The following is a 144179-nucleotide window of genomic DNA, read 5'->3' on the forward strand; positions in this document are numbered from 1 at the left end:
CTAATCTGTCGCTAAATTTTAAAAAAAAAATAAAAAAAAATTGATCCTTGTCGGGCGGTATTCCGGCAGCACTAAGCCGGACTTATACCGCACCCGACAGGCATTGCATGCACATAACGATCGCTCTGCCTCATCGCGAACCGGCGTCGCCGTCCTCCATGAACCGGTGCTCTCCGGCGTCGCCGTCCTCCATGAACTGGCACCGTCATCTTCCGTGAACCGGCGTCGCCGTCATCCTCTGTGGACCGGCGTCATCGTCCTCCATGAACCGGCGCCAATGTCCTCCAGCAATCGTCGACCGTCCTCCGTGAATCGACGTTGTTGTCCTCCGTGAACCGGCGCCGACATCATCCAGCGATTGCCGACCGTCCTCCGGCGTCGCCGTCCTCCGTGAATCGGCATTGTCGTCCTCCGTCAACCGGCGCCGACGTCCTCCAGCGATCGCCGACTGTCCTCCGGCGTCACCGTCCTCCACTCTCATGTACATGCTCTCCAATAAGCTCTCCGACGTCGCTCGGTTTAAATCGAGCGCGGTCGATTTAAATCGAGCGCGGTCGATTTAAATTTCAAACAGGAAGAGAGGGAAAATTTCGCGCTTGGTTTAAATCGAAAATTAGCGACGGATTAGCGACGGAAATTTTCCCTCGCTAATCCGTCGCTAATTAGCGACGGATTAGCGACGGAAAATTTCCCTCGCTAAATCCCTCGCTAAAATGTTTTTCTTGTATTGAAAATTAGCGACGAAATACTTGTTGTCGTTAATTCGTCGCTAATTAGCGACAGATTAGCGATGAAACAACTTTCATCGCTAATCCGTCGCTACTTAGCGACGGATTCATTAAGAAAGTTTTCTCTAGCTAATCTGTCGCTAATTTGCGACGGAAAAAATCCGTCGCAAATTTCCGTCGCTAATTAACATTTTTCTTGTAGTGGGTGTGGTGAACAGTCTCTCAACTTGTGGTGCAGCAGGGACTCCTTATAAAATTTTGAATTGCCTTATCACTTGATCTGGGTAATTAGGCTCACTTATCCGATTAAACAGGAGGGTGCAAGGAGCACGATCCAGCTAGATCGTAGCTCTTAATGATTGCTCCTCCTCTAGAGTGCAAGTCCACTAGGGAGAAAATGCAAAAAAAGGTGAAGAAAATCAAAGCTAAAAGGAAAGAAAAGAAGAAATCCTTACCTTGAAATGATCCACTGTATCGAGTGTTGTCCCGAGCATTGGTTGTGAGTGCTCATCTCTCGCATGGTGAGTCTCCCACCAACGCAACCTAGCACTACCAGAAGAAGTTGAAAGAGCCATCATCCTCAAATGTATCTCCACAGCTGACAGATCCAGAAAGCAAAAGTAAGGAACAATCAAGAGAAAGAAATCAATATGAAAGAGATAAATTTTGAAAAAGAAAGTATTGTACCGTCAGAAGAAGGCCACAACCCACCAGAGCATCTGCGCTCTTTCTCAAAGAGCGGTAGGAGTAGGCCAGGATCCCGTTGCACCAGTCATATCAGAATAGATCCTCCACAAACTCTATGTACTAAAGAGCGAAGCAGGTTATATGTCCCCCCCCCCCCCCGAACAAGGGAGTTAGCTACATCTCATGTTCGGGGTCCCAAAGAGCACCACATATGTAAGCATGTGCGTCTCGTATCCCCATGTTTGTCAGCATTAATTAGTGTTGGAGTTTGATGTGATTGCAAAGACTTAAGTACCCTCTCTTCCATTGGTGCAAAAAAAATGACGATTCTTGAAAAGGAGTGGTTGTAAAAACTTAAGTGCCCCGAAGATGATTATTTAAGACCCAGTCTCTGCACTGCAGGATTATCTGAAAAAGAAATCTCCCCTGAAGAAGGCCATGAACATCAACCCTCTCACTCTCTCTCTCTCCCTTCTCTTTCTGCTTCTGTGTACATCCAGCAGAAAATCCTACATTGCTCCATCAAGCACCGACTGACCTGCACATTAACTGTTGTGGAACCTGATTCAGAGTTTTTACCCTTACAGGAGGAGGGTTTGGGGGCAACTCCTAGCGTGGGTAGCATCATTCAACTAAATGAGTTGTAGATCCTGATTCAGAGTTTTTACCCTTACAGGAGAGGGGTCTGATGCTCCTCCCAACGTGGGTAGCATCATTCAACTTAAAGAGTTGTGGAGTCTGATTCAGAGTTTTTACCCTTACAGAAAGGGGGGTCTGAGGACTCCTCCCAGCGTGGGTAGCATTATTCAACTTGAAGAGTTGTGGAGTCAGATTCAGAGTTTTTACCCTTACAGAAGGGGGGTCTGAAGGCTCCTTTCAGTGTGGGTAGCATCATTCAACTTGAAGAGTTGTGAAGTCTGATTCATAGTTTTTACCCTTACAGAAGGGGGGTTTGAGGGCTCATTTCAGTGTGGGTAGCATCATTCAACTTAAAGAGCTGTGGAGTCTGATTCAGAGTTTTTACCCTTACAGAAGGGGGGTCTGAGGGCTCGTCTCAGCGTGGGTAGCATCATTCAACTTGATGAGTTGTGGAGTCTGATTCAAAGTTTTTGCTCTTATAGAAGGAGGGTTTGTGGGCTCCTCCCAGCGTGGATAGCATCGTTCAACTTGATTCGTTGTGGAGCTTGATTTAGAGTTTTTACCCTTATAGGAGGAGGGTTTGGGGGCTCCTCCCAGCGTGGGTAGCATCGTTCAACTTGATTCGTTGTGGAGCCTGATTTAGAGTTTTTGCCCTTACAGGAGGGGGGGGGCGGAGGCTCCCCCTGGCACGGGTCCCGGGTGTCGTGGTCAAAAAATGCATAAGGTATCGTGGTGAGAAAGACATATTTTTGTTCCAAGCAAAGTTATAAGAAATCAATGGAAAATCCAACAAGGAGCATGCCAGAATCAAGATGTGGATGTCAAGCGAGAATGGTGTTGTGCAACTCAAATAACACAAAATAATAGAGGTTTGGTTTTTAGTTAAAATAAGGAATGAAATGACAATAGAAATCACTAAAAATTTACAGAAATAAACTAGACTCAATAACGAAGACACCACTTTTTACGGATTTGGAATATGATCTTCGGTTAGGGAGATATGGCTCTGACAAGTTGGTCCTAATTCGGGTAGCGATTTACAGCGATTTGCGTACTGAATAACACTACAAATCGCTATAATGATTTGCAGAAGACACTATAAATCGCTATAGTGATTTGCGGAAGACACTACAAATCGCTATAGTGATTTGCGGAAGACACTACAAATCGCTATAGCGAGATCCAACAACACTATAAATCGCTGTGGGGCTCGTTGGAGACCCAAAAATACTATAAATCGCTATAGTGATTTGCAGAAGACACTACAAATCGCTGTTGAAAAACCGAATAACACTATAAATCGTTGTGGGGCTCGTTAGAGACCCAAAAATACTATAAATCGTTGTAGGAAAGCCCGATAATACTACAAATCGCTGTTAGAAGGCCCCAAAAAAATTTGGTCTGGAGGGCGCTGCCCCCGCCAGGGGCGGCTCCCCTTGGACCCCCGCCCGCTGACCGTGCAGTGGGATCCGCGTCGGGGGGGAGCCCCCGGACCCCCCTCCTATAAGGGCAAAAACTCTAAATCAGGCTCCACAACACATCAAGTTGAATGATGTTACCCACGTTGGGAGGAGCCCCCAAACCCCCTCCTGTAAGGGGAAAAACTATGAATCAGACTCCACAACTTATCAAGTTGAACGATGCTACAGTCAGTGTGCAGGTCAGTCGGTGTTTGATGGAGCAATGTAGGATCGTCTGTTGGATGTGCACAGAAGTAGAGAGAGAAGGGAGAGAGAGTGAGAGGGTTGATGTTCATGGCCTTCTCCAGGGGGAACTCTTTACCTCCCTTGATTTCTTCTCTAGAGAGAGAGAGAGAGGGTTTTACAGTGTTTTACGGAGAAGGAAGAAGAAGATGACGATGAAAAGTTCAAACAAACATTTTTTATGGCTCAGGCTTGTTTCGTCGGATGACCATCGGATCGTTGGCTCACCATTGGATCGTCGACTCACCATCGTTTCGCCGGATTACCATCGGCGAAACGATTAAGGTTCGTTTCGCTGGGTAGACTTTGAAGAGTCAACATCATCCTTGACTTTCTGGATGGAGGACATGTTTGTCCTTTTTTTGAACTGTTTGTTTTTTCTTTTTTGAATGAAGGGCATTTTTGTCATTTTCTCAAACCATTGCTTTATGAGAAGAATAACAAGAAAGGATACTTAGGTCTTTGCAACCACACCAGACTCCAATGCTAAGTGATGTCAACATACACGGGAATACGAGCCCCATGTGCTTGTATACGTGGTGCTCATTCAGACCCCCGAACACAGATGTGGGATTCAGTGAATCATCGGGGGCGAACATACACCACCCTCCCTGGGAAAGAGGCATACCCCCATCAAACATCGCAGGTCATGCACATTGTGTCGTACACCATGAACATTGGCCACAAATTGGGTCCACAACTAGCGCATCTCAATCTTCCCATCAAGGGGCTTTTGCCCAAAAATCCTATAGAAAATCATGAATGGATTCTCACTCAAAGTCATCATCGGATGACGGCCCAACAAATGGCAAACCTCTGAGGGACTGATGGTCATCTCACCCAAAAAAAAAAAATGAAAGGTGTTGGTCTCTTGCGTCCACTCAATCAAAGTCATGACCAACGCCCTATTGGTCTTTGTCATCATATATTGGGCCAAGCCACCGAACTTGATCTCGTCCAAAGAGGCCATGAGTTCAGGATCCTCGTAAATCCACCAAGTCAGCATCAACTCCAAGTGCTCTCGCACTCTTTACTCTAGGATATCCTGAAATTTATAAGTCGAGTAAGCAAAATACGAAAAATAGTTGCTCAAAAGAGAAGAAAAAAGAGAAACAAAAAGTGATGAGGCTGATCAGGAAAAAACTTCTGAATTGCTAACAGAAGAAAGGAGGGATCAAAAGCAAACCTATATCGTCATCGTCTCCCTCCAAGAACTGAAATAGGAATATTTGTCGCATGAAGAGTAGACACCCCTGAATAGGCTATGGAAGCCTCCTGCACAAACTGTCCTCGTCCTACCCTCAGAATAGTCCTATGTGGAAGAATGCTAAGCTCCTCAGGCTTTGCAACTGCCCCGTGCTCATCGCTCCCCTCTACTACATCTCTCTCAAGAAAGGAAAAGCTCTCATTTGGTGTGATAGTGAAGATCACATCTTGTAGATCCACCAGCTTCTCTTTACGAAGCAAAGGAATGCCCTAAGTAGGTATTTCTCACCGCGTTTGCTGACCTTTCTGTGACACAAAATATTGTCATTAGTCATCCTTTAACGAAAAAGTGTCTTGTCGTTAACAGAAGCTGACAACAAATGAATTTGTCGTCATCTTTCTACCGAGAAATGTTGACGACAATTCATTTTGTTTGAATTGTCGTTAAAATCACTCGGATTGTCATCAATGCCCTGACTCCTTCGATGATGTGTTGTTAATGTCTGTTTTTTTTTTGCATTTAAATCCTATTTTTGGGTTTCTAATCATGTCTGGAACTATTCTAACAGTGGCGGAGCCAGAAGTTTTCCGTTGGGTGGGCAGACTTCGGGTCTCGGGGACAATGCTATGGTCTTGAAGGACGATCCATTTATCCTAACCAGTGGCGGAGCCAGAAATTTTTTGCCCACCCATCGTCAGAAGAAATTTTGGTTGTGCATGATATATCTGACATGCTCTTCTAGAAGCAGCCTCCCTGGTCGGAGAAGGTGATGGCCATCAAGTTGATGGTACCATCTGGTTTCATCATTCTGAGGGCCATCATGGCATCGGCCAGCCCGTGGTCAGGCTACAACACACTTTCAATCCCTCTTTTCCTCCATTTAGTGAAGCAAGCATAGTGTTTTGCATGGCACTCATAACCAGATTTAGGTTCCAGTCATCCATATCGCCATTCCTGTGATTAGGACCTCACCGATGCAAGTTGTTTTCATCAAATTGGACCCTATGTATGTGATCTACATCATCCATTTAGTGAATGATCGGCATTTGAATAGACAGAATCCGACTTATGTGCAGAACTTTTTGCTTATTCAAAAATCAATAACCATTAATAAAAACATGGTTTTTTTTTGTTAAAGAACACTGTCAAAATAAATTGAAAAACATGTTATTTTTTGTTAAAGAACACTATCAAAAGATTGATTTCTATTAAATCAACCGTGCTGAACCCATCGATAGGGCTAGATTAATCAAACAACTTAGTACCAATGAGATCCCAGAGGGAGTTATGACCATAGAGGATGATACAGGGATGAGTGGAGCCGGGTTCCCCATAAATGTAGGTTACACGGTTTCATAAAGAACAAATGACAAAAGAAGAAGCTGGGGGAAAACACACAGATCTTAGTTGAATATTCACAAGAGAGAACTCCAACTCCTATAAACTAATAACCCATCTCTTTTGCAGTTTTTACACAGTTCAATAAGGTAAAAAAATTAAAGGAAAAGATTAGCACTACCATCGTCAGAAGAAAACACACATGGACGCATATTCTTTCTATAACATCGACAGAAGAAATTTTTTTTCCTGTTTCTAATTCTGGGGTGGGCGACCGCCCACCCCTGGCTCCGCCAGTGTATTCTAAGTTGTTTTTCGAACGATTCGAACTTAAAAACATAGGTTTTCATGCGGATTTTGCCAAAAAACTAAATTTGGGAACTTTTCTAAGAAATTGAAGGGTCACTCTTCGATTTTTTTAGTTTTTTCAATGTTTTAACATGGAGAAAGGCTCCCCATGTTGCCATTTTTGCCCTAGAAAGCTTTTGCACCGATCAAATCGGGTGTTCATGCACCAAGAAAATGAGACATAAAATTAAGAAAAAAGTTATTTTTCTCCTACCTTATTTTCAATTGAATTTGGGGCGAAGAACTCACCAGTGTTGTTAAGTTGGATGATCTTCCACTTGCCGACCACATCAATTTCAAAATCTTACAAAAAACTCAAAAATTCTCAAGGAAATTTTTAAAATGGTGGAAGAGGGCCCCTAGATAAATTTTTATTCAGTTTTGGGCATTAACGACAATTCATCAAGCATCGATTATTGTATCGGGTTGCAAGACCCGGTCTGGATCCATGTCCATTAATGATAATTGGGTTTGTCATTATAATTGTTGTGTTGCATTTTTTGAGTCAACAGATCCATGTTCGCTTGGTCTGCCAACGACACTTCTTCCCCAAGGATTGTCGTTAACAACTGAAGATTTGTCATCGCTTCTAAGGCTTTTGAACTGCTTCTAGGGCCTCTAGAACACGATTTTTTTTTCATGCATTCATGTCATTATCCTTGAATTTTGCATGCATTCATTTGCAAAAAGCATAAAATTTGCATTTGTTTGTAGAAAAGTTACATCTTTATTATCCATCATTGATCACCATTCATGCATCTTTGCATTGGATCACTATGGGTTTTCCTTGAGAACATAAGAAAAATCAAAATCAGGGCGAACTTCCTCCCACCAACGATCAAAACTAGTAGTGGTACTCGGACCTGCGGAAGTCTGCAAGGTTGCCATGGCAGTGTTCTAAAAAAAGTGGACTGATCGAATCCAAGCATGCGACCCACATGTTCGAATCCAGATCCACTTCCTCCAGCCTATCCTCGCTTGCCCTATTGATCATGGTCTCTTGAATCTGCGAGAATTGGGGGCAGACTGATCAAAGCGATATGCAAATGAGCTTAGACCCTTGTACAAGCAGGCTAGAAACGCCATGCCCAGTGAAAGGTGCCTTCCATGGCGTAACCAACTCTTTAGAAGATGAACATGTCGAAGGCTCATAAGCTCAGTGTCTTGTAGAGAATGATGAAAGAAATCAAGCATAAGGTGAAGCTTCCCCTCAACCTAGTCAAAGATTGTTCAGATAGGTCCTTGCAGTCAATCACGTTGTAATATGCCTCCCACAAAGACCGAAGAGTCAAACAATAAACTCCATTGTGATCCATGCATGGCTACTGGGCCCCACCAACCAGATTCTGCAAAGTCGTCCGCTCATCGTAAGGAGGACTATTAAAAAAAAATTGGTTTCGAAGGATTTCACCTCGAGGAAGAGAAGTGAGCCCCAAGATAGTAATGGATTTTTCTAAAGTAATCAGAAGCTCCCTCATCGAAAGCCAACATGTTGGTGTGTGGATTCCACCTTTCTTCAAGTGCCAAAATGAGTAACTATTCACCTTAAAGCTACAAAGTTGGGCAGCCATCAGATTGAATACAATCAGATACTCCTCGTGATAAAGCTCAAACACTGGCACTCAGCCAGTGAACCAAGAATGAGTGATAGAAAGAACAATGTTATGAGAATTCTGCATTAAAAAAAGAAAGAAAGATTGAGTTGGGAAAAAAGCTGAAAAGAAGAAAAGAGAAGAGTAACCACACTGTATTCCATTCCTCTATGCGATGATACTCGTGGATTAATCTCAAAACATCAAATCGAGAAAAAACATTATCTTTCTTGATTATCACCATGGTTGGATATAGAGAAACTATGCAGAAATGAGAATGAAAAGGCTCACTAATTATCTGAAATAGACAGGAGTTTCATACTGAAGAGATTGCCAAAAATCAATAATGACAACTCGAATTGTCGTTACGAGAGGTCAAGTGCCATTAAGAGAAATGACACTTCTATGAAGTGTTGTCAACTCAGAAGGAAACTTGCCAAAAGAGAAGTCTGAAAAGGTCATGTGCCATTAGAAAGAAGGAAATCACACTAACGACACTCGTTAATGAAAAGGAAGCATTGATAATGACACGTTTCCAAAAAAGGACAACGTTCCAAAGAAGCATATTGTTGTAATTGGACCATTAATGACAAAATCATTTGTCATTATTGTTAAATTTTCCAGATGAGCTTCTTCCCCTAGGTAAATCATTTTTTCATGCATTGTATGCATTTTCTCATACATTTCATGTATTTTCTCATGCATATCATGCATTTTGCATATGCTAACTATTTTCTTGCAAGAACCTATCAAAACTCCAAGAAAAAACCTACCCATGTCTCAATTTTATGATCATCCTGTAGATAGATGGATATTAGGTTCTTAGGAAGTTCTATGGATTGATGGAGCAATTTGAAGCCCCTGATGAGCCCATAAACTGCCCTAAACCCAGTTCTTACCACTTGGGGCACATTTTTTAAACAAAATCATTTCATATTATTTTTATATTATTTTATGTCTTTTCAGAAAGTCCAAAATATATCTCAAAAAGATCTTCTTGATGCTCTTGCTCCAAAAGCTTGTCATTGTCTTTGTCTTTTTAAAAAAAATCTTTATCTTTGTCAAAATCATCAACCATCTTCCGTACAATTTGTAGGGGACAGGGCACTTCTTTTGTTTTTGTCTGACCACGTTCAACAAAGACTTCTCGCTCATCACACCGAGTTTAAGAGAAAGTGCTGATACGAGACAAGGTACTATCATAGTCTGTTGTCCAACCTTGTTTGGCTAGACATCCCTGCCTATATGACATGCATCACAGGGAGGCCCTCGCGTTGAGCTATGTACACGCCTCTTGCGCAGTCAAGTCATCTTTGTCAAAATCTTTTTTTTTTAATAGACTTTGTCAGAGCCAATCTTTCGCTCTTTCCAGTCTGATGTGTCTGTTTCTTTTTTATAGATAGAGTTTGCACGCTTGACAATAAAGAGGGACATTCTATAAACACCTAATTTTAGACCAAGATATTTATCATACCAAAGACCTTTTTTTTTCATCATTGCTTATTTCAATCTGATTTTGGACTTTTACAACTTTTTTTTCAAGGTGTTTTACCAAAGTTGAAGATGACACTTTTAGCTTTCCAACGCACCAAAAATTAGGTCGGTCTAACATCGAAATCAAAAGTTATGGCTAAAATAGGTTTTAACAAACGTTGAATTATTGTTAATGTATTTGAACTACCATTATTGGTCATAGAATTGTAATTAAATCTCCCACAATGTGTCATCTTTATCTTTTATTTTCTGATTGTGTTGTTAGAGCATTTTAAGGACACATCAATTGTCGTTATTGTCTGGCCTGCCCATGGATCATTGTTAATGTCCAACTTTAACGATAAAATCATTTGTCATTAACATCAAAATTAACGATAACCATTTCAAAATTTGTGTGCTTAAATCTTTACTTGCGCCCCTAAACTTCCAAAAATAGTTTTGAAAGATCCTCCTCCCTTAATCCTCTTTACAAAATTAATGAACTATCATAGAAACCCCCTCCAAAATCAAATCATAACCTCTCATTCAAATCCCTTTGAATAAGAGCCATCCATAATACTTTGGATCTTGGATACGTAGAAAATATATTTGAATTCATTAAAACTCTTTATCTCATATTTCTCAGTGAGTCTTGAAAAAGATAGTCCTCATGTTTTTCTACTTACTAAGAGAAACTATTTACTTAACATTGTTCACAACAAATAGTCAAATATCTTGTTATCAAAGAAGGGGCTCATTTTTTCTTTGAGAACCAAAACTTGTCGTATTCTTACGAAAAATGTGACAAAATATCCGTTAAACAACATTGCATACTTACATTTACATTTACACCGCATAGGATATGTGTTTATGTCTTTAACTCAGTTTATATTGTAGATTTTATTATTTCTCAACTGAGACAATCATGATTGGGTTCTTTGAGAGATGGATATGAAAGTGAGGTAGTTCAGGCTATATAATTTCATAGGGACCACAACTCATGCAGATGAAGATGAGAACGTCAAAACTCTAGTACAAAGAAAATTAATTATTCAACAATATCTTTATTTTTCTCTCATATTACGTAGGATTAATGTTTGGTTTTAGGTTTGTTTTTTTTTATATTTTGGCTATGGTGCTTACTTCAATTGGATGGCCAGTCTTGTGGATGGTATTTCTCACTAAGATAAAGATAACCGGTAATTACTTTGTACATGTTTCTAAACTGAATACATACATATATATTGTTGACTTTGTATGCGATTGAAACCTCCCAATGCGATATATTTTGGTTGTGTCCGTACTTGGATGTGTTGCTAAGTGGTTTTCCATCATCCCTATGCCTAGTTGCTGAAAGAATGCTTACCAACCTTTCCAACAAAGCTGCTACTATCATAGAACGGGAAATGAAGTTTGTTGAAGGCAACCTGATGCAGAATCTATGGGGAGACGACCTTCATTCGTGAACAGCTTGGGGATTTCGAGATCAGAGAAGAAAATGGCAACATATCAAAAATCAAGGATGTCGACATTGTTGTTGCCTCTAAAATCAATCCATGCAAAAGGTAAGATACCCAGCAGTGAGGATTGTTAGAATATCTGAAGCTATGTCTGAGATCTGAGATCCTGATCCAAAGCAAAAGTCAGTTACAACCAATTACAACAGTAAAAATGAAAGTGATAAGGATGACCATGAGTTGGTTTGCAAGGACAAATCTACACAGAAGCTTAGCAAATATAGATCGGATTCTACTGCTAAAATAAAGGTGGGAAGATCACCTAAAATTGAGGAAAGAGTTACATCCTCTAGATATGTTAACAACTCATCTCTATCAAATGAGAGAGCCTCCTCCACTATGTAACAGACTCCTTTTTTATTTAATGGTAACCTTGCTTTAGTAGAAGAACATGTGAAGCAAGGCAACTTTCCGTGGACATAGGTGATTTCACCTAACCACGTTATATCGATTTCTTTCAAAGATAACGTGAACAATCAGGTTAAAACCGAAAATCCCATCTAGAATGGCAAGATGGAATCCAATCCTATTTTGTAAGATGGAAGACTTTCTTTTTTTATCTGTTACCGTTTTTGTGTATAAGCTCTTGTGTTTATAGAGCCCTTGTTGGCTCTTCATCATCAATAAAAAAACACCCGCCCTTCTTTCCCGTGGACGTACGCCACTTTTGGCTGAACCACGTACATAGCTCCATGATTTTCTCTTTGCTTCTCGCCCCTCGAGCTCTCCAGTTCTTTAAGATCCAAGGTGGCCGATTCTTAGCCTCGATGGTATTCAGTATCTTGATCCAACAAGCTTATTGGACCATTGGCTTGTCAACATATGGTCCTAACCTGTCACATTGGATAAGGATATGACCAATTGACAATGTATCAGTGAGGTAGTTGTGTTTGGTGAGAGGTTGGTCTACTTTATTATAGAAGACTCTGATGGCGTGACATTATATGAGGAGAATGGCTGAGTAAGGTGGCCAACCATGCACAATTTCAAAACCAAAATAGCTTCTCAACAAACTAAACTGAGTACCAACTTATTTTCAAATCTTTTATAAATACCCAGCTCTAGCTGCTTCTCTACTCAACACCCTTCAAAGCACCAGATCACCTGCTCTCCAAGAGAACTTATAGTGTCCTTCAATGGCTTCCCAAGGTTCACTCTTCTTAGTTCTCCTTGTCTCTCTCTCCCTGATGAGCAGTGATGTGTGTCGTGCTGGGCGCTATTTATTGGAAGCGGAGGAACCAGGGTTGACCTCCCATGAGCCCACATTTCCTACATTTCCATCCTTCCCCAAGCCTCCACTGCCAACCATCCCCACTCTGCCTGAACCAAAACTCCCAGAGATGCCAACTCTACCTGAATTTCCCACTTTCCATAAGCCAACTCTCCCAGAACTTCCCCCTCTGCCAAAGCCAACTCTACCAGAAATCCCCACTCTGTCTCATCCAACTTTGCCTGAGTTGCCAACGTTTCCTAAGCCAACTATACCAGAGTTGCCTGCAGTTCATAAGCCAACTTTGCCATGATTACCATTACACACAATCCCAACTACATGTCAATTAATCCTATCCATAGCATGGATGCCATGGCCTATATTTCATATTCTACATGGTTAACCCGTGCGCCGACGGGATCCCTTAATTTGGAGTGCATTATGTTCCTTGTTCGTCTTCTCTTATGTGTCCAACGCGTTTGTTAATTGTTCTTTGGGATTTGTGTCTCATCTCCATTGATATGCACCTGTCATGTCTCCTATTATTATGTAATAAAGCTAATTGCCAGGAAAATGTTCACACCCGAGCACATACGCATGTACACACAAAAGCAACCTCTCTCTCTCTCTCTCTCTCTCTCTCTCTCTCTCTCTCTCTCTCTCAGGTTAAATGACGTTTTACAAAGGCTATCATAGAATGTTAACACAAAGCAGGGAGGGAGGATCAGGTGCAATGTGACTGCACACTTTGAGTGTGCTGCTGCACCTGATCACTTTCCACCTTTGGGTTACATCGTGTCAGGAGTGGGGCCCGAGCAATGATGAAAGGTGATCATGTAGCAGCACACTAAAAGTGGAATTACATTGCACCTGATCCTCCCTCCAAAACATGACACCTGTGATGTTTGGCTGGTAAGTCCCACGAAATAGGGCAAGCGTCACTTCTAAATTGACGTTTTACATAAAACATTTTATTTCATCTGCTCCTTTGCTCTTGTCTGCTTTCACATGCAAAATATATCGATTATCAAAATCAAAATTGCTTTTTAGTTATAGTTTTACACGCAAATTTAACACTAAGTAAATAAAATCCATGCAAAGGAAAAAAAAAACAATATTTTACTCCAAATATTGGAAAGAGCTTTCCTGTGAAAGCATGCCTAGCTTACCTGCAGAGCACGTATTATGATATCTTACTTCAAAGGCTTGCACTAAACTTGGGATAGTGCCTATCCAATGCTTCAATCAGCTTGTTAGCAATTGCACACGCATACGTGCACGAACCTTCACAGATCTGAGTCAAATAGCTAGCATTGTCAATTTTATTTATATAAATTCAAAAAAAAAAAAAGGTATAACCTATCAAATATATGCCACAGAAGAATTCCATGGTATGCATGAATTTGAGAGTCAAATAAACGTACGCATAACCGTAGACTCTCATTAATAAACTTTAGCACTTCATATGCAAATATTTTGCTTGCACAGGGAGAAAGCAAATAATCACCGGTGTGTAACAATTTTTGAAATGCCATAGTGCCTTGCATTAATCGTCACTGTTAATGTCATTCTAAAAATAAGTATGGGAAAATAATTTATTTTAACAGAAATTGCTCTAGTATCCAAGTGATTGCTTGTAGACACGATTTTGTCTCTGAGATTAGTAAATTAGGCTTGGTGGTGACAATGTAACACCAAACCATATGGTAAAATAGTGCATGTTGGAAAACAATGTAAAATTGATACTGATTGCTTCTAAAATAGTGCATGTTGGCAATGCCACACAAACATTCAAACACAAAATTTTGCATTAAGAAAAGAGGTAGCAAGAAAACAGGTAGGATATCTCACCCGTTGACAGACACACCACCAGCCATGTCAAGTTCACAGGTTTTTCTTTGTCAGAAAATGCTATTTATTACAAGTAGATAAATGCATGTATGAGTTAACATGTCCATTTATCAGTATCTCAGATTCGTGCAGAAAAAATGCCTATAATATAACACGTGCAGATAAGCATAGGAATGTAGGATTATACATGCATCCGTATATATGAACATATATACAAAGAAAGTACTAGAGAGAAAACGTGGCAATTGGCACCACCAATGCAAGCATTGAATGAGTAAACATACGCATACTTGTCTCTAGATGCGTATAGGTACCTTAGTATTGAACAAGAAGATATTATGATCGCCAAAGTCTGCACCACTGACATGGAGGATCTCAAGCTGGAGCTCCTCAAGTGCCTTTGATACAAAAAGAAGGCAATTCTTCTTCTTCCTCCTGGTCAACTTGATGATCGCTTCATCATCCACAATCCTGACGTCAACCCAGGTTTCACCTTTGGAGGTCCTTCTTAGCCATGAACTCCTTAGAGGTCCATTGGAGCTTTCCTCTTTCTGGGTCTTGCATTCTCCACTAGGTGGTGCAACAGAGAATCCCTCCATGTCTGCCACTGCTGCTTCATTATTCCCCTGCTTCTGCCTCTTGCTTCTCCTCTCTTCGCACCTCTTCTTATCAACTAGTAACTTGAGCTCCTTAATTGAGCTTAGGAGCTCTTTGATGTAGTTAATTGTGTAGCCTACTAATGAAGCTCTGTCTTTCTATAGTTAAAAACCAAAGACCAATTCAGCTAAACATGGAAATTTTCAAGAGCGAGATAAAGAGAGAGAGAGAAAGAAGAAATACGCAAAATATCAAAACCAAAGAATATACGTGGTTCGGTTATAGAGTTGGTACTTTTGTTGCATGAGGAACCATAGACCCCAGAACTTTGTACTTGTCATTCATTGCTTCCCTCCTCTGTTTCTCTTTGGCAAAATGGTTAGTCCCAGCTTCTTCTTCCTTCAACTTTCCACAAATGCCCCTCTTGACACCCCACGTTGAGTTGCCCTCTTGAAACAATCCACCTGCTTCATTCTCATCCGTCCCTGAGTAGGGCCCCTGATTTAAATTGGAATCAGCGAAATTCTGCGGTAACCATTGAAACATATCCTTCAGTATTGGTAGGTTTTGTGGGATATTAGATTCCAGTGGATCATACACGATTCTGGATGTTGAGTTATTTCCAATATTTGAAATGAAGCTTGTGGAATTTCCTAGGAAATTTGGAAAAACTGATATTGGTGCGTCGTTGTTGCTACTGTATGGCACTGAGGAGGTAGTAGGAACCATTTTTGAAACAGAGCATCCGGGGAGACGAGGAAAGCCGAGAAAGTTGGATGGTGTGCTGTAGGAAGAGCTCAGTATAGGACTAAATATGGTTGGGCTCAGACTAGTGAGATTTTTCTGATATGGTTTCAGTTGGTGGTGGTCTTTTAGTGCTGCATCCTGCGTTTCACTGGTCTCCCAAGTGGGTAGAAGCGGCAGCAAGGTTGAAGGCTGCAGGTTATGCGCCAGCTGACTTTGGTTAGTATGAAGTACGTCTTGAATGATTTGGGCACTGAATTCTGATTCATGTTCAAAGCTGATTTGGTGCTGGTGCACAACTGTGGGATGTGGTGTTTCTTCTGTATCATGATTGCGCACTAGGTCTTCAATGATGAAATTTGAGACCCTTAGGCTGCCACCCACGCCTGCTTCCATCACCAGGCCCGAGCAGTAACCAGAAGTTTCGGTAGGCTCATCAATTTCTGTTGGCATGAGATGGATAGCCTTAAGACAGTCACATTCACCACACATGCTAGGTGGTGATGTATCCCCTGTTTCAAGCTTTTGGCTGCAAAGAGATTGACAGAAAATCAGCAGCCTATTACATTATCGGTTGACTCATTGATTACCAGTTCGAAGAGCCTAGAAATCTAAAAAAAGTTTGCTTCCAACATTAGTGACGCCCTTGATTTTCTGAAGAAACAAAGGAAATGAATTTTCTATTCCAGCTTAGTTCGACGGAGATGGTGCCAATGGTGTTAGGAGGCATTATTTGAAGAGAGAATATTGAAACATGGCAAAAGTTTTATAGAGCAAAAATACCATGACTGCAGAACAGAAGGGATCATCTTGCAAATTGCATCATCCATAACTCTCTTTTTACGTTCTCCTCTCCTGCGAGTCGGGGAGGCCAAACATTCAGAAACAACCATGAAGGATAATCTCCAAAAAACCAAAAACAATTAGCATATCTGTTAAGCTACTTACATTGTCAAGGTAATGTTCGAAATTCAAAATTCAAGACCACTCAGAGATCCAAACCACACTGACCAACAAGATTCCACAAAAATGTCAATGAGCTATATTGGAGATCTGGAAGACATGTCATGAAACAAATCTGAGCAAAACTGAAACCAAGAAAGAAAGGTGAAAACCAGCATTGGTCCAATCAGAAAACCAGCATGTATTCGATTGGAGCACTTGGGGTTTCTTACTTACAGAGAAGGTGGAGATGAGCGGTCTAATAACCATCAATGTTCAGTTATCAGTGTCTGACACATCGATCCGACACATTTCTTTCATAACCGAATAACTTTTCCTACCAATCTAAACAGACCTCTCTCTCTCTCTCTCTCTCTCTCTCTCTCTCTCTCTCTCACACACACACACACACACACAGAGAGAGAGAGAGAGAGAGCTTTTATGTCAAGGAAATCAAGTACATGGTGTATTGGTCTTGTGGGCACACAATCCCCACATTGTGGGTCCCACGTGGCAGACGTTGAAGTGTCTTAATCTGAGCTGTTGATTCCTTCTCACAACCCTGGTTGTCATCCAAATTCCAGATTGAGGGCACATAATTCCCTCTAGCTAATGTGATGCACCTTGAACAACTGGGAGTCATTGGATGGGATCAATGCTGGAAGGATAAACCTCAGGATTTGTTTCCCTATCAGTGTGCTATGTAATTGATTCTTTGATGTAACTGGTAGGGGTCTTCCTAACTCCATTTTGTCTATCGAAAAAAATATAATACAAAATTCTCCACTGAGTCCACTCTATTAATTTGATCTGATGTGAGCAAGTGTTTGGTTTCTTCCACTTATCCAATTTAAACTGTAGTAACTTAAGATATTGCATCGAGATAGAATATTGAATGAACTTGGGTTTTAACTATAATAGTGATAGGATGACTGCCAAGTGATTCTGGAAGCATGCATATTGAAAATTAGCAAAATATCGAAGGGAGGTTCTAGACAAACTGATATCATCCCTACATTGGCAACATACTTTTATTTGAAGTGAGACCAAGTATGCAAGATTTTGTTGGTTCAGCAGATTGCAACATTTGAAAATTCTTGAATCATTGATAGCAAAGGTGAAGCTGGGTGTACTCCCCGGTGGGCAAAGGGAACGACCTCAAGGTTTTTTCAACCAGAGGCCTGCCAATGTGAGGTCGATGATGAAGGGCTTTTTCTGTTGGCCAAGAAAAACAAAGTATTGCGAGTACAGCATGCTTCATCGGTCATAAGGTTGTCAATGGATCGGATTTTATCTGATATCCCACTGAATCTGAATCTGTTTAGCCAGATTTGGTAAGCCAAACCCATATCCCAATATAATCGGATGAGGATATGCATATTTGATGGATGATCCGATCTTATTATATCTACAAAATCAGATATGGTTGAGTTTTTCACCATCTAAATCCATTTAGCCAACATCAGATGACCCAGATCTGCTACTGGCCACATCTGACCTGAATCCAAACAGTTTATATCCTTAATTGGTCATGGCTAAAATGGTACGCCCTATCGATCTCATCTGACTTGCATCCAACAAAAATATATCTTGATCCTTAGTTGTTTGTAGCTATGTTAGTAGCAATAAATTTGGAATTCTCAAGAGCTAATTGGGTCGTTTCTATGATTGACCAATAACTCGTGATTAACTAACTATTTAACAAAAGTAATTGATTTATTTGTCATTTGAAAATGAAGGTGCATTCGTAAGTAAATGTGCCAAATCAGTATTCTTAGAAGGATTATATGTGTCAATTAATGAGAAACAAGTGGGTAATTATGTAAATAAATGATGTAAAAACATTTGCCCCCAACACTGGCATGGATTTCTAGATGTTTTTGTACTTGTAATACATGAAAACTTGCATCCCTGCAGCTCTAACTAACAAACTAAAGCAGTTTTGTAGAAGCTAAATGGCACTTCATTCTGTTTTGAATATGGGAGGTCACGTAAAGTTCATGACCAAGAACAAATTGTTAACACTGCAACCCCTAATCATGTCCTTTTACCAGCTTTCTTGACCTCTGACAATCTGTTATCTTTTTTCTTTATGATCTCATCTATTTGAATCAACAGAATGCCTTGTTGATGGGAGGGATCACCCCGAGTCTCATTTCACTATTGGCCAGTATGGAGAATTTCGATTGAAAGGAGTTGTAGATGAAAGACAGAAAGCCTTACTGATGATTTGATGGACTCTATAAGCTGGCAACTACACATAAGGGGAGGAAGGCAAAGTGCACAAACTCAGAAATGCGGGTCTCAAACAGTCTCCCAGAGCCTGGTATGAGAGATTTCGAGGTGAGGGTAAACCGGTCAAAGGTGCAATTACGCTAAGCTACTTGGGCAGTGAACTCGGAGTTTTTCTCAGCAAATTTGCCAACAAAGGTTTTTCTCAGATTTTTTTTCAAGAAATAAATTTTTTGAGAAAATCTTAGAATTTTGAAAAATTTTAAAATGTAAAGAGTAGGCAAAAGGTACAAATTTTCTTGCCAAAATATAAAGAAAAAAAGTAAAAAAGTTCTTAAAATGCAAAAGAATATATAAAAATATGAAATCTTTTAAAAAAATCTTGCAAAGTTATCGATGTATATTTTTTGGTGATATTTTGAAAATATCACTATACTTTTCTGATAATTTTAGCTTACCTTGAAATACTAATAATAGCACGATATTTTCAGAACAACAATATCGGTGACTATGTTTTAACGAAGCCCGGTTCTAGCTTTACCTAAAAATGTTATTGTCATGACCAACTCAATTAATTGTAAGTGTCCCTTTTGAATTCAAGCTATGAGCAGTTTGAGTGTTAGATAATGCATGCAAAAAGTAGGTACGAATGCAAACTAAGGTTATACTTTTTGTTTCTGCGAAATTAATTTATGGACTCGTCAGAGTTTGCTTACTCTATAAGCTAGTTTTGTCTTTTTTTTGTGTGTGTTTTGGAATATTATTATTGTTGTAACTTTAAGCTCATTCTTGTTATGTTATATTGTTGTACTATATATAAGAGCATAAGGCGACCAGAGAGAGAATAAAAATATCACACCCACGTGGATGTGCTCCCACGTCTAAAAGGCAATGATGCTTGTTGAATTTAGAAGTGATACGATAAACATATATATATATATATATCCTGGCCGTTGGATCCAAATGAGATCCAACGGCCAGGAAAATGAGCCATAAAAGCCATTCCCTCTCCTCTCCTGCTGGCTCGCTCATCACCACCACTGCCGCTAAGGCTGTTCTTACTTTTGCCGCTGCAAGCTCCCCTTCCTCTCCCTTTCCTTGACCTCTCCCTCTTCTTGTCTCTCCTTCATCCCGGTCACCACCGCTGCCCCCTTCGCCCACATTGCCACCACGGCTGCCCTGCCGTTGAACCCTCACGGTGCCTCGCCAGAGACCCCTTCTACCGCTCCTTCACTGCAACACCCCCCCGCGCCCGCCATTGAACCCTCATAGTGCCCCGTCGAAGAACTCCCAATCTTGACCTCTTCTCCTCTTTGGGGACGTTCTACCAAGCTTGGAAAAGAATTCTTTCCACACCTTTGCAATGGATTTGCTTAGGGGAATCAGTACATGCTGATTGTTGGGTTTTTTGGACCTTGGTGTGCTCAGTAAGGGAGGAGCACCTAAGATACGAAGGAGATGAAAATGGGGATGGTGATTAACGGCCTGCTTTAGGGGGGAATTTTATTGATGCACATATCAATATGATTTTCTTCCGAGACAAGAGCTGGGTGCATGTAACCTCTCATGGTTATTCGGTGACAGTTATTCCAATTGTTTTTTAGAATCCTATGAGTTGTGGGCCCACCACTCATTGATGGCTCACATTTCAAGGGCCCACTGCAGAAGTAGGTCATAGGATTCCTCGCCCATTATTTTGAGTCATTGGATTCACTTGTAAGATCCAATGATACATTTTAAATCCAATACATAGATCCAACATATGAGATATAGGTTCCAAGAGTCAGACCTAATGGCCACAATGAATCCTTACCGGGATCTAGCATCTCTCAATAAACCTGTATAATTTCTTGAGATATCATTATTTAAATGACATTTTTCTCGCATGTTATGGATTATTTTGCCACATAGTCATGTAGCATCATTCATATATGAGTTATTTTCACACATGTTATGAGTTATTTTTCATATAACTATATGTACTTTCCTTGATTTTCAAGGATGATATTTTTCACAGATGCTATGGGTTATTTTCTGCATAGCGATGTGATATTTTCATCATATAAACCATTATTATTTCCACATATGATATGAGTTTAGCCATAACATTGTTTTGCATGCACTAATTTTACATAACTATATAGGTTTTCCATCATGTCATAGTTTAAATCATAACTTTTAATGTGCAATATTATATTCAAATAAATATATCATATTGTGGGTCTCATTTGCTCAATAAGTCATGAGGTTCTTATGGCTCTTCTATGACCATATCATAGGACATCATCGTGTCTGCATGCACACTAGTGAACTACTATAAATTTTATTAACTCATGGATCTATGATAAAGAATGTTTTGCCAAACATTGCAAATACTTTCACTTTTTAAAATTTTATCATAGTCAATGCTCTCACTATCCAAGAACATCATCATCATATGCAACATGCATAAATTCTCATCAGGTTGACCAACACTTTATCATTTTTGGATCAATATATATATATATATATCAATATCCAAATAATCATAAGCTTTGCTAAAAACATGAATAACATCATGTTGTATACCATAAATAAACTTCTAAGTATGAAAAATACCCCTTCATGCATTCATAAAATAAATCATAAGGAGCTTGACTTATGATGATTATTTATCATCATATATAAATAAATTCATACATACATGTGTAAAAATATAATTCAGTTCTCACTTTTCTAATGCATTTCATTTAAGCAATATGCATATTAAGTCATCACACACTAGAAGCAATATGCACAAGAAGTAAAGCATAGCACAAGTACTCATATCCATATCCAGTTTAGGTATGCACCAGATCTATATCCAATAGAAGTTATTCACTACCATTTGTATATGTCAAACATGGCAAGCATATTCCAATGCTTTAAATATGATAAAAGGCAATTAAACAATAAGCATGCTAACAAATAAGTTTAGATCCATTATCGGATCTACTCAATAAATCTATATCAAAATATATTGAATTTGTATGAATTCATATCCAAATCTGACTTGAAATATTATCATCAGGTCTATAAAGAAAAAATAGATCTCCATGCAAGCTTAAATAACTTATAAAAAATTATTCATCATAAAATATTTGACCATTGTCCAAATCTATATCCTTATGTTCTAAATTCAAATAGATCCACACTATACATCTAACATTATACTTATCTGGATCTATCTCAGTCAAACTAGGACCCATATAGAATATATTATTAGGTCAAAATATCTGACTTGATACTATCCAGATCCATCATAAACTTTGGATCAAAATTAGATCTATATCCCATATCCGGGCATTATACTATCTGGATCCAACATTAGTCCAATATGAGGACCCAATAACTAAGTTAAATAAATTTGAAAGGCATTCATGTACAGATTCCATTTGAACTATAACTAGGTTCATATCATAGTATAGACTTTGAGTCAAAAAATAATTACAAACTGGATCTTAATACCTAATCCATGTTAAGTTATTTGCTCAACATCCAAATAACCTCAAAAACTTATAAAATGACTCATTCACGTATAATGATAGTTAAAGCATGTTGAATAATATTTTCTAAATAAAAAGACATTCAACTGGATCTAGTCAGATCTATATAGTTTTAACTAGATTCAAAATATTTTATCGAATCCAACCAACTCTATGTCACCTTACTAAATAGAAAACATCTTATCCAATTCAATTTGATCCATCACGAAAAATGGATCAATGCTAAGCCAAAGTGAATCCATATGTTATAATCCAAAACACATAAAACATATCAAAACAAACTGCAATTACATATAGTATTTCAGGATCCAAAAATAGATGCAAGCTAAAAATCCAACCTCTCACATACCAGGGTAGAGATCCAATCCAGATTATTAATTAGGCCAAAGAAACCAAAACAACCATGAGTTTTTGGATTACAAAAAAATTAATCTATCTCAATACCATGGATATTATCTTAATTGAATATTGAACTCATGAAAATAATCCAAGATCCAACTAATAGATCTAAACCTGTCTGGATCAAGCACTAGGAGGTTTTCAGCAAACTTGAAACACTATTCTGCAAAATTAGAAAGTTAGAAAGCAATTTCACAACACTAAAACTGAATGTTTAAAACTTTTTGAGTTAAACAAAAAAATCTTGGTAGTTTTCTATAATTTTGAAAATCTTTTAGAACCAATTCTGAGAAAATTCCTCAAACAATAACCCTGTTTTTGATATTTTCTAAAGAGTAGGCCTATTTCTAGAATTTTCTAAAAATAGAGGCCCAAGTTTTGTAAAATAGAAGGGTACAATAAAAAAAGAATAGGGGTAGATTGGTAATCCTATATTAAGAGGGTATAACATGAATTAATAGAAAACAAAAGGGTTAGAAAAGTAATCACTTTAAAATGAATAAAAATGGGTTCTTGATTTTTTCGAGAAATCCTAACTTCCCCTTTTCAACTTTTTTTTTCTTCTTGTGCAGGTTCATCAGTGGTCGCCGCCACTTGTTCTGGCACAACCTCCCAACGGGGAAGACTCTACTATCTCTGGCTATGACAGCTTCTGGCACCACCGACTGGCGGGGTCCCTACCACCTCGAGTTCCTCTATCCTCTTCAGCTTCATCGGTTATCATGACAAGTGCCACTACCTTCGACGCTTCCTCCTCTAAGAACCACCACCGCCGCTGTCAGTGACTCTGGCATGACCACCAAATGAAAGGGGGTCTCCTTCATCCTCTGTGTTGCTTCTATAATAAATATAAAATTTTAATATGAATTTTGAGATCTTTTACATAAGATTACATAAGTTTGAATTTGGTAGTGACCCAAACTCATCGAATTCGAGTTAGACACGAGATGAAATGAACCAAACCCGAGATATTCGGTCTGAACCAGAGATGGAGCGATACAGACTCCAAAGAATCAATCTGTACATGATTCGGATCGACAAAGAATCCAGAAAACTTGTTTAATCAAAAGTGAGTTAGTTTCATATGCATGGATTGGATCGAGATCCGATCAACTCAATCCCAGAGAGGCATTTATAAAATAAGGATTAGGGTCAAGGATATAGTAAAAAAGAAAGATTGAAAAATAAATAATTAAAAAAGGAGGGGTAAAAGGGCTATTTTCTAAGGAAAGACCCCTTACCCCATGAGGAGGAGCCAAGTGGTAGCCTCCCCCTCTCTCCTTATCTCTTACCCCCTTTTTCATGTACTTTTTCTTTCTTCTCTCCCCCATTTTCCGCACAACCCCCTCTCTTCCCATTCTCTCTACTCCCTCTCTCTCACTACCTCTCTCCCCCCCCTTTGTCTCACCCGTACCCACTCACTCTCCCCATCCCACTCCCTCTTCTCTCTCCCACTCTCACGTCTCTTTTCCTCCCTTACCGCCTCTTTGCTTTCTCTCTTATCTCACCCAACCCCTCTCTCCTCTCTCAAGTTACTCTCTTTCTCACTTACCTCCCTTTCTCTCTCTTTCATGAGAGGAAAAAAGAAAAAAAGGAGAGGAGGAAGAAAAATAAAAAAAAATGAAGAAAGAGAGAAGAAGAGGAAAGAAAAGAAGAAGAAAATAAGGAAAAAAGAAAAGAGAAGGAAGAAGAGAAAACATTTCCCCTCCCACTCGTCTCTCTCTCTTTGTTTTTAGGTGTTCAGGTGCACCACCGCTACCACCACCATTAGGTCGGGTGGGATCTATTGACAATGGACAACATGTTTGTTGTCACTGTCGTACTATTGGTGCCTCAAAATCTGTGTGCATTGCCTCAAGAACTATAGTGTTGCTACCTTGAGCCAATACCATCACCACCTCGTTAGCCATATTGAATAAGAAACTTGTTGTCTAGAAGTATAATTCTCAAATCCTTACCGAGGCTTGGGGTACGATCCCCCTATGCTTATCTGATTCCTAATTACACAAGGAGTGTGTAAGTAGTTATATGTCAATGCTTTTAGAACCCGAAAATGGTCCTTTTTGGGTTTGTATATTTGTTAGAATGATTATTGAATTAACTAAAGTTGAAAATTGATGGGCATGGAATTATAATTGTAGAACCGGGTTGATCCATAATATTTTGAAGTATTTTGTTTTGCAGGTTGAACTCTTAATATAAAAAGATAAAACTAGTATATATTGTTAATTGGCCGTATGTAACAGTAAACTTTAATTATGTGTTGTGCAAGCATATGACAATGAGGCACATATTGAATATTTTTTATATGTATTGATACTATTAAATTATGATATGCGTATAAGAATGTTTGTTTGTGTGCATGTGCCCAGGGTCTATATCTCTATTGCGCTCATTTTATGAAGTCGAGCTTTTGTTATGGCTCGTTCCTTCACAAACTATTCTAGTGGGCTAATACAACTTGTGCTTTCACTCAGATGAGGCCCCTAGTGCTTAGTTCGGTTAGTGTGTCACCATAGATACGGCCTTACATCATCGAAGAAAATCAAGTGAATGAAGATATTCATGATGTACATACAATTGAGGTGGTTTGTAAATATCGAATAATGTCATGATGTGATACGTATGTATGAAATTAAGATATACCTATGAATGCGGATGTGATGCAATATATACATATGTAATCAAAGCATATGTATGATTGTTGATGCAATGTAATTTGTGCATATGCAGTTGAGGCATGCGTACAAATGATGTTGTGTTGTGATTTGTGTGTATGCAATTAAGACATGCATACAAATGCTTACATAATATGGTATGTACGGCATACACAAAAATAATTATGATGTATGTTTACAATTATACATAATGCGTGAGATGATGTATGAAATTGGACAAAATGTATGGATGCATATGTTAGAAATTAATTGCATACAGTTGTTTGTACGCATTGCCAGGTATCTGCTTAAATTATATTGTATATACATGGGTGAATAACATATCTGTAATGGTTTATAATTCTCATGCATGTAAGAGGCATCTACATCTTTCGATGTTTTCAAATATGAGACCCTGTGATGCATGTTTGGCATTTGCAAATGTGGCAAATCTTTGGGTTATAAATGTGATGCATGTTTGATAGACATGTTTTGTATTAGGTATTGACTCAAATATTTGTTTTGTGTACTGAAACTATGTTTTATGCTTTAAATATTATAAGTATGTTAAGTGTGATCTATGTACAAGGTGTATGATCGAATAACATTAATTTTATGGGTATTGACTTAAGTGTTTGTTGGTGTATTAAAATTTATATCACTTAAGTTGAAATATACATGTATGTCGAATATGATGTAATGCATGAAGTGCATTGATGAATGACATGAATTTATAGTTATTGAATGAATGAATGAAATATGTAATATAAGCATGTATATATGTCATACACATTATTGATGTATGTAAACCGTATGATGCATATACACTAATTTAGCATATTTGTCATTGGTTGGGGTTACGCCGTTGAACAAACTATAGCTTAGGATTCGTACATATGATAATTGTGTTATACATTTGAAATAAATAACTTGTATTGGGTATTGACCCAAATGTGTCATTTGCTAAAACTTGGTTAATTATGCTTTTAAAATCTTACAAGGGTGACAAGTATGCGTTAGGTATCAGATACATGCTACATAAGCATAAATTGATAAAAAATGACCCAAATGTTTTCTTCGAGTGTGAGATTTTGCAATTCATGGTTGATATTTGCAAGTATGACAAATATGATGTGATGCATAAGATTCATGATTAAATAACATGAAATTTATGAGTATTGACCTAAGTGCAACTAATAGTAATAAGATGCTTAACTTGTGCATTTACTTGTGAAATGATATACATTGAGAAAAAGTTTTTGAAAGTACAAGGAAAGTGACACTAAATTACAGCCAGGCTAAGGATCTGTCGTAGTGACACTAAATGCAGTAAGGTTAAAGATCTGCTTTCTATGGTTAGGTTAAAGTCAAGTTTTAATCACACTTTGGAACAAAGGGTGACATTAACTCATGCTATTGTGGTCAATCAAGTAGGTCAAATGTAAACATGTGCAACATCGATCCTATGGTAAATGAGTGAACGTAGAGGGAAGTCATTCCCATTAAGCCAGATGTGAACCACCTCTTCCCTTTCTTTATCTCTTTCTCTTTTTTCTCTTCTCCCTTTCTACGAAACTCTATTTCTCTCTTCCTTTTCATGAAATTCGCTTTCTCTCTCTTCTCTTCCCCTTTCTATGAAACTCTTTTCCTCTTTCTCCCTTTTCATGAAACTGTATTTCTCTTATTTCTTCCCTTTTTTACGTCATCAGGTAATGCAAAATAAATTAATTGAAAAGATAAAGAAAATGTGGTCATTCATAAGGTAAGACATGATTACATGCTTGAATTCTGTTTATGCATAAATGTATGCTGAATTTAATAAAAGTATTGATAGTATATTTATTTCAATGTGAACATGGTTGTGTGCTTGAATTCCATATAAGCGTAATGGTACGTTGAACTGGGTATTATTATTATTGCATGTCTAAATTCAAAGTTAGCACGAATATTGTTTGTCTGATTAAGATCAACTACATAACTGTATGCTTGATTCATTGTATGTAAGATTATGCGCAAGCTACCTGTACGCAAGAGTTGCATGATATGCACACATTGAGGTATGCGTGTATTGTATGCTATGATCTATGCATAAGAATATGTGTAGATTTTGTAAAAATCATACATAAAGGTATGCATGACTTGAGTGTTATGACATCCACATAAAAATATGTGTTGTGTTTTAAATCATTATAAGATAATTCATAGTTATGTAAGTAGGTATATAACCTATTATGGTTTTAAAATCATGTGAATGATATGCATGAACAAATAACAAGAATTTGATGAGTATTGACTCATAAAATTTTGTATATATAAAATGTTTGCGAGTTTATTGTATATTTGGATGAATTATATTGTACAATTATATGCATTTATTTGCTTGTGAGCTCAGTGGTAGGCTTGAGTGATGTATAAGCATAAATGTATGCATGATTTGTTTGTGAGCATAAGTGTATGCTCGAATGACCTGTACGCATAATTGTATGCATAAGTATAAGTACATATGATTATATTTTTGAATTATTTGTGTGCATAAGATTATGCGTGAATTATTTGGTTATGTATGCATGCATTGTATGATTGATATACACACGAGAACATGCGTGAATGAATTGCTTATGTACACATCAAAATATGCATGCATTGTATATGTATGATTTGTATGATCACATCATCATAGAATTATGCAAGGGTTATGTAGATTATACCATGACCAATATTTATTATGTTGTTTGTTTGTCAAGACTTAGTAAGGGCCTGCAAAATTGTGTTGAGACATGATGCATCTCACACTCTATTTCTTTTTACTTTTGAGCTCTGAGAGAATAGGCAAACGAATGTCGAGACACACAAAGACTATTGTATTGGGTTGGTCTTTACTCTTTTGTTCATTTTTGTGTTTTTGTGCACAAACTCCGAAATTTTATTTATGATATAAATAAAATTATTTTGTGATATTCAAATTCTTATGGTTTGATACTAACTCTGTGAAGTGCCCGAGTTTGATGATAGTTTCAAATTGGTTCAAAAAAGTCTTTCATTGTGTTTAAAAAAAAATCCCTTGAGTCGAGGTGGGTCATTACAATTTATGTGTCATGACCTCTACCACCAAAATGCCGCCTTTGCCCTCCTTCATGAGTGTTTTCATTGCAGTCAGGGCAGGAAAGTGGATCCTCCTCTGTGAGCTCTCCAGAGGGTTTGTCTAGGGGCAATCGGAGCATCCCCTCTGACGCCTTCATCTTCCTCTTGAATTTTGGCTGACCATTTGGATTCCTCCTCCTCCTCGCCCTCACGACCCTCCATCACAGGGGCCACGATCTGGCATAATCAAAGAGCTTTGTGTTCTATCCCAAGGTGTTGCTGGTGGAGAGCGGTCGCCACAACTGCTCGCGAGTGGAAAAAGAGGCCTGTAGCAATGTCGAATTCGGGAGTTGCTTTGCTCTGGATGAACACCAACATAAGCAACAACAACATGAAACATAAATAACAACTAAAATAAAAGTGACTAATATTAGTTTTCATGATTTTTTAGTGTAAGAATTAAACGTTTGACAAACTCTTAAAATGATGACTGCCAATTTAGCGAAAGCACATGAAAGTGAGTGAGAAGAGTCAGAGAAACCACATAAAAACATGAAAAGTTGAGTAAAAGAATATAATAAGAATAAATGAAGTGTGTGAAAAACATAAGAGAAGTTAGGAGAATCAAGGTTCTCATCAAGTTTTGGAAGCGAGAAGTGAGTTTTCGCGAGGCGAGCTACCGATCTATCTAAAAAGCTTCCATTTAAAGAGTGTTTTTATTGTTCTATCTTATATGTAAGGTAATACAAAAAACATCTTATGCAAGGCATTCTCTATGAAAAATGTCGTCCAATGATAACCTAAATTTCTCTTGATAATACTGTAATGTTATCAACCCTAAAAGGAGAATCTTGGAATGTATTTTAAAATACTAAAATAGCCCAAAATATTTCATTGGGCATCTAAACTCTGATGGGACACCTATAGATTGTACTGAATATTCTGTGATATTCTTGGATTTATCTTTTTTGTCCATCTCCCTACAGAAATTTCCTGATGAAACTGCAACCACAATACTTCCTTATGGAAGTGTTTTGATTGCTATAATGGTGAGCATGGAGTGCATTGTTTGTGTTGTCAACCTCAATTCAGATGAATGAAAATTTATATCATCAATTAACTATGACTTTCATCTTCTCCATTTTAGAACTTTCTGCAATTAATAAATGGGTCATCAAGCTCCTCGATCATATTGTTAGATGTAAAACCATGCATTAAGTATTAACCGTTTATTTTTTCATAAACTGCTATAAATACAAAAGCATGCAGTAAATATTAGCCATTTCATTTTTTGTCAAAGATGTTGTTAGTTTATGGTTAGTATACAAGCTTCACCTTGGAACCATGAGATGTTTGTTGCACATGAGTCTCCACTTAAACAATTTTGGTGGCAAGGGGCCCAAGTTTAATGACCAGCTTAGAGAGAAGCCCATGTGTCTAATTTCATTGGACAAGAATATTCTCTTATATGAAACCAAAATAGTCTTTTAATCCCCTTTGAAGCCAATCAAAACTTTTTAATTTTGAAAAAAAAGGTACATTGAACTGTAGCCCATGCTCTTTCACTGGGAGCGTGAGCCCGGTAGCGGTTCAGTCATGTTGGTCTGACCGGCATCCTACAATCGCAGAGAAGAAGGAGAGGGATAGCGAAATGGGGAGCGTGAGGGTTACATGTGAAAAAAATGCTTTTAAGTACACTATTTTTCAGCCGTTGGATATAAATCAGATCCAATGGCTGAAAATGTTAGATATATATATATATATATATATAGATAGATAGATAGAGAGAGAGAGAGAGAGACCATCCAACCAAAAGAAGATTCAAAATCTACAACAAATGATGATCGAGCGGCTCCCCTTTGTCAATGTTTAAGCCTTTCTTGGATCAAACCTTATATTTGTTCTTTATAATTTAGTAAAAAATATGCTTTATACGGAGACTTTAGGACATCAAAACTTGTTTTGAAACATGAAAAATCGACTGCTCATAATGCATTTAAAACCTTACAATACAAAATATTAAAGGCCATTGATTTTTAGCATTTCAAAAATACTTTTCAATATTGAAAAAAATAAAAAACATGTCACTTATTAAATAAAAGTTAAAAATCCAATAAGTAAAATCGAATAGATGAAAAACTTGATCGTTAGAGAAGGAACACATGTTGAGCATCAATGTAATGAACTCGATCCATGTGGGAAGGGTTACTAATCTGGGTGTGTTTTCATATCTAAAGTCTTGAAATAAGTTACCTTAATTGATTTGAATTTGGACTGGGTTGGCCATCTTCTTAGTTCTTAGTAGCTTCTCTCCTTTATGGTGTCAAGCTATATTCTTCAATCTTCTATTTTATTGGTAGGTCTCCTTTATGGGTATGTTTGTTGCATCGTTTGGTGCTTCTTCCTCTATCCCAGTTGGTACATCACTAGGACCCATAGTAGAACCCAGTTCTAGTCCTGCGATATCAAATATCAAATCCACATGGATTATCATGTACCACATCCACCCGTATGTCAAAATTGCTTCAAAATTCTTCACTATGAAGCATCCAATTCTGATGACCACTTACAAAACCCTTCCTGTATAGGTGATGTCTAACACCATGAGGTTCTACAAATCGATTGTTCTTACACATCACGTAGAGGCACCTGATCCGACCGATGAGATCCACTGTACTGACACTTGTCGTTGCAAATTCAATAAAACTATCAACATCATTCATATATTCAATCGATACCTCATTATCAACTATTCTACGGTACATCCATTTAAGGTTTGCAGCAATTTTATCGTATAATGTTACAAATATTATCTTTACCAGTTAAAAGAGAAGTATAATAATGCGTCGATGAAAAAAATATCAAATTTATCATGCATTGTTGGTGGATATAAATATAATGATTTGATATATATATATATATATATATATATATATATATATATATCACAAAAATATTTAGAAAGATGAAATCACATTCATAAACACGATACATTCAATTTAAGCATGTTTTCATAATATGGAGGGCATAATTAATTCGAAAATAACTTCATGTAAGTATGAATAGAGTCATGTCAAATATTGTAATACATTCAATCATTTATATCACAATAATGTCAAACATGTACCTGCAATAAACACACTCCAATATCCCACTAACTACTACCATGACTTGCATGAACTCCGAATTACAAAAATAAGGGCACTTCTATTTTCATACATTCAAATCATGCTCAGCATGATATCTGAACTTCAGCAAAGCAGTACTAAATATATACAACTAAGTGACTGTGTGAACAAAAAAATGTTGCATCCAAGAAAGTAAATAACATGTGATGCGCTTGCATCACTTACTCACCATGGGTATTTACTCGATTTACATTGCTTTTGCCTTTGCATTTTTTTCTTATTTCTTTTTGCATTGCATTTTTAGCCGCATGCGATGCTTAGCAGCATCACATAATTAACTCAGCTACGTACCTGCAATGCACATTTATATACGGCAGGAAAAGCGCTCCGCCACCGCCTGACAGAGAGAGAGAGGCAGTATACCTGCAGACTCACCGATGAAGGGTATCCGACCATGAGTTGACTGTAGAGTGAGGCTACTAGAACAAAACGATGACTAGTGACAAAGTCACCGGCGTGGGTCAAGGGAGAAGAGAGCGATCAAGGTTGCCAGAGAGGGAGGAAGAAGAGGAGGTCGACGAGGGAGGGTCATAGGTGGGGTGGGGGTGGGGGGGGGGGGGACTCCGACGGCTACCGGTCGGAGGCTAGAGGTCGGACGAAAGAGGATAGAGGGCGAAGAGGGACGAGGGCGAAGATAAGAGGAGAGGCGTAGTAGGGGAGAGAAAGGAGGAAGGTGAGTTTAACCCTCTGTGGCCTATTAAGTGCACGACGAGGCTGCCAGAGAGGGAGGAAGATGAGAGGGAGAGGAAAAAGAGGAGGTCGACGAGGGAGGGTTGCAGGTGGTGGTGGTGGTGGTGGTGGTGGGGAGGGGGACTCCCACAATATCGGTTCAGAGGTTGGAGGTCGGACGGGAGAGGAGAGAGGGCGAAGAGGGACGAGGACGAAGAGGGAGGTGGGGTTGTCGGTGAGGCAGAGAGGGTGGGCCGGACGCAAGGAACGAGGTCTCTGGAGGGCATCGTCGGTGGGTCACCGGAGATGGCGAGCAACGCGGTGGCAAGGGCGAAAGAAGAGGAGGTCGGCAAGCGACGATGGCACACGGCGACGAGCGACAAGTGGTGGACGACGATGGTCGGTGGATTCACACGACGGTCGGCGAATGAAACAGAAAGGGAAAGAAAGGTCTCACATTATGGTTTTACGAAAGAAATTAGCAATGAAAAAATTTTGTCTCAAAATTCATCATTAATTAGCGACTAAATCGCGACAAAAAAATTCTGTCGCTCATCCATCGCGAAGCTAAGACAGAGTTTGAGACAAAAGTTTTCTGCCGCTAATTAGCGATGGATTTTGAAACAAAATTATTCCGTCTCTAAGTTCGTCCATAATTGCAATTTTAGGGACGGTTCATTTTCTCTAACTAATCTGTCTCAAATTTACGATGAATTATTTTCGTTGCAAATTTTCATCGCTAATTAACGTTTTTCTTATATTGACTTATCCTTTTATGTACCTCCAAACATCCATTTTTGCATAAGCATCATCTTCAACTGAATCAACTCACACTAAGGATGCAAATGGGTCAGATCTAGGATGAAGGTTTTGCAAATTTTGTCTGTTCCACATCTCACTGGATTCAACTCCCTGGTGTATTTAGCTGTTATAGATTCGAACTGTTCGCATTCCTATCTCATATAGCACATGATGTCTGCCATCATATGGCAATCCTCACCCTCGATAGTAATGCTAAGATGGTACTAATTTCCCTGATGCTCCCATTCTCTATCTATGGTAAAATGAAAGCGGTGGGTTTGCCGTTTAGGGTAAAAAATATGTGGGTTGGTTGGGGTGTAATTGGGTCAGGTAGGATCCTGTCAGACCCGATTATGAATTGGATCTAAAAGTTAGACCCAAAACTGACCCATTCTGAGTCGGGTTCAGGTACAGGCCCAGGTATAATTGGAAAACATGGACTCATTATGTGTTAACAAAGTTCGTGTGTATTGGGTTGGGTGTTGAATAAACCCGATTTTTAATGGAGTCTAAGAATTGGAACTAAATCTGACCCATTTTGATTTGGTTCAGGGTTTGGGTTAGGGTATGATTGAATATTGACCCCCCTGTAGGTTAAACTATTTTTTGTTCTAGTTTTAAGGGGTTGGAGTTTCAACTCGAATCTCAGTGTGATGGTGTGCTTTCGTAGTAGCAACAGCAAGAATTGGCATATGGCTATATCCCGTTTTACGTTGACATGTCACGAGGCAAACGCCCTAGAGAGAGAGAGAGAGAGAGAGAGAGAGATGACAGATCTTGCCTCCCCGGCGCCGTCCGGCCCCAGATCCGCCTCAGATCTCTTCGGAGATCCGGCCGATTCCCGGCCTCTCTGGTTCAAGAAGGACGCATTCTTGCGGAACGATTTCGATCCCGAGTCGTACGTCTCCGATCTACGCCGGTTCGTCCCCTTCGACAACCTCCGGGACGAGCTCCGCGCCCACCTCTCGCTCCTCAAGAACGAGCTCATCGAGCTCATCAACCGAGACTACGGCGATTTCGTCAACCTCAGCGCGAAGCTCGTCGATGTGAACGGGGCGATACTGCGGATGCGGGCACCGTTGACGGAGCTCCGCGGGAAGATCTCGCAGTTTAGGGCGAGCGTCGAGAGCTCGCTGTCGGCGCTCCACGAAGGGCTGCGGCAGCGGGCGGAGGCGTCGGCGGCTCGAGAGATTCTGGAGCTTCTCCTCGACACATCTCACGTCGTGTCCAAGGTTCGTTTTGATCGGGATTTTCTCATCTCTGGGCAAAACGTTGTTGATTTACTTCAAATCTCTGTTTGTATAGACAAATTTGAATTCAATATGGAGGTTTTTGTGTTGAATTATGACAATTGATGAAAACAGAGGACTAACATCTGTTTTGCTAAAAATTATGTGTGGATTTGTTATTAATGTGAACATATCTTTGGTCTAATGTTGCTTATCTGTATGATTGGAAACTTTATTGTATTGGCTCTCTCATGTACTTTGAGACACAAGATTTTCGTGGCGTGTTTCTTCCTTTGTCGAACGTAAAAATACGTTTTCCTTCTTGATTGAATCGGAATTGGATGGAAGAATTGAATGGTATCATGTTGTTTAACTGAGACTGGAATTCACATAGCAATGACCTAGTTGAAGTTGTTATGATATGTTTTTGTAACGACCCGATCCGGGGCCTCTCGAGCCCGGGTTCGAGCCCGGGTTCGTGGACGTTAGTTCCCAGAGGGAAATTACTCAATAATCTCAAGAATAGCTCAAAATCGTGCTAGGATTTTTTTTTCTTTGATTCAATACTTGAAGGTCCATACATCTATTTACAATATCATAACCATCCAAAGACAAAAGCAGAATAAAAAGTAAAGGAAAACCGTACTTCTGATGTGGCAGAGTCGTACTAAGTCCTGTGAGTGATGGCAACAGTCCCTGAACCTACAGTTGCAACCAAAAGAAGGGGGTGAGTCTACAACATAGTAAGATTCCATTTACAAATAGACACGACCATTGCAACTGTAGTGAGCTCTAAGCTCCTAGTCTTAGTTTAGTTTGCTACTTATGCACACATGTTAATTATGAGTTTTACCCCCTTTATCGCATCTCTATTATTATTTTCAAACACCTCTTCTACTCTAATCGGCTATTCCGGACATAGCCTCCTCGGGCGTAGCAACCCATGTAGACAACTCATAGTCTACAATGTTGGCCAGACTTATGAACCACTCACAAACAACGTAGTTCAAACCGGCGCAGACTAGGGACACAGGTGCTGCAGCAGCTCGTCGGTTGCTCGCCGGGAGCGAAGGGACTCAAACGGTAGCTAGCCGAAGAGCCAGAGTGGCTATATCTGCTCCCAAGGTGTCTCAAGGAGCTATACCTGCCCCCAAGGTTTTGTGGTTCATGCTACGTCCTACATGTGTCTAGTGGGCAATGTTTTAACCCCTAAGGGTCACCTAGAAACGTCTGAGATATTCCCAGGTTACTCACGAGGTACACACCTCAGCATTACCCTAGACCATGCTTCCTAGTAGAGTTCCCATCACACACCGGGTGGTCATCCTATAGACAACTTTTACTTAACGTTAACATCTTGAATTTAGTGCGTTATACAATCCTCAATGTATATCCACTAATTACTTTTAACACATGTTTACATGCCTGAACTGTTAAGGATGGCAACCCACCAAAGATTAATTCACGACACTTACAATGCCCCTCCCAAGGCATAAGCGTGACATTTCTCAAGGTAATACCTACCATGAGACTTTGAAACTCTACCCTCAATTTTCACATAACACATCAATCTCATACATGCAATCATGTCATGCCACTTTTATTTCGTAACTCAGAAACTATGCATGATCAGGTTTAAGCATCACACTTGAACTTTATAGATTCTTACGCATGCAAAACAATGTCTCTTTACAATAAACAAAACTAGCATACTTGAAGCACATGGAATCATATATAAAGATGCCTAAACTAATTAACGTGTGTTTTAATCAACTAAGGAGGAATTTCCAAATGTTCACTTACCTGGAACGCTTAAATCCCAATTGCAACCTTGATCTGAAAACAACGAATACTTCGTATTACCAAAACACCCTTAAACTTAATTGTCAAACTCTGACTCCATTCTTTCAGAGTTTGTTCACACATCCCCTACTAATAGACTCTACCCAAGCAGTAGAATCCATGGATTCAAGAATCACATGGATCTAACTTCGGGGTACTTAGTTATGCCTTGTATGCTTTGTCAGCGTATCAAGGGCAAAATGATCTTTTTGCTCTTTCAATGACCTCTATGTCATCTTTACTTCATGTTACTTTAAGATCCATACACATAATAAAAATTTTACCACTCAGGTCTTCAACTCAACTATGATTTGGATCATGGATTCGGTATTCTTGATCTAAACCTGCTTGAAAAGGGTTTGTCTGGATCTAAACCAGGTCGTCTAATCGAATCCATTTGAGTTTTGGGTCCAAACTGAGATCTAAACCTGAATCCAATTTGTAAATGGAAAAATCGAGTCTTCGCTACTTCGATTTTTCCACCGTACTCGAAGAATCAATCGCACACATCCGACCTGTCTCGGTCTAGACTTAGTCGGTTTGACCCATATTGGGTCCACCTTTGGTTTGGACCGAATTGATCCCTCATTACAAACCCGACTCCATCTGCTTACTAATCAGGACCCGACTTGATCCGAATAGACTGAGACGGTCTGTCACGGTATATAGACCCGACTCGGTTTGTTAAGACCAAGTCGGTTTGTCAGAGTACTCAGACCCTAGCTCGGTTTGCGTTGATCTGGCTCGATCCGGTCATGCTCAAACCGAGCAAAATTGCCGACTCAGTCTGCAGAAAATACAGAATGATTCTGCCCTGCATAAATTCTGCAATAGTTCTGGCAACACCATTGTTGCCGAACTGTTACAACTTTTGCAAATGGCCGGTGCATGTGGCGATGAGGGCGGCGATCGGACATACTGCCTCCATGCGACAACCGATCTTCCCCTCCCCATTTCTGTCACCAACGAGAGGCAACGACAGAGGGGAAACCCCTCCGTCGTTCTCCTTCTTCTATTGCAAGGTAGGGACAGGGTTCTCCCTGTCCCTATTTTGTTGCAACTCACTGGCAATCTCACAGTTGCCGGCGACCCCCGTGTTTAGCCAACCAACGAGAGGGAGAGGCTTACCTGACGGCGACCGACGACGACTGCAACACTCCTCCCGATTCTCCCTTCACGCTCCCTCTCTGCTCCTCTGGTGATCGAACAGGGAAATGAGAGGAGCCCCCCCCCCCCCCCCCATGGCTTTTATAGCCATGGGGGGTTGGTCGGTTACCCCCTCCCTCCTTCTGCATTAACTGGGGGCAGCCCGCTTCCTCTCCCATGATCTGCTTCGTGGGAGAGGAAGGGGCGTCGTCCCCCTCTCCTTCCGTAACCCCCCACGCTGGGAGGAGCGTTACAATTCCACCCTCCTTACAAAAAGATTCATCTCGAATCTTTCTCGATAATTGGGAAAATTGTGCATGCATATCTGCCTCATTCTCCCATGTAGCTTCATCTTTACTGTGATGCTTCCATCTCACTAGGATCATTGGGACAACCTTGTTTCTGAACTTGTGCTTCTTAAATTCAATTACCTCAATTGGTTCTTCCCGAATGCTTAAATCTTCTTGGATGTCTAACACCGACTCCACTGTATCCAATATATGTGAAGGATCTGACACGTATTTTCTTAACATGGATACATGAAATACGTTATGTATTATGGAAAGCGATGGGGGTAATGACAACTGATAGGCTGTAGAACCTATTCTTTTTAAAATCTCGAATGAGCCGATATATCTTGGACTTAGTTTGCCCTTCTTTCCAAACCTCATTACCCCTTTAAACAGTGATATCTTTAAGAAGACGTGATCACCTGACTCAAACTCCAACTCACGTCGTCTCTTATCTGCATAACTTTTCTGACGACTTTGGGCTGCTTGGAGTCTTTCACGAATGAATCTGATTTGCTCCTCCATTTGCTGAACCAATTCCGGTCCTAAGGTTTTTCTTTCACCAACTTGGTTCCAGCATAGCGGCGTCCTACAACATCTCCCATATAAGGCTTCATAGGGAGCCATCCCAATACTAGCTTGGAAGCTGTTATTATAGGCAAATTCAATTAGCGGCAGAATATCGTGCCATGAGTTGCGATACTCTAGTGTACAGGCTCTCAACATATCTTCCAATATCTGGATGGTCCTTTCTGACTGCCCATCCGTCGGCGGGTGGAAAGCTGTGCTCATTTTCAACTGAGTTCCCATTGCTTCTTGAAAGCTTTGCCAAAACTTGGAGGTAAAATTCGAATCTCTATCAGAAACAATGGAGTCTGGCACTCTGTGCAATCTCACTATCTCTTTTATGAAAAGACGAACTAATTGTTCAAAGGAACACATTGTCTTGCACGCGAGAAAATGTGCAGACTTGGTCAGTCTATCAACAATTACCCAAATCACATTCATTCCCTCTCTGGTCTTAGGAAATCCTATAGCAAAATCCATCGTTATATCCGCCCACTTCCATACAGGAATAGGTAGTGGTTGCAATAGGCCACTTGGCCTCTGATGTTCAATCTTTACTTGCTGACATATTAGACACTTACTAACATACTCAGCAATATCTCTCTTCATTCCATTCCACCAGAAATTATTCTTCAAATCCTTGTACATCTTTGTACTTCCAGGGTGAATGAAATACTTTGAATGATGTGCCTCTGCAAGCAATTGTTTCCCAAGTTCCTTATCCTTAAGAATACATACCCGCTCTCGAAATCTCAGCATGCCTTGATCGTTTACTTTGAATTTTGGATCTTCACCATTCATTGTTATTGACCTGATTCCTTCTAACTCTTGATCTAAGAGTTGCTTTTCTCTGATTTTGTCCCAAATTTTTGACCCTAAGGTCGTCTGGACAAACATCAATCGACCCGGCAGACATTGCACTTCTGCTTTTTGTTCTACAATGCTTACCAACAAACTTGATATAGATAGTCTCGTGACTGATTCTGCTTTTCGGCTGAGTGCGTCAGCTACTACATTAGCTTTCTCTGGGTGATACTTTAGCTCGAAATCATAATCTTTTAATAATTCTAGCCATCGCCGTTGTCTCATATTCAATTCCTTTTGAGAGAACAAATATTTCAAACTTTGATGATCAATGAATACCTCAAATTGTTCTCCATATAAGTAATGTCGCCATATTTTTAGTGCGAATACTACTGCAGCCAATTCTAGGTCATGAGTTGGATAATTTATCTCATGCACCTTTAGTTGTCTTGAGGCATATGTGATAACTCTGCCATGTTGCATCAGAACGCAACCCAATCCTTTATGTGATGCATCGCTATAAACGGTAAAACCTCCAGTGCCAGAAGACAAAATTAACACTGGTGCAATGGTCAATCACTTCTTGATTTCTTGAAAGCTTTTCTCGCACTTCTCATTCCACTCAAACTTCATTTCTTTCTTTGTCAGCTTAGTCATGAGAGCTGTCAATATAGAAAATCCTTCTACAAAGCATTTGTAGTAACCAGCCAACCCAAGAAAACTTCGAATTTCTGTGGCATTCTTGGGTGTAGGCCAGTTGGTTACCGTTTCAACTTTTGCTGGATCCACCATCACTCCCTCTTTACTGATAATATGTCCCAAAAATGACACCTGATCAAGCCAGAACGCACACTTAGAGAACTTAACATATAACTTTTGATCTCTAAGTATTTGCAAAACGATTCTCAAATGTTCTGCGTGTTGTTCCTGTTAGAAAGTGGCTTTGAATACATTAGGTTCAATAAAGAACCCATACACATGCACATGAAGTGCGAATAAACCCATTAAAGGGAACAACACAAGCACATAATGTGCTAACACATAAACCCACACAAGGGGCAAAAATATGACATAAAGTCATAAGTTGAATATTATTGAAGAAGGAAGAAGGGGGTATAAACCCCATACAATGGAGCATAAGCTCCTCCAAGGAGTAAAGAATACAAAGGGGAAAGACCCCTATTTATAACACAAGAGAGGGGCCACCAAGGGGGTTCCCAAAGGAGTCGTTGGGAGCCCCCAACGACTCTTTGGGGAGCCTCCCTAGGTGGCGCAAACCACAAAAAAGGGAAAAATAAAAAAGAAAAATAAAAAAGAAAAATAAAAATAAAATTACAAACATATTCCAAATGGAATATGCGTAAAAACTGTGAAATGTCTAAACTACCCCTATGCCTATAAATAGATAAATATATATTATATATATATAATTAGGATAATACATATGCATATATACTATATATGAATATGTATTATCCTTTATATATATAATATTACAATTGTCGAATGATACATTTTAACACTCCCCCTCAAGCTTTGCGTGGGGGAACGAAAAGATTGAAGAAAGTAAGAGGAAGAATCTCAAGGCTTCAAGAGCCTTCAGTATGAATGCCATTGTAAATGTCTCCCTTCAATGTCTTTAACGATGAGCACCTTCCATGATCTATTCAAGGTACTTCTTTTCCTCTTATCTTCAAGATCCTGAGGAACAACAACAAAGAACAAGTAAAAAATATCTTTGCACTTTACTCAAAAAAGAACATTCCTAACAAGGTGCAAAATTTATGCATAATAAGATAATTACTTTAGTATGAAAAGAAAATTTAGAAAACCAAAGTTTTCAAAATCATATATCATGTTTAAAGAGTGAGCGAAAACATATTGCAAGAATGCATAATGCATTCATAAGGTTCAATATTGGACAAACACAACCCCATAATGGGGGAATAACAAAATAGTCCACTAGGGGACACCACAATAATCCTACGAAGAGGCATAAGCAACATATACTTTATTGAATGAGATCCTAAAAGGCCATAAAGAGCATATGCATATATTATCATGAAATGAATTAATACGTAAATGAATCATTAATGAACATGCTTCAAACATGTAATGAAGTGCCAAACAAGAGAAACGAAGTCTCCTAGCATACTTTAGACAAAAATAAACACAAGAGTTCACAAGGTTTTAAATCCATTTACGAGGCAAAACGAATAGTGTTATTTGAGTAGAGAATCTTACCCATTTAGGAAAATCTCACTCAATTGACAAAAAAAGACACATTTTGCATACAAAAGTGGCCAAAATACCATAAGCACTTAATATATAGATTAAATGCCAAAAAATCAACTTGATTTTAAAATATGCATATCAAAAATATGATTCACTTGAATATCTTAAAACATAAGCCATGAATGAAATTTTGCAAATTTCAACAATAGTTCATCCATTACAAACAATTACCTCATTAGTCCTCCAAAACCCATAAATCAAGTGTATAAGCTACTAGATCAAGAATATAGATATAATGCTAATAAAGGCCAAAGACACACACAAAGGTGTGCAAAAGAACCTTTTGTCTACATATAATAATACTTGAAATGAGTGCATCTACGACAAGAACAAGAGAATACACGCCAACATGGACCAAAAGCATCTCTTGTCTACGTAAAAATACACTCAAAACCAAGTATGTTCAGCTACTAGAACAAGAGTAACAAGCCAACCATGGGCTAAACCACAATACATCTCTTGTCTACATAAGATGACACTTGAAATGAGTGAAATAAGCCAACCATGGGCATACATCTCAGCGACTAGAGCAAGGACACAAACGCCAACATAGACTAAAATCACACACCATGGTGTGAATCAACGTGCCTTGTCTACATAAAATAACACTCAAGACAAATGTGTTCAGCTACTAGACTAAGAGAGCAAAAGCCAACAAAGGGCTACCAACACACGAAGGTGTAATAAAATTCTTGTCTACATATGATGACACTTAGATAAGGGGCATAAAAGGAGAAGACTTTTGAGGTAATCAAACTTGTAATGACAAACATATATATATAAATCAAACCTTGAATCAATAGAACAATATTCTTAAAAAAGAATACCCATAAAAATAACATTTTGGAATAAACTATGTAAAAGTATCTTCAACAAGATACAACAACCGATAGAACAATATTCTTGAAAATAAATGTGTGAACATACGCACACCAAGAACATATGGAACACTTGTGCACAAAAGCACAAAATCACAAATGTGCAAATGCACTCATAATTTTCATAAACAATGGAAGGTTGGGCAATAATCCCTAAAACCTTGATTTTAATATACCTTAAAACATTTTAAGGTTTCAAACATCATATATCCATCACATTTATATATAAATAAGAGCATCCATAAGATCAATGGCCAACATCAAACTAGTGACACACTCATATACCAAATCATTCTAGAGTCCCAAGGTGCCCATAACTCACCTCAACCACCATCTATAATATGGTAAGTGGACAAACTAAAAAGACATAACAACGAGTGTCACACTCATAATTAAAGATCATATACCAAATCATTCTAGGGTCCCAAGGTGCTCATAACTCACCTCAACCACCATCTATAATATGGCAATTTGGACAATCTAAAATGATATAACACGATGTGCCCATAACTCACCTCAACAAACATCTCTAATAAAACAATAATAAGGCCAAAACAATGATGCATTAAAGAAACATGTGATGGACAAATATAAATGCCACAAAAAGGCAATAAACACTTTAGGAATCATTTTTCAAAGAAAAGAGGACCGATTAAAAATTGAATCAAAGGTCCAATATAATCAATCACAATAATATGCTTTATAACAACAATTTTGCATAAACATGAATTATGCTTAATCTTCAAAAGAAGTCATTTATACAAAAAAAACTTATTATGTAACTAACACAATTATGAAATATTAAGCAACATCATGCGTAAGAACCGATTTGAAATAATCAAAAAGTAAAAAACAAGCCTCAACTATGATAGATATAAAGTGCAATTAAATGCACACCAAATGATAATAGATGCACTTTTATGCAATGCAAGTTTTTTAAATGACAATAATCTTGAATGAGCAAATAACAAACTTAGGCCAATATAGGCATTCATAAAGATGGTGAAGTTTGAAAAATCTTATGAAATCGACTATTGTAACTTAAAAAATGATGCTCACAACCAATCTCAAAAGATCCACAAAGGGTTACAAGTATTAATGAGTCGTTGAAGGATATTATGCAAGGAAAAAGATACTCACAAACAATCTTCTCACAACAACCATGAAATCTTCATAAAAGAGTATATACTCACAAGAAGATTATAAGGACCGAAAGGCTCCTTAAAGAGAGCTCAAAACACACAAAATTCCCAAAGAAGGGGGAAACTCCACTAAAGTGAGAGAAATTCCAACAAAGAAGAATAATAGATTTGTTAAAAAAACCTTATGATAAAGTAAGATTGTACTATGGCATAAATCTATAAAATTAAACATTTATTGAGGAAAAATTCAAAAGCTTTTAAGTTTTATCAAAAAACATGACTTAATAGATTATTACGAACTCCTAATGTAATAAGTACACAACAAACATTAGTGAAGACCATAAATTTTATAATGAGACAAGCTCTTTAAATCAAATTGAAAAATCTTTTAAGACTATAAAGATGCAAAGAAAATCACCATATTCCATAAGACTATTTTAAAACTTAATTCAACCGGAATTATATATATATATATAAAAAAACTTTCTTAATTAAATGTTGCTCATATAAAAAGGACACATTGGGTAAGTGAATCAAAACTTTTTAAGGAATTTAGCATTTTTCGAAAAACTACATCTCACAAACATTTTAATCTTAACATACCTTTCTTTAAAGACTTACCATATATAAAACGTATTCTTATAAACAAAGTTAGATTTAAAATATAAATTCAAGGCTCCAATGGTAATAAATCTTTACCGACCCATTAAGTTTTGAGCAATCATATATCTAATTTTTCGCCAAACAAGTTATCATTTTCAAATTTTTCAAAGAAAAACATACGAAAAAGTATGTATACGAAAAAGATTCAATAGAGTATCAAGTAACTCAAATTTTTATAAAAAGACATAATGACAAAGAGTACACATAAAAAAAAACATATTAAATTCTTCATACAATACTTAAAGAAATAGAATGCATACCTAATAACTTTAAGAAAGAAAAGAGAGAGAAATAAATACTTCACCATTTTTCTTTAAAAATTTCTTGAATACCACGCTTCCCGATGCACCAAAGAGCAACTCGATCTCAACCTCACTCTGATACCATGTTAGAAAGTGGCTTTGAATACATTAGGTTCAATAAAGAACCCATACACATGCACATGAAGTGCGAATAAACCCATTAAATGGAACAACACAAGCACATAATGTGCTAACACATAAACCCACACAAGGGGCAAAAATATGACATAAAGTCATAAGTTGAATATTATTGAAGAAGAAGGAAGAAGGGGGTATAAACCCCATACAATGGAGCATAAGCTCCTCCAAGGAGTAAAGAATACAAAGGGGAAAGACCCCTATTTATAACACAAGAGAGGGGCCACCAAGGGGGCTCCCAAAGGAGTCGTTGGGAGCCCCCAACGGTCACATTTGTGACCGTTGGGGGCTCCCTAACGACTCTTTGGGGAGCCTCCCTAGGTGGGGCAAACCACAAAAAAAGGGAAAAATAAAAAAGAAAATTAAAAATAAAATTACAAACATATTCCAAATGGAATATGCGTAAAAACTGTGAAATGTCTAAATTACCCCTATGCCTATAAATAGATAAATATATATTATATATATAATTAGGATAATACATATGCATATATACTATATATGAATATGTATTATCCTTTATATATATAATATTACAATTGTCGAATGATACATTTTAACAGTTCCTTACTGGCCAAATGTATGAGGATGTCATCCACGAACACCACTACGAACTTATCCAAGAATGGTTTGAATATTCTGTTCATTAAATTCATGAATGCAGCTGGTGCATTCGTCAACCCAAAAGGCATGACTAGGAATTCATAATGACCATATCTTGAACGAAACGCTGTCTTGACAACATCTTCTTCCCGAATCTTTAGCTGATGATATCCAGAACGTAGATCCAACTTAGAAAAATAGGCTGCACCTTGAAGTTGATCAAATAGATCATCTATCCTTGGTAGAGGATACTTGTTCTTTATTGTCACCGCATTTAATTTCCTGTAGTCGATACACATACGCAATGACCCATCTTTCTTTTTCACGAACAACATCGGTGCGCCCCAAGGTGATACTGATGGTCGAATAAATCCGATATCCAACAATTCCTGCAGTTGATCCTTGAGTTCTTTGAGTTTGACAGGTCCCATCCTATATGGAGGAATAGAAATGGGCGTTGTACATGGAGCTAGATCTATCTGGAATTCGACTTCCCTATCCGGTGGAAGTCCTGGAAGTTCTTCCGGAAACATATCCACGAATTCCCGTACAATCTCTACCTCTGTGACTGAAAGTTTATCGTCATCCTCAGTCTTCATATAAGCCAAGTATCCAATCCAGCTCTTCTGTAGATACCGGTTGGCTTGAAGACATGAGATGATTGTCGGTTTTGCAAGTTTTCTAACGCCTTAAAAGGTGATAGTTGAGGTTTCAGGGTGTTGAAAACTGACACTTTTTCTTCGACAATTAATCATTGCAAGATGGTTAGATAACCAATCCATGCCCAAGATAACGTCCACTCCAATAAAGTCCAGTATTAGAAGGTCTACTGACAATAGACGTTCTTCGACTTGTACCATACATCCTTGGATGGCTTCATCTATATACACCGACTTCCCTACTGGTGTCTCTACTTGATACTTTATTTTTAGAGGTACCGGTGAAACAGGTAATAGTGCAGCAAAAATAGGGGTGATGAAACTATGTGTAGCACCTGAATCAATTAAAACCTATGTCACAGGGATTCGGCTAGCAGGGTGCCGCACCCGCGTCGACGCGACTCGACGCGGATGCGGGTGCGGCACCGGGAGCGGCACCGGGAGCGGTCAACCCAATCCTGGGTGCGTTGACCGTACCCAGGATCATTTCTGTCCATTTTTGTTTGGATTTTTAAAAAAAAAAAAAAAAATTTGCCCTACGAAATGGGCTGTGAAATTTTTTTTTAAAAAAAATTCTGCTGACAGCTGCTGACAGCAACTGCCTTTTCAATTTCTTTAAAGATTTTCTCTCTCCACAATAAATGACAGCAGTTGCTGCTCCTGCCTTTTCAATTTCGTAAAGGATTTTCTCTCTCCACAATAAATGACAGCAGCTGACTTTTCAATTTCGTAAAAGATTTTCTCTCTCCACAATAAATGACAGCAGCTGCTGCTCCTGCCTTTTCAATTTCGTAAAGGATTTTCTCTCTCCACAATAAATGACACTTGCTGACAGCAGCTGCCTTTTCAATCCTTTTTCGTAAAGGATTTTCTCTCTCCATAATAAATGATAATGATGGTTCTTTTTAGTAAAGGATTTCCACTGTTCTCCTGACGAAATGGGTGCGATGAAATTTGAAAAAACCCGCGTCGTATATATATATATATATATATATATATATATATATATATATATATATATATATATATATATATATATATATATATATATATATATATTTTATATTTTTGCCCCTGCCGCACCCCCGCACCCGGGTTTTTTGGAAGTGCCGAATCCCCGCACCCGCACCCGCACTCGCGCCCGCACCCGCACCCGCACCCGCACCCATGTGACATAGATTAGAACATGTGCACTAACACCAGAAATTTGGAGTGTACCTTCCACCACGTCAGGGCTAGTCAAAGCTTCCTGCAGAGTCGCTGCATAAACTTGTCCTGGAGCAACTGGTTTCTCCCTGGGTTTTGCTCCTTCTCCCTGTACTGGCTGGAGACATTTTCTTGCAATGTGTCCCATTTGACCGCAATTGTAGCATTTAATTTCTTTTCATCGCTACGACCTTCATGCTTGAAGTCGCAAGTCCTACAGTTGCTGCTCTTGGAAGGCGCTCCTCGGTATCGAGGTTTCTTAGCTTCTGGTTGTTCAGGCTTCTTCCCCTGCTGCTTATTGTTGTTTTCTGCACTGCTTCCCTCCTGTGACTTCGAAGATCTGTCGTTGCCTTGCCTCTTCTTGAAGAACCTTCGGGACGACGAACTAGTTTGTCCTTGTTGTACTTGCTTAGGTTTCTCTTGTATCTCCGTTTTTGTTGTTCGAGCATCCCAAAACTCGTACCGAGATGCCATCTCCACCAACCTGTCAAACCTCCGAATTTGCAGAGGTCCCACCATCCTCAGAATTTTAGGTTTTAATCCGCGCTCATATAGCTTGCATTTTTGCTTCTCAGTAGATACTAAAGCCTTCGCAAATCTAGATAATGAATTGAACTTTGTGGTGTAGGCTGCTACACTCATACTTCCCTGTTTGAGCTTTCTAAATTCTTCTTCTTTCTCCATCCTCTCGATCCTGGGAAAGAATTGTCTGTAGAACTTGTTCCTAAAGGTAATCCAGGAAACAAACTCTCCACTTCCCAGGACATCTCTGATGGATCACCACCAGTACTCAGCATCCCCAATTAAGTTTGATGCCGCGACCCATGCTTTCTGGTCCTCTGGGTACTGTATCACATCTAGTGCTTTCTCCGCTTGCATCATCCATTTCTCTGCTACTACTCCTCCAGGAGTTTCGTCGAATGTGGGCACTCTTATATTCTTGAACTTCTCAGCCCAAGAATTGCTTCCTGATGTTACTTGGTTTTGACTTTGATGCAGTGAATTTTGTAATAGCTCATACAAAATTCTTTTTGTGGTATAACTGGGAGGCACACCACTACCAACTGTAGCACGTTCGTGTCGAGGTGAAACTGGTGAAGCACCTCCACCTTCTGCTCTCATGCTCCTTGGAGGTAGACTATCTGATGCGTGTGGAGACACATGACCAATGGGGCTTGCAACACTTCTCTTTGCAGTGCCCTCATTCACATGCCTGCTTGTCTCTTGCTTACTTGAGAACCTCTTGACTGGTACGATGTTCCCTGATAAGTCCTCATACTGCAATATGAATAAAGTGATTACTAAAGTTTACGTTTGCTTCCACACAGGTTTGCACATTTGTCGTAAGAACTTACTATTTATTAATAAAAACAACGTTTTTACAATTTTTCACGGGTTCTTCCGTAATACAACCCACTACTTACTGCTATCACTAGGCAACCATAGGCCTTTATTACATGATTTAAAAAAAAACAAACACTAAGGTGTCGGGGTACGAGGGGTGTAAGTAGGTTCTTCTTCTTCCTCGGAGTCTGAAGGAACCCTAACTGGTGCTGACACTCCTCAGTAAGGCCATTCCTCGAAGAGGTTGCACTGATTCTCTTATTTGTTCATTCTCCATGACATTAGTGCCCCTACCTTGTTGCACCATCGACCCTTGAACACCCTCATGACCGGATGCACCGGGTTGCTCCTGACTTCTCCCGCTACTGGTAGCATTGCTCGGTCCTGCCCTATATTGGCCGAAACGTGACTTGCCGCAGCCCGAGCAACATGCTGTAGCTCCCCTACCACCTCGATTTGCCAGTGAACCTCTCCGGACGTGCCTATATGGAGGACGTCCTCGTGACCCTAGCGATTCTCCAACGGATGGTTGGAGTGGTGCTACCTCTTCCTCTCGATCATTGTACCCCAAGTTGTTGATTATGACTGAAACTGGGGCTGGAGAAAGAACGGGAGGTGTCATACTCCCCATTGCCCTAGTGACGTCCAGCATGGCCGTCACGAAGACCGAAAGGACGACAACCATCTGATCCCTCTGGATCACTTCAGGATGCCTCTGCCTCCCAGAGCTCCTACTGCCTCTACGATTGCTCTTGTTGCTACTATCGTTGTCAGTATCCATTCCTGCTAACAAGAGACACTCATAGTTCAGGATCTTCCTATGATTCTTTTGCTACATATTTCTTTAGATGGTTGTAATTATCGTTCTTTTAGGACCTTCAACTTATTTTAAATTCAAACAAAAATCTTCCTCTACAATCCAACTTTTCTTATTGAAACCTGGCTCTGATACTACTTGTAACGACTCGATCCGGGGCCTCTCGAGCCCGGGTTCGTGGACGTTAGTTCCCAGAGGGAAATTACTCAATAATCTCAAGAATAGCTCAAAATCGTGGCAGATTTTTTTTTCTTTTATTCAATACTTGAAGGTCCATACATCCATTTACAATATCATAACCATCCAAAGACAAAAGCAGAATAAAAAGTAAAGGAAAACCATACTTTTGATGTGGCAGAGTCGTACTAAGTCCTGTGAATGATGACAGCAGTCCCTGAACCTACAGTTGCAACCAAAAGAAGGGGGTGAGTCTACAACCCAGTAAGATTCCATTTACAAATAGACACGACCGTTGCAACTGTAGTGAGCTTTAAGCTCATAGTCTTAGTTTAGTTTGCTACTTATGCACACATGTTAGTTATGAGTTTTACCCCCTTTACCGCATCTCTATTATCATTTTCAAACACCTCTTCTACTCTAATCGGCTATTCCGGACATAGCCTCCTCGGGTGTAGCATCCCATGTAGACAACTCATAGTCTACAATGTTGGCCAGACTTATGAACCACTTACAAACAACGTAGTTTAAACCGGCCCAGACTACGAACACAGGTGCTGCAGCAGCTCGTCGGTTGCTCGCCGGGAGCGAAGGGACTCAAACGGTAGCTAGCCGAAGAGCCAGAGTGGCTATATCTGCTCCCAAGGTGTCTCAAGGAGCTATACCTGCCCCCAAGGTTTTGTGGTTCATGCTACGTCCTACATGTGTCTAGTGGGCAATGTTTTAACCCCTAAGGGTCACCTAGAAACATCTGAGATATTCCCAGGTTACTCACGAGGTACACACCTCAGCATTACCCTAGACCATGCTTCCTAGTAGAGTTCTCATCACACACCGGGTGGTCATCCTATAAACAACTTTTACTTAACATTCACATCTTGAATTTAGTGCGTTATACAATCCTCAATGTATATCCACTAATTACTTTTAACACATGTTTACATGCCTGAACTGTTAAGGATGACAACCCACCACAGATTAATTCACGACACTTACAATGCCCCTCCCAAGGCATAAGCGTGACATTTCTCAAGGTAATACCTACCATGAGACTTTGAAACTCTACCCTCAATTTTCACATAACACATCAATCTCATACATGCAATCATGTCATGCCACTTTTATTTCGTAACTCAGAAACTATGCATGATCAGGTTTAAGCATCACACTTGAACTTTATAGATTCTTACGCATGCAAAACAATGTCTCTTTACAATAAACAAAACTAGCATACTTGAAGCACATGAAATCATATATAAAGATGCCTAAACTAATTAACGTGTGTTTTAATCAACTAAGGAGGAATTTCCAAATGTTCACTTACCTGGAACGCTTAAATCCCAATTGCAACCTTGATCTGAAAACAACGAATACTTCGTATTACCAAAACACCCTTAAACTTAATTGTCAAACTCTGACTCCATTCTTTCAGAGTTTGTTCACACATCCCCTACTAATAGACTCTACCCAAGCAGTAGAATCCATGGATTCAAGAATCACATGGATCTAACTTCGGGGTACTTAGTTATGCCTTGTATGCTTTGTAAGCGTATCAAGGGCAAAATGATCTTTTTGCTCTTTCAATGACCTCTATGTCATCTTTACTTCATGTTACTTTAAGATCCATACACATAATAAAAATTTTACTACTCAGGTCCTCAACTCAACTATGATTTGGATCATGGATTCGGTATTCTTGATCTAAACCTACTTGAAAAGGGTTTGTCTGGATCTAAACCAGGTCGTCTAATCGAATCCGTTTGAGTTTTGGGTCCAAACTGAGATCTAAACCTGAATCTAATTTGTAAATGGAAAAATCGAGTCTTCGCTACTTCGATTTTTCCACCGTACTCGAAGAATCAATCGCACACACATCCGATCTGTCTCGGTCTAGACTTAGTCGGTTTGACCCATATTGGATCCACCTTTGGTTTGGACCGAATTGATCCCTCATTACAAACCCGACTCCATCTGCTTACTAATCAGGACCCGACTTGATCCGAATAGACTGAGACGGTCTGTCACGGTATATAGACCCGACTCGGTTTGTTAAGACCAAGTCGGTTTGTCAGAGTACTCAGACCCTAGCTCGGTTTGCGTTGATCTGACTCGATCCGGTCATGTTCAAACCAAGCAAAATGGCCGACTCAGTCTGCAGAAAATGCAGACTGATTCTGCTCTGCATAAATTCTGCAATAGTTCTGGCAACACCATTGTTGCCGAACTGTTGTAGCTTCTGCAAATGGCCGGTGCATGTGGTGATGAGGGCGGCGATCGGACATACTGCCTCCATGCGACAACCAATCCTCCCCTCCCCATTTCTATCACCAACGAGAGGCAACGACAGAGGGGAAACCCCTCTGTCGTTCTCCTTCTTCTATTGCAAGGTAGGGACAAGGTTCTCCCTGTCCCTATTTTGTTGCAACTCACCGGCAACTGTGAGGTTGCCGACGACCCCCGTGTTTAGCCAACCAACGAGAGGGAGAGGCTTACCTGACGGCGACTGACGACGGCTGCAACACTCCTCCCGATTCTCCCTTCACCCTCCCTCTCTGCTCCTCTGGTGATCGAACAGGGAAATGAGAGGAGGCCCCCCCATGGCTTTTATAGCCATGGGGGGTTGGTCGGTTACCCCCTCTCTCCTTCTGCATTAACTGGGGGCAGTCCGCTTCCTCTCCCACGATCTGCTTCGTGGGAGAGGAAGGGGCGTCGTCCCCCTCTCCTTCCGTAACCCCCCCACGATGGGGGGAGCGTTACAGTTTTTACTTTTGGATAAAAAGTTGAAAGGTTTCACGTTACGGTGACATTTTTGAGGTATATACACAAATAAAAGGGTAAAGCTGGGGGGAGGGGGGGGGGCAGAGAGAGTTGAATTGTTTTAATACAAGAGACTGCCTCTAGAATGTGCATGAGGCTGACTTTCTTGGTTGGTGGGTTATATGATTTTCCTCTCACATTAAAATGTTTTAAGTTGATGGACTTGATCCTATCTATAGTCTAATGGCTTCCTGGATTTGCATTTTACTTTCAAATGAAAGTGCGGTCCTTTATACAAGTGGCTTTTTATGTCGCCGGAAGTAAAAACTCTGAATTGGAGCTTGTTAGAGGCTCTTTGTATTGTTCCGTTGTGTTAACCCAGCCATCATACAGAAACATTTTGTTCTTGATTTTTTCCTAGTTAATAGATTCTTTTGGTTTAATAGTGGATCATCCATTAGGTGACTTGGAAGAATGATGTCCCATTTGTGCATAACCATCATAATGTCCTGGGGCTTTCCCAACCGCTTCACCGTGTTGAATGTTTCAAGAAATGTCAGCCATGATCAGATCCGTGCATCATATGGGTAGTTCTGATTTTGATAAAAAGTATACATACTTTAGGTAGATAATAAAACGATTTTAAAGGAAGCAACCAAACTCCAAGCCTATCCACCCCCCCTCCTTCCCCATTTTCTTCTCCCCTTTGGGTTCCTATGTTGTCTTGCAGCTGATCACGTCAAACTATGAAGGCAAGGTTTATCGTGGACGGGTCATAGGTGCTTAAAGTATATTGTCTATTATCTCTGGATTATGTGATGATTCTATCGGTGACTGTTTATCATCTTATTCAACTACATATTTTTTCTGGAACCGTGTTATGGTTAAGGCTGATAGGACACACATTTCTTTCTTTCATTCTTAGTCTAGAAGAAATATTAACAAGCTTACTTGTATAGTTTTTAATATTAACTCTAGATTCTTGAGGAGCATTCAAATATGGGTCTTGTTGAAACAATGGTTGGTATTACTATTTCATAATTTCTTTTCTTTTCCTCCTCCAGGTGGAGAAACTCATATTGGAGCTGCCTAGCATGCCTGCTGATTGGTCAAATGGAGATGCTGCTCCTGCTCCTGCAAACAAGAGTTCTTTTAGCAATATAACTCTTAATGGTTCTCAACATGTTGAGAATGGAGCAAACCTAAGAGAGACCCAAAGCATGCTATTGGAGAGAATTGCTAGTGAGATGAATCGGCTTAACTTCTATGTTGCTCATGCTCAGGTCTCTTTCGCATCCGTTATTTTGCTTTTTGCTTTTTGTTTTTTCTTTTCAATTGTTCTCCTTTTGGTTATGGATTATTTGTCTTACTTTTTTCTAAGATGACAAACAAGATTGCTAAGTGTTCTGCATCTTTGTCTATGAACGTTGTTGCATGAATCCTGTGATTTTTTTTGTATCAGAATTTCAAAAAATATTGGTTTCTTTTTTTGTCTTCTTATGTGCTTTTATATGCATTTTATTTTGTGATAAGGCCATAAAAAATTAGTCATATCTGTACACTTTTTCCTCATTAATAAAACCATAAAAATATTTCTTTCTAATGTTTTGAACCAGCTATTTGGTTCTTTTTATTTTAAATGCATAGCAGTTTTTTTTTTCTATTTTCTCTGTGCAACTTTGTATATGTTAAGTTGAATGATATGTTTAAATAATTTCTGAAGTTCTTCAAACTAGAAATTATTAGTTTGGATATATAATGATTGTCAACCTCACAAAATATATACATGCATGTATGTATGAAAGGATAATCTTTTGTTAGTAAATAAAGAAAGAATACATGAAAATACAATTTTCATGTGTATAATTATTGTCAACAACACAAAATCTAGGAGGATGCTTCATGTAAGCCTCTTTTTTCATGTCACTGTGCAAGTTTATTTTTAATGTGCTTTATCAGAATGCCAATTGTTGAGGCAAGCGTAATACTTGTTAGAAAGTGACTTGGAATACATTGGGTTCAATAATGAACCCATACTTATGCACGTGGAGTGCAAATATACCCATTAAAGGGAAACAACATAAGCACATAATGTGCTAACACATAAAACCCATAAAAAGGAAAAATATGACATAAAGTCAAATAGGCAAGGGTTCCCTCACTTTGTTGGACGGGTGGGGGTAAAGAAGTTAGTCCAAGACCATAAAATTAGGTTAGCCACTTGGAACATAGGGTCTTTAACTGGTAAGTTGGTAGAGTTAGTAGATGTTATGTGTAGGAGAAAGATTGATATTTTATGTCTTCAAGAGACCAAATGGGTAGGTGAGAAAGCTAAAGTGATAGAACCTTGGGGATATAAGATTTGGTATACAGGAATAAATAGGAATAGGAATGGAGTAGGGATTGTTATGAGTCGTCAGTTTATAGATAATGTAGTTGAGGTCCGTAGGAAGGGTGATAGAATTTTACTTATTAAATTAGTATTAGGTACGGATATTATTAATACATCAAGGATCTGCTTTAAGCCCTTTCCTATTTGCGATAGTGATGGATGAGCTTACGAGATCAATTCAAGAAAATGTACCGTGGTGTATGTTGTTTGCTGATGATATTGTTTTGATTGATGAGTCTAGAGCTGGGGTTAATGCTAAGTTAGAATTATGGAGACAGACATTGGAAGCTAGAGGTTTTAAGTTGAGTAAGAGTAAGACTGAATATATGGAATGTCGGTTTAGTAAGCAACGAAGTAGTGATGGGAGTGTAGTGAAGCTTGGTGAGCAAGATATACCGGTGAATGATTATTTCAAATATTTGGGATCCATCATTCAAAAGTATGGAGAAATTGATGGAGATGTAAATCATAGGATAAAGGTTGGGTGGATGAAATGGAAAAGTGCTACTGGAGTGCTGTGCGATCGTAGAATGCCATTGCGGTTGAAGGGAAAGTTTTATCGGACGACTATTAGACCCGCTTTACTATATGGTACGGAATGTTGGGCTGCCAAGAGACATCATATTCAAAAAATGAGTGTAGCTGAGATGCGGATGCTTAGATGGATGTGTGGAAATACAATAAAAGATAAGATTCAGAACGAAGAGATACGTAAGAAGGTAGGTGTTGCACCCATTGAAATAAGATGCGAGAGAATCGTTTACGGTGGTTTGGACATATTCGGCGAAGGCCTAATGATGCTCCAGTTAGAAGGTTGGAGAAATGGGAAAATATATTAGTTAAAAGAGGTCGGGGTAGGCCTAGGAAGACTTGGATGGAGATGATAGGAAAGGATATGAATGCTTTGAACCTCACCGAGGACATGGCGTTGGATAAAAATGATTGGAGGAAAATGATTCATGTGGAAGACCCAAAATGAATTTCTTTTTTTGGTTCATATCGCTGACCCCAATTGTTTTGGGATGAAGGCGTAGTTGTTGTTGTTTGTTGTTGAAAGTCATAAGTTGCATATCATTGAAGAATAATGGAGAAGGGGTAAAAACTCCATTACAATGGAGCATAAGCTCCCTCAAGAATGTTCAAAATACAAAGGGGAGAGCCCCTATTTATAAGCAAGAAAAGGAGCCACAAAGGGGGCTCCCAAGAGAGTCGTTGGGAGCCCCCAACGGTCACATATGTGACCGTTGGAGGCTCCCCAACGACTCTTTGGGGAGCCTCCCCATGTGGCACAAAAGCCAAAAATAAAAAAGGGAAAAAATAAGAAAAATAAAAAATAAAAATGGTAAATTACAAGCAATATTCCAAAGTGGAATATGCGCAAAACAGGAATTTACAGAAATACCCTTTTACTCGAATAAAGAATATATATTTATATTCATATATATATAAAATATATATATATACATATATATATATATGTATATGTATCTATATATATATGAATATAAATATATACGAGATTACAAATGACGATAATACACATATTTTAACATCCCCCCTCAAACTTTGCGGGGAAAAACCCGAAAGTTTGGAAAAACAAAGGGAAGTCTGGAGACGAAATCCAATTCTTCAAAAGGTTTTAAGGAAAAACTCCATCTTCATGACAGTTTGAGCTAGATCTTCAAGTCCAATTCCCCATCAATCGAATCCATGATGTATCTAATGTTCCACATCTTAGCGATCCTGTAGAAAGTCAACAAAGAAACAAGTAAAACATATCTTTGCACTTTTACTCAAATGGACCATTTCTAACTAGCATAATTATGGATGACACATGTTAGAAATTATGCAAATTATGCAGAAATGACACTAAAGTTTCAAAATCATACATCATGTTAAAACAAACTGAGCGGAAGTAAATTATGCAAAAATAAATTGCAAGAATGCATAATGCATTCATAAGGTCCAACATTGGACAAATATAACCCCATAATGGGGAATAACAAAATGATCCACGAAGGGATACCACAAGAAGCCTACGAAGAGGCATAAAATACATATGCTTTATTGAATGAGAGCTCAAAAAAGGCCATAAAGAGCATATGCATATACTTATCATTAAATGAATTAATACTCAAAGAACTCATTAAAACATGTAATGAAGTGCCAAACAAGAGAAACGAAATCTCCAAACATACTTTAGGCAAAATAAACCCAAGAGTTCACAAGGTTTTAAAATCATTTATGAAAGTCATACTTAATTGACAAAATACACATTTTGCATATAAGGGTGGCAAAAACCATAAGCACTTAATATATAGATTAAATGCTAAGAAATCAACTTGATATGCATATCAAAAATATGATTTACTTGAAAAACACAAGTCATGGATGAAATTTTGCAAATTTCAACAATAGTTTATCCATTACAAACAACTTTCTCATTAGTCCTCCAAAACCCATAAATCAAGTGTATAAGCTACTAGATCAAGAATATAAAGCCATTAAAGGCCAAAGACACACACAAAGGTATGTAAAAGAATCTCTTGTCTACATATAATAATACTTGAAATAAGTACATCTACGACAAGAACAAGAGAATACATGCCAACATGGACTAAAAAGTATCTCTTGTCTACGTAAAAAATACACTTAAAACCAAGTATGTTCAGCTACTAGAACAAGAGAAATAAGCCAACCATGGGCTAAAACATAATACATCTCTTGTCTACATAAGACGACATTTGAAATGAGTGAAATAAGCCAACCATGGGCATACATCTAAGCGACTAGAACAAGAACACAAACGCCAACATGGACTAAGATCACACACGATGGTGTGAATCAACGTGTCTTGTCTACATATAAGATCACTCAAGACAAGTGTGTTCAGCTACTAGACCAAGAGAGCAAAAGCCAACAAAGGGCTAAAAACACACGAAGGTGTAATAAAATTCTTGTCTACATATGATGACACTTAGATAATGGGCATAAAAGGAAAAGACTTTTGAGGCAATAAACTTGTAATGAAAATAAACCTCGAATAAAACAATACTCCTTTAAAAATGAATTCTCATAACAATAACATGCATGTAAAAAATATCTTCAACAAGATACTATAATTGATAAAATAAAATTCTTGAGAACAAATGTGTGAACATACACACACCAAGAACACTTAGAATACTTGTGCAAAATCACAAGAACACATGTGCACAATGAGCACAACATACGGAATCACAAATGTGCAAATGCACTCATAAGATTCATAAACAAATAAAAGGTTGGGCTATAATCCCAAAACATCTTGATTTTAAATGTACCTTAAAACATTTAAGGTTTCAAATACCATATGTCCATCACATTTACTTAGAAGCATCCATAATATCAATGGCACAGGAACAAACTAGTGACACACTCATATATCAAATCATTCTAGAGTCCCAAGGTGTCCATAACTCACCTCAACCACCATCTATAATATGGTAAGTGGACAATCTAAAAAGACATAACAACGAGTGTCACACTCATAATTAGAGATCATATACCAAATCATTCTAGAGTCCCAAGGTGCCCATAACTCACCTCAACCACCATCTATAATATGGCAATTTGGACAATCTAAAATGATATAACACGAGGTGCCCATAACTCACCTCAACAAACATCTCTAATAAAACAATAAAAAGGCCAAAACAATGATGCATTAAATAACATGTGATGGACAAACATAAATGCCACAAAAGGGCAATAAACACATAAGGAATCATTTTCCAAATAATTTTTTTTTACAAAGAGGACCGATTAACAAATTGAATCAAAGGTCCAATATAATCCATCAAAACAATTTTGCATAACCACGAAATATGCTTAATCTTCAAAAGAAGTCATGTACACCAAAAAAAAAGGCTTACTATGCAACATAACATGAAATATTAAGCAACATCATGTGTATGAACCGATTTGGAACAAACAAGCCTTAACTATGAAAGACATAAGGTGCAATTAAACGGTGAAGTTGGTGAAGTTCAAAAATAACAAACTTAGGCCAATATAGGCATTCATAAAGATGGTGAATTTCGAAAAACTTATGAAATCTACTATTTCAACTTAAAAATGATAAACAATCATGAAATCTTCATAAAAGAGTATATACTCACAAGAAGATTATAAGGACCGAAAGGCTCCTTAAGGAGAGTTTGAACAAACAAACATATACAACTCCCAAAGAAGGAGAAAACTCCATTAAAGTGGAAGAAATCCCAACAAAATAGATTCATTAACAAAACCTTATGATAAATAAGATTGTACTATGGCTTAAATAAAAAGTAAACATTTATTGAGGAAAAATTTAACACTCTTAAGTTTTATCGAAAAACATGACTTAATAGATTATTACCTACTCCTAATGAAATAAGTACACAATAAACATTAGTGAAGACCATAACTTTTGTAATGAAATATGCGGAAAAGCAAAAGAGTGCATTAAGCACTTACAACATTCACTAATGAACAAACAAAAGGGCAAACACCCAAAACCCACAAGAGACAATCACAACATAAAAATATAAATGTCTCTTATTGAAAAGAGAGAGAACTCTCTAAATGTTGAAAACATCCTTAAGAGTGTAAAGATAGAAAGAAAATCACCATATTCCATAAGACCATTTTAAAACTTAATTCAATCGGTATTAAAAAAAAACTTTCTTAATTAAATGTTGCTCGTATAAAACGGACACATAATATGGAATTTTTCATATATGCCAAACATTTTTCAAAAAACTATATTTCACAAGCATTTTAATCTTAACATACCTTTCTTTAAAGACTAAACATTCATATAAAGGTATTTTCATAAACAAGGTTAGGTTTAAAATGTAAACTCAAAGTTCCAACGGTCATAAATTTTTACCGACCCATTAAAGCAAGTTTTGAGCAATCATATATCTAATTTTTCGCCAAACAAGTTATCATTTAAAGTTTTTCAAAGAAAAACATACGAAAACGATTCAATGGAGTAGCAAGAAACTCAAAAAAGACATAATGACAAAAATCACACACAAAGAAAAGAACATATTCCATTCTTCATATAATACTCAAAGAAATAGAATGCATACCGAATAACTATAAGAAAGACAATAGAGAGAAATGAATACTTCACCAGTTTTCTTTAACAAATTCTTGAATACCACGCTTCCCGATGCATCAAAGAGCAACTCGATCTCAACCTTGCTTTGATACCATGTTAGAAAGTGTCTTGGAATACATTGGGTTCAATAATGAACCCATACTTATGCACGTGGAGTGCAAATATACCCATTAAAGGGAAACAACATAAGCACATAATGTGCTAACACATAAAACCCATAAAAAGGAAAAATATGACATAAAGTCATAAGTTGCATATCATTGAAGAATAATGGAGAAGGGGTAAAAACCCCATTACAATGGAGCATAAGCTCCCTCAAGAATGTTCAAAATACAAAGGGGAGAGCCCCTATTTATAAGCAAGAAAAGGAGCCACAAAGGGGGCTCCCAAGAGAGTCGTTGGGAGCCCCCAACGACTCTTTGGGGAGCCTCCCCATGTGGCACAAAAGTTGAAAATAAAAAAGGGAAAAAATAAGAAAAATAAAAAATAAAAATGGTAAATTACAAGCAATATTCCAAAGTGGAATATGCGCAAAACAGGAATTTACAGAAATACCCTTTTACTCGAATAAAGAATATATATTTATATTCATATATATATATAGATATATATATATATATACATATATATATATATATGTATATGTATCTATATATATGAATATAAATATATACGAGATTACAAATGACGATAATACACATATTTTAACAATACTATTACTGATCTTACAAAAATGGTCCTTTGGTTCTATATAAGTCTTTGTTCATTATATATACATACACGTATGTGTGTGCACAAGTTTGTGCATGTGTGTGTGAAAGGATAATCTTTTGTTAGTGAATAAAGAAAGAATACATGAAAATGTCATTTTCCAGGAGTCAACACATTCCATGTTTATCTGCAATCCCCTAGTCCTTATTTCTAATAAGTTGCATACTTTTTTCTGCCACAACTCTCATCCTTCTCTTATCTCCTTTGCTTTGACGTCATTTCTTGTTCTTTAATATTTCACCCTTGAAAATCTTGAAAATCTATGCAAAGTTCTGAAATTGTCTGTCTTCAAATACGATGATTAGTGTGGATAGATTGCCTAATATTTTTTGGCATTTGGTTTTCTTCAGCCTTCTATCCTATCTGTTCCTTTTGCTTTCGCCTATCTGTTAATTTTGCTTTCACCATCTTGCCTTATTGTATGTGGTGTCCTAAGTCTCCTTTGAGGATTAGCAGAAACATTTTGGTGATTGTGGATCATGTCAAGACAGTGTTCTACTTCAGGATTCTTCGTATCACAAAATTCTACAAAGGTTACCTCATTGGGCGCCACATTTTCTTGTTCTTCCCCTTTGAATCGGTGATATGGAGATCTTTGCTGAATCATCATCTGCAATATTCACAAACTTAAGATGTCTGCTCTTCAAAATTCTTTTTTTTTTATTCTTGAACAAATTCACCTTTCATCCAAATTATATGATATGGGATTATGCATTTTGGTTCTGACTGTAGCAGCTATTGTTGTTCTTTATTTTATCTTCATTGATTGTTTTGCATGCGGTAAGTGTTTACAAAAGCTTGCTGTTTTATTACAGTGTTTAAGAGTATTTCTTTTTAGGTGGTTTTCTTTTCTCTGGTTCCCCTACTCCATTTCCATTCACGATTATCTAATTCTGTGGAGCTTATACTGTATTTTCTTATATCTGTTCTATACTGTGGCAGTGCAGAATCTTCCCTTCATCCAAAACATGGAGTCACGAATTCAAAGTGCTAGTTCATCAATAGAGAATAGCTTAGGTCATTGCTTTGTAGCTGCACTTGAACATCAGGATGCAAGTGCAATTTACAATTGTTTACGTGCATATGCTGCTATTGATAATACTGAAGGAGCTGAAGAAATTTTTCGTTCAACTGTGGTATCCCCATTGATTCAGCAACTTATCCCTCAAAGCCCTTTATTGCTGGTTGATGGTGCTTCCTCAGATGAGTTAGAGGAAGATTACCAGCAAATCAAGGAACTTATTAGAAAAGATTGCAAATTTTTACTGGATATTGCTGCCACAGGTATGTTATTGTCATCTTTGTTTCTTGGAGATAATCCATTAGCAGCTTGCCTTTTCCTTTGAGTTATGGTGTTTGTTGGGTGAAGATAATGTGATCTTTCACCATGTCCTCACTGGTTACCTTTTATTGTAGTTCAGCAAACTCAGGTCTGCATGTGTTTAACTTCTTGGCCAACTCTATACTAAAGGAGGTGCTTCTTGCAATTCAAAAGGGAAAACCAGGGGCGTTATCTCCTGGGAAGCCTACAGTGTTTTTGAAAAACTATAAATCAAGCCTGGACTTCTTGGCATATCTTGAAGGTAAGTTATTGAAGAGGAAGACTTGTATTTCATTAAAGTTTCATTAATCGTAGGTCTCATTAAGGCAACTCATGCATGCCAATTATTAATAGCATTAATCTATAAATATTTCTTATTGATAAGTTCCATTTGTCATGTAAGGCTACTGCCCGTCCAGATCTGCTGTTGTTGGCTTTCGTTCTCGGCCTGTCTATGCAGAGTTCATGAAACAATGGAATATTGGGGTCTATTTCTCCTTGAGGTACATGATAGATTCATGGTTTTCAGTAGTTAATACCTTTTCTAAGCATGGGCTTCTTTTTTCACTAGAATGATACCTCTGCAAATACATTAGATTTCAGGAAATAGCTTCAGCTTTGGACTCTGCTCTGATGGTAGCTACCATCACCCCAATTCTAAATTCACATTCTATTGAGAACAATACTGGAGGTTTGACACTAAACCAAAGTCTTGTGCTTATGGAAAGCTTGAGAACCTGCTGGAAAGAGGATGTTCTTGTGCTGCTGTTGTTGGCTTTCATTCTCGGCCTGTCTATGCAGAGTTCATGAAACAATGGAATATTGGGGTCTATTTCTCCTTGAGGTACATGATAGATTCATGGTTTTCAGTAGTTAATACCTTTTCTAAGCATGGGCTTCTTTTTTCACTAGAATGATACCTCTGCAAATACATTAGATTTCAGGAAATAGCTTCAGCTTTGGACTCTGCTCTGATGGTAGCTACCATCACCCCAATTCTAAATTCACATTCTAGTGAGAACAATACTGGAGGTTTGACACTAAACCAAAGTCTTGTGCTTATGGAAAGCTTGAGAACCTGCTGGAAAGAGGATGTTCTTGTGATTTCTTGCTCAGACAAGTTTCTTAGATTGTCACTGCAACTTGTATCAAGGTCCCCTCAAACATCAGCTTTTACTAGGAAACTGCTGTTTTTATGAATTTGCAAGATGCCTGTCCTAAGCACATTTTTTTGGATGCAGATATTCGACTTGGTTGTCATCTGGACTTGCTGTTCGTAAGAAGGGTAGTGCAAGCTCAGTTTCTGGTGGTGAATGGGGCCTTGCTGCCATCCCAGATGATTTTATTTATGTAAGTGTGATTCTATTTGTAAGTATTTTTTTGTATTTTGAGCATTGCTTCTTAAGTTTTTGTAGGTTCAGATATGTACATTATTTTAAGAACAGATTGCTGTTATAGTGTTCAGGTCACTCAGTTTAGCCATATGATTAGGCAGGTTTTTCGTTTGCTATTTTGTTCAAAAAAGGTTTTTTAGGTGAAAAGCTGAATTTGAAGAATCCTGGAGGGCAAAACATTGTTATCGCTGTTTAGTTGGATTGCTAATAATTGATAATTTGGCTTTCTTTTTGAATTTCCAGGTATTGCATGATCTTGGTGTTTTAGTCTCTGATATTACTGGTGATATTTTGGAGCGAGTGCTTGACCTTCTTGCTGCTTGCCCTGCTGAAGTGCTTGCCCAAGTAAAGAGAAGCATCACACAAGCAGGAAAATATTTGGGGGATTTGGCACCTGCAGTTATGGATACTATGATTGAAGCCCTTGTCGAGAAGTCTGTGGAGGTTGGTAGTTTGCTACCCCCTTCTATTTAACATGATTTTTATATTTGTATGTCCATATGTACAAGGAGCTCTTATCTTACAAAACATATTGTGGACGTTTTCAATGTTCAACACAAATTGCTCCCCTTGTCAAAAAAATTTGTTATTTTTTTGAGAGAGAAGTAAATGCTCAGTTTTTTAATAAAATAAGAAGTAAAAAAAACAATAAATTCATGTAAAACAGAGTCATGCAATCACATATATATGCAAATTTTATGAAATGTGGGCAGTGGGCGTGAGATGCATTATAACATGTGACCAAGTTCATGAATTCCAATTGTATTTGCAGAAACTTGGAAATTTCATGAACCTGGTCATGTTTTAAGTGATGTCTCATGTTAAATGAGTGCTGATGTCATGGCTGAGTTTGTGGTCACAGCCATCATACTATAAACCATATGGTAAAGCTTTCCTACTTTCTATTTTGCCACATGGACCGATTTCTATATGAAAATTGTCTCTATCATGATCATCCTTGTTTCTGATACCAACAGTCAATATGAAGTTATAAAACTTCCAGTCTCAGCAAAGAACAGAAAAGGAAGAGGTCGATGGGCTGTCTTTCAGAAAACTGATGCCACATGTCCCTTATTATGTTTTGTATGTTAGATGTTAGCCAAATGAGGGGTTTGACCCATCATTTGGCCATGAGCAAGAAGCACAGGCCTCACTTTGAGCTGCGCCTCAAGGTTGAGGCATATGCTTCATGGTTTAAAGCACACACTTCAGGAACCCATGTGCTTCAAGCCTGCGTTCCGAGACATGAGGACTGGGCAACGCTTTGAGGCGTACACTTCAAGGCTTGAAGCGTACACCTCTAACAACATTGATTCCAACAGTGAGAATTTTTGTTCTTAAAGGGTTTAGATTTTTCTTTTTTTCCTGACATCAAGCTTAAAATTATGTTGTAGGACTTGAGGCAGCTTAAGGGAATAACTGCAACGTATAGAATGACAAATAAACCACCCCCTGTAAGACACTCGCCTTATGTATCAGGAGTTTTACGGCCTCTGAAGGTATGGTATTCTTTGTGCATTGTGTTTACCAATATCCTTTTTATGTTTCAACACTTCAACATTTGTCAATATGTGTTTATATATTTGCTTTAATTTGATCTTGTTATCAGCTTTAGTTTAATTGGTTGATATGATGGCTCATGCATTTGGATAAGAATCCTTCAGTGATATAAATGCTGGGTTATTTCTCTTCCCTCGAAGCCAAGTGAATCTGTATTAGTAGTATTTTTTTTGGGCATCTGGTTGCTCTCCGGAAGCTTGTTATGTAATCATGTGAAGTTTCAGATGATGAAACCTTAACCTTTTGTGCCAAACAAAATTGTCTTTGTAGTAGTTGTAATTGTACTTTTTTGTCTTGTATTAAAGTCTAAAGTGCTTCTGATTGTGCAACATATGTTTTTATCTTAGCCCTCTATTGCAGTTCCTTTTCTTTTTCTATTTAATTAATTTTAATCTGGTTCTCCCTTAAATGTGACATTGACGGCTTGGGAGAAGTATCTGGCTTTTTGTGTGCAGCAGCTTCCATCTGCTAGATATGTATGTCATCTTATTAGTATTTATTTGCATGTAGTCTTTTCTCGAGGGAGGGCGAGCATCATATTTGAATGAAAAAACTAGAAGAGCACTACTTGTTGGTGCTGCCGAAAAGATAACTAATCGCTACAATGAGTTGGCTGGGGATCTTGTTAGTGTGGTTAGTATGAACAAGTCCTTAAAGGATCTGAATAAGGGCGTATTTATGGATCTATCCTTTGTTTCTGTGAACTGTTTCATGTATAAGAGCTTGGTTTTGTTCTCTAGGCAAGGAAAACTGAGTCATCACTTCTGAGGATTAGGCAAGGTGCTCAAAGACGTGCTGGTGCAAGCTCAGATGCATCAGAAACCAATATATCTGACACAGATAAGATCTGCATGCAGTTATTTTTGGATATTCAGGTACCAAAGAATATCTTATTAGGCGGCATAACATGAGATATATCATGTGCAAGTTGCTTCTTCATTCCTCACTGAAGTGTATATGTATAGGTATACAACATTATGTTTGTATCTACCTACACATGCACACGCATACACATGCCTGAGTTGGTCAATGTATTACTTATTTGTTTTTTTTCTTTTCGTTATCCATCAAGAATATGGACGCAACCTATCTGCTCTTGGGGTTACAGCGGCTGACATTCCAGCATATTGTTCACTCTGGCAGTGCGTGGCTCCACAAGACAAACAGGAGCTAATACAATTCTAATGTAAGCATATGAATCTTATCCTGTTATCTCATCAGAAATACAAGTATCTTGCAAAATCTGTTCAAGCTCTTGTTCTTTTCTTTTCCAAGAAATTTTTTGAATCTTGTTGATGTTTTTTGAATTATTTTGGCAATAAATTAGTATAACAGTGATTTTGCTAAACAGGATGGGTATTTTGTAGTAAAGGAACTGTTTTGCCTTATGTTTGGCCAAGGACATTCTGTTGTTAGTTTTTCTTTCTTTCTTTGTTTTTTTTTTATTCATAGTGGTTTGTATAGAATTGGTTTGTTAATTCATAGTGGTTTGGCATAGTGGGATGGGGCCTAGGCCCTTGGCAGTGTTAAAATATGTATATATATATATATACATATACTTATATATATACATACGTATATATATACATATATGTATATATATACATTTTTCCATTTGTTGAAATACCCAATAGGGGTATTCTTGTAAAACCACATGTACCTTTTTTTGCTTTTACTTTTTTCTTTTTTCCTTTCTTTCTTTTCTCTTTTTTCTTTTTTATTTTTTCCTTTTTGTAAGACCACAAGGGCCCCACACATGTAGTCGTTGGGGCTCCAACGACTACATGGGAGCCCCTTGTGGTCCCTTCCTTGGCACTCCCTCCTCTATAAATAGAGGAGGTCTCTCCTCTTGTAAAGCATGGGTTTTTCACCCCTCTCTTTCTTTCTTCATTAATATTCAACTTATGACTTTAAGTCATTTTCTACTTTTGTGAGTTTTGTGTGTACACCTCTAGTGTTTGTGTTCTTGGCTCTTGGTGTCACTCTTAAAGAGTGCTTTTGCTATATTGGTGCTTCCGCCTCTTTTCATTACAGGCAGGTGGTCTAGGTTCAAATCCCATGAGTGCCACCCCGTGTGCAAGCCGAAGCGTGGCGACTTCCTGGGGGCAAGGTGTAAGCCCTCAGAGTTATACACTGTCAAGACAGTGACCGTAAGTACGACAGATAGACCAGCACGGCTAGGTCTCTGATCCTGGGGCAGTTTCTCCAAGTAAAAACACAAGAATTGGTTTGTTTTTACGTTCTTGATTGCAGCGGTTTCCGATTATGCATGGTGCAGCTGAAATAACATTAGCTGGTTTTATGTCTTAAATGTTGGGTGCTATTATGGTCTTCAGATTACTCACTTTATGTTTTCATGTGGTGGTGGTATTGTCTATGTTAATTTTTCTGATGATATTTTGGGTTCTATTTTTATTTATTTTAATTAGTGTAATGATTCATGTCGCAGTTTATCTTCCACAGTCGGTGGTGGTGGTTGGTTCCTTGCTATTGCTTTCATTGATTTTTCTAGCAGTTATAGTTTTCTCTCTAAGTTGGTCTGTTGCTACTTTTGTCGGTGTTTTAATTGGTTTCTTGATGTGTTTCCACTAATTATTCCATTTAAGTTGTTAAGTTCGTTTTTTGCTACTTTTGTTGGTTCTTTAATTGGTTCCTTGCTATGTTTTCACTGGTTATTCAAACTGAGGTGTGAAATTTATTTGCAAGTTTTGGTTTTTTGCTACATTTTTTTTTATATTTACATGGAGAAACCGGCCCCCAGGATCAGCGGACAGAGACCTAGCCGCTCTGGCTCTGCCCGCCATACTTACGATCACTGTCTTGGCAGTGTAAAACTCCGTGGGCTTACTATCACTATTTTTTGCTACATTTGTTGGTGCCTTTTTGTAATATTTAACAATGTCTGTTTTTGCCTCTTTCTGGCCCTCAGTCTTGTGTTAACTCAAGTTTCAGACTTGCAAGTTTTTAAACTTTAAACTATAGCATGTTATCATGCTTTGTGTTGTAAGTTTTGATAAAGAAGATTTTTAGAGTTGGCAAACTCTTTAAAAAGTTTTTGCCTCAACCGTTTGTTTCTTGGATGATGGGCTTTTCTTTGATTTTCATTTGATTGTTTGGTGGAGAAAATTCTTTGGCATTGGCTTGTACATAGTTTTAGTTTGCATTTCTTTCATTTGTTTTTCTTTTTGGTGGAGAAAAGCTTTTGGTATGGTTTGCATTTCTTTCTTTGATTTTCTTTTTAGCGTAAGGTCTTTTCAGGTTGAGTACAATTGCTGGATGTTGAATTGTGAAACTTGAGAAGTAGGCCTGTAGACCACCTTTTTAAGAAATGTATGCCGAGACATTGTAGAGTGTTGGAATAGGTATGCAGTTTTTATGAATTTTTTTAGGGTCATTGTCTTTTGTTTTTATGATCGAGTACCTAGGGACGTTCTTGTAAAAGTATCTTCAACAAGATACTTTAGTTGATAACACAATAACCTTGAAAATAAATGTGTGAACATACACACTCAAGAACACTTGTGCACAACAAGCACAACACACCGAATCACAAATGTGCAATTGCACTCATAAGATTCATAAACAACTAAAGAGGTTGGGCTATAATCCCAAATCCCTTCAAGAAATACAAGAGGAGCTGCCCATATATATAGGGCTTTGAAGGAGGCCTTGGGAGGGGCTCCACATAGTCGTTGGAGCCCCTCCAACGGTCACAAATGTGACCGTTGGAGGGGTCCAACGACTAGTGGGTTGGGCCCCTCCCAATGCATGTATAATGCATTAAATGCAAAAGCAAAAATAAATAAAAAAAAAGAAAAAAAGAAAATACAAAAAACATATTCTCGAAAAAGAATGTGTAAAATTCCTAAACTACCCTTACTATGACTATATATATTTTATATATATAATTGGTAAATACATATACATATATTATATATATGTATATGTATTACCTTATATATATAAAATATATATACGAAATTACAAGTTTGATTACATAATTTAACACCCCCCCTCAAACTTAGGGCAAGATGACCGATAGTTTGCCAAGAAGGAAGTTGAACCGCGGAGCGCACAAGGCTTTAGTAAAGAAATCTGCCAACTGATATTCGGACGTGACATAAGGAAGATCGATAACTCCTCGGAGATATGCTTCACGAACATAGTGACAGTCCATTTCGATGTGTTTAGTCCGCTCATGAAAGGTGTGGTTCTTTGCAATGTAGATTGCACTTTTGTTGTCGCAGCATAGCTTGGTGGGTCCTTCAATTTTGATCCCCATGTCTTCTAGCAGTTGGTGAATCCAAACAATCTCCATGGTAGTAGTGGCCATGACACGATATTCAGCTTCAGTTGAGGAGAACGACACCTTTTGTTGCTTCTTGCATCTCCACAAAATTAGTGAGTCTCCTAAGAACACACAAAAAGCAGTGGTAGAGTGACGGTTATTTGGGTCACCTTCCCAATCTGAGTCAGTATAAGCAATCAATTTTAAGTCAGAGGAAGAGGACAGAAAAACTCCCTTATTTAGAGTACCCTTTATGTATCTTACGACCCGTAAGATGACACTCATCTGAACGGATGTAGGCGCATGCTGAAACTGACTTGCAGTATGGACTGCATGGGATATATCTGGTCTGGTAATACTCAGATACATCAGAGATCCTACAAGCTGTCTGTAGGGTGTAGGATCCAACAGGAGAACTCCATCATCAATTTTCATCTTTGCTCCTACTACCGCAGGAGTTTCACACAGCTTCTCATCTGTAATACCTGACCTGTCAATGATCTCATAAGCAAGCTTAGTTTGAGATAAGAAATATCCTCTAAGAGAGTATGCCACTTCAATTCCCAAAAAATAAGTTAAAAAACCCAAGTCAGACATTTCAAATTTATCTTTTAAGATAGATTTTATACTTTTAACCCCGTTAGAATCACTCCCAGTGATGAGCATGTCATCAACATACAGAAGTAAAATTACAATCCCTGCATTGGATTTTCTAACAAATAGAGCAGTGTCAGTAAAACAAGAGGAAAAACCATTCTCAATCATAACAGAGTTAAATCTATCATACCAAGCCTTGGGAGCTTGTTTTAGGCCATAGAGTGCTTTCTGAAGACGAAGCACCTTTCCCTTAGGAGTCTCCATTCCAGGAGGAGCATCCATGTAGACTTCTTCGCTTAAATCGCCATTTAAAAAGGCATTTTTCACATCCATTTGATAGATGTTCCATTTGTTGATAGAGGCAACGGTTATAAGACATCGAACAGTGACCATACGAGCTACAGGAGCAAAAGTTTCTTCATAGTCAATACCATATTCTTGACTATATCCTTTTGCAACCAAGCGAGCTTTATACCTTTCAAGGGATCCATCACTTTTAGTTTTTACTTTGAAAACCCATCTGCACCCTATTGTTTTCTTGCCTTTAGGAAGATTTTGGAATTCCCAAGTTTTGGCTCTTCTCAGAGCCTCAAGTTCATTGTCCATGGCATTAATCCATTCAGGGCATTTACGTGCTTCTTCAAAATTTCTAGGTTCTATATATGAGTGGATGGCACTAAGGCAGGCTCTATATCTTGGTGAGAAAGAGTCATAGGAAATGAACCTAGAAGGAGGCCTTCTACTTCTCTCAGTTCTACGAGGGATCACTTCATTCTGAGAGGCATTGGGACTGACATCATTATATCTGTCAAGAGCACTCCTAAAGTTGTTTTGATCTCTATGAGAGTAGGTGATAGGGTCTCTAGGTAATTCAATAGGTTGATGTGACGAAGGAGACAAGGAGATGTTTTCCTCGGTTTCAAGTTCATTTGGGTTACTTTGATCTGACTCATTATCACTAGTATCATCGTCCTTATTCAATAAATCAAATAAAAAAGAATAATCCATATTTTCATTATGGGGGTCACAACGTTCAAATCCACTAACATTTTCCAAAAAACTCACGTTTCTGGAAACATACAATTTATCACTTTTGATATCATAACAACGAAACCCCTTTTGGGTTTCAGAATAGCCAAGAAAGGCACAAGGAATGGCTTTTGGAGAAAGTTTGTCATTCTTATCAGTAAGAACAAAACACTTACACCCAAAGACCCTTAACCTGCTATAATCAGGTTCCTTATCATACAAATTTTCAAAGGGAGAAATTTTGTTTAAATTTTTCGATGGAAGTCGGTTTATGAGATACACAGAGGTAAGGGCTGCCTCAGCCCAAAGATTTTTTGGAATGTTTTGAGAAATGAGTAAAGTCCTAGTTGTTTCAATGATGTGCCTGTGCTTTCGTTCGGCTAACCCATTTTGTTGAGGGGTTTTCGGACATGATTTTTGGTGAAGAATTCCAAAATTTTCAAGATAACTCTTAAATTCATTTGAGAGGTATTCTCCTCCAGAGTCAGACCTAAAGATTTTTAAACATCCATTGAATTGATTTGAAATCATCATGTGAAAACTTTTAAAGGTTGAAAAAACTTCATGTTTATGTTTAAGGAAATAGATCCAACAAAACCTAGTATAGTCATCCACAAAGATCACATAATATGAAAAACCTCCTTTTGACATCACCGGAGCCGGTCCCCATACATCGTAATGGACAATTTCAAATGATTTTGTCGTAAACATGGATCTTTGAGGAAAAGGCAAACATTTCATTTTCCCAAGAATGCATTCATTACACAAAAAGTCACTTTTACAAAGATGTTTAACAAAAGGCAAATACGAGATTTTAACAATATTGGGATGACCCAATCTCTTATGCCATACATGAATGTCTTTGTTTTGGACGACGTTGCAAAATTGACTCTTGGGAACTTGAAGAAAATCTAAGGTCTCCTCTTCTAGAGCCTTCCCCAATCAATCTCCCGGACTGGCGATCCTGTATCCAACATTTATTAGAAGAAAATTTTATATCGCAACCATGGTCCGAGAGTTGGGAAACGGAAAGAAGATTTAGGTTAAGGTTTGGGATAAAACGAATTTTTGGAACAAAGAAGTCTTGTTTTTCAAAATTACCTATTCCTTTAATCTCAAGAGATGTACCGTTCGCGGTTGATACAAAGGATGGAAAAACATTTTTAGAAAAATTTGAAAGAGTGCAATAACTAGGGGTCATGTGAAAGGATGCCCCGGAATCTAAAAGCCAAGATGTCTTACCAGGGGAAGAGGATGACATAGCGGCTCCGGAAGTACCTCCCTTGAGAAGAGGTTGTAGGGCTTCCACGATTTGTTGAAGAGAAAGAGACTCACTTGATAAAGAGGGTCGTTCTTCAACTTGAGATGCCATAGCCGTTGCAATCAATTTCTTCCATTTAGGACACAAGGGTTTGATATGTCCGGGTTCTTTACAATGATAGCAAGTTACTTTGCTATAGTCTCTTTTGCCATACCGATCATTTCCTCCTTGACCTTGATTCTTGAAATGAGGAGGTCTATAGGTCCTCATGTTATTTCCCGGTCTTGACACGGCATTAGCCATTTCACCATCTTCTTGAGTAGAGGAAGTAACAAGAATGCTAGGATTATTTTTGCCAATCCCCATACGGGTTTCTTCACCACTTAGCTTGGTGATAACATCTTCGAGTGAGGGGGATGTGAAGGCGGAGAGAAGAGAGGACCGAACTTGTTCAAATTCGGGTCTAACGCCATTTAAAAAATTGAAGAACCGGTCTTCTTCAAGTTGTTTGTGCCTTAATTCGATTGCCTCACCACTCGATTTAGGTTCAAGGATTGCGAGCTCGTCCCAAATAGAGGATAATTCGGCAAAGTACTCCCGAATGGTCATGTCATTTTGTTGGAGAGTCAAAGCCCTCTTTTGGAGAAAGTACTTGTGGGATAGATCTCTTGAGGTGTACATTTTCTCAAGATATACCCAAGCTTCGGAAGCCCTTTTAAATTTGATGATGTTGGCATTTATCTTGGTCTCAACGGATGATAAAATCCAAGATAAGATCTTGAAGTTCTTCATTTCCCAATCATCATGTTTCTTAGAATACTCTTCAAGGGCCTTTTGTCTTTCATCCCCTTCAAGGATCTTAATATCCCCTCCTTCAACAATGGTAATTTTGGGTTCCGGTTCCGGTATGGATCCATGAACATAACCCCAAAGCCCCTTTCCTTTAATATGGGCTTCCATATTACCGGCCCAAACATGATAGTTTGAGCCATTAAGCTTAAACCCAAGACAGAAATGAGTCTTTTTCGCCCATTAGAGAGGAAAGAATGCAAGAGATAGTATGTACCTTAATTACTTTTTGCGTCTTTCTTGACAAAAGAGGCTCTTAAAATATTGCTCGAAGAAGATGATCCTCTTTGATTTCAAAAAACTTGAAGGCACGCTTCCCGAGGAATGCAAAAGAAGGCGAGTCGCAATTCTTCTTCTTCAACGAGGCTTTGATACCATGTAAAAGTATCTTCAACAAGATGCTTTAGTTGATAACACAATAACCTTGAAAATAAATGTGTGAACATACACACTCAAGAACACTTGTGCACAACAAGCAAAACACACCGAATCACAAATGTGCAATTGCACTCATAAGATTCATAAACAACTAAAGAGGTTGGGCTATAATCCCAAATCCCTTCAAGAAATACAAGAGGAGCTGCCCATATATATAGGGCTTTGGAGGAGGCCTTGGGAGGGGCTCCACATAGTCGTTGGAGCCCTTCCAACGGTCACAAATGTGACCGTTGGAGGGGTCCAACGACTAGTGGGTTGGGCCCCTCCCAATGCATGTACAATGCATTAAATGCAAAAGCAAAAATAAATAAAAAAAAAGAAAAAAAGAAAATACAAAAAACATATTCTCGAAAAAGAATATGTGTAAAATTCCTAAACTACCATTACTATGACTATATATATTTTATATATATAATTGGTAAATACATATACATATATTATATATATGTATATGTATTACCTTATATATATAAAATATATATACGAAATTACAAGTTTGATTACATAATTTAACAGTTCTCTGGTGGACAATGATGAAAAAAGGTGTTTCTCTCAAGTACATTAGTATAATTAAGGATATGTATGAAGGAGTAGTAACCAATGTCCGCACTTGTGGAGGGGTGACAACCGATTTTCTTATAACGGTTGGGTTACATCAAGGATCTGCTTTAAGCCCTTTCCTATTTGCTATAGTGATGGATGAGCTTACGAGATCAATTCAAGAAAATGTGTTGTGGTGTATGTTGTTTGCTGATGATATTGTTTTGATTGATGAGTCTAGAGCTGGGGTTAATGCTAAGTTAGAATTATGGAAACAAACATTGGGAGCAAGAGGTTTTAAGTTGAGTAAGAGTAAGACAAAATATATGGAATGTCGGTTTAGTAAGCAACATAGTAGCGATGAGAGTGTAGTGAAGCTTGGTGAGCAAGAAATACCCGTGGATGATTGTTTCAAATATTTGGGATCTATCATTCAAAAGTATGGATAAATTGATGAAGATGTAAATTATAGGATAAAGGTTGGGTGGATGAAATGAAAAAGTGCAACTGGAGTGTTGTGCGATCGTATAATGCCATTGCGGTTGAAGGGAAAGTTTTATAGGACGACTATTAGGCCCGCTTTACTATATGGTATAAAATGTTGGGCTGCCAAGAGACATCATATTCAAAAAATGAGTGTAGCTGAGATGCGTATGCTTAGATGAATGTGTGGAAATACAATAAAAGATAAGATTCAGAACAAGGAGATACGTAATAAGGTAGACGTTGCACCCATTGAAAATAAGATGAGAGAGAATCGTTTACGGTGGTTTGGACATATTCGGCGAAGGCCTAATGATGCTCCAGTTAGAAGGATGGAGAAACCAGAAAATATATTAGTTAAAAGAGGCCGGGGTAGGCCTAGGAAGACTTGGATGAAGATGATAGGAAAGGATGTGAAGGCTTTGAACCTCACCGAGGACATGGCATTGGATAGAAATGATTGAAGGAGAAGGATTCATGTGGAAGACCCAAAATGATTTTCTTTGTTGGTTCATATCACCGACCCCAATTGTTTTGGGATGAAGGCGTAGTTGTTGTTGTATTGTCTTTTGTTTTTCTTGGGGTCGTCTGTTTTTTCATTTGGTTGAATGGTGTTGAACAACCTTTTTATACACTGCTTTGAATGTTTGCCATTTTTGTGAAATGGCTCTGTTTGGGAAACTTGCTTTGGCATGGAAACCACCATTTTCATGGGTTGTCAAAATATGGTTTTGCCGAAACATAGTGTAGAGTATTGGGGTTGCCCAAAAGACCACTTGGGAATGGTGTTAAAATGTGGTGACGAGGCTGCCAACTCCATACCCAATGCAGTGTATTGGCAACACCAGTGCTCCTAGACAGCTAAAGAGCATGAAGACACAGTGGAAACCATAACATAATGAAATGAAACAAGACCAAGAGCAAATGAGTGCTTCTTATGGACTTACAAGAACACAACCAAATCACAAAGTATTAGTTGGAGCTATCCCTATCATGCTCAATCCCTATGTAAGCAAAAGAAAAATATAAAAAATAAAAAGGAACACAGTTAGCCCTTAACTGGCTGACCATTTATTTCAAAGTGAAATAACCAAAATACCCTTGATGGATATTTCGGTTTACATACATTAGAATATATATATATATATATATATATATATAAAATCTTAACACCTTCTCTCAAACTCATGGTGTAACAACCGAGAGTTTGGCAAGTAAGAAGTAAAATCTAGGTGACAAAAACGTTTTAGTGAAGTTCGTCAGTTGATACTCATATGTACCATATGACAACATGATGGTCTTTTTCAGAAATTCTACATGAGCGTAGTGACAATCCATTGCAATGTGTTTGGTTATTTCATGGAATGTATAATTGCTTGCAATGTATACTGCATTCTTGTTGTCATAACACAATCTCGAGGGTTCTGCAATGTGAACTCGAAGTCTTTTAATAATTGTCTCAACTATACTAATTCAGACGTAATTATCGTCATGACACGATACTTTGCTTTAGTGAAAGTGAAGACCACCTTCAAGTGCTTCTTGTATCTTCATGCATTGGAGTATCACTTACAAAAGAACAAGATCTAGTGGTTGAACGTTTATTATTCACATCCTCTAATAAGAATTGAAATGTGCAATAACTTCTAACGGGGAAGAAGATGAAAGAAATAATTCATACTTAATAGAATTTCTAATATATCTAATAATCCTCATTACAACACTCATATGTACTGTAGTGGGTGCATGCTGAAATTGACTAATAAAATAAATAACATGATAAATATCAAGACAGGTAATAGATAAGAAGCTTAGAGAGTGTGTATGTGTGATTAGAGTTTGATATAGGGTTAGGGTTTGATTAGGCACGAGAGAAAGAGCAAAGAGAAAGTGAGGGAGTAAAACTCATGAAAGAGGCGGATGACTAGAGATAAGAAAGGGGGAAGCTTCCTTCTCCTTCTATTTGGGTTCCCCTAATTGGTGGTCCCCACACTCCTCTGCTCACTCCACTAACTCCCTTTTGCGCCTTTCACATGGAAAGAAGATGAAAGAAATAACCTATATTTAATAGAATTTCTAATATATCTAATAATCTTCATTACATAAATCATATGTATTGTAGTGGGTGCATGTTGAAATTGACTAACAGAATGAATAGTATGATAAATATCAGGCCGGGTAATAGAGAGATAGGATAAAGCTCCAATCATTTATCTACATGGAGTTCGATTCTTCGTACGCTTCTCATCATCTTTCCATGTCTGAGAGCTCTACACACATACGTTAGAGTATTTTCTTATATCTTAAAATTGTAGGAATCAAACACCTCAAAATTTGTTGGGATGAGAAAATCCTAAAAAAATGTTGGATATTGACTCCTCCAAAAATCGTTAAGGCTAGACTCCTCCAAATACCTTGAATTTGAGTTTCCCCAAAATCATCAATGGGGTTTCATAAAAAAAATGTTGGAAATAAGCTCCACTCAAAATCATTGGGAAAGAACCTCTCTTGAAACGTCAATGAAGAGCTTCTTCTACACGTCAAGGGTGTCTTCAAGAATCATCAATGGAGCTCTTCTCCAAAAACCGTGAAGGGCGTTGAGAGAGAGAGAGAGTAATGTGAGATGAGAGAGGGTGACATGAATAGAGGGAGATGGCTATGGGGCGAGTGGTGTAGCCTAGGGCAAGAGAGAGAGAGAGAGAGAGAGAGAGAGAGAGAGAGAGAGAGAGAGAGAGAGAGAGAGAGAGAGGAAGGGAGTGAAACTCATGAAAGAGGGCGACGGCTAGAGATAGGAGAGGGGGAAGCTTCCTTCTTCTATTTGGGTTCTCCTGATTGGTGGTCCCCACACTCCTCCACTCACTCCACTAACTCTTTTTTGTGCCTCCCACTTAGATCCTCTTTTTCAAGCGGGTTCAAACTCATGATCCATTTGGGCAACCCACACTTGGGTCCCTACTAGGTCTAAATACCCTAATTAGACCCAATTTAATTCTAAATGGGTATTCAAACTTAAATTAAATTAAAAATATAATTTCAATGCCAATTAAAATTTAAATGAAATTTAAACATAAATTAAGATTGCAAACCATATTTGGTACAAAATTTCACTTTAATTTATTTAATAGTCATTAAAAATTCATAGAAAATTCTTGGGTATTACATAAAATAAAAAAATAAAAACAAATTGCTAATCTTTTCAGGAAAATACCCTCTACCATTATAGATTGTGTTCACAAAACCTTCTATTTAACAGAAGTGAAGAAATGCTTCAATCTGCCCAACAAGTTTTCATATTCAGCTGTGCCTGTTTTAGCAGATAAGAGAAAGCCTAACAGTTCAAGTACTGAGGGTAGCCCATTTGCAGCCGATACGATTCTCTTGGAGACCTCTACGTATTCTTCTGTTGGTTGTGATCTTCCAAAAGCATGCCAGCTTAAGAGTTGAAGAGATTCAGCATCATTCAATGCTTTGATATGATACATATCGTTTATGTTCATGCCATGTAACCTTAGTATTTGAACATCTCTGGTTGTGATAATGATCCTGCTTCCTAAACCAAACCATTCTATTTTGCCTGCTAATGCAAGGAGTTGGTTTTCATCGTCAACATCATCAAGAACAACCAGAATTCGCATGCAATGTAAGTGTTCTTTCATCATGATCATGTCTCGAAACATGCTAGTTTTTGTTGGACCTTTGTCTCGTAGAATTTGAGAAACAAGTTGACGCCGCAAGTGCACTAACCCGTTGGTTTGTTTTGATGCTTCACTGATGTTACCAATAAAACAAGCTGCTTCAAATCTATTAAAGATTTTGCTGAAGATAGCCTTAGCTACCGTCGTCTTTCCTATCCCCTTCATGCCATGAATTCCAACCATTCGAACATCATTAGCTTCAGTATTAAGCAATTCCATTGCCTCTTCTACACGAGAATCAACACCAATTGGGTGTTCAGGCATGTCCGTTAGAGCAGGATTAAGCATACACAGGATCTTTCTAACAAGCACGTCAATTAGCATTTCCTCATCGCTGCTAGTTTAAAAAAAAAAAAATGTTAGCAAAGAAAGCTTTATGATTTTCCTTTTCTGTATCAAATCACCATTTTTTATATAGTCATGTAGGAGAAAGGATGACATGGTCACAGAATCTACTGACGAAACAATTACTATGAAAAATGGTCCTTTCAACCGTACCACCTGAAAAACATAAAGCAGTAACAACCAGAAGCTTGTGTCTGGTCTTAAAGGGATGATTTGGACTAAAAGATCTCAACTCTCAAGATCAAATCTCTTGGAGCATGCTATGAACAGAAAAGTATTTTCATCATTAAATCTCATAAGTTTGATACAAGATTCTGTGACCAGAAAAAACTGGTTAACATGTAACTCTAACTTGGGAGTCAACTCGGATGACTCGGGAATTTTCCTTTTTAAATGTAATGAACAATTTAAGAAATAAAAGAGATATTCAAATCATGGTTATGAAAAAGTAATATTAATATGATCTGGCCGTATTAGTGTTATCAAAACTTGTTAGAAATACCATGAAATTTTCTACCATCTCTGACTAATGACTGCTTTAATTTCAAGCTGAGGTTATTGTCTCACGAGACCAATGTTTGCAGAAAAAAGGAAAACAAAAACACAAACAAAAACAACCCAAAGAAGAACGGGAACAAGGGACGGTTGTGTTGTGTGGTGGGAGGGACGGCAAGAGGTTTGGTGTGAGAGAGAGAGAGAGAGAGAGAGAGAGAGAGAGAGAGAGAGAGAGAGAGAGAGTACCCATCAAAAGCGTTCTTGAGATCAAAACCTGGAATCTCTGTCACAAATCTTAAAGCGTTTTCCAAGTCCATCGACGTCCTCTCATCCAATTGGTGGCCATGTGTCGCTGCCTCGAATGCTCCTCTTTGATGCCGGATGTCAGAAGGATCGACGTTGTAGAAGACAGGAATGATCAGCTTGTTGCACTCCACCATCTTGGTGAGCTCCATCAGGCACCTCCTTGATTTGGCATAGAACTTGGACAGTATGGGTATGCAGATGAACGATCCTTCAATGAGTCCACAGACATGGTCGTCCATCATCCCTTGGCTCTTTGATCTCTTTGTATCCATGATCACATGGATGCCTTTCTTGTTCAGAACATCCAAAAGGCAGTTCATGAAGCCCTTGTCAGTGGTCTCTCTCGCAAAACTGAGGAACGCTTGGTATTGCGAAGCAGCAGCAGAAGAAGAAGCCATCCACAGTATTGATTGAATTTTAAGAAGAAGAATAACGGTGGAGTGGATTGTGCTAGAGAAGATGATGGTGGCAACTAGATGAGATGCACGCCCAGTCGCAGATCATTATAAGCCCTAACAGATGGAAGACCATTTCCAACCATGGGCTTTCGCGGTTCCTTCTTTCAAGAACAAATTCTTCTCAAAGTCAACTATGATGGTAATGCTGTCCCTCAGCTTGCCATAATAAATAAATAATAAGTTGGACCCAGTCTTTAAATAATAATAATAATGAGAACCAACTTATTGATCACAAGTTTTTAATAATAATAATAATAATAATAATAATAATAATAATAATAATAATAATAATATTATTATTATTATTATTATTATTATTATTATTATTATTATTATTAAGAGTAATTCACAAAATGCTGCCAACTTATGAGCTATTTAGTAAAAAGCCGCTCAACCTTTGAGCAACTACATTCAACCATCTATTTATGTGTAAGTTTTACAGGCAAAACTTTTGTGCGAGTAAAAATCTTTACTAGCACAATCAATGCTTCAGTAAAAGCCTCCAGTAAAGGTTTTACTGGCGCAATTTACATTCCGCCAATGAAGACTTTTGACTGGCACTGAATTTGCGCCAGTGTAAGTCTTTATTGTCGCAATCCCAGCACCAGTGAAAATATGCTGCATCTTTTAAATTCCTTGGCGCTAATTTACCGGCAGTAAAAAACTTTTACTGACGCTAATTTAGTGGCAGTAAAAGTGGCAAATAGTAAAAAAAATATATCACCTTAGAATTCTCTTCCGCCTGTTGTTGAAGTTTCTTGGACTCTGCAACCACTTTCCCCATCACCAGTTCCTGTTCAGCTAGAGCTTTACATGCAGATTCCTCCTTTAATTTCTCTTGCTCTGCTGTTGCTTTTACTGCATTTTCTGCAGCTATTCTGGCTTGAATATCTCTGCTCATCTGTAATGTGTGTTGGCCAAGTATAAATCAGACACTGAAAACATTTTCTGGCATAAACCAATCAGCTTTAGTCTTCACAGAAATTGCGGAAACTTATGGTTGACAGTAACAGAAACACCAAGTGGGGAAAAGAACTTAAAAAGAAATGAAAAAGGTAATAAACATGCATACTATAGTAGACAGTATCAAAAACTCCAAGTTGGGACAAAAACTTGAAAAGAACAGAAAAAGAGCACTAAACAAGCATAGAATAGAAATTTATTACTCAAGAAGTTTACACATGAAAGGTTGCAGAATTATAACAAAAAGGTAGAAAATGCAGCAACAATATATAAATCCAAAATTTGAAACTCTCTCCAATCTTTCAGAAGTATTCTTTGTCTAAACCTCAACCTGTACTTGAATTCTCATTGTTGAACAAGTATCTTCAGAAGTTATTAAACATATTACCAGGATTAAAACCACCACAGATTAAAGTGTTAAATTAGTTTTCTATAAAACTTGAGCTTTTCCATAGACAGGATGGTATTATGATATAGGCAACAATTTTCAAGGATGGAACCCAAAATTGATTTCTACAGTACCAAACATGATGTGAAATGCATTTGTATATGATAGCAGCAACAAAAAGAAAACAAGGTATTGATAAAACAAAAAGAACTACCTGAGTTTCACTTATTGACTTTCTAACAAGGTCCTTCAGGACGAGATGCACCTGGCCGTAATTAGACGAATTCAAGATCAAAACCCTAAAAATCGACTCGCTCACCTCTTCTTCTTCCTCTTCCTCGCCCTCCACCTCTGTCTCGCTGTTTGTATGGTCTCCATCCTTGTTATCGCTCTCGGGCGAGTCGCCAACCGCTGCATCCTCACCTTCGTTATTGTCAGGATCCACCATCTCGAGCTCCTCTTCGTCCTCCTCCTCGTTCTTCCGCTTTGATTCCTCTCCTTCAGACAACCCGTAAGCGGATCCACCGTTTGAAGACATTTATTCATCTTCATCTTTAGGCAATGATCGGGGTTTCTTCGGATTCTCCATGACAGCGGCGGTCACCGGTGAACATAGAGAGAAAGGGGGAGAGAGAGAGAGATGGGTAAAGACGGAGAGAGCAACAGAGAGAGGGTGGTGGTCATCGACCGGGAGAGAGCGGGAGCGACGGTGAGAGAGGGAGATAGAGTCTGAGCATGAGCCATATGTGTGCTGCGCCAGTGAAAATAACATTTCACCCGACAAAGAGAAAATTGAAGATGCGAAAGAGAAACACTATTTTTTATGGTGCAGCGTAGAGTTGCTCCAGAAAAAAGTTTTCACTGGCGTTGGATTTTCCTGCACTAGTGTAAATCCCAATAAAATTCGTTTTACACTGACGCTACTATCATTGTGCGCCAGTAAAATGCATTTTACATTGGCGCTATCGTCAGTTTGCGCCAGTAAAACGCGTTTTACATTGGCGCTACCATTGACGATGTTTTTGTCCTTTTTCCGAGTTCAACTCAGTTTATGACATCCAATAGTTACTTGTGAAAGAAATCAACAATGAGGGCGTTTTACATTACTCTAGTATCAACGATAAAAAAAGAAATTTTCTGTTGCCCCTTGACCTTTTCCTTGCGTCACAAATACTAAGTATCTCAAATGGTTTTCGACTATTCTTCTCCAGTTGGCCACCATGTCCAAACTAATTGAATGGAACAAGGAAAACACTTAAAACTAATATCACAAAACGTTACTGGGCCAATGTGAAACTACTGGAGCATATATATGTTGTGTTTTTCTTTCCTTTCTCCTTCCTCATTTCTGTAATTAGTTTTTATTCAGTCTATCTTATTTTTCTTCACATAGTATTAAAGCAGGAGTTTATTCAATTTTACTAATTTGAAGGCCACAGTTTTTATTTGATCAGCAAGTTTGCACTACTATATTCATGTGGAGCATTTCTTGGTGACTGTGGCCTAGATTGTCGCCCATTCCATGCTTTGCTGCTACCTTATATATCATTGTTGGAACATTGATGCCTTCAGTCATTTGCGTTTTCCAACATCTGTTTTCAAGTTTTTCAAATTTTGAGATCTTTGTTCACCCTCTAACTTGAGGGGCGTGTTGAATTTATGGCAATATAAAAGGGATTTAATTATCTAAATCTAGAGAAGATAGTCTTTCCAAGATTTGATGTATTAGAAGAGATTCAATTCATCCTATCTTATCTTGATTAGTTTTTATTTTTTGTTATAGATAAAATTTTATTACTTGGATCACAAATCTGTATAAATATGTAATTTGAGAGATGAAAAGAGAGAGAGAATGAGACTTTTCTCGTGGATGCAAGCCTTTGGCTGAACCACGCATATGTTGTGTTTTTTTCCCTTTATCCTTCCCTCATTTTTCCTTACCCTGTTCCCTCATTTCTGTTATTATCTTTACTTGGTCTATTTTATTTCTTCACACCTACCTAGTTCTTTGTAATATTATCTTTACTTGGTCTATTTTATTTCTTCACACCTACCTAGTTCTATGTAAAATGAAGTTTGGCCTACAGTTTTTTAGATTCACTTATTTTTTAAAAACAGGCCCATTTAGGATGCTGTTTCATCAAAAACATTGCCTAGAAAGATCCAAATTACAATCTAGATTATTTCAAGCTACCATTAATAGTCCTAGAATCAGTAACCAACAAAGCACCTATTATGGATCCTATTTTGGATTGGCACAAAACCTATTGGTGAGAAACCAAGAGTAGGAAAAATATGCAGAAACACTCCCCCCTATGTATACCATGAAAAATTTCCAGTTCTTTTAACAATTTCAGAAACTTGGGTGTATTTTCTATTGTTGCCAAAAACTTTAGGAGTGTATCTGAAATTTCCCTTATATTTTTTTGCAATATCATATATGTTATATATGTTAATGTATTTCTATATTTTATACATGTTGATATTCTCCGGAAAGTCTTATTAAAAAATTAAATTCTGAACTTATCACGAGATTGTCCTCGTCAAGATTTTCCCAAGAACAATATTTTGTGACTATGACTAGCAATGCTTTACATCCGTGAGCACATAAACGCCAATTTATGAAACCATACATTGGAAGGATATGCAGCCAATAAGTCCTACCTATTCAAAAGATTAATTAACAAGTCATGAGCATCTTAGTGTAGACCGTAGCACCTTTTCCACTGGCTTGACAGAAACGTGATGACTCGCTTTCCTCCAAGCCAATTGACTCCGAGTCAACACACATTCTTTTGCACGAAGCAAACGCGTGAATGATCATGGTGCCAACTAGGGGTGTCAACGGCGACCCGGACCAAGCCCTATAGGGTTCTGGTATGGTGACAAATAAGAAAACTCGATTAAGACCCGGGTCCGGAGCTGAAGGTCCGATTAATACATGGACCCTGGGTATAGTTTGTGAAATTTTATATCAGACACGGGCCAGACCCGAGTTCCAATTAAGACCCACAAATTTTCAATGTATAATGTTTTACCGGGTATGGTCCGAGTCTATTTTATGTAGTTCTTATCAGGTCGGGGTATGATTTTTCTTATAGTAGAGCCGATTAGACTCGGGTCTGGGATTCGATACCATACCCGAAAATCTGGTTTTACCTAGGTCCGAACCAAACCAGACCCGTTGACAACCTAAATGCCAGCTGGACTTCAGCTTTTTGATCTTTTACCAACTTTGTCTTCTAGTGATAGGGCTTGTGTGGATATTGGACAACCAAATGGCCAATTACTGCCAATGTGATTTTTGGGAGAGATAAAAAATTGATCATGTGATTTCAGTGAGAGACCCAAAGTCTTATCAATGGGGGGCTCCCCTTGTCTGGCAGGAGCAGTTAGTGCACGTCACCTTGTGTTGGGATGTTGCAAGTTCGAACCCCAAATGGTATGCATGGTTATATAAACTGGTAGAGATCTGCCTAACCCCAGCTTTCTCTGTCGAAAAAAAGAAAAGGACAGACCCAAAATGTTCCCCACATGCACATTGGCAGTCAAAAAATGTACAACCCAAGAACCAGCGCACCCATCGCATTCGAATAACAAGGTTCCTGGAAATTGAACCAGTTCTGTTCCATCCCGTGTTTTTGCCAACATTACCCAAGTAAACGGGTCTGATTCGGATCACAAGTATGCATTGCCTGATCCGATATAATAAAATAAGCTCTGATTGGATATGAAAAAGTTTTATTGTTAGATTGATATGTTTTTGAAAAAATAATCTTTTTTTGCCTGGTGAAAATGTGTCTTTTAAAAAATGAGATGAGAAATAAGCTAGGGAAGTTTGAAATTCTAATAAAGGGGTTATCTTAAAGAGAAAATACTCGAATCATTGCATAGCGACTAAGGATCTTTGGAAGCGAATCATGGGAATCTACAATCGAATGTCCTAAAAAGCCAGGTATGAACCTCCAAATAGACCACATCTTGACGCAGAATTCACTTAAGCCATGTGAGTCCTGTACGTAATCTAAAACTCGAACTAATTGAACCTCTATTCGAACTTGTCCTTAAACCAGTCCTATACTCAAGCTCAATTGAAAAACATGTAGACCAATCTCACCTATTTGGATCCAAAAACATATTCAAATGAACCTTTCTTGGTTGACACAAATCTTATATGTAGATCCGTTTTCCACCTTCCCAAATCAATAACAAATGGATCAAATCTTTACAATCTTCATGCTTGAAACCTCTATGGGTCAGATCCACCGATGTCAGATATCCATGCACAAGGACTTGTATCAGTTTATTGGTTTGCACAAATTAAAAGAAACTGGAAGCAGCAGCGAGTCTTCTCTATCCCGAAGGGAAATGTAGGGCTGAAGCAGGATGCACCCAGGATCTATTTGTGGGTCAATTTTGCTTTTTCGGATTATTTTTTAATAATTAGATCATAGTTACCGTTTGGATCCATTGTGGATTCATATTAGATTAAGATTTCTCCAGTTTCATATAAATATTCATTGTAGAGAATTTATTTTCGGAGATAGATGAATGAGTTTGAGTATTTTTTTTTATTTCAATTGCATATTTTTCATTAGATCTCTGGTTTTCCCTAGCGGAGTGTAGGAGTATACAGTTGCATAGATCGCAGAGTTCTTTGCGATTCCGGCAACGGATTTACATTAGGATATAAACTTTCACTAAATTGCACGTGGCAGACGGAGATGTTAAGATTTATCTTTAAAAAAATCATGTTGATAAAGTTTCCAAAATTAATTCTTAATTTCTTCTTCGAAGCTTTGACCAAGTGGTAACAAAATAATAATTCTGAATTTAATTCTTAATTTTACACAATAGGGTACAGATAGACAACTTCAAGAAAGTGGGTTTTCAGTATCCGAGTAGGTGCGTCCTTTGCTAAGCAGCGAAATAATCCACCTACCATCTGTTTTGGGCCTGCCCAATCTTTGTGGATCTCTTTAAAAGTACGTGGAATCAGCCTGAAGTAATCGTGAGACAAGAATCCTTCGCGCTCGACCTTCTGTGGGGTTCACCGCGGGTTCACAGTTGCAAGCAGTGACGACTGATCTGGAGAACTTGGCTTCTTACTTTTTGGTGGGCTGTGTGGATGACTCGCAACAATGCGATCTTTCATCAAATTTTGATTGCTTTCAATAAGCTCGTTCATTGCATCTTGGCTGATGTGTAGGCAATTCTGCGCTTCTCCTCCCATGTTATCCACCCCCTTCAGCCGCCTTCTTTTCCTACCCTGGCTGATTTCTGTGTTCTCTTATTTTTTATGTTTTGCCTTCATGCTTTCGGCCCTTTGTTTTGGGTTGTTTTCTCTGGCTCGACTTTTTGTTGATCTCCCTGCCTTAGTAATGTTGATCAACTATTAAAAAAGTGAAAAACAAGCTTTTTTCGTGGCAGACGTCTTATCTCTCTATTGCTGGCCGTCTGACTTTAATCAGTCATGTTCTTTCTTCTATCCCTGAATTCTTTATGTCAATGTTCGTGATGCCTGTGGGCGTGGAGAAGCAGATTTGTCGTTTAATGACAGTTTTTTTTGGTCTGGGTGTCAGCCTAAGAGTAAGCGTCATTTGGTTGGTTGGCGAACGGTGATGTTACCTAAGCGTATGGCTGACTTAGGTGTTTTTGCTCCAAGACAGAGGAGTATTGCTCTTGTGGCCAAGCAATGTTGGATGGCCCATCAACCAGGTTCTCCTTGTGCTCGTTTGCTTTTATGCTAAATATGGTGTTCCTGATTTATCTATTTTTCGTCATGGAACCCGGGGGTTGGCGATCTCGCACTTGCGAAGCATGTGGCTGAGAGCCTTATAGTCCTTCAGAGATCAAATTGGAGATGCAAGTAATTATGATCAATGGTTGCATTGGGCTATTGCACCAAATGGTGCGTTCCACACTCACAAAGTGTATAGATCTTTGCTCCCTCAGGGGCAGATTGGTTCCCTGAGTGTGCGTTATGGGGTAAGGGCCCTACCCCAAGATCTCGGGTCTTGGCTTGGTTAATTTTGCATGATAGGGTTCAGACTCACAGTTATTTAAAGAAGTTGGGCTTTCGGTTTCCAAGTTGGTGTGTATTGTGTCAAGCTGCTGAAGAAACTACTTTTCATTTATTCTGGTCCTGCCCAATCTTCGTGGCTCTATTTAATAGCACGTGGAGATCTCCGAACGTAATTGTCAAAGAGGAGTCTTTTGCGCTTGATCTGCTCCTAGGCCCTATTGAAATTAGACGTTGCAAGCGATGAAGACTGATTTGGAAGACATGGTTGCTTACTACTTGGTGGTTTGTTTGGATGGCACGCAATGATGCTACTTTCCGTCAAATTCCAGTCATCCTTAATAATATTGTCCATAAAATCTTGGTTGATGTATACGCGATTCTACGAATGCATCTTAGAGACCTCTCCTTCCGTCTGAACAACGTTCACTCATCGGTGGTTCCTTCTTATCCAGAGGATCCTAGTTGAGCTTGGCTTTGTTGTTTGTTGCTAGCTGGCTGTAGTTTCTTTTTCTTTTCTTTTGCTTTTGTTTTTCTATATTTTAGTTTTGTTTTTCTATTTTGTTCGGTTCATGGGTTCAACATTTTGTTGATCTTCATGAGTGATAATGTTGATCCTCTTTCGGCTCTCTCTCTCTCTCTCTCTCTCTCTCTCTCTCTCTCTCTCTCTTGTCACCATCTCTAAGATAAACATGTACATGATACATGGAAAGCGATATAAATTTGGTGGGTGGGAGATCAAATTTAATGACTAATAACTGCAATATCAGTAGCACATGAATAAGCAAGAAAATGATGGCAGACACAAGCGCATACAAACATATAGACATGGCTCTAAATGGTCAAAACAACCAAGCTAACTCTACCAACCGCTACGTCTAAGACCATCAAGCTACCAGACTCATACCATGCTTATATGTGAGAAAAAACTAGTACACTGGTGTGGAAGGCCAGGATTAATACTGTGGCGAGCAAAGGAAGTGTTGGTTACAGAGACGAGTGGGAGGGGTTGATGGCTATATGGTTTGAGATGGTGGATTGTGGATGCAGGGATGGGCCATCATGGGGTAGGAAAAGTTGGCAATTCTGGCAAGGTTGGCTTTGGCATAGTGGGGAACTCTGGGAAAGTTGGCTTTGGAAAGGAGGAAAAGTCTGGCAGTGTGGGCTTGGGGATTGAAGGGAACTATGGGAAAGTTGGCTTAGGCAAACTGGGGAAGTCTGGAAGAGTTGGCTTGGGGATCTCAGGGAGTGTTGGTAAAGGAATACTTGGGATGGTTGGTAAAAGGGGAAGTTCAGGCTTGGGAAGAGTGGGAATGATAGGAAGAGACGGTTCTTCTGCTTCTAATAGATACTGGCCAGCTTGACAGAGTTCACACCTTAGCGTATGAGCAGAGATCAGAAGAGAAAGCTGTGAGAAGCCATGGCAGGATGATGAATGCCTTCTTCAAGCTGAGAGCTACAACTTGAGCAATGAGGATGTGAAGTTTTAAGTGGTGCTTAGCAGAAAAAACAGCTTATGCTGGGAATTTATAGAAGATTGCAAGGTTACATAGTTGTGTTGGTTAAGGACCTTAGTTGGTTTGAATATGCGTGAGGTTGGCCATCTTCTTAGTAGCTTTTATCCTTTATGGTGTGAAGACCGTCCAGATTACTGGTCTCAACAAACACAACTAGGTAGGATTCCGATCTGATCTTATCTAGTAAGACTAAGACATGGCCCGATCGCCATGTAGGTCCAATATGATTTTTGGGGCTGTACTGGATTTGTAGCACATGGAGCATGCAATGGCATATTGTGTTCCACTACAGATCAAGTCTCTCAAAACATACTCGCAATTTTTTCGAAGGGTACAGGTCATGCCTGGATGGAATAGAAACGGTGCATCAATACTGGGCCTGAACTAACAGAAAACCAAACCTACTACTGCAAGGTGATATCTATGTTGGCAAGCAGTCTCAGATAATACGGTCTTTTAACTCACATTGAATTTGGTTTCGAGCATGGTCTGGAGTTCTTGGGGAAGAAGGTTGGATCCAAAGGTAAATTTTACTGGGATTTTTGAACTAAAACTACAATTTTCACCAACTACGTGGTTGTACTTTCCAACAACTAAAGCTATGAAATTAGAGAGCGGCAGCGTATATGGAAAAACACCGACCCCTAATCAAGAAGAGAAGCACCACCTTGAGAAAGAAAATAAGGAGAAGAGTGGAAAATCTTCTTTATTCCTCGCATCTTTCACTCTATCTCAAGAAAATTACATTCACAAGGGTATGCATTGTGTTGGGAGCCTTTCTACACACGTCCAATTTACTTATTATAACTTTTGGCCTTCTATCTCATGTTAATTACCCTATAATGACCCAATAATGCATTACTCTATAATCTACTACTTGCACAACTCATGTAACTCATTGGCTCTTCATATACCCACTCTTCACATACCAATAACTTCGAGATGGACCCGCCCTATACTAACTACTTGCATTATTGCATAAGCCCACTATATGTACTAAACATTAAACAAACTAACAAGTCTATATTACCCATACAATATTATACAAATGCCAACCTTGCCCCAAAAATATCTACACAAGACTCTTTTACCAAAGCAGCCAAGGCACCTAATTACAAGACAATTTTGAGCTTTGACTAAAGACTCAAAGAAATTAGCACACTAATATACAAAATGGCATCCAACCACCATTACAGCTGTTCATCTAGAGCATCAATGGCATGGAAATTTTTTGTGGGGCCTATTTGAGATATAAGGACTCCAATGATAGTGGTATGATGATGTTCATTCAGAGTGTTGTTATGCATCTCTTTCGGATTTTGAAAACAAAAACAAAGAGTTTTCCACCAAAAGATACACTACAAGAAATCTGTGGATTAGCGATGACCGCAATCTGTCACTAATCCATCTACTACAAGAAAAATGATAATTAGCGACGGAAATTTGCGACGGATTTTTTTCATCCCAAATTTGCGACGGATTAGTGAGAGAAAACTATTTGTCGCTAACATTCGAAACTGTTTCACCTCTGCAAAATGATAGTAGTGGCATTCATTCTTTAATCCCAAATGAGATATTCTCTGGACTCTTTGCTAATGTTTTTATTATGTGTTGTCATGTATTGATCTTTTTCAGATAAAAGATGAAGTCGGGTCTGCCTTGGAATTTGTAAAGTATGTCTATGATGTTTTTGGTTTCACATTTGAGTTGGAGCTGTCAATGGTATGGTATTTTTTCACTTGCATCTGATAAACAATAGTTTGTTCAATATAAAGTTAGTTGATAGTTCATTATTCCATTTTTCTATTAATATCTTATCTTTTAATAATGTTACATTTTGTTTTTTATTTTTTCTGGGTCTTGGTTTCAAGTACGGTCATGATTCTTGGTATGTTGTCTTACCATCATGGAGTAGCATTATTCACTGTCACTGGGTTAATATTTTTCTATTTTTGTATTTTATGTGCTTCAGAAAGTTATGTTCGTAGTTCCTCTTTTGTTCACCTTAAATGGTTTTGTAACTTGCAGCTACATGTTTCTTATTCTTTTCTTGTTTGTTTGTTGTTATATTGTTAGACTTCTCTAGATTTGGTTCTCATGCATATAACCTTTGGTTATCTTGTTGAATCTGTGAGTGGTTCCATGGACTGGACTTTTTATCCCAAAAAATTTGCACTTGATTCAAATCTTGCAGAAAGGAAAAAGCTTTAGTACTGGAACTTTTCAGTAAATACTCTTGATTTGACCAAATACGTTTTCAGTTGTAAAGCCACATCTATATCTGCATATGGAATGACTCAAAAAGAACATTGGTGAATATCAAACAAGTTCAACGATCATGTAGCTGTGGCGCATGAGGCGCACGCCTCAGCTTGAGGCGCGCCTCAAGGCGTATGAGGCGCACGCCTCAGGGCTCTTTTTAATTTTTTTTTTTAAATTTTGTGACGAATTAGCGACATATATTATCCATTGCTAATTTTCAGCGATGATATGTTTTGTGATGGATTGTATTTTGTCGCAACTCCATCGCTAACTTCTCGATGAAAAGTTAGTGCCAAAATTTATCCGGATATACTCCGTCGCAAGTTCATCGCTACTTAGCGACGGATTTGCGACGAAAATAAGCCATCATAAATCTGTCGCTAATTAGCGATGACCTGGCGACAAATAAAGTCCGTCAGGATTTAGCAACTATAATTATGCAACAGACGCTATCCGTCGCTAAACACGTTAGCGACAGAATTGACGATGGATTAGCGACGGATAGCGTCAGTCGCTACTTGGTGTTTTTCTTGTAGTGAACTAGTGACTGCCTAATATCTCGTATTACTTCTTGTGGCTAGAACCTCACATTGCACATGAATTGGTACACATTAACTATCAATATACAATATTTATAAGATAAGTATATGATAAGTGAAAATGAAATACTTACGGTCGATTATCGATATACACTATTTGAATGAGTCATCGTGTGTCGGACTGAGAAGACTCTGCATCCAACATTGTCTCGTAACTTGTATGAATAACTGGTGTAGGTGGGTCATGTGCAGGCGAAATATCATCTATAGAAAAATGAGTTAAAAATTCACATAATACACATTTAAACTAATCAAGTATATAATTAGTAGAATGATATATCTATCGAAGCAGTCCATGAAGATAAAGGCTGAGACTGGCTACCATTGGGTACTCGACGACTATGACCTCCACGAACCATATTCTAACAAATAAAAAATGTTATGCAATACATTCATACATTGCAATACCTTCAAATCATTGTAATATATTTCAATACATTCAAATCATTCACATCAAATATTGCAATATATTAAAATATAAGATATGACATCACTTGCTAATCATAGATAACTTATCCTTAACTTGCAATACAATTGGATCAGTTACACAACTCTACATCTTCATGGATACATAATCAAATTGAAAATAACTTTATGCAAGACATTCAAATATTATAATACATTCAAATCATTCAAACACGTTACAATACATTCAAATCATAACTCTATACCTATCAAAGATATATAATCAAATCGAAAATAACTTCATGCAATACATTCAAACATTGCAATACCTTCAAATCATTCAAATCATTTCAATACATTTCAATACATTCAAATCATTCATATCAAATATTACAATACATTAAAATATAAGATATGACATGACTTGCTAATCATGGATAACTTATTCTTAACTTGCAATACAATTGGATCAGTTATACAACTCTATATCTTCATGGATACATAATCAAATAAAAAATAACTTCATGCAAGACATTCAAATATTGTAATACATTCAAATAATTCAAATCATAACTCTATACCTATCGAAGATACATATTCAAATAAAAAATAACTTCATGCAATACATTCAAACATTGCAATACCTTCAAATCATTCAAGTCATTGCACTATATTTTAATATATTCAAATCATTCACATCAAATAGAGATACGTATTACAAGATGTATTTCACTAGCTCGAGAATGCTTCCTCATCACCTGTTTGACTTTCATATTCTTCTTATTCCTTCTCCTTCTCTTCGTCATCTTCTTCTTCATTGGGCGTTCATCCACTTGGTATATCCTTTGAATCACATTCTTGTATGCATGTGCCATCGAACAATAAAGATATGACATGCATACCATGTGCGACATCGTGACCATTAGAGAAGTTATACATATCATCTGATTGATAGTAATCACTCTCTTCAGTTAACTTGTCTTCCTATAACTGATCATACTTGGGGTATAGTTTAGACTTCACCTTACAAATTGCTCACCATTCATTTCTATTTGAGTTCCTTGTACTCGGATATGAAGTATAGTAAACTTGTTGAGCTTGCGAGACTGATATGAATGGATCATATGTTTTAAACCTTGATTTATGATTTACCTCTACAATGCCAGAGGCTTTATCGACTCTTGTTGCCGTGGGATCAAACCAATGACACTTGAATAAAGTTACCCTATTATTTATGCCTAAGTAAGTCAACTCCATTATTTCTTCTATAACACCATAGTAGTCATGTTCATTTTCACTATAGCTGCTATCCTTGACACACACACCACTATTCATCGTTGACTTGTTTACACCGTAGTCTTTTTTATGAAATTGATAATCATTTATGATGTACCCGTTGTAACATTACACAACTTTAGTCGAACCATTTTGTAAATCACATATTCCTTGATCTTTAACATCACTATGGCGGACCTATAAACATAAACAATGATTGTGATCATGACCAATTAAGTAACTTATTGTTGTTTACATGAAAAGAATGTATGTCATTGTTCTTACCAACTCTTTCAACCATGCCACAAGCTTATTTTCACATTCTTTATGTACTTCTGCATCAGTGAGATGTGAAAGTTCTCTTCACAACTCTAAATCAAATCGTCTACACTTAACAAATACTTATATTACCGAACCATGTACACAAAACCATTCATTTTAAGCATGTTTGAAGCATTGATAACTAATCATTCATTTTTATGTGCAAACTCATTCATAACATGATACATTCATTTGAAGCATGTCTTCATGATACAATTTCTCATGAAAGGCATAATCAAATTGAAAGTAACTTCATGCAAGCATGAATACAATCACATCAAATATTGTAATACATTCAAATCATTCATATCAAAATAATGTCAAACATGTACCTGCAACAAACATATTTAAATATCTCGCTAACTACTGCCATGACTAGCATGGAATCTGAACTCCAAAAATCAGAACAATTCTATTTTTAAATGTTAAAATCATGCTCAACATGATCTTTGAACTTCATCAAAACAATCCTAGATATCCACAACTAAGTGAGTGTGTGAACAGAAAAGTATTGCATCCAAGAAATTAAATAACCTGTGATGTGCATGCATCACTTACTCACCATGGGTATTTACCCAATTTGCATTGCTTTTGTCACTTACCACGGGTCACGGGGCACAAGCGGGATCCGTTGTAGAATTTGCAACAGACACTGTGTTAAAATAAAATTTATTACCCGATGACAAGAGGGGTAAAGCCCCCTGTCGAAAATGAGCCCAGACAGGGAGACATAACCCTCTGCTGAAAGCGAGACAGACAGGGGCGTTGCCCTTGCCGGTAGTAAGGTCAAAGCAGGGAGCAAAACCCCTTGCCGAAACATTCAGAGGAGGCAAGGAGTGGGACCCCTCAAAGGGAAGCATCGCAAGGCAGGGGTTGAGCCCCTTGTCGAGAATTAATCATGAGGTAGGGTGGTCTCGCCCCCTACCGATGCAAAATTTCCTGGCAGGGGGCGAAAAGGGGCAGGGAGCTTCACCCCTTGTCGAAATTATCGAGGATAGGGGGGGGGGGGGAGCCACCCTCTGCCAGGGAAAACAAAAGGACAAGGGGCTTCTCCCCCTGCCGATCATAACGAGGACAGGAGGGCGGAGCCCCACTGTCGGAGAAGTCAAGAGGACAAGGGGCGAAGCCCCCTATCGGCATTCAAAAGGACAAGAGTGAAGCCCCCTGTCCTGCTGAAGATCGAGGCAAGGGAAGGGTCTGGCAGAAGCGATCGGGTCCTCTGCCAACCCCCACCGACTACAGAGGGGTGGGGAGGGCCCGACAGAGGCTGTCAGGCCTCTTCTGGCCCTCTAGCAACCATAGGGAGAAGAAGGAGGCTTCAACAGAGGTTGGCGACCCTTTGTCGGAGCGTCGTTGACCCTTATTTCAAGGGAAAAAAGCAAGGGGGAAAGGGGGAGGGTTACCTGCGGGAGGTGCCGACGAGAGGTCATTGGCAGGGTCATCGCAGATTGGGGTCGTCGGCTCACTTAAAAATGCAGAGGGAGAGTAACGAGAGAGAGAACGGGAGAGGGAATGAGAGAGGAGGTTGCCAGACGGGGCTTGCCGAAAAATATAGAGGGGGAGCAACGAGAGAGAGAACAGGAGAGGGAGTGAGAGGGGAACGAGAGAGGAGGTCACCAGGCAGCGGGCAGGCGACATGAGGTCAACGGGTGGTGGGCGGGCGATGGGAGGTCGACGGGTGGTGGGTGGGCGACAGATGAAATAGAAAGAGAAAGGAGGCTCGCATTAGGGTTTTACAGGGAAAATTAGCGACGAAACAATTTTGTCTCTACTCCATCGCTACTTGGTGATGGAAAATTTCTGCTGATGATCTGTCGCTAAAGTGCGAAGGAACTTGAGACATAATCTTTCCGTTGCTAATCCGTCGCCAAGTAGCAACGGAGTAGTGATGGAAGTTTTTTGTTGCTAATTATACAAATGTTAGCGTCAGATAGTTTTCTCTAGCTAGCTAAGCCATCGCAAATTGGTGACATATTATTTCTGTCACAAACGTCCGTCGCTAATTAAAGTTTTTCATGTAGTGATACTTTTTTGTTTGAAATGAATCTGAAATCGGAACCAGATTGTAAGAGAGTATTGGGACCCTTCTTCAAGGTAAAGTGCATTTTCTCCTCTGATGATTAGAGATCAACCAAACCACGAACCCTCGGTATTTGTTTATAGAGTGGCAGTATTGCGAAGATTCATACCTTTCATGCGATACTTAGAAGAAAACAAGTTCGATAGTGGAGAACCACAAAAACTTGAAAAAAAGACAACATAAACAATATACAAATGTTAGAGCTATCCAAACTTACGAAAAATGCATCAAATAAATAAAACAAAGATTAAAATAAACTAAATTTTATCTCAGGCTTAGGTAGCCCTTTCTACAGTTGATGAGTGCAGGAGAGCATTGATGACACTTTGGCTTGGCACAAGCTCCCAAAGAGGTAAGATAAGAGATTTGGGTCCTAGGCTAGGCTTGGTTAGGCTAAGCCTTGTAGAGATTCGGGTAGAGTGTGGACATGGACACAAGTAAACTCCATATATTGAAATAGAAGGGATGCCTTATTATTTATAGTTTTTTAGGTGAATCCAAATACATTTCTTGCATATATGGGATCCATATAAATGAACAACTTCTAAATAGGTTGCCTTTGAATTAAAGTATGCGATTGCATGACTTACCCTGAGAAATCATTTTGAAAGGATTACTAAGCTTATCCTAACATTTTAAAATGACTAAACTTGAGAATCCACGATTTAGGTAAGTTGGTTTGGGCCAAAGCACATTTTATTAGGTGAAATGTTTTAGTCTTAACACCCAAAAATGTAATTTGATTGGCTGAAAATCTGCTATAAGTAGGGTTTACTTAAAAGTCTGGGTCAACAGACTTTACTATTTTGGCCATAAATCCCTCTAAAAGCATCCATTTTGACCCAAATTTGTTTTATTTAGAAGGTTGCAAGCCAATTTTGGCCTATTTTAGACCTGAAATGACCTGTTTGAGAAATGTCTACTATTTTAAACCACCATCCAAGGCTTAGAGATTCATAGTGCCTATGAGTAGTTTTATGGTATTCTTAGGTGGATTTCAAGTCACAGACCAAGGTTAGTCAGGGTTTTCGAAACCCCAACCAATTTTAGTGATCAAGTTCTTTGGAGGATCAATGAAATCCTTTTGTAGAACCATGGTTCGGGATCTATAATCAAACAAGAGTCCATGTAAATCACATAGCACATGGATTAAGCTTTTGAAAAGATGAGTTTCTTAGATCTTTTAGAAAGCTCCACGAATCTGCGAGGTCACTTAAACTAGGATTTAATAGGATAATTTTTTTTTATATCAAATATTTCATGACATACTCGAACTAAGGTTCATGGTACTATGAGGAGTTACTGATCTCCTTGGTCCACCATCGATATACCCAAACTGATGGCTTCTAGTATTAGTGGAGGATTCAAAGATCCAAAATATAGGATGAGATAGGGTTTATGAGAAACCAAATAAGAAACATGGGCTCTACAATCAAAATCCTAAAAAAAGATGATAAATGTGAAAGAACAACCACATAGTGAGAAATGTCTTAATTAGAATGACTTTTCTAACTTGTTGGAGGTTGATCTTTTTTTATGAATCAAAGCTAGGTGACATGAAATTCTCCACCAAGGATTTTAAAGTTATTTTTGCCGAGAACTAAGATAACAAAGGAAACACCAAATTTACCTCGGGTTTCTACTTAAAAATAAAAAACAAAAGAATCATAAAAGAAAATGCTATGGTTTTGTATCCAAAAATAACTTTCATGCAGGAAAATATGACATCGAATATATGGATTCAGATACGGATCTTATCCAAAAAGTATATCTAGGTTCAAACATCACACACAACACACCAAATCAATATGCATACATGGGTTAGAGGGGCTAGGGCTCTGAAACCCAAAGAGAAGCAAATCAAATCTGATATGGAGGATTTTTCCCAAAAATCTTCTAAGTCAAGAAACAACAACAGACATTGCTACTGGTTTTTTACGTTGAAAACTTCATAATTTGGGAAAACTCCCAACAGAGCAAAGAAATCAAATAAAAAGATATTTTCAATGGCATATGGCATACCAAAAACTGACAGATGAGTGCTAAAATATATCCCCTGAAATGCTTCTAAAACAAATGTTGAATTGGCACTGTTGCCCCTATTCTGACTGATACTACCTATTTTTTGACCACTTGTGCAAGAAATACAAAAGAATAGCAAAAAAAGACATAAAAAGTAAAGTTTGTTATCTTTCCAACACCATTGAAATAAAAGTGTTTAGAGTATGAACAGTTGAAGAGATAAGCCTCTGGAAACACAAACTAGTTGACTTTTTCAATGTGCTGGAAAAATACTGCACCACGATTTTAAATCAAAAAAATGAAAGTCCTAGAGATATTTTAAGCTCTGACTCGATCAAGGTCTGAACCAATTCGGCTGAATCCCTTGGCCTTGGTGCAACCTACATCGAGTTTGGTGGATCTGCACCTAGACCAACTTGATCTAGGGGTGACCCAGACTAAGTTTTAGTCAAAGGGTTTAAAAATATATATATAATAAAATAATAATATTAATTAATATATACATACTTTATATATGTATAATATGGGAGAAAAAATTGAGAAAGTAACTATCTCGGTTCCTTGTCTTGAACCAAACCAATCATGTCTGAATTTGGGTCTAGATGGGACTAAATCTTGACTAAATTAGCTTTTGGGTCCAGTTTGAACCAAACCTAGACTAAACTGATCTGGATCCAGTTGCTTAACCAGAGACTGGATCAAGGTTTGGGATCCATTTGGTACCAAACCCATACTGAACTGGGTTTGGTTCAATTTGTACCAAACTAGATCTGGATCTAGTTTGATTTACTTGTGTATGAGATAGAGATTGGATCTCTGTCTCGGATCTAGTTTGACATCTATATTAGACTAGATTGGATCTGGATCCAATTTGTATAAATAGAAAGTGGTCATAAACCATTTAGGTTTAGTTTAAGCTAGACCCTGACTAAGCTAGGTCAGGGTTGGGTTTAGTGAATCCAAAAAGGAGAAAAAAAGTACGAGTGAGTGGGGGTTAGGGTTTAAACTCTCAGCCTCTCACTCATAGGGAACTACCCTTAACCATTAGAAAAACATGGTTCAAGTGGTTAATAATAGCAAACCAATTATACATATAGTTGTTTTGTGTTTGACTTGTGGGATACAGATCTAGGTCAAAACTGATCCAAAATAAAGAATCAGATCAAAAGGGTTGGCTGGATCCCTTGCAAAATCCTGTTATCCGAATCCAAACACACTTAAGAGGTCTAATGATTGTTTTTCTCTAGTTTGCCCACTTCAGTAAAACAAACATAACTCTTCACTCCCAACTTAAAATCGGGTGAGGTTTAGTAAGTTAGAACCAAGACGCAGGGTTCTCTCTATATATAAATATAGTAAGTTCATAAACATGGTGAAATCATGTACTGTGCAATTTTTTAGTTTTTTTTTTATTTAGCATGGAGAAACCACTGGTATGGTTTGGACACTCCTTTGTGGGTCGAGAGGTGTGATGTTGACCAAGGACCTAAGTTGGTGTCTACAGTATAAAACTTCACTACTGTCCTCCTTACCCACCGCGGATAGGTAAACCCTATGCAAATTAATCAAGTTTATTTAAGAAGAATGTTGACCATGAATCCATACTTAACATGAAAATGATATGTAAAAATTTTTGGAATAGAAAATGCCAGACTACCCTTGAGAATAATGGTATTTCATAGTGTAGCCACAAAATATCACAATATTCCTCTTATACCAACCCACTCATTTTGGCTGATTTTTTCATCACTTCTGACAATTTTACCCTTATGTTAAAATGTACAAACAACTTTTGCTATCACAAATCCGGCAAACTCTCCGGCCTTTAAAGTTTTAGTGATACTCACCTTTTACTAGAGACATTGAGAATCGTCAGTACAACAAACAATGACTCCCAACTTTGCAACGTCTGAAGTTGCTATCACCTGTTTTTGGATAGTGACACTCCATGGAAAAACCATTTGTAACCATCCAAAGGACTTCTCGAGTCTAGGTTCGTAGACATCATTTCTCATAAAAAATTTATCAAAACAATAGCAAAACCAAGCTAGATTTTTTTTTATAACAAGGTCTACTAAACTATTGAATGCATTCATCTAACATCACCTATCAACCATCTATGTTTATCAAAACTAAATTGTTTAGATTACAAGTCCAAAAATAGCAATATGCAGAAATAAAGATAAAGTACTCCAAAGTACATAAAGATTCACTAATAGCTGGGTCCATGACTCACATCCTTCTTACCGCAATGGCTCCAAATCCTACAATTATAACCAAACGAGGGTAAGTCTAACACTCAGTAAGATTTATTTACAAATATATGACAAGACCGTTACAAATGTAGTGAACTCTAAGCTCCTAGTCTGAGTTTAGTTCTCTAACTAGCAGACATGTTATTTACACATTTTATCTCTCCTTTTACCTTATTTCTTACCTTTCTTGAAACCATTTATTATTCCGATCATAGATATTTCTTAATATCATCCTCTACACTAATTGGCTATTCAAAAAATAGTCTGCTAGGCATAGCAACCCATGTAGACAATATCAAAGTCTACAATATTGGTCAGGCATATAAACCACTCTACAAACATAATCCAAATCAATTCAGACTATGAACTTCCAATCATTGCAGTTTTGTTCACCAATTGCAAGTCGAAGATTCAAATATGCATATAGGTAACTAGTCGAAGAGCCTGAGAAGCTATACATGCTTCCAAGGTGTCCGAGAAGTTATACATGTCCCCAAGGTTTGTGGTTCATATTACTTCCTACATGTATCCAATAGGCAATGTTTTTAACCCCTAAGGGTTACCTAAGAATTTCTAGTAGAGTTTTTTTATCTCTCTATGTGTTATTATCCTAGGTGCACTATTTATTTTCTTTCCTTTCCTTTCTTTTCATAATGTTAGTGTATTATACAATTTTTAAATGTATATTCACTAATTAGTGTTTCACATGCAATCACATGAACATGATTTAAATTTTAGGGATAACGATTCTTCACAAAGATACAATATAAATTAATCATGCTACAACATTAAATTACCCCTCCCAAGGTATATGTGTGACATTTCTCAGAATAAGTCATATTCTAAAGAATATGGAACTCTACCTCTCTTTCTCAAAACCTAGTATTTCTTTTCTTTTCCCGCAACATATTACATGTGTCAAAACATTATCTTCATTTTCATAGTAAACACATTCTTGGTACGAGTCATATTATATGCTAACATTTTCATGACGTGATCAAGTACTAGGCTAAACACATAATATGTACCATAATTAACATGCATCTTATTGAAAACATAAAAAATATAGATTCTTAAGCATACAATTCAGTCAATCTATTCATATACATGAAATAATTAGCATAATTCTAAAGCACATGAAATCACATAACAAGATGCATTTATGAACAAACTTGTATCTTATTTATTTAGAAAGTTATTTGCAAATGTTTTTTTACCTTGAATGCAAGAATGTACACCCCATCCTGTTGTCAAATCTATCGTAGTCATTAGATCTATTCATTACACAAAGACTCACTGAATTTACCAAACTGACATTTTTTTATTTATAATATTACCAAATTGCCCTTTTCTGAATATGGTCTATCTCATCTTATTTTCCATGCTGTGCGTTTGGTTATGAAAACATGAGAGACTTGATGGTTATGTATGCAAGGGAACACACATGTTTGTTTCATAGGAAAATATCCTATTTTTGTCTGAAAATGGAGCTATTTTCCATGATAGTGAATCTGACACTTTGGTGGGGCGCATGTTTTTGTAGGAAACAGTTTGTTTCTTGTGAAAACTGTCATCAGACCTCCAACCTTGGTACAATATTTTCTAGATGCGTGAGGCCCTCCAATATAATTAAAGGGTCTTGGTTAAACAAAGAGGCTCTCAAAAGGGAAAATATTTGCTACCGTCATGGGTTCCAAGCCGCTCATTCAGAGACCTTGTTTTGACCAAATTTAATTCCATTCATGTGTTCATCATTGTTAAAATATTAGGAATCGACTCTTGGATGTGTTGACATAAAAATATGCTTTTTTGAAGGTTGAAAATTCGGTACATTGTAGGCCACAGATTTTTTAACCCTCAGAAAATCCAACACATGTCGAAAAAACATGATTCAAGGGTTCATTCCTACTAGACCAAATATGTAGATCACATCTTAAGGGTCAGATGTGCAAAAAAAAAAAAATTAAATAAAAACAATCAAAGTTTTTCAAAAAGAGGTTCCTTATCCACATTCTCTCCCTTCAAAAAACACAAAAATAAGAAAGATATCACGTCAAAATCTCTAAAATAAACTAAATGACTACTAAAACTTGATAGCCATGTTGAGAAGCAGAAAATATGAATTGTGACAAATGATTGCAACCATACATTATTGATCTTAGGCTTTTCTGCATGACCGTTGATGCTGATCCTTGCTAGTCCACATTGCTAGAACAGGGTAATTAAGGGTCATCTGATCATTTTAGACACTCTAAATTTAGACATTCAATTAATCAAATTGTAATAACATGAGTACCCTTTTCTATAATCATTACCATAAGATCTAAAATTTGGGCTACAATCGAAAAGGAGCCTATCCTCTGACATATGCATGTTGATCTCAGCCGTCCAACTGATGCATCTGGACGGCTAAGGTTAGTCCACATCCAGATGAGAATGTATACTAATCGCAGCCAATGGTTAGACAGATGGAAATGTTAAACGATTTGGCCTTTACATGAAAGAAGGTAAGACTAATCTAAGTCTTTCTTCGTTTGGTGGATCAATTATTTAAGAAAAGAACATTATTCTAATGCTGTGGATGATGACACATTCTAACCGCAGCCAGTTAGGTGGCTTTAACAATTAAGAGACAAGCATTAAAATTTCTATCCTTATCCATTAGCTCAGCCTCATACTTAGGGATGGCAGTGGACTGGGGGAAAACGGGCTCCGCCCCACCTCGCCCTGCCCCGTTTGGATCGGGGATGAAGGTTAAAATCCATCCCTTTGCGGGGATGGAGGCGGGGATGAACTTATGCTTTCTCCCACCCTGCCCCGTCCCCGATCCCCGCCCTGCCCCACTCCATCCCCATCCCCATCCCCAATCCTTCTAAGGGATGACAATAGACAGAGGGAAAACGGGCCCCGCCTCGCCCCCCTTTGAACCGGGGATGGAGGACATGAAATGGGGATGGAGGCAGGGGTGGAGATTGAAATCCATCCCTTTGCGGGGATAGAGGTTCTGGTTTTGAGACGGGGGGCGGGGGCGGAGGCCTTGTCCCCGCCCAGGTCCATTGCCATCCCTACTCGTACTTACTAGGTGCTTCTCTCAATGATAAATGCTGGTGCATTTTTTGCAAGAGAGAGTTTTTCATTTGCATTAGAAAATGTGCTAAGCTCTGTGTCTGTTCGGGCAACCATGTGTATCTTTCATTTGCAGTAGGCGTGCGCATGTGTGAGCCGCACCATACCAAAACATCACTGGATGTGCATACTTAATAACTCTTAGTTTGATATGTAATGCTTAGGCCTCAGCTTAATAAAAAACTTAATTTCTTGGCCAACACATCAGTGGCATCTGCTCACTAATAAGTAAAGGCTCTCAACTTACACAACAGAATTTAATGGCCTAATGGACCCAAACACCTACATTTTGCCTAATGAACCACAATGACAATCACCAACCAACAAGATGTAAACACCAAGAGCCATTTCAACCTAGGCTCGAAAAGTTCCTACTAGGGCAACCAATTAAGCTGCTAGGAATGCACCCCCCGAGCTGACTCTTTGGTCATAATGTTGAACCAACAGCACCCATTTGGAGACGGCTCCTGGCTTCTCAAGCACCATCATTATATATTCACTTTAACCGTCTGCAGCTGGAGCTACATCTACATAATCATCATCATCATCATCACCATCACATTCATTTTGATGATTGAAAGGCAGACATATCCTGTCATGGAAACATTTCTCCAAAGTCCACATCTTGCAGATGTTTTGCTAAAAGAGGGAGTAACAAAGAAAAGTAGGACAAGAAAGAGAGAGTGGGGGAAGTGAAGAAGGTTTTGCTTAAGTGGTGATACTAAATAACAAAGAAAGGAGGTTCTCTCATCTCCATATTTATAATAGGAAGGTGACCACTATGGCCACCACATTGATGAAATGTAAAGAGGGTTCATTTGCCTGACCAACAGGTTGTAAAGGTAGGGTGGAAAAGGAGCTCAAAAGATGAATTGGCGAATGGTGCTCCACAAGAGTGGCAGTGTGGCTCTGTGAGGTGAGCTCATGGAGGCTGTGGGCAAGCCACGATCAGCACGTGGAAGCAATAGTGTGTAAGCGTGTTCTGCTCCTAGGGCACGTGCCCTTGTGCCACATGGGATTGCAGTTTGTCTTATGAGGACCCTCATGGACTTTTGGAAAAATAACCAGAGCTGCAAAGGAGTCGATCCTTAAAAATGGCAGCAAGCCTGCAATAAACTGTTGGTAATTCAACACAGACTAGAAGAGGAAAAGACACTGTTGGATCTCCAAAAGAGGGTCTCCTCACACCTAACCCTTTGAATTTAATCTTTTGAAGGATGAACTTAAGCTTCATTTAATTGGTCTACGGTCTACACTAAGATGCTCATGGCTTGCTGTTCATTAATCCATTGATTGACTAAAAGATCTCTGTGTAGTTTTTCTGTCTGGGATCACTAAATTCATAACATTCAAACCACACTGATTGACTAAAAGATAGGCCATGTACTTTTCTCTATCGTGGGATCACTAAATCCAGAACATTAACAAAAATGGTTTGACAGAAAAGGTTGGACTTTGTTAACAGGATCTTAATTTCCATCAGGCATGCAGTAAAGGCGCACAAAATCAGTATTACTTTTGGTATTGACAAACAGTTTGAGGGATCTTTGTGCAGAAAATTTATCAAAAATGTTTCATGCGGCATCAGGAAGCTTTCAAGACATTATTTTCTCATTGACAGTGACCAAGAAATCCTCTCTTTGTGATTGGTATGTGATCAAGTATTTGGAATACAGCCTAGGACTTGCTGGTTGCATATCCTTCCAATGTATGGTTCCATAAATTGGCGTTATGTGCTCACTGCTCACGGCGGCAAAGCATTGCTAGTCATAGTCACAAAATATTGTTCTTGGGAAAATCTTGACGATGACAATCGCCTGATAAATTCAGAAATCAATTTTTTGGAAAGACTCTCCGGTGAATATCACCATGTATAAAATATAGAAATACATAACATATATGATATTGCAAAAAAATATAAGGGAAATTTCAGATACACTCCTAAAGTTTTTGCAACAATAGAAAATACACCTAAGTTTATGAAATTGTTAAAAACACTCCAATTTTTTCATGGTAAAAACTAGGGGTGTCAATGAGTCGGGTTTGGTCCAGTCGAGGAAGTGAGAGCGGGAAGCGATTCAGAAAGCGGAAGCAAGAAGCGAAAGTAGAAAGCGAGGCACTTTCAAAATTTTAGAAAGTGAAAAGCGTAGGACGACTTAATTAAAAGCGAACAAGGAATTGTCTCATAAGCGACTTAGAAAACGAGAGGGAAGCGAAAAAAGAGAAAAAATAAAATAAAATAAAAATAAAATAAAATAAAAATAAAATGAAAAAAAGGAAGAAGCGAGTTTCTCTTAAATTCAGAAGTGTTTTTCATTTTTTTTTTTTGCATTTTTTCAGGACGTTTCGAGAAAGTGCGCTTCCGGTAACTCTGGGTAGAACTATACTTGGACCAGATTTTTGGGTATGATATCGAGTCTGGACCAGGTCTAATCGAGTCTACTATAAGAGAAATCATACTCGAAACCTCTAAGAACTACATGAACCATACTTGATAAAATAATATATTTTATCATTTTTACATTGAAAAATTATGGGTCTCAATCGGAACTCGGGTCGGCCTGGGTCAGGTATAAAATTTCACAAACTATACCTGAGTCCATGTATTAATTGGACCTTCAAGTCCGGACCCAGATATTAATAAGGTTTTCTTATTTGTCACCATACCGGGACCCTGTAGAGTTTGGCCCGTTGACACCCGTAGTAACAACCCAGAGTTCGATTCAGTAAAAGCTGCTATTACATGTTTTGCTAGATTATTGTTTTACCCTCCAAAGCATGATATAAAAAAGAACCTAACTGTTTAAGAGATTTTCAAAAATATACCTAAATTGTTAGTGTTAATTAGGGGTAGCAATCGGGTCGGGTTGGCGGGTCAGCATACCTCAACACGAACCTGACCCATTTATTAAATGGGTCGGCTGTGGCAAACACGAACCCGACCCATTTATTAAACGGGTAACCCGACATGACACGGTTAACCCGTTTAATAAACGGGTCAGGTCGGGTAAACAGGTTGGTGGGTTAGCAGGCGGGTTGGCGGGTTGGGTTCGTGTTAGCGGTCGGGTGGGTCGGGGTTGGGTAAACGGGTTGACGGGTCGGATTTGGGTAAACGGGTTGACTGGGTTGGCATACCCCTAACATGAACCCGACCCATTTAATAAACGGGTTAGGCGGGTTGACCCTTTTACGACACAAACTAGTTTAAGCCAAACCCGAACCCGCCTAAGCAGCGGGTTGGTGGGTCGTGTCAGATTTTGTCACCCCTAGTGTTAATTGAAGACACAACATAAACTTTTCCATGGTTACATAGAAAAATCCAAAGCATGCTGAAATGTACATTTAACCATCATATGAGATTTCATAAAAACAGAAAACTCTTTGGCATTTAAAAAAAAAACATAGTTACATTTTCAAAATTTTATACTGGCACCAAAAATCGCATATAGGATTAACACCCAAATATCCAAATTTGGGTCGATGATTTCGTCAAAGTCTGACGCAGGTAAATAAATATGTCCAAACTTGGCCTGATCTATATTATGAAAATTTAAATGAAAAATATCTAAAACTTAAGTATGCTTTAACAATATCCAAAACTTACGTGTGGTTTTGATTATTGGCATAACTTTAGTGGTGTTTTCAAAATCTATTAAAAACTTAGGTGCTTGTTTGAAAAGACATGTTTTAGAGCAAAATGGGTTGAGTAGGTAAACCAGTAAATTAACCCAATTCAACTGATGGAAATATCTAAGCAGCCGTATGACTGCAGCAATGATAAACGATTATGAACAATTATTTTTTTGAAAAATATAAGGATATAGCGTAGGGCTTTTGTAACAAAAGCCTTTTTCTCTTACAAATTTCATCTAGCGTACTGAACAATTATAATTTTAGGGCACGTTTGAAAAGAAAAATCTCATAAGGAAAGAAAATATTTTTCATGAGAAGTTTTCAGATAAATTTTTTTAAATGATTTTTTTTTTGCTTGTTTGTGTAACATGAGAAAAATAAAATGAAAAATGTAAGAAAAATAAGAGCGGGTCGATCAGTCATCTCTCAAAGAGAAAGGTGGTTTGAGGAGAGATCCATAAATAGTAGGGGTGTCAACGGGTATCGAGTCTAGACTCGGGTCTAATTAGGTCTATTGTAAGAGCAACTATACTATATACCGGGATCCGATAAGAACTACATGAATAAGATTGGGACCATGCCCGATAAAATAATATTTTTTATCATTTTTACATTGAAAATTTATGGGTTTTAATCCAAACTTGGGCCGGGCCTGAGTCTGGTATAAAATTTCACAAACTATACTCAGGTCCATGTGTTAATCATACCTTCAAATATGAACTCGGGTCTTAATCGGGTCTTCTTATTTGTCATCATACTCAGACTCTAATAAGGCTTTATCAATGTAGGATTTGGGTAAACCTCTCCAGTTGACACTCCTAATAAATAGTAGTGGGTGGGAAGAAGATAATTGAAGAATGAGGTAATTGACGAATGCTCATTAGTGGCCATATATTGGAAGGCATTTTAACCTCTTATAATTATGGATGACAATGAACCGGGGTGGTGGTGGAGCACAAGGTCTCCACCCGTGTCCCGTCTCAAAATCCGGACCTCCATCCCTGCCTGCATTTTTGCATGGTAACTTACACCCCTACCTTCATCCCTGTTTCAAGTTCTCTATCCCCGGTCCAAACTGGGCGAGGCAGGGTAGGACCTTGTTTTCCCTTGATCCATTGCCACCCCTTACAAGGATGTAGGACGGGTGGGGCAAGGCGGGAATCGGGACAGGAGGAGAAAAGCGTAAGTTTATCCTCACCTCCATCTCCGCACGGTTTTTGATTTTAACCTCAACCCCCGGTCCAAACTGGGCGAGGCAGGGTAGGACCCTGTTTTCCCTTGATCCATTGCCATCCCTTACAAGGATCTAGGACGGGTGGGGCAAGGCGGGAATCGGCACAGGATGAGAAAAACTTAAGTTCATCCTCACCTCTATCTCCGCACGGGTTTTGATTTTAACCTCCATCCCCGTTCCATTGTCCTTCATTCTCGGTCCAAACTGGGCGAGTCCGGGCCGAACCCCGTTTCCCTCAGGTCCACTGCCATGCCTACCTAAACTAGGTGTGTATTGCAAAACTTGGCAGTAAACATGTACGCAAAATATAACGCCAATTTAGCTTTAGGCAGACATGTACAGTCAAAACCCAATCTTATCTTACTTGTGACTAGGGGTGGCAATCGGGTCGGGTTGGCGTGTCAGCATACCTCAACCCGAACCCGACCCATTTATTAAACGGGTCGGCTGTGGCAAACACGAAACCGACCCGTTTAATAAACGGGTAACCCGACACGACCCGCCAACCCATTTAATAAATGGGTTGGGTCGGGTAAACGGGTTTTCAGGTTGGCGGGTCGGGTTGACGGATCGGGTTGGCAGGTTGGCGGGTCAGGTTGGCGGGTTGGCAGACGAGTTGGCGGGTCGACTCACCCGTCTGACCCATTTACGGGTTGGCATACCCCTAACACGAAACCGACCCGTTTAATAAACGGGTTAGACGGGTTGACCCGTTTATTAAACGGGTTCATTTTTTCCAAATCCGAACCTGCCTAAGAGGGGTTGGCGGGTCGTGTCAGGTTTTGCCACCCCTACTTGTGACAAGTAGTTTGTCATTTTAAGTGATTGGTGGGCCCCATCTCTATTACTTAAACAAAAAGTATCTGTACGATACTAAGTTCTCGATAAGATGGGCCCACCTTGCACTACTCTTTCTCCAAGGAGGGCAAATTGGTTATCGGGCTTCCTTATGCCAAGCTAATAATGCATTAGCAAATTTTTTTTTCCCTAATCCTAAATATTATAAATGCAGAAGCGAGGGTATTAAGTGCAAAAAATTAAATGCTTTATTTCTTTTAAAAAGTAGCATTCTTTTGACTGTTTAATTTAAAAATTTGTTTGCCCCTTATCGGTATGTGAACGGGTCGTAGTTAAATATTAAGGTATGATTTGCATCATGTGAAACATTACCAAGTTTGTGATTTCAATTTTTTTCGTTGATATTTATCCAATCCAACTTCATTTTTCTAGTGAAAATACTGGAGCATTGTACTCCGAAATCTATTAAATAATCATAAAGAGTTTACATCGATCACCCTAAAAGAGATGGTAAATCCGGCCACTGATCCTTCAAATACAAAAACTGATTCATACTCAACAAAAGGAAATTATATCCTATGAGGACACAAGGACCCTTAAGAAAAAATAGGAAAAAATCTCAAAAGATGATGCAAATGAAGAAACTGTCAGGCTTCTACCATGACCTCCAACTGCAGCCCCAATCATCTTTTGACATCTTTAAACCTTCGGATTATATAGACACCCAAGTTTGGACTACGATCTTTTGTCTCCATAAAGCTTGTTTCAATATACTTTTTAGCCTTAAAATCTCTCTCTTCAAAGTTTTTTTACCTAAAGAAAAGTTGAAGAGGAGACTCAACTTTCGAACAAACCAAAAAACAGGTCGATCCGACATTGATAAAACGTTATGACCAAAATTAGTTTCAGAGTTATAATAACAATTATTTTATCATTATTACCCTTTGAATTATCGTTATCACCTTGAATTATTGTTATACTTGTGTCATTATAACCTTTTCCAAAATAACTCTTTTTGGTTATGACATCATTTGTCATTATATCTAGTTATTGGAGATCCCAAAAAGTTTAGAAGGAGAAACCCTATCTTGGTTTTCTATCTTAAATTTCTATCAAATTCATCAATTTCAAACTCTGATGAACCTATTCACCACTTCAAAGTGGATGCACTATCCACAATCAGTCAATTGTATGATCTTAGGCAAAAGAAAGATGACGATGTACAAAATTTTATAAACCGATGGAGATCTGTATAACATCGTATTAAGGATCTAATTACTAAATCTCATGCCATTACTCTGATCATGAACAACTTCAACCAACCATTAAAAGGGTTCCTCGCCACTAAAAAATATGATACCTTCGTGGAGCTTATCGACACGACTAGTTGGATGGAGTCAAACCACAAAAGGAGGATGTATGATGGATTATTAGTCAAAACGGAGGACATCAAAGATAGTAGGGCCAAGAAATCTAAGCCCAAGAACCAGGTAAACATTGTGATCCTTGATAAAAACAAGGGGCATTCTAGATCATCACAAAAGCAAAATCAGTACATACAACAAGATTAACAACGACATCAGGAACAATATATACAACTAAAACAATATAAACCACAAGGGGAGCAACAAGAAGGACTCCCAAGTTCCAAGTGAACCCTGAATTGGATCAAGGATCACAAGTTCACTCGATTCTGCCAATGTCTTACATAAATGGAATTTTTGCTAAAATCCAAACTTATCAAGCTTCCTGAGGTTCTTAACTCTCCTTAGGTTAAGAAAAAAGATCTCTTAAAATTTTGTAAATTTCATTAAACAACATCGTTAAAGATTTGTTGAACAAAGGAGAACTCCAACTTACTGGAGATGATGAGCAGACCACATGAAATGCAGATTTAGGTATCTATACCACCCCATTTCGTCAACATGAGCAGGCCAACAATATTGAGGCAGTCAAGATAGTTGAAAGGCAATCGCATCAGTCGAACGTCATATCGAACTTGGTTGAGACTGGGTGAATCACTTAGGTGACAAGGTCGGTTTTGGTTCATGGAATGATTCGGGTGTGGAACAAGGTCCAAAATGCATAGGACTAGGTATAGAGATCCTAGGGGGTCTAGGGATACGAGAGAGGGTATGGTACAGATCTAGGATTGAGATATGGGCTGATGATAGGCAAGGGGTGATCAGTTCAGGTGATTCGGGTATGCCAGTCTAACGATAGAGGTCAATTTCTAAATTCAAGCTCTGTAAAATAGATACAGGCTTCGTAAAGGCTGAGATCAGGTTGTGGGGGATACATACTTGACTATAGCAGGCATGGAGAGAGTCTCCCACGATCTAGTAGGTGGCAAAAAATCTACAACGGTGACAACTTGCTATAGAAGTAGGATTGTACTGCTAGAGTGCGCCAGATGAGCAGGGGCTCTCCAGGAAGATGAACATCCAATCTTGGGGTCTAGTTGAGATGTGGATCAGAGAGAAGAGAGAAAGGAGAATAAAGAGAGAGAGAGAGATACATACTAATAATTTCAATTGCATGAACTCTCCAAAGGGTTCCTAGGCTACCTTATATAGTGAATGACCTGAGTTTTATCCAACTTCAATCCAAAATAGAAAATCTAACCAAAAATCCACATATACCTTCTAATTTCCAAAACATGATCCTAACAGGTGGTTAGAACTATACTAGAGAGGGAATCTGTTAGATTGATTGGAGTCCCTTCCTAACCAAATCTTAGTTATCCTAATTTAATTATTGAAAACAATAATACATAATTAAGAAACATGCTAATGCTAGAGCCGTTCATAAAATAAGAAATAAGGATAGAGAGGGGGAGTCATACTCTCAATTTGGAAAGTAAGGGGTGCCCCCTCTTTGCTTTCACCTTCACAAGGGGCGCCCTACCCTGTGGCCCCCACTTTGCTGACTTTATGACTCTTCTAATTTAGCCATTTGACTTTCTTTTTCTCCTTGTGTGTCATGTGTCATTCATGTGTGACCCACATCCTTCTCTTGCTTGCATAGGAAGAGGACATGTGTCATTTGACTTGTCCACACTATATTCAACAACATAAGCTTCAACATCATCATAATAGACCCTACAAAAGGTGGAATTGCCCTTTATGGGGCATGAGGTAGCATCTTGGATTTAGAGCATGAATCCTGGGGTGTCTTTCACAATATGTGTCGTAACAACCTCTCTCTTTGTAACGCCCCAAAATCGTGGACTTTAAACCTTTTATGAAAAGGTTGAAAGCTTTAAAATCAATCATTGATCAGAGTTTGAAACAGAAGTTCAGTGAAAAATCATGTTTGAAATAGCAAGTCCCTAGACCTTGTGCGCATTAGAACACAAACTTCTTTTACAAACCGATTTGCAACTCAAGCATATATTTTATTGAAATGAAAAGAAAAATAAAGTTTTGGTAATATAGTTTTAGTAATTCAGAGTTTTAATCAGAAGAGATGCTTTCAAAGAAACTTTATACCACATTTATCAAATGTGTCCTCAGGAGCGAAACGTCAGGGAAAGGGCCTCGCCTTGAACGCATCACGTCATCGTGCCATCGCAAGCTGTCTCAATCTGTTTATTACCTGCCCATGAAATGGGTCAGTCTCACAACAGACTAGTAGGGGTGCAAAAGACAAGAAGGCACAAATGCTGCAATAAGCAAGATATATGCTAGATCAAGCAGGAAAAAGCAAGACTAGTAGAACCAACTAAACGTGTTGTGGAGTAATCAAAACTCTAGTAAAGAAAACAACTAAATACAAGAGCAGTAAGGGCCATAGTGCTAAACAAGCAACAATCCAACTAAATAAGACAAGCATTCATAACAATACTTGCAATACATATAATTACGATTAGATGGTTCATTCCATCGATAAATAACTAGTTAAATCGTAAGGCACAAGCTATTGCATCACAAACAATTCATAAGCTACACAGGATAAGCAATCATACGGTAGCAGTTATATCATAATATGTAAGCAACTCATAAGACAATCGACTACATCAGTCCTAGTTGCTACCAGTTTGTAGATTACGAGTTGTATGCAATTACATCAATCATAAGAGACACACGCCAATGAATAAGCATTTAACTAGTATGAGAAGCTAGTTATTACTAAGCAAGAAACTGCATAAGCAGTTTAACCAACTAGAGTAATACCTCGACAGGCGTGCATAACTCAACGAGTAGTGTACTGAACTACCAAGTAAGCAAGCAATCAATTCACGTTACAACACACATATCTCATAATCATGTGCATAGGTTATATCTTGTTCTCATTATAAGCTGACTATTGTGGGTACACACAAGGCAAAACGTAGAAACAACCAAGATCGATTCGGGGGTCCATTATGCTATGTATTTTATTATACCCCAAATGATTGATTGAGTCCGCTCCTAAGGGGACGACCAGTGGCCAAGAGAGTAAGTCCCCAAAGGTAATACTGGGCCTATGGATGCATCCAACTTTTGCAGAAGTGTCAAGCAACTACCACCTAACATAATTATGGTAGCTCTATTTCCCCTAACCTCTAATGACTGGGGAAGCCAGACCTTTGCCTGTAATAGTCATTAATGGCCTGTCTATCAGAGTTTTGTACCATCCATCATATCTCTTGATTAACCATCCTAAACGGGCACGATGAGGGGTTTCTTAACCGCCGTCCCATTGTACATGCTCTGGTCTTTCAACCCAATCGAGCATCTTGCCTGTGAAGGCACATAATTATCATTATATGAATTACACGTGCCATTGCGCGTTCGAAGCAACCACACACCTCTCATCCTACTCACCACAGTATGCAACGTACCTGTTCAAAAGTACAACCACGATGAGAGGGGTAAGGATCTCTCGCAGGAAATCCCCCAACACATCTTCTTTACAAAAGTCTACAACGAACTCATTCAAGTTTCAACTTATCATGCTCGGGTCCTTTAGACAATCGCAAGCATTCTGCCTATTAGGTGAATATCAACATAACAAGATTTAACTTAAAGTGTGAATACACGTTTCGAGGTTACTATAGACCTCTCGTCCTGCTCTTCATAGTTTAAACATATCGTACGTGACTAAGACTATAATTACAAGAGGATAAACATGAATTTCTCATAAGAAATCCATCAACAATACTTTCGCGAAGAAAGGAAGGCGGTACTATCTTAGTTTGACCAGAAGGCCTAGTAACTAGGTCTCGCGTCAGAGGTGATGCGGCAAAGATCTAACATGTTCCTTAGTAGAACCTTTGCCTAACTCGTGCACATGCCCCTAAACAGTGTTAGCCGAGTCATATCAGATACGCGAACTGAAGTTGTAGAACACTTCTCCCAAATACATCGATTTGGGAGATCCAACAACTATCTCTGCTTTACGTAGCTATAGATCTTTGAAAATAGGTTTGCACCTAAGACCATCATTTTTGGAGAACCGAAGTGCATAAGTATGTGTCGTGGATTTTAAAAGAAATAAATGAAACGGTATACACTATACACTCAAAGCTACACTCAGGGAGTGCAAGCTGACAAGGGGCAAACCCGTGCACATTATAGTGTCATGGGAAACGAGGAGCAAGACTCGATGTACAAAGCTGCACCTCAAGCGTAAAACACACAAGCTACACATGAGGTATGAAATCATACCTTGACCATTGAAACAAACAAGCAGACAACTACGTAAGCAACTCACTGGTATGGGATCCTATCCTGACTAAGCAAGTGCAAAAGATGACTTGCGAGGCATGGAGTTGTACCTTGATAAAATGATAAGCGTAAGCAAGTAAAGAAGCGTACGACAAAGATAAGAATGCATGCACGAGCAAAGTATATGCACGAAGTGCGGCAGCACAGTAAGGACAAACAACACATACAAAAGTAAGTGCAGGAGCAAGCACGACAACAACATAAAAGTAAGGTACGAAGAGCAAAAATAGGTAGTAAGGCCATGGCACATAAAGCACAGGGCAACAAGAGTAAATGCAAAAAATAAAGTGTGAGAACATAAGGGAGGACCAGGATTGCATTCTGGAGAAAAAGGCATACATATACAAGTAAATGACATGACGCAAAGCGCGAGGCAACAGGAAAGTAAAGTATGAAAAAGTAAAGAGGACAAGGATCACGAAACCGCGTCATTAAGTTAAAATGATATGAACTGTAAAGGCATGAACTAAAAGCATGGGCACATATAGCGCGACGACAACAGAAAAGGAAAGTGCAAGAAAGTAGAGAGGACAAGGATCGCAAAACTACGTCCTTGAATGTAAAGACATACATATATATTTTATATGTATACATATATCATCCTCTTTTAGTTATCTTTCCTTATTTAACATTTATTTGTTCATTTTCCATTTATGCAAGAATTCCCTACCTTGAGAGGTTGCGGGTCCTCGTATGCTTGCGGTGTAAGTAAGCACAAGCTCAAGCCACGGAGGACGAGCAAGATCCATCGTTCAACCTGCAATGCTTAGAACATTAGTATAAGCCGTAATATAAACGAGAAGCGGGTCCGGTAAGACCTGCAGTTGTACCGGACCCTAAACACGAGGGTAGGCAGGGAGCTCAACTCCCTACAGAAAAGCAACAGAGGCAGCAAGGTGTCTTGCAGGCTGCAGAGGCAGGAACTCTGTACCCTGCTAATAAGGGTGCCAAAGGCAGGGGCCTCACCCCTGCTTGGCAAAAAGGCAACAGAGGCAAGGAGTAGGGGCTCCCTGCTTGCAAGGACAGCGAAGGCAGTGGAGGGAGTGGAGGCTCCCTGCCGAATCTGCCACAACAGGATAGGGGACGCAACCCTCTGCTGGAAATGAGACAGGCAGGGGCTCTACCCCTGTCGACAATAGGATCAAGGCAGGGGGGCAAATCCCCTTGCCGAAGAACAAATGAGGTGCAGGGGGATTTGCCCCCTACGGGAAACCAAAGGAGGCAAGGGGAGCCTCGCCCCCTGCCGGTAAAACGCAGGAGGCAGGGGGCAGAACCCCCTGTCGAGAAGTAACAGGAAAGCAGAGGGCTCCGCCCCCTGTCGGGACAACAACTGAAGGCAGGGGGCGAAGCCCCATGTCGAAAAAAATAAAGAAAAGGCAGGGGTGCCTCACCCCCTGCCAGGAAACAAAAGAAGGTAGGGGGGTGAAGCCCCCTGCCGAGAAGCAAAACAAAGGCAGGGGGACCTCGCCCCCTACAGAGAAACACAAGGCAAGGGGGGCGAAGCCCCTTGCCAGAAACAAGATGGGGGTAGGGTGGTAGAGCCCCCTGACAAAAGACCACAGGAGGCAGGGGGGGCAGAACCCCTTGCCAAAAAACAGCAGAAGGCAAGGGGCTTTGTCCCCTGCCGAAAAAACATAAAGAGGCAGGGGTGAAGCCCTTGCCGGAAAACCTACTAGAGACAGGGGAGCGGAGCCCCCTATCAGAAAGCCGAGCTGACACAGGGAGCGAAGCTCCCTGCCGATGATAGGAAAGAAAAAGGAGAAGGGGTTTTACATGGGAAGACCACGACAACGGGGGATGTCGCCTGCAACTCCAGTCGTCAGTGGCCGCAAAAGAAGGGGAGCCAAGGACAGGGTTCTGGCAAGGCGCAGCCGGCGTCGAGGCTGATCCAATGTTGGGTGGTGCCGACCCATCACGAGAGAAAAAGGGGGAAAGACCGACGAGGCTATCGCCGACGACAGCCGTCGATGGTCGCAGGGAAACAAAGTCGTCGATGGTCACAGTGGTCGAGAAGGGAAGAAGGGAGAAATGAGGGATCACCGATAGGAAGGGTTGATGACAACACTGAGGATGGTGGCTTCAGTCGCCGACGATCGCTCGTAGACCGAGAGGCTATGGGAAACAATGACAGAGAAGGAGAGGTCAGTGACCCTGGCATTGGAAAAACAAGGTTGTCAGCGACAACAGTCATCGGGTTGTCTGCTGAGGCCACCAGACTGATGGTGGTTGATGGCAAACATTGAGCACGATCGACGATGACTGGGATAGACTGCCAAGAGGGAGGAAAGAAGTGGTGGTGGCGAAGGAGGGGCCGACGATACTGTCGTCGGCGGCTGCACGTGTCCGACACGTGCCTAGCACGTGTCAGAATCAACATATTTTCATGTGAAACCCCTCTTCTCTTAACTATCTCCTCATTTAGTCACCTACACTTATTACCCAATGCCCCCTTCTTTTCTCCCTCTATACTCACATCACACGTAACTCTCTCTCTCTCTCTCTCTCTCTCTCTCTCTCTCTCTCTTTCATGTACTTAAACAATATGGCAAAACTTGACATGGAGAAAATATAAAACATACTTTAGAATACACGTAACAATCCTCATGGATGGAAAATTGACTATTTATGTGTAAGAACACAAACCCAAGTTTTTCTTCAATCCAGACATTGCATGCCTTTCTTGTTTTTGCTTTGTGTTTTTTTTCAATCCAGACATTGCATGCCTTTCTTGTTCTTGCTTTGTGTTTTCTTTAGAACGAAGAAAAGCATTACATTAATAGCATAACCAATCATATAATGAAATTGGACCATGTGAGATCAAGTGATGGTGAATTAAAAAACCAATAAGCCGGTTGAATAAAGGTTGCAACCAACCTAAAGAATTGAAACCCCATTTATCTATAACCATATAAAAGATGTTCAATACTATCGATCTTTCATCCAAAGCAAGATTCTGAGCTTCATCTTTATGCATCCTTGAATTACACTTTTTTCATATTTCCCACTAGGGCATCGAAATCCAACACCTCCAAATACATGCCCAGTGCTTGTTATAGAAGATAGAAGTCAGGCCAATAAATAATTCACATAGCCATGATTCGAATCTAACAAAGATTTGGGTGTTGTTCTTGGAGGTGTGGAAGAGTATTTATAAAGTTCGACACTCTTTGAATAGATAAAAGTTTGGATTCCCCATTGACTTTGCAAATATAGCATTGACTCACCAGTTGAATAGATTTTCATGAGTACAAACTTGATCAAACAATAGGAGGCACATAAAAGTTTTTGCCTTGGGAAAAATGCTACTTCCCCATAACCATTTGTCAAGCGATAGGTCAAGCACCTGTCCCTCGTTGGCTTGGATGCTTATACGCCAAAAGACTGGCATCACTGCGCACTATCAACCCGTTCGACTCTATTGCTTCAGACATTTCATTGTGCTCAGCGTGCATGGGATATACACAACCTCAAATTCATTTATGCCAGGATTAGATAGCTCCTCACCTCTAAGGTAAGTTGTGTGCGCCATGACCCAAATAACCCACAAAGCTCCCTCTCCATGCGAGACATGAAGTGCAAAAAAAAAGGTTGTGACAACTAGTATCAGAACTTACCAAACTAGTCTCATAGCTGCTCCAAGCTGTTATCAGAGTCTGCTTGCTAGTTTTGATCATCGTTAGAGTCACTCAGACTGCTATAAGAACACAAATCGCCTTTATTTGTATTTTCTCTGTTGGCTATTTGTTATCTGCTAATATCGATAGTGCAAACACTTTAGGTTCTCTGCATCGTCCCTCACTAGTTAATTTATGACAAACTGATTGGGACACAACATATCACAAATGTGAGTTATGGTGAAGTTTACACTAAGAAATCCATAATCTTCATCAAGGGTACTTGCAACACTATTGGAGGCAGCTTGTTGCATGATCAAGTTTTAAGATTTAGAAGTGTCTCCTACACTTTCTCCACTTCCCATTACTTGGAGTGGCATGAGAGTGACCCTTGCCTGTTACTTTGCCACTTCCTCTACTAATGGATGTTGTTACACAATTTAACGAGGCAATTATGAGACACTTTGTAAGGCTTTATGGTGATGTTCAGATGTTGCTTATCGGTTGGGCACCTTGGTGTAATGATCCTTCCCTTTTCAAGCACATTAAAGGAATGCATTCTACTTTAGCTCGATGTCTCTTGGGCAAGTTTCTCAAGTGGAGCTTGCTTTCTTTCATTGCTCACGCGATGATGTGGTAAGAGGACCTCGTAGTAAAATTGACTGATTCCATGCATATTCTCAATGAGGGAGACTCATCAACGTGTCTCTCTTCTCCCCGCACTCAGTCCATCTATTTGGCACCTTGCCTTGAACTGCACACATGTTGATTATTGACTTCATGCATGCTTCCCATCATCAACATATTCCACTTAGTTCATCTTCACTCAGTCAGTTTCTTCACCTACCTTGTGTCGGGTCACAAATGACACTGTCAGAATTGCTAGTTCTTAACATTTTATCCTTATAGCGGGACTTGATGTCACACCTCGACGATCATCTCAAAGATATTAACTATACACTCGGATGATGCGAGTATATAGACACTCCATCACTTCTCTTGTATTCATAGAGCAAACACTCCGTGCTACACTTTTCGGAGACCGCCCCTCCATTCATTGGCGCATGTGAGTGAATTATGAAGACACTTCATGGCCAACCTATTACCTAAGTTTTATTGAGAGAAGTCGACGCTCCACAACGCTTATCGAAGGACCATCTGTTGCCGAAGGACCAACTCATATGCTGAAAACTATATTGCTCGCTTGGCCCTCTTCGCTATATCACAAGCATCACATTTTCTCGTGGTCGCGTTTCTCTGCTCAACGGACCACCTCGGATGCCAACCGGTGCTAAATACTCGCTGAGCTCAGGAGGATCATACCACCTTCAACTTGAGTGGCCTCGCCTTGGCCACATTAAAACTCCCTAGGCAGCTTCTCTACGCTGCACATCTTTGTGAGTCGTGATTCCCATATTGTTCTTTATAGGTGGCTTTCATATGCCATATAACAAAAGGACTTGACATTGAGCTCTATCTCAAAACCAAGCTTAATTACACTACTTCCTTGCATACGATCTCTTGAAGGATTCTTGCTCAACATCATCTTCTGCTGGTTCGAATCAAACCTCCTCCTAATTGGTGAAGTATCGATGATGACATCAATTTGTTCTACTGGAGGAGAATGTGACAAACTTTATTCATCATCAAGCAAAAGTGATGTACATGTGTGTGCATTATAGTGGAGCCTATTGTAGTGCCCCAAAGTTTTAACCCTAAAATTTTAGACAAACTTTTTTTTTTAAACAACTGAAACACCTTTTTTCTTTGGGTTAAACATTCTGGGCGGGTTACAATACAATCAATTATCATAACTGAATTAAAATATGAACATTAATATTTAATTCAGGTTCAATAATTTAAAATACATATCAAAGTATTTTGATAATGCTAATTATTTTTCCAAAACTATCCATAGGAAAAGAAAAGACTGGCTCTCGATGCTGCCCAAGCATGCCGCATCCATTCTTCAGTTTCACATCATAATCTACCTAAAACCCCATAAAATTGGTCAGACTCGTGAAATAAAATGGGTTAAATTGACATACTTGCAATAAATGCACGATATCAGAATACATTTAAACATAACCTCATATATCACTCATATAACACATATCTTATCAGTCAATAAACATAAAATTATGCTAGTAAATCAATTTAATACACATTCATTTATTCTAAGATTTACAACAATACAATAAATTATGCACATGCATGAGCATTTACAAAATGCATGAACTTACCATTTCAGTGCTGCGAGTCCTTCATGCATGAATGAGTTCTTATCTTCGATTATTGTTCTCTTGCTTAAATGATGCATGCTATGTTCTATCTATATACAATTCATAATCTTGTTTCACTTGCAAATATTTGTCTATGGGTACAACACATACTCTCCTAGATAGAGTTATGAACTAGGTTTGTATTTTCAAACAATTGTATCTTATTAACCTGCGTGACACTCCAACTGTGCATACTCTAGAGAGAGAATATAATTTTATAGAGAGAGTTTCCAACAATTACAATCCCAATATATTAGATTTTTCTTATGAGTCCCTACTACACCACATACAAATTATAGTAGTTTCCCTGATTATTGGTCCTGTGGATGAGGAACAAAAGTAACCTTCCGTGCTAAGCCAAAATCTCATAGAACCATCAGCATCATGCTTACTCTCTCAATAAGCCCCAAGAGAATTAATTTTATTTTAATTTCTTAATTAACTCGCTTGTTAATTATGCTAATGCAAACAAGCAACCACATTCAGTATTTATATGCAACAATATTCATGACACTCTATGCATGCTTTTGATTAGTCTCTAACATAAAATCAATACAATAATGCAATCATTATGTGTTTACACAGTCAAGGTAAGTTAATCATTGATATTTATGCATGCCTAATTCATTCAATAATAAAATGCATTCAATTAACATGCATATAAGTCCAATATCCCATTTAAGCATCAATAAGCATGTTGCACAGAGTAAAATACAATCAGACATCAACACATGTCTGTGCAATTCGGATCCTTGTTAACTTGATTTTGTAAAACCCATAAAAAATCACAAGGACCAAATTTAACTCTCAAAAGTTTACGGAGATTTCCTCAACATCTTAGGAATACAATTCAAGAAATAGAATTGCAAAATTCATTGTAATAAAATCAAGGAAGTTTTGGGACTGAACCCTGTTCAGAAAAATATCAAACAGATCATGTTAATTACATAAATTTATTTTGGTTTGAGGAATTTCTCAAGATTTATAGATTTTTTTTTGACAAAATCCTTTTTATAAAATATTGTTATACATGTTACCTTTCACCCAGATTTTTCATAATTTATTTTGATTAATTTTGATTAAGGTTTTAAAGCTTTTAAAATCTTTGGTCAGAATAGTCCTGCTGACAGAGTAGAAAACCTGTGCTATGTTGGAATGGATGTTTCAACCTAAAAACTAAACAAAACATAACAAAACAAGATTCTAAATTCAAGCCTGGATGTGTAGAATAATCCAGTATTTTTCTGTTTATTAATTAACCTCATTTTTATAGAGACATCGATTTGTTTCTGAAATTAATAAAAAAAAATGAGAGCAAAATAACCAAGATTAAAACTCATGTAAGATATATTAAGGAAGAACAAGAATAATGGTGAAACTCATATAATCATGATTTTTGGATGCTCTAAATACATTTACCACATTATACAACATATATTCAATCATATTTATGTTAATCTTGCTAAAATGTTAACATCCATAATCCAAGAATCACAAAACATTCATAGAATATCTCAAATATAATTTCATCTATGCAAGAATCATAAGAAACATAAAAACAACATGAAATCATGGTTTATTTATGCAATAACATGTTGTTTAATCCTGCTCAACATATACTAATCTACCATATATGATCAGACTAATTTTCTTTATCATAAAACATCAAAACCTTAAAATATTTTTGGCAAAACCTTTTTTAAAACAATTTTCGTGTATTTTTAACTAAGATCTATGCAGAAGACAAATTTATAGCATCAAGATCTATGAAAAAACACTCAAAAATATCATTATATATTCATCATAGATTCTGAACAATCCAATAAAATACAGATCTATCTATTCACACGATTTTTGCTTTTTAGGGTTTTGAAATGAGTCTTTTTCAAATCATTTTCTCAAAATCAATCTTTTAAAACACCATTTTTGGGTTTTCAAAAATCTTTTTCATGTAAATCTAATAATGATAGATGTTTTAGTCATAGATTACATGTAGATCCAAGCCATGGATCAAAAAGTGGGTATGCTAATGCATCCCAAAATCGAACACTATGAAAGTAGGGATTTTCTACCAAAAATGCGCTTCTCGCTACGATACCGTTGCTTTTTTCTCTACTCGCACATCGCTCTGGGCTGATTTAGACCTTCATCAAGGTAGTTGAAGGTCTCTAATAGAGGTCTAAACTACCTCAAAGGTTGGGAGAAAGAAGGATATGTGAAAAATAAGAAGGAAGAGATGCACTTTAATAGGGAGAGGGAGAGAGAACTAACCTTGTTAATCCTCCTCATGAGGACCTCTATTTATTGATGAGTTTAGGCAAGAGTCTCATCTCTATTATAAGAGGTTAATATTTATTAAATTTTTTATTAATAAAATAATAAAATAAATTATAAGTCATAATTAATTAAATTTTAAAATTAATTAAGCTAGAGTAGAAAGGTGAAGACTTTTTACCTTAGCTTGGGCTATAGTGACATGATAACCTTTCAGAAGGCCTATAAACCCAAAGACTCAACATAATTCAATGTTTAAATAGTCGATTCGATAGATTTCAAAATATAGATCATCGTGATGGCCTTAGATTTAATAATATGCATGTGGATCAACAATAAAATTTAGTCAATGTCAAAAATTGTTAATTTTCAACCTTATAATTAGGCATGAACTTCAGTCGATGATAAAATGCTCAAATCAACACCAATTTAGGTATGCAGTTTATTGATTTCAATGCTCTTGAAATGAAGAACGTCAATATTGACTATGATTTAATAGGTGAGCTACCAATCGGCCAAAATTTTTATTGAAACAATAATAACATTCTTTGGAGCATTCTACCCTATGAGTCAAATTCAATGAGATTGAATCCAAAAATCCTAAGTTATATCTAATCCAATACATCCCTAATTAGATTCAAATATTATAGATTATATCAAACCTAATTGGGTATGATCTAAAATACAGTCTGATTAATTTTAAACAACCAAATTTTGAACCTTATCCAAGTTGGAAAACCCAAATTAGAAGCCGATTAATTTTAAAAATCATATTTTCTGAATTAACCCTTAACCAAAATCACAAAATCTAATCTCCTATGACATTTATGGCTCTCTTGAATTTTGATTGAATTTAACTTAATTTTAACCAAATTTTTTGTTGAATTTTACTCAAATTTAAAAGTTAAAATAAACAAAATTCGCAGGTATTACACCTATGGTCACATGCACATTGTTAAGTGGAAAGCTAATGTCTTGGTTATAGCATACGATAGTGGCACGAGGTAACATAACAATGCTTGTAAGCAGCTTTACAGACAAGCATTAGTGTGCATCTCAAATCTCAAGTGCATATGCTCAAGTCCATGCTCCATGACACAGGGTTCTCTCTAGCCACCCACGGCCGCCTGCCATGCTTCGCGGGCTACGCCACCAGCGACCCTTCTTAACTTCACCTCTGCAAACAGAAGACTTTCATGCAAAATTCATGTATCACGGTCAAGCATTCTCCCGCACAATCATATATGAAAAACACATTCGTGAAGTTAGAATATAGAAATGAGCAACTTCATTCGAGAGTGCCACGTTGGTGCCTATACGAGCCCACTCAAACTTTGAGGCCACATATCTTTATGCACATTAAAAATCACTGAGCCAAGATCAAAATTTCGCTGACACATTCATGTGTGGGAAAGACCATGGTGCAATCGTTTCAATGAAATACAAAGTGTTTATTTAGAAACACAATTAGAGACAAAAGCATTGCCTTTTCAAGTAGTATTAGGGTTCCTCCTATTGGCCTACCTACATAGGGGACCTTGCTCTTGACTTGCATAGGTGTACCACCGTGTAGTTTTGGCTTGACAACCCTTATGTCTTGTGAGTAGTACATTGGAGTGCATGGGGGTGCTCATGAGTATGCAAATTTTTCTTGAGCATCTAAAGTATGCATGGGACCCACTCTTGCTCCTCACCATGCTACTCAACCTCGCACCCTTGTGAGAGGCTCGATGAGTTCATGTAGAGCGACGATGATTTCTCTTGGCTATAGAGTTTCACTATGGCATACTAGCAACTGGCTTTGGCTAGGGTTGAAAGACCTTTTCTATCGTAACAGAGGGTTCCATGGGACGCGCTATACGCTCCACGAGGCCCGCAGGTGACAAAAATCAATATGCCCCTCATTCGATGCATTTTTGAGAACTCGATGTTCACTACAATGTCGTTGATACTTATTCAGATGCGTAGCTGGCTCTATGACCCTTGATTGCTCGTGCACTCATCACAAGAAGGTGATACATTCATCCCTCGTTGGCTTGAACGCTATTACGCCAAAGACTTTGGCATCGCTCCACACTATTGACTCGTTCGACTTTGTTACTATAGGCATTCCGCTGTGCTAAGCATGCATGAGATATGCACAACCTCGATTTCACTTCCGCTAGGCTTACATAGCTCCTCGCCTCTAAGACAAGTTGTGTGCCACACGACCCAAACAACTCTCCAAGCTCCCTCTCCACACAAGATAAAAAGTGCGGAAAGAAAAAGGTTGTGATACCACGTGCTAAGTGTTGGGAGTATAAGTGGTGGCCTACATTGAGGTGGTTGCAGGCACCATCATAAGGAAACCTTTCCCTGCAACACAGGTGCATGCACAAGCCAATGCTGGTGGCCTAGAGTAGGGTGATTGTATGAACCTTGATGGGGAAGTTAGCTTGCCGCACAAGGTTCGTGTATGCATAGAGAAAGATGAAGGCACAACTATGATGCTTTGAGGAGATTTATGTGGTGTGCAATGGCCTCAGTAATAGGTAGGTGCAGAGCTGGGCTTAGTTTCCTCAAGGGGTTTTGGCATAGTGGGGTGGGGCCTTGGCTGCTAGACGGACAGTCAAGGATTTATTGTCATGGGCATCGCCCCCTCTGCGCAAGCCATTGCATAGCATAGGCCTTGAGGTCAAGGGTCCTAGCCTCAAAGTTTTATACTGCCGGCATGACGATTGTAAGTATGGCAGGCTGAGCTAGTGCAACCAGGTCTTCGTGTCGGGTACAGTTTCTTCGGTAAATCCAAAAAAAAGGGCTGGCTGAGTTAGATGAAGTGTTGCACATGAAAGGTCTATGCACAGGCATACTTGATGGTGGGTAGACTGTGTTGGGAGTTGGTTTATTGTGAGCAAGGCAAGGAAGACCTTTGTGTACTGCAATGGGCTACTACTACAGAGGAATGAGCTTGCTGGGATACCAAGTGTTGTGACTTGTATAAACTGTATACTTGAGACCCTTTATATAAGACCTTCTAGACCCTTGATAGGCAGTTTTGGAGCACCCACTTATCATGTCCAACCAAACTTGAGATCTGGGGCCCATATGGTTTGGAATCAATTGTCATTCGAAATTATTCCAGCACATGAGATTTCAAATCTCACGGGCTTGGCTGTGATATCAAATTGCATGATTCCAAAACACACCCATGAATCACAGGGTTGTACCAAAGATTGCAATTGAATGTTGGGTTTTGAGACCTCAATGTTCATCTCCTTTCCCTCGCTTACATTAACAAGAGCATAGAACTCAGAATCAGGAACCTGTGTCTTGCCAGAAGACGGGAAAATCTCATCAAAGAAAGTGAAATATGCCATAAGGCGAGCTCACCAAAGAGACCGCCCAAGGGGAAAACTAGCCTTAAAACAAATGCACTTGACTTTTTTTCCTTTTCCTTGTAGATGAAAAACATGGTGGAGTTCGCCGGAGTCTAGATTCCAGCAATCTCCATTAGCCACTGAACAACCTAATAGGATCTGAGGGCTGGCAGAGTCACTTTCTTCAGTTGGTTTTCTGTTTTGTTGATTTTAGTCGAGAGGAAGCACAGACAAGCGTTTTATATTTTATTTTCTTACAAAAAAGTGAATCTTATACAAATGAGATTCCTTTCCTCACACCAATCAAATATGAGAATTGAAGAATTGAAATCACATGAGATTTCAAATCACATGATTTTGATCCTCATGATTTCAAGTCTCATGAGATTTATTTTTACATTTGCAAAGCACAACCAAATATACACCCTAACAGTGTTTTATGTAAACACCTTGTAAACCGGTGGGAGGTTTGCCTAACCCTAGCTTGCCAAACTATAAAAAGAAGGAGAAAAAAAGAGAGTTTGTAGGAGGAAACTCCACTTTGCTTTTTTAGAAAAAGTGGAGAAAATTTGTCTAAGACAACTCTTTTTGGGACAATATGTCACCGGGGCACGCTACTTTTGATGCATCCCTAGTGACATGAATGGACATGTTCGGATGCGCTAACACGGACGTAGATACAGATAAACATTATTTTAATACTTTTTAATAAAAGTGTGTATCGGATGTGCGGTTCACATCTTTTTTTTTTTCAGAAAAGGGTCTTTACATTCATTAAGATGGCTCAACAGCCTTCCATGTGCAGAGAAAATGGATAGGATTCAGGCTGCATCTTGTCAGATCCAAATTCAAAATGTGAACAGAGTAGGTACATATCCAATGATGATTTCAGATCCAAAATGTGATATGGATTCATTTGAACCCAAATCCGAATTGGCAAAGGATTGTACGGACCCAAAAGAAACTGAATATAAAGAGGCATTGGATTGAGAGGATCAAGGACCTGACCCTCTCTTGAAAGGACTATGATACAAGGAGCCCATGAGAGGACCAGCTGGCTTTTGTGGGGGCTCACCTAAAGGTCAACCTTCCCTTGGGAGCTTTGTTGGACGTGTGATGAGAGCAATTAAGGGCTGAAATTAGGGTCTTTTTAATTCTAGTTAAGTCAACAAGGTGCTACTTAATTATGAAGAGTCTTATCTATTTTTGGGTAGGAGCTAAGTGTTACTTAGATTTAGGTTTTGGTCAAATAGTCTTCTTATTTTAGAGTCTTTTTATTATAAGCTTGTAAGTTATGAAGAGGTGTAAATACCCTCTACACTCTATATAAACTCCTTTGTATTGTATTGAGATCATGAAATGAATTAAACTTGAATTGCCTCTCTCTCTCTCTCTCTCTCTCTCTCTAGTTCACGCCCCTTCTAAAGGCTTCTCTCTATCTCTTTTATACTTAGCCTCAAAGGCCCTTTCCCATGTTTCTCCATGTGTTCAAAACCTTTTCCTATATTTGCTAAGTTTGTCGACATACTGAATTTTTTTCCAAAACTTGCCAAAACCCAAACTGAACCTAACCCTATGTTTAACCTAGCCAACCTACCTAGAACTACCCTTGAACCCAGACCTACCGTGTAAGCTCATACACACAACAAAATGGATGCGGTAGTTGTTTTATTATAAAAATAAAAAATGGGGTTCTTTAGATGTTAAAAGATGCAATTGTATTGGATTTTGATTCTAAGATCAAATTATATCTACATAAAATACTTATCTGAATCTGATCGGTATCCAAAAATAATCCGATTTAACATTGCATATTTGAATCTCAAGTTAAGGAACTGAATCAGAAAAACAACATGCAAGATTCAGATTGGATATCAGATTATATCCGACCATTTTGCGCTGCTACATGCATGGCTCGTTTACACTCCACAGGAAAACAAACATCCTCTATGTCCAGCTTTTGATTTGATTTGTGCTTTAGATGCCATAAAAAAATGACCCAACATGACTTTAAAAGGGCCATGTGTAAATGCATTGGATCTGTTTAGTGAGTAAAGAAAGGGCATTATTGTTGATGGCACTAGCTCTAATTGGTACATATTCTATAGAATCCATCCGGGAAAGAGCGATTGGTCTACGAAACAGATTCACATGTTTTTGCTCGGAAAAGGTCAGTAAAATGACCACCCCGTTGGAAAAACTCTTCCCAGGAAGCTAGTTATGATCGTTACATGAAATGGCATTTTGCCATTTTTTTATCAAGTCACCAACAAACTCTTTCGGTGTTAAACATTTCAACGAGGATAGTTAATTTTTTTTTTTTTTTTGGATTTATAATTATAAAAACTGCACCCTGAGCAAAGACTTGGCTAGGCCTGTCATACCTACAGTCGTCATACTTAGGGATGGCAGTGGACCGGGGGAAAGCGGGCCCCCGCCCCGCCTCGCCCCTTTGGACTGAGGATGAAGGGTATGAAAAGGGGATGGAGGCGGGGAAGAAGGTTAAAATCCATCCCCGTCCGGGGATGGACGTGCACTTTTCCCCGCCCCGCCCCGCCCCATTCCCGCCTCATCCCCGCCCCGACCACTTTTCCCTGCAATATCCCCGCCCCGCCCCGCCTCATCCCCGTTTGAACCGGGGAAGGAGGACATGAAACGGGGATGAAGGCGGGGGTGGAGGATAAAATCCATCCCCACCGGGGATGGAGTCGGGGCGGGGGTGGAGACCTTGTCCCCCGCCCCGCCCCACTGCCATCCCTAGTCATACTGGTGGCATGAAATTCCGAGGTTATGACCCCCACTCCCGGGGGCCTATGCTGGTCGTATACTTCCGCAGAGAGGAGACCCAGAATGAATCCTTGAACACCCGTCAAGTGGTTATGGCCCCCACCTCACTGCTTCAGTTCAACCCCTCCTTGGTGCGGATAGTTAAAGAAGTTGAACAACCAAAAAAGCTCTAAACCTTCATATAGTCTTCTCTAGGACAACCACCAAACCAGTTCATCTACTTTTAAGAAACCCAGATATCCGGAAACTCTTCCTATAAATTCCTGAGCCTATGACTCGATTTTACTCAACCAACTCAACTTATAACAAAGTCATAGGCTTTGCCTTCCTACCTGCTCCCTACTCCCTAGCTAGCACCATTCTCTTTCAAGGCATCCAGTAAGCCATGGCATCTCAAGTTCTCATCATCTTCTCTCTCATTTCTCTATCATTACTTAGCAGCAACGTTTGCCAGGGTGCACGCCATCTGCTGGACACTGAAGCACCCAAAATGCCTCCTCTGCTGCCAGCCCAGCCACCCCCACTGCCTACCTTGCCACCATTGCCTACAGCCCAGTTCCCCCCTCTACCAACTATTCCTTCTCTTCCTAAGCCCACCTTGCCACCAATGCCTACTACCACTCCCTTGCCCACTGTCCCCATCATCCCTACCATCCCAACTGTATCAATTCCATCAGTCCCCAAGACACTCCCTCCTATGCCTTCCATCCCTGCTTCAATCCCATCAATTCCCCAGACACTACCTCCAATGCCCTCCATCCCAATAATAATCCCTTCAATCCCAACTAAACTTCCTCCCCTACCTACAATCCCAACTTCATTCCCTTCCATCCCCTTCAATATCCCTTTTCTCAGCCCGCCCCCTGCGGCTCATAGCCCATGATGTCCCTGGTACCCATCAAACCCTTTCTGGTAGCAAGTGCTATATATTTGTTTTATATTATGATCATTTGCATGGATCTTGGTCATGTATAATATGTTCATTTGGTAGCGTGGCAGTTATGCACGTAGTAGTGTCATTCTTATGTGGATTTCTAGAACAAGCTTTGCTTGTTCCATTTCGTGTGGATTGAAAGTCTATTTAGTGTCTATTTTTCTGTTTGCCCTCTTTTCTTGATCTCTCCTGGGTCTGTACAAGTTTTTCTCATGTTCAGTGTATGAGGATTTTTCTCTCTTTGTTATTGGATATTTAAGTTTTGCATTCCTTAATTTTTTTATGCCATTCGATGTGAAAACTAGTGGGAGGAATTGGTTAAATCTGAGGGGCTTCTCTTGTTTATGACATCATGTGATGTGGTTGGGCCAGACTTGAATTGATAATAGTTGTAATTTGTCTAAAATAGTATCTCCAGTGGTAAGTGTGAACAAGATCTAACCTAGATCCAATCCACTTCTATAAGGTACACATCCAATGTGGCATAATGCATGCAATATCCAGTCTTAACCTCAAGAATTCCAATTTGGGGTGTAACCTGTCTAAATGTAAAACACAATCTATGTGTGGACATTGAATCAAATCAGGAAGTGATGACTCTCTCTCTCTCTCTCTCTCTCTCTCTCCTTTGCGCTAGATCTGATCTTGGGGCCGGTTTGTATTAGGCGCAGCAAGAGGTGAAGGTTCATCTGGCGGACGTGGTTGCTTACTTCTTGGTGGTTTGTTTGGATGACGCGAAATGATGCTCATTTTCGTCAAATTCCAGTTAACATTAATAACCTGGTGCATAAAATCTTGGTAGATGTTTATGCGATCTTGCCTATGCATCTTACTGATCTTCCGCTCCCTCCTGCTAATGCTACCTCTCTTTTGCCGCAATCTGGGCAAGCGGCTCCGGCGTGAGCCCGTTTATCTGTCTGATGTTCTTTTGTCTTGTGCTTTCTTTATTTGTTTTGGCTTTTGCTCTTGTTCAGTTCATGGGTTCAACATTTTGTTGATCTTCATGAGTGGTAATGTTGAATTACTTTCGTCTCTCTCTCTCTCTCTCTGGGAAATAATCCAAAGGAATTGGATTCAATTCCCCGAATCCAAAACACCTGAAGTCAAGTCACGCAAGACAGATCTTGGCTAATGCAAAATAAGGGGTGCACTTGGTTGAGGGGAATCAAATCATGGTGAATGAGTCGCTGTAAGGAACTCAGGTAAGGTTTTGGTGTTGTACCCAACTAGTTGGCAGTGTCCATGTCCTTTATTTCTTTCGTCTTTGGGCATGTGCATCTATGAATACCTTGATTTTATTAGAAGGCAATTACTTGGATTCTTGACATTTATTAAAGTTGATGAAGGTGCAGGTTGGTGCAAAACCCATTTGTTATATAAACATAAAGGACAAAACAACTTATTTATTTATTTCTTTAAATTAGTGCTATGTACTATCGTAAATGTGTGACCTAATTCCACCACTTGGTAAAAATAACAACTTTTGTTTTAAGAAATAACCTTCTTTCTTCAGCCTAAACACACTTTAATAATTTTAGTTAAAGATAGTTTGGGAAGAGCATTTCAGGCTTCCACACACATATATTGGAGCAAATTCTGTTTGATTCACTCAGTTTTTGAACCAACAAAAAGATTCAGTTTCTTATTGTGGATCTATAGCCCACAAGGTGAAACAAAATTAAAAGAAACGCAAGCGGGATCCAGACTTGAAGGCAAATAGTCTCCAACCCGAGGATGATGATGCAGGAGCTAAGCTGAATGACTCAAGATCCATTGAACCATTTTAAATCAATTTATTTTACTTTAGATTTTTGTATCTTGGTTTTTTGGATCATTATATTCGATCTACTTTTTTAGGATACGATTTATATTTTTTGGAAAGTTATCAAAATAGGTAATTTGTTTCTTTAGGGTTAAAAAACTCGTGTCTATAAGTACACGAGGGCTTTAAGAGTTTAATCAAAGTCGGAGATATTGAAATTAATTTAAGTTTATTGAATTTCTTGTTATTCTCCTTTTTTTTATAAAATTAAATAATTTTACATTGATCGTAGTGATAGCCATAGTTGGAAGAGACGGATTTATGACAATATATGAGTCCGAAACTCATGGGTGCTAGTACTTTTATTCAAGTTACTATCTGTATATATAAGTTCGAACCATGGGTGCAATTACCTTGCCACGAGACTGAAGCAGAGTGCATTTCCTGGCATAGTGACAAAAGTTTTTTTTCGGCCAAAATATCGTTTTTCAAAAACTCGTGAGAAATTGAAAAATTTTCATAAATCTCGCATTTCTTTCGGCAAAATCTCGGCAATAAAAAAATAAATTTAAAATATATAAAATATTTGTATAAGAAAATATTAATAAAAAGTATTTAAAAATAAAAATACATGTTTTTTCATGATAAATAGCCATTTAAAACTTAAATATCGTATTTAAATCATGTTATTTATGTTTTTTTCATAAATCTCGTGAGAAATTGCCGTTTTAAACTTTCAGGCAATTTCTCGTGATATTATCGCAAGATTTTCATAAATCTCGCGATAATATGAAAATCTCGCGATATTTGTCACTATGGTGAGGAAAGACAACCTGGGGCTTTTACGCCAATGAACCACCTTCCTGATTTTCCAGAAAAAAAAAAAGAAATTAGTTAAATTAAGGGCATCTTAAAAGTGAAGACACTGTATGAGAGTCCACAGTTTCACATGGATCACAATTTTGGAGAATGTTGAATTGCAAATAATTTTTTCTTTGCGCATGTGGTAGCACCTTCCTATTAGCTACATGCATGTGTAAATAAAATTTGTAATTACTTCATTATCAAAGATTATCTTAGCTGTTGAATGATTTCATGCATATAGTGTTTTGATAAAGATGATAATATTTTGGTTAGTTTCACAGTATCCCTGTTTTGTACACGTGTCAGCACGACCTGTTCGACTTTATTTTCTAGGTTCAATTGTAGTAACCCAGCACTGTCAACTCTTTCAAGTTCAAAAGCAAGTTCTGGAAGGTCTTGATCCGTGTAATAAATGCACCCACTTCCCAAAATAACTCTCGTTAGCATGAAAATCTTGCTCATTCTGGACAGATGGCAACATTCTACTACAGCCTTGATACGGGGTTTTGTCATAGTATATGAAATGTTGAACATTACCCTTCACAGATGTTGAACATTTTACCCTTCACATGCAGCATCATAGTTTGACGTAGATGACACTTGTTTAACAATTTTTATTAAATTTTTTTAATGAGATAAAAGAATATTACATTTAGAATGCAACGTAGCATGGCAAGGAACTCTCCCTCTGAACAGAGCCGTACCTGTGTTTTATGGGACCTAAGGCCGAGGAAAAAAAATGGGGCCCCTATTAATAGTATGAGTTTGGGGGCAGCCATTCCCAATTTTTTTTAAAGAATCAAAATAACAATAAAATTTGCATTCACATTAAACAAATATAATAATTTAAATATTTATATTATATTAAATAAAAACGTATAAAATATTTATATAAACTACCTAAATAATACTTTACCCGAATCTTTTCTAAACAAATGGGGGAGCTCGGGCCTTAAAAATGAGCCCCTAAAATTTTTTTGGGCCCTGAGGCCCAAGCCTCATTGGCCTCTTTACAGGTCCGGCTCTGCCTCTGAAGTCCGTTTAAAGCACAATTACGTAAATACGTTACTCAACAAGGAAATCTTAATTGAATATGTTAAATCTTGTCTAAATTTAATGAATTCATTGACAAATGAACTTTCTCGAGAAATTGTCTTTGAGACATCGAAGAAAATGAGGTTAAAGTCTATTAAAGTAATCATCGTTCATGAAAATACAACCACATGATAAGGGTCAAACCGTGTCTAATGGTTCAATGGGGAGAACAAGTCTCAGAGTGATTGATTGGATTAAACACTTAATTTTTCTTCATTCCTGATGTCAAGTGATCGAAACTCGTATACGGAGGTTGAGTTCAAATTGAAATACCTTAGACTGACTAAGATTAAGTAGCACTAATGTGAATGTTCAAACCTAAAATGTACCTTCATTTATACACTCGATCTTCATGAATAGCCAGCCTTTTGAGTCATTTTCTATAGTTTTGATTCACATGGAGGATTGTTGAATTTGGCTCAAAACTTTTCACAATTTTTCTATGCATTTTTTCATATTTTTCTAAGTTTATGAGTTTCTTGTCTTTCTTACAAGTTTAATCCCATATTGAAAATTGTAAGAACTTTTCTTGTTCTTATACAGAGGACAAGGCCATTAGATCTTGAGTGTAATGCCCCAAAATCTAAACTAAAAAATTTAGCAAAAAAATATTTTTTTTAAGCTTTAATTAGTGAAAATGATATTTTTCATGTAAGGGTTTAAACGACTTTGGAGAGGGTTGCGTGCGTGAATCAATATAAGATCATAGTATCCATTTACAAAACTCAAAACTATTCATATGGATCCTCAAAAGTGTTGGTCCCTAATGCTATCACTTTATCTCGCCATCCATTGTCCATCGTGTCATGAAAGTTAAATAGGTAGATACCAATTTACGAGAATTGTAATATTAAAACTATCATGGTAGCATACAATTATTCAAAAATAGTAAAACATGTTTTACAATAATTCATACACCATATGGACATTCAGAAGTAACATTTATGTATTGCCCATTAATCATTTTGAATTAATAAGATATATCCTCAGTAACAAAACAATGAGAGTAAAAAAGTCTTTATTTCACTTATTACCACTCATCCTGGGTATGTGGGAGATGATCTTTACAAACAACCATGACATTCCGAGAGTATATTATTCTCATGTTTTATTTTACTTGAGTGTCAGATTGAAGCGAACTCAAAGTGGGCGATCAGTGACCGAGAGATAAACCCTCCTAAGGCATATAATAAAATATATGATGCATTTAGGACTAACTGCAGTAGTTGAAGATCTATCATCTAAGACACATTTGATAGCCCATGTCTTTTAACCTACGAGTAACTGAAGACCAAAGAGACACCATTGCTCCCCAAAAGTTACAACAATGGTCACTCGAGGTTATATCCCTTACCCTTTTCAAGGTAAGTAAAACAATAAATGAGTTATCAGGTTTTGTTAAATTAAGGCTTGTTTATTCATATATCGATGCTTGTCATACCTATGTATTCTATGGCTCATTAGCCCAAGTACCTCTCTATGGTATGAACAAGTCTCAAACTTTTATAACTCATTCATTATGCTCTGGTATTTAAACCAAATGAGCATCTTGCCTATGAAGGCAATCCTAGTATTAATTGTGTGTGTATATTTTTATTTCATAAATGAGAAAGCATTGCGCCTGCAATTGGGTTCATAACAACCCCTTGCTCCTCAAGAGTGATACCAGTACATGCATGCTAGTGCAAAAAAACACACATCTCAATAAATAATTTATAACTAGATCCATTGAACGATAGACTCCCACACGAGCCATAGACATTTCATGTATCTAAAAATCTACAAGTAAACACATGTTTACGATCTTGCTGCTATATTTCTCAAGTAAAGTTCTTTGAACTATTATGCAAGTAAATCATCTCACGTAAAGCTTTATCAAAAAGTGTGCATGCAAGCTATCATACGTAAGTTATTCTTAAAAGGCTTGCATACAATATTTTATATGTAGATGATATTGGCAGACTATTTTACGTAAATACATCATATACAAGAATGCATGCAAACTATTTTACATAAAAACCTCATGGGCAAACATCCATGCGAACTATTTACCTAAAAATATCCTTAAAAAGCATGTACATGAACTACTTTACGTAAGATCATCATGGCCAAGCATGCAAGCAAATTATTTAAGTAAAAATATCATGGACAAGCATGCATGCAAACAATCATATGTAAAATTTTATGGAAAAGTGTGCATGCGAGCTTTATTTCATATACTTTGATAAATACATACTTTAACATGGTAAATGCATAAGAATAAGTATATATATATATTTTGAATATAAAAAATGTACATGAATATTTTAATATTAAATTCTTACGTAGAGAGGTGTAAAAATTCCCTACCTTATAATTTGTGAAATTCTATGAGAAATAAAAAATCCTGAAAATGCCCCTAGGAAATTTTCTTTCAAAATGTGGAGCTCATTGTCGGTCCGAATATGGCAAGGATGATTTGTTTTTCAAACCTCATGCCATGTGCACAGATGATAGTGGGCTCGATCAATTGTGGCTTCAATATTCATGCAATACGAGGTTTGATGACTGAGGCAACGACGACTTTGGCGACATCATCGGGCTTAGACCAGGCAATCAAAGAAGAAGACGACAGTGGTGGCTCAACTTTGGATCACCAAAAAAGTGGCAAGAAGCGAAAGATGGAGGTGGTGGCGACGGGGCTGACCTACCCACCTTCTGTTCGACAGGAAAACAACTGAGGGGGGGGGGGGGGGGGAGAGAGAGAGAGAGAGAGAGAGAGAACCATGGGGGAAGCGGGTCTCTAGGTGGTGCCGAGGGTCGCCGTGCTGCAGGATGTTGGGGAGAGGAGGAGGGTTGGTGGTGGCACCAACTGTGGTGATATCGCCGATAGTCGTCTGGCTGGGACGACGTTCACAACAAAAAGAAAAAGAAGGGAGAAGGAGAGGCTGATAAGGAAGATGGTGGCAATTAGGCCGCCAAAAAAAACAAAGAGATGGGGGAAGAGGAGGGTGAGTGGCAGAGCTCCTCAGGTAATGGTTTTGTCGGGTTCTGTAGTGGCAGGGAGGTCATGACGGGTGCTCGTCGGTCAACAACTGAGAATAGTCATTGGCTAAACCGTTGCCAAAAAAAAAAAAGTAGAAAGAGGGAGGAAAGATGGAGGTGGTGGAGGGTCGGCGATGTTGGCCACTGAAACGGGGGTGGTCGAAGGGGGGCTCATGAATGAGAAAAACAAAGGGAAGGAGGGAGTATTTATAGGATTAGAAGAGATTCCTTTTTAGGCGGGGAAGGGAGGGGAGGGAACAAGAGGGAAAAGAGAAGGGCACATTTTGGGTAATTTTTTATTTTTTATTTTTTAATGGGGGATTCAAGTTTTTGAATTTCATTGAAATTTGAGAGGGAAAGTTGAGCTTTGGTTTTAGATTTGGTAAGACTCATTTGGGTCTCATCAAATCTAATCCATTATATATATATAATATTTATTTAATATAATGCATTTGGATCATGAATGGACCCAAATCATTTCTACTATAGTGAGATCCATTTAGGTTTCAAATGGATTCAAATACCCATTTAGTGAGATCTATTTAGGTCTTAAATGGATCCAAATCCTTATTCAGTATTAGTGAGATTCATTTGGGTCTCAAATAGATTCAAATCTCTATTTAATTTTTAGTGAGACTCATCTGGGTCTCAAATAGACCGAGAATCATTTTTACTTCAGTGAGATTTATTTGAGTCTTCAAATGGATATGAAATCCTATTTTTCTTAGGGAGAGGGTCTTCAATGGATCCAACTTCTTAGTGAGATGCATTTGGGTCTTAGATGGATTCATAATTCTTCTATGTTCGGTTTAAACCCCAATATGAGTCTAAACTCAAACAAAATTTATTTGGGTTGACCCAAATCATTTGAAGATCAAAATCTGGATAACTTAAGATCGAATGGATCCAATATGCTTATTCGAACAGTTTGAACTTGCATTTGTATGTGTTGGCCATCTTAAATCTCTATTAAGGTCTAGATCCCAATACCTCATACTGAACCTTACAAATCTCAATTAAATTTGCTAATTAATAATATTTTACCATAAATAATAATAACTAGTTAAATATTCAAAATTAGTGGTGGGTGGGGAGGGAACAAGAGGGAAAAGGGAAGGGTACATTTTGGGCAATTTTTTATATTTTTATATTTTTGAAATTTTAAGGGGGGATTCAAGTTTTTGAATTTCATTGAAGTTTGAGAGAAAAAGTTGAGCTTTGATTTTAGATTTGATGAGACTCATTTGGGTCTCATCAAATCCAATCCATTATATATATATATATATATATATATATATATATATATATATATATATATTGGGATCATGAATGGATCCAAATCATTTATACTATAGTGAGATCCATTTAGGTTTCTAATAGATCCAAATACCCATTTAGTGAGATCCATTTGGGTCTTAAATGGATCGAAATCCTTATTCAATATTAGTGAGATTCATTTGGGTCTCAAATGGATCAAGAATTATTTTTACTTCAGTGAGATTTATTTGAGTCTTCAAATGGATACGAAATCCTATTTTTCTTAGGGAGAGGGTCTTCAATGGATCCAACTCCTTAGTAAGATGCATTTGGGTCTTAGATGGATTCATAATTCTTCTATGTTTAGTTTAAACCCCAATATGAGTCTAAACTCTACCAAAATCCATTTGGGTTGACCCAAACCATTCAAAAATCTAAATCTGGATAATTTAAGATCCAATGGATCCAATATGCTTATTCAGACTGTTTGAATTTGCGTTTGTATGTGTTGGTCATCTTAAATCTCTATTAAGGTCTAGATCCAAATACCTCATACTGAACCTCACAAATCTCAATTAAATTTGCTAATTAATAATATTTTACCGTAAATAATAATAATTAGTTAAATATTCAAAATTAATAATAACTAGTTAAATAACTTGCCATTGGAACTCTACCCTACACGGATTGGAAGGGGTTTCCAACATCTTAGTGTTGTGTTGTGGTATTCTTCTTCAAGGTTAGGTCTAAACACTTAATTTTCTCATATGGATTTTATATGGTAAAATGCCTATATATTTGATTTATACCGATGTTAATGGTTGAAATGCAAATATGTTATTAAAAAATAACCATATGTTTGATTTATACTTATTTTATTAATTGAAATGCAATTATATTGTTAAAAAATACCTATATGTTTGATTTATACCTATGTTAATGGTTGAAATACATGTATGTTGTTAAAAAATGCTTATATGTTTGATTTATACTTATGTTAATAGTTGAAATGCAAGTATGTTGTTAAAAAATACTTATATATTTGATTTATACTTATATTAATAGTTGAAATGTATGTTGTTAAAAAATGCTTATATGTTTGATTTATACCTATGTTAATGGTTGAAATGCAAGTATGTTATTAAAAAATGCATATATATTTGATTTATACATATGTTAATAGTTATAATGTATGTATGATGTTAAAAATGCATATAAGTATGATATGTATCTTTGTTGATAGTTCAAATGCATGTATGATATTCAAAAATTCATATAAGCATGATATGTATCTATGTTGATGGTTTAAATGCATATTTAGATGTTTGTTTTATGATTTTCATAATGCTTAAATATATATTTAGATGTTTGTTTTATGATTCTCATAAAGTTTAAATGCATATTTAGATATTTGTTTTATGATTCTCATAAAGTCTAAATGTATATTAGATGCTTATTTTATGATTCTCATAAAGTCTAAATGCATATTTAAATGTTAGTTTTATTGTTTTTATAAAATTTAAATGCATATTTAGATGTTCATAAAGTCTATATGCATGTGATGTTGTTTATAGTGGAATGCATTTGATTCTCTACATGTATATGAATGAATTCGATTTTACATGTGTGTATGCTTGTGATGTTCATAGTTGAATGCATTTGATTTTACGTGTACTTATGCATGTGAGTTGCACACATTTGAATGCATGAGATTCTATATGTATGAATGTGTTTGATTTTACATGTATGTATGCATGCAATATTGTTTATAATATAATACATTGATTTATGATATATGCATATCACTTTATTTATGAGTTTCTACTTGGATCCACAAGTCCCTTTTTATTCTTTTGTAATATAGACATTGATCCATTGTCCTTTGGATCCCTACTATATTTGAGATTCGGTTCTAGTCTATTGTCCTTTGCATCCGTACTATATCTAAGTACCATATTGCAAATTGATAAACTTTGACGTCTATTTATTTGTTTGTTTTCAATTCAAGGATCAAAACTTGCTGGATTGCCCCCTCCAGAAAGTATTTTAGAAGTCCTCTTAATCAACAGTATGTTTGCTCCTGAAGGAAATTTTTTGTGTCAATTCATGTTTCATTAATCTCTAAGATACTTGGTGTGCTTAGTTTTTTCCACAACATGCCATGTGCAGTTCCTCGAGGTATGATATTTGGTTGCGGTGACCTTATATTTTCGTCTCACATGATCTTCACTCTTGTATTTGTTCAGACATATCAGAAATATGGCACACATGTAATTCTCTCTCTCTCTCTCTCTCTCTCTCTCTCTCTCTCTCTCTCTTTCATGTATTTGATCTTTCACTCTCAATGCTAGTAGTCATCAATATTTTGGAACAGTTTTATTGCATCAACAGTGATTCAATTTTATGATAATTTTGAGTTCAATGATTTGAATCTGAAGACTTGTGTTGATGGTGGTTTGGCTTTATCACTAATAGAGCTGGTAAACAGGCTCATGCTTGTGTTCAGATGAGCCCTGCTCGGTTCACCAGCTTCTACCTTTAGTGGGTCCAATCCACCTCAAAATCAGAGTTTGATCATAGTTCACAACAAAAGAAAAATGAGTTGAGCTTGAGCTGACTAATTAATTTCTCAAAAAAGCACATTGTTGCAAAGCTGGGAGCATGGAATTGAACTTTAAACCTATTGCTTGCAAGCCAAATGCTTCAACCATTTGTTCTACACAACGTGATGCAAAACATTTTTGAAATATTTCTGTTACTATTAATGAGCCTATATGAGCCAAGCCAAGCTGAACAAAAGAGCCTCTGAGGCAACCACAAGCCAAATCACAACTATCTTGTCTCACTTTCCATCCTTAAATCACTCTGTCTGATGGTTTAATTATTCGGGCCTTATGTTCTCTTCTTTTACTTTTGTTGTGTTTTTTATTTTTTCCTGTTATAAATTATGCAGCTTCACCGTGTTGTTGCCTTAAAGTTGTTTCAATTTTCATGTAAAACTATTTAGGATATTTTTGCAGGTTGATTAAGCAGCTTACTTGGCTGGTATTTGTTATTCAAAGTTTGCCATTATACGGTTGATGTTGACGTTGCATGGTAGATTCTCCTTTACCATGCATTCTCTTTGTTTGAGTGAATGAATTCTGACATGCAGCTTTGTTTTGAATTGCAAGCTAGGGTTAGGGATTTTGAAACCCTACTCCTAGTTTGACTGGTTCTTAGAAGTTTATGTGTGAGAGTCCTTTTTAGAAACCATTGGTTTGGGTTCTATGAATACACAAGAGTCAACACATTATATTTTGAAAAGCATGTTTTCCTAAATCTCTTTGTATGCTCCATGAAAATGTCAGGCAACTTCAAAGAGTTCTATTAGGCATGAGCTTGCACTTTGCCAAATCTTTCACTATATACTCAAGTTTGAGCTCTTAGTATGTGCAAATGAGTACTCAACCTCTTTGGACCACCACCGATATACCCAAGATAGTTGGTCTTTGGCAAAACCTCCCACCTTGAACAACTACTCATTATGCTTAGGAGACCCTCACGTGAAACAGGGTTCCTGACTGATGGTTGGGTCGACAAGTCTCTCTCACCTTGAACAATTGATCGTTATGTCACGGTGTGAGGAAGGTCTAGAAATGCCTTATGTCAACATATTTATTTTGTTGTCAAAGATGACAATATTAACTTCAAGAAAGATAAGGTCAAGTATTTTCTGCATTGTTTTTTCTCAAAAAGTTGATCTTTCATGTATTAAAAAATTTATCTTAAGAATTTGCTTTGTGATCACTTTAATAAAAATGGTCAAATCAAAGCATTTTATCATAAATTATCATGTCATGTCATATGCATTTTTTTTGCATGTTACTAACCAGTTTTCTTGCAACTGATATAGTTCTTAGAAACTCAATTATCTCATGTCCCATTAGAAAAAGCCTACTCAATCTTATATAAGGATCATTATATTGATAGATGAATAACAGGACTATAGGTTGTCCCACAGATTGATTGAGTAATCTAAAACCCATTTGACAAGTGCATAAATCATTTCAACCTTTTCCTCTAAAAGTATGTATGAATTTAAAAAAATCATTTTAAATCCCAATATTTTTTTGCCCAAAAGTTCATCTTTGTGCATGTCTTTTCAAAGAAGTCTCTCATGCATCTTTTTTAAGAGAGTATTTTTGAGATATATTTTCAGTAAAAATGTTTATGCAAACCGTGCATCAAATCATAAAAACAGGTTCACACTAGTGGTGAAGTCTGGGTTAAACACAGGAAATGGTATAAGTGCTTTTATACCCCACACAAAACTACTTTTGTTACCTTAAAAAATAACAATTAATTAATTAATTAAGTAAATAAAGAGAGTGTTGCCCTATGCAGAGGGCTTACAAAGAATAATTAAATGATTTTATTATAGACCCAAATTACTAATAACTTAAAATCTTAATCTAAAATAAAGAAGAAAAGTCTTCAATGCTTTGAGCTTTCTGTCCCTTCCTTGTGCTTTGATTTTTTTATTTCTTTACTTGTTTATTGGAGGGCTCTCTAAGGGGCCTGAAGGGCCTTTTCAGGAAACCTTTTGGGGATCTCAGAGGGTTGTTCGAGGATACTTTCGAGGGCTCACCGCACGTCTGAACACTTCTCTGCAAGAATAAAAAGATAAAACACAAAAACAAGAAAAAAAACTATATAAAAATTGAAGGTTAGTTTGAAGAAAATTCACAAAACATTAAACAAACTATGAAATAATACTACACTAGGACAAAATAACAACTCTATACTAACATAAACTAAGTTATTAAACAAATTAAGTAAAAGACAAATTAGCATAACAAACAAGAAACAAGTTATGTAATTAACTAAGAACAAATATAAAGAAACACACTTTAATCTAATTAACTACCAAGAACATGTGAGCAATATTTAGCAAGAAATAAAGTAATCTAACTTGAAAACTATACTAAACGAATTTTCAAGGAAAGTTTAATTAACTAATTAATGAAGCAATCAACAAATTAATCTATCTAACAAAAATCAATAACTTAGATGCAAGAAAATAAAAATCGGCTAATGTAATTAAATCAACTAATTGAATTCTAATTATTTTACTGACATTAAAATAAACCTAAATGAATTTAATTCCTGAGAAAAATAGATTTAATATTGAACTAAAATCAACTAATGAAAAGAAATTTAACACCACCCAAATCAGCTAAAATGATTCTACAAAAAAATGATAATAAACAATTAATTCTAATCTAAATACTGTAATTAAACTTTTTGAACTAAGCTTCACTAAGAAACAAATTAAGTAAAATAAAGTGTAGGCTAATACGGTTATTCTAAAGAGAAAAAAAAATGCAATTACTTCTTTTTTGAATACATAAAATCAATAAGAACATAAATCGACTGACATTACTTACTCTAAACTAAATTCAATTAAACTAATTTATGAACATAAACTAACTAAATCTAAAAAAAATAGCAACAACTAACATGAAACAAGATTAAGAACTAAATAAAAAACGGTTATCTATTGGCATGCAAATCGAGAAAATGACTATTTTATGATTTTCTATTTTTTCCTTTTTTTTCCTTTTTTTTAAACAATAGACAATAATTATCTAATATATGATATGCTAAAAATGAAATCAAATCATGCAAGATGCCATGAAGATGATAAAAATCTAACTACGCGCAATGCATGCGATGATCTTAAATACTACAGAGAAGGGGAAGAAGAAGTATACCTTGCGGCTTACCTTCGACGGAAGGGTTGAGAAAAAGAAGATGTTTTTTTCTTGAGCTATACGTACCTCCATCGACCAAGGCAAGAAGAACCGGTGATAGAAAAATGTTAAAAGCAAGATGAATCAAATGGAGAAAAACACTACAAGAAAAACACCAAGTAGCGACGGACGCTATCTATCGCCAATTTCGTCGCTAACGTGTTTAGCGATGGATTTGTGACGGTCGCATAATTTTACTCGTTAAATCCTGACAAAATTTATTTATTGCCAGTTCGTCGCTAATTAACGATGGATTTGCGACGACTTATTTTTGTTGCAAAGTCGTCGCTAATTAGCGACGACCTTGTGACAGAGTATATCCGGATAACTTCCGTCGCTAACTTTTGGTCGGCAAGTTAGCGACGTATTTGCGATGGAATACAATCCATCGCAAAACATATCATCACTGAAAAGTAGCGACGGATAATATCCATCGCTAATCCATCGCAAAATTTAAAAATAAAAAAAAGAGCCCCCGAGGCGTGCGCCTCATACGCCTTGAGGCAGGCCTCAAGCCAAGGCGTGCGCCTCAAGCCGAGGCGTGCACCTATAGTACAATATAGTGCAAGTCTTGTGAAAAGGAAACAATACAAATATACATAGTAGAACAAAAATTAAAAGACCATACGATCTACAGAATAAAAGAATAAATGACAATACTAAGTTACTAACCATAAAAGGTAATACAATGAAAAAGGTAAATACTTTTAATGAAGTATGCAAAGGAATAACACAGGTTGATATTCTCACAACTCCAACTCAAATGTGAAACCAAAAACATCATAGAAATACTTTATAAAATCCAAGACAGAACCGACTTCATCTTTTATCTGGAAAAAATCAATACATTTGTAATTATACCTCGAGAAGTTGCTTTGACACGTATAGAGTAGTAAAAGGCCTCATCATCTTTTAGCATTCTCCTAAAATACATCCCATTCTTAAGGCACCTTCAGAACATGAAACCAAATCTTCATAAAGAAGGAAAACTGTGAGCAGAACAACAAATGAACTACACTCTAAAACCAATTTTTTTCCAACAGAACACAAGGACAACCAACTGCCGAAAATTCTTGCAAAGTGATCTCTTCTCTTCTACTCTGGAAGTATCTGTTAGTTATCTGCATCACCTTCTTCAATCTGAGGTTTTGATGGAGCTTGGCCAGC

At 38.1% G+C, this 144179-nt stretch overlaps 3 protein-coding genes across 4 annotated transcripts; 2 read left to right on the forward strand and 1 right to left on the reverse strand.

The window, feature by feature from the left end:
* The first annotated feature begins 33850 nt into the window (after nt 1–33850).
* LOC149844881 (conserved oligomeric Golgi complex subunit 2-like) lies at nt 33851–66099 on the forward strand. The gene is made up of 12 exons (XM_089995340.1): nt 33851–34359; nt 53051–53269; nt 61246–61582; nt 61720–61881; nt 62023–62122; nt 62557–62772; nt 62861–62969; nt 63257–63457; nt 64408–64512; nt 65084–65206; nt 65314–65444; nt 65641–66099. The coding sequence occupies exons 1-12, from the start codon at nt 33895–33897 to the stop codon at nt 65756–65758; spliced, it is 2286 nt and encodes a 761-aa protein (XP_089851466.1). The 5' UTR covers nt 33851–33894; the 3' UTR covers nt 65759–66099.
* Nucleotides 66100–77148: 11049 nt separating this feature from the next.
* On the reverse strand, nt 77149–79467 carry LOC149844882 (disease resistance protein Roq1-like). Of its 2 annotated transcripts, none has more exons than XM_089995342.1 (2): nt 78840–79467; nt 77149–78087 (listed from the first exon to the last, which is right to left on the reverse strand). In XM_089995342.1, exons 1-2 carry the CDS (start codon nt 79295–79297, stop codon nt 77301–77303), a joined length of 1245 nt encoding a protein of 414 aa, XP_089851468.1. In that variant the 5' UTR covers nt 79298–79467; the 3' UTR covers nt 77149–77300. The 2 variants fall into 2 exon arrangements, with proteins under 2 accessions (XP_089851468.1, XP_089851467.1); XM_089995341.1 differs by having other exon boundaries at nt 77149–78090.
* A 49199-nt stretch (nt 79468–128666) lies between these two features.
* LOC149844883 (uncharacterized) lies at nt 128667–129383 on the forward strand. The gene is made up of 2 exons (XM_089986435.1): nt 128667–128915; nt 129018–129383. Exons 1-2 carry the CDS (start codon nt 128667–128669, stop codon nt 129162–129164), a joined length of 396 nt encoding a protein of 131 aa, XP_089842561.1. The 3' UTR covers nt 129165–129383.
* Nucleotides 129384–144179: the final 14796 nt, after the last annotated feature.

This window comes from Nuphar pumila, chromosome 2, assembly GCF_984573655.1.
Source record: "Nuphar pumila chromosome 2, dmNupPumi1.hap1.1, whole genome shotgun sequence".
Taxonomy (NCBI): domain Eukaryota; kingdom Viridiplantae; phylum Streptophyta; class Magnoliopsida; order Nymphaeales; family Nymphaeaceae; genus Nuphar; species Nuphar pumila.

What these genes read in the sequence shown, in the direction of transcription:
- LOC149844881 (XM_089995340.1), top strand. Translation starts at nt 33,895, where the DNA reads ATGACAGATCTTGCCTCCCCGGCGCCGTCCGGCCCCAGATCCGCCTCA. An exon ending in ACTGGATATTGCTGCCACAG is followed by an intron (nt 61,583 to 61,719) that starts GTATGTTATTGT and finishes ATTGTAGTTCAG; the next exon opens with CAAACTCAGGTCTGCATGTG. An exon ending in TCACTGCAACTTGTATCAAG is followed by an intron (nt 62,773 to 62,860) that starts GTCCCCTCAAAC and finishes TTTTGGATGCAG; the next exon opens with ATATTCGACTTGGTTGTCAT.
- LOC149844882 (XM_089995341.1), bottom strand. Translation starts at nt 79,297, where the DNA reads ATGGCTTCTTCTTCTGCTGCTGCTTCGCAATACCAAGCGTTCCTCAGT. An exon ending in CTCAAGAACGCTTTTGATGG is followed by an intron (nt 78,091 to 78,839) that starts GTACTCTCTCTC and finishes TTTTTAAACTAG; the next exon opens with CAGCGATGAGGAAATGCTAA.
- LOC149844883 (XM_089986435.1), top strand. Translation starts at nt 128,667, where the DNA reads ATGGCATCTCAAGTTCTCATCATCTTCTCTCTCATTTCTCTATCATTA. An exon ending in CTACCACTCCCTTGCCCACT is followed by an intron (nt 128,916 to 129,017) that starts GTCCCCATCATC and finishes TCAATTCCCCAG; the next exon opens with ACACTACCTCCAATGCCCTC.